At 38.0% G+C, this 144,179-nt stretch overlaps 2 protein-coding genes across 6 annotated transcripts in view; both read left to right on the top strand.

The window, feature by feature from the left end:
* The first annotated feature begins 1,305 nt into the window (after positions 1-1,305).
* Positions 1,306-62,903, top strand: Glrb (glycine receptor beta). Its single transcript, XM_057757000.1, has 10 exons — positions 1,306-1,470; positions 2,815-2,965; positions 34,501-34,607; positions 36,223-36,290; positions 46,054-46,283; positions 46,392-46,474; positions 48,260-48,400; positions 52,272-52,424; positions 55,602-55,894; positions 60,479-62,903. The coding sequence occupies exons 2-10, from the start codon at positions 2,844-2,846 to the stop codon at positions 60,773-60,775; spliced, it is 1,494 nt and encodes a 497-aa protein (XP_057612983.1). The 5' UTR covers positions 1,306-1,470; positions 2,815-2,843; the 3' UTR covers positions 60,776-62,903.
* Positions 62,904-86,939: 24,036 nt separating this feature from the next.
* The window catches only part of Gria2 (glutamate ionotropic receptor AMPA type subunit 2), a 110,259-nt gene continuing 53,019 nt past the window's right edge, over positions 86,940-144,179 (top strand). For 2 of the 5 annotated variants that reach the window (XR_009056292.1, XM_057757254.1), the window contains exons 1-3: positions 86,946-87,459; positions 87,976-88,116; positions 143,581-143,820. Coding sequence is in view for 4 of the 5 variants with exons in the window: in XM_057757254.1 (XP_057613237.1) it covers positions 87,372-87,459; positions 87,976-88,116; positions 143,581-143,820 (469 nt within the window). In the remaining variant the exon portion in view is untranslated. Of the gene's footprint in view, positions 87,460-87,975; positions 88,117-143,580; positions 143,821-144,179 lie in introns of all 5 variants that reach the window. The other 3 variants (XM_057757255.1, XM_057757253.1, XM_057757252.1) reach the window with 3 other exon arrangements.

A 144,179-nucleotide genomic window follows, 5' to 3' on the forward strand; every position in this document is an offset into this window, starting at 1 on the left:
TCCAAGCTAATTCCTCTGAATGTGGGTGACAGTTGTATGGCAACAAAAGAGGATTCTGGAGAACATAAGTGATAAAATGAATAATCAACATGAAAGAAATCACTAAGGAGAACTTCATTCAAGTGATTAAAACATTACCGTAATAGAATAGCTGTCCTTTTTGTAAGCCTGTAAAGAGAATGGCCGTATTTTAAGACAGTTTAAGGTGTTATTTCATTTAGTGCAGACTTTAAAGGGAGCAACCGTGACTGAGAAGTGGCAATAATGGCTTTGTGACGTGAAAATGGAGGGACCGTGCCTGTCTCATAATGTGTTGCAGGCCAGCACATGCAGCAGTGGGCACATCTGTACTTCCACACACACAGTGCTGGGCTATGCTCCCTTGGGTTCAAGTCAAGTTAGGCTTTCCGTGAATTACTAGCAGGTGGGCATGGTGGCATGGGTATAAACTGCCAGCAGCAGTCTGACAAACTCTGTACCATCAGGAGTTTGAAGCCAGCCCACATAGGGAGAGTCTGTTTCAACACACACACACACAGACACACACACACACACACACACACACACACACACACACACACACACCCCAAAACAAACATTATCATTCATCCAAGAGTCTACATCCCACACAAAGCTGCTTCCTAACTGTGGAAATGAAACCTAGTGAAGTTTAGTACCAAAAGACAGACACTAACTGGTGTAGTTCTGCAAAATCATTGTTGAGTTTCTGGTAAATCCTTTCTAAGATCTCTAACCCACAACCCCAAGTAAATCCCTTAGCGAACTGAACTTCGGGTTCGCCATCTATAAACCTGGGGAAGACATGCATAGTGTTCAGGCACACTAACGTGAGCTCAGAGAATGCAGGGACCTTGCTATGCACGCACAGTGTTAATTGAGCATCCCATGTTAAGAGCTGAGTTCCCTGGGCGCTACACTGCTGTCATGATTCTGTCTAGATGAAGCCTGCATAGAAAGGTCACACTTCCGAACTTGGAATTATCATTCTGACATGGAGCAGCCTGCAGAAGAGGCAGGCGATGAAACCACAGGAACCCGGTCCAGTTTGGTTCAGGAGGGTCAACTGCTGCCCCACCTTATGTAGATTTTATCACATGCTGACCCTTGAGTCCTGCCACCCGGCTTTGCCTCCTTTTCCCCCAAATGTCTCTCCCTGGGGCCCCTGCGGTTCCCTCTGACCCGCCCCGCGGTGCCTCGTCAAGGGCCTCGGTGTCTTCCCCGCCGCCCTCCCTTCGGTGCGGAGTCTGGTCCCTCCCGACCGCGACACTCTCCTCCGCCCGCGGTCCCCGCAGATGTCCGCGGCGCGCCACGGCGCACGCTCGGGGGCGGAGCAGGCGCGTCAGGCTCGGCGGCAGTGGCGCGGGCGGCGGGGACCGGCGGGACGCAGCTGCCTCTGCCCCCGCCACCGGCGCCGCCGTCACCTCGGTGGAGGTCTGCGGGGCGCCTACGGTAAGGCCTGGCGGCGAGGTCCCCGCGCTGCGGGCTCCGGGTCTGCGCACTGCGGCGGGACCGAGCAAGGATCCAGTGCGGGCTCGGAGGACGATGCAGAGTCCAGTGCCCGCGGGGCACGGGCCCGTGGCCCGGGATGGAGACACGCGGCGGCCAGGGCCCAGGGGTTCTTTGGGGAGGCATCCCCTGGCCCTGCATTGGCCGCTCTGGAAAGCCACCTCGAGTTGGGGACAGGGGCACGGGAGCCTGGCTGTGGTTGCCAGCACCGCTCACGGAGGGCAGGGGGCTCCAGCCGAGGGGGACAGCCCTACTGCGGTGCTGGGACTCTTCCCTGGGGGTGGTAGTGGATGCGGATGAAGAACCTAATAATATGCTCTTTGATCCTGCGGTACGGTATAGAGGATAAATATGGAATAAACCTGGGAGGGAGGGTTAAAAACAGGACATTGGCAATGCAGATAGAAAAGTGGGATGGGAATGAGGTGTTTAGGTCTCAGGTTTTATGGCCTGAAAATGAAGCCCGAGAAGTGGTTTTAACTATTTGGCTACCAGTAAATGCTTGGTGGTTTGCTTTTTATGTATTGGAGTCTGGCAGGAATAGTCTCTTCTGGGCATAGGCAGTGATATTAAAATGTATGTAGGAAGATTATCTGTAGAGTTTGAGCCTACTTCCAGTTTTGTTTCCTCGCTATTACCCAGAATAATATTTTTGTTAAGGAGTGTTATCCGCGTTCTCACATCAATGGGAAAACTAACAAGCCAACTTATAGTAGTGCATACGTTTTCAGAGTAAAAGAGCAGCATGTAGGTTTAATGATATAGTAAAAGAATGGATGTAGAGTGTGAAACTCTTTCATGCTAATCTTCCTTTATCTCCATCAGTTGCTCAATACATTGAATTAAATACTGTGGTTATTTTTTTTTAAAAAAATTCATTCAAATATTCACACAATGTAGATTTAAAAAAATTACATCAAATGTACTAGCCAGAGAGAATTATCCAAACAGTGTGTTAAACATCCTTACAGGTATCTGTCTGAACCTATTTTTGAATTTTCTCCAATTTAATATCAAACTTTAATTTCATACAACCCCAGAGTTTGAAAGTGTACAGTTGTATCCTCTTGGAATCTTGTTTTCTTCATATGTTTGTCTGAAGTGAGTTTTACTGTGATATTCAAAAGGGTTTATTGCTATGTAAAGGAAAATTACATGTTCCATGATGTAGGGTTTGAGATACAAATACATTTACTTGTTGGGTAGCCATGGGGATGCCCCTTAAAGAGAAGCCACAGGCGTGTCGAACGCTTCTTAGTGTGAACGTCTTCTTGTTTTCTCTTCTAGATTGAGCTGCCGACTCTTCCATTCTCAAGATGAGGCTTTCCTTGGCAATCTCCTTTTTAATTTTCCTGTCTTTGTGGGTTGAAGAAGCTTGTTCAAAAGAAAAATCGTCCAAGAAAGGGAAGGGGAAAAAGAAGCAGTATCTGTGCCCGTCGTACGTTCCTCAAGTCTTATATCCTTCTGCAGAGCAGTGTTGCTGCTGTTTGTAGAAAGTCAGACTGACTACTAAAATGCCCGACCATGACCCTTTTCAGATCCAGCCGTGACCCATTTTGTCCTGATAGCAAAACACCAGGGTAGACAAAGGTTTGGGGCGCGATGGTCCCTACCTAGTGGTGAAAGAGACTTTATTCATGCATCTTTACATATCATTCACAAAAGTGAAACAAGTTATTATATCTTTCATAGGCCAGATATGCAACTTTAATTGGATACTAAGAGTCCATGTTTTGAGAAAACACTAGTACAAGAAGTAGATTTAAAAATAACCTGACAGGAAGATTCATTAAGAAACAGATAAACTACGATCTTGAAATCTATTACATTTGTATTGGTATACCGCAATGGAAGCAAATTTATTTGCATGGTAGATGGCAGTTCTTTTACAATATTTGTAAGGAATTTAGTGTATCTCTCCAAAAGTGTGTTATAAAATATAGAATGACTTGTAAAAACAAAATCCAGCTACAATCTCTCCAAAGTCAAGGTTTATCAGCTAGGGATCTTTTCTGGGAAGGGTTAATGTTACTGGCCAATAAAAGCTGAAAATAACCATCAGATGAATACTCTATAATGTTTTCTACATTTTATAATGTGTTTTTAGGCAATAATACAGCATTTGTGATTACTTGGCTGCGATAGGACGTTTTTTAGTTAAGATGGTTGAGATGTCATATTGACGTTTTATTTCAGCATCATAACCTGATGAATCATGAACCATTGCAGTTTTATAGATGTCTGTAAGAAACAACAAATGTCTTAGGAAGAAAATTTTGTCAGTCAAGGACTTTAGACTTGATCTATTGCGGCTGATGTTTGTACAGACCTGAGAGACTGAAAGCCTGAAATCATGTCATGGAGAGTAATGTCTGTCATTAACTAAGTTTCATGTCATGTCAAGAGGCATCTCCTGATTTGACCATTGACATCCTACTTATTTAACAGTATTATGTCAGGGTCAAATTATGGGGTGATAGACATAAAGGATAGCCTTGAGTTATATGCATGCTTCTCCTTGGCTTCTATACCCTTGGGTATCTGCTGAGGGATGAAGGGCCAGGTTTAGGTTTACCCACCACTTGCTGACATCAGGATTCCTCAGTGATATGACTTTTGTATCCTAATCAGGAGATTAACCTTTGAGGGAGTAGATAATGTTGGGCCTTCTTCTCCTTATGTGAAAGATGCATTTTCATGTTCTAAATATTCCCTGTTAATACAAACTAGCAAAGATTAACTTTGCTAGTTTCTACCATAGCCTTAAATTTTTTATTTATTTTTATAATTTTGAGACTAACTTTTGCTGATGGTTGTAGTAATCCTGTTAAATGTCTAGCTCACCTATGTGCAAGTAGGTCAGGGATGATGACTCAGCAGGTGAAGGTGTGACCACAAGGACCCGAGTTTGCTCTCTGTAACCCTAGGGTGGAAGGAGAGGACCAATTTCCAAAGGTGTACCCCCACATCTACATGCATGCTGTGACAGGTGCACACACACATGATCATAACAATAAATAAATAGATAGATAAATAAATAAATAATTTATTTCAAGGAAATGTGCCCTAGGAAATTACAGTTCTATATTTTTGGGTTGAATGTTTTTCATATAAATAAGTATCTCTTGGCGTAGGAATACAATTCTATAATCCCAGCAGATGATAGGAGGATTGGGAGTTCAAAGCCATTCTGGTCTACATAGTGAGACCTCGTTTAAAAACAAACAAACAAAGCTGAAGTAAAATAAATAGAAAATATTGCTTTCAGGCTTGTATTAGTTATTTTTCTGTTGATGTAATAAAACACCCAAATTAGCTTTAAAAAAAAAATCTGAGTTAAGAAAAAGAGCTTAAGAAATTCAGGAGTCATTTCTCTGGCTGGAGTTTGGTCCATTATTTGAAATTTCTCTAAAAACTTAGGCTAGAATCCCAGTCATCGTCGTGTACTGTAAAAATAATCTTACTCAGTGATTTGTAGTTTAGAAATCTAAATAGTTTCTTTTCTATAAATTTGTTAGGTATTTTGCTCAGCAGAGTTAGGGTTAGGGATCTTAGAAGGTGAGGATAGAAAATAAATACGTCTTAATATTGTAAGTTTCTTTCTGGTGAAGTTTGGTTAGTTTAACTATTTGAAGAGTGGCATTGATAAGCAATGGGAGCATATATGCCTAGCAGCCTATTTGTCATGAGCGAGAACTAAGTATTCCTGTGTTTCCATTAGAGCAGTAGTTTGAGAATCCCATTGTGAGAGTATACATTTTAAAGTACAGGAGAGGCCCTGGGGAGGTATCTCAATGTGATTCTCTCTTATGCCTGTGAGATTTCCCCCAAACCCATGTGTACAACTAAGGTCACTCACGGTTACTTCCTAGGTCTTCATTTCTCGTTCAGAGCTATGTAGAGGGTCATACCCTCTGCACCACGTTACAAAGCTCAGCTCAATCTGCTAGGACTTGCACTCAGAACTCCTCCACACTTTTCCTAACACAGTTCCCCTTTGCTGGCAAATGGCCCCAACACCTCCTTTTCCATCCTGGGATTACTCTTGACCTACCCTTTCTTAGTTTCCCCCGTTCAACAGTCACCAAGACTCAGAAGCTCAGCAGCTCTTCTCTGCTGTGTCTGGAGAGTCTTCACTTTCACTCCCACAGATATTGAGTTATTTTCCCTAAAATCTGTCATCCAGCTTGTTCTAATCTTTCCACTTCTCGTTTTGTTTAGTTCTTGCTTTTATTTATTTTTTTTCTTGACCATTCCTTTGCCACTCTGACCCTATAGTTTTTCCAGGTCTCCAGTCTAATTAAGTCATTCCAATACTGAGACACCTTGTGGGAACCCCATGGCTTGCTACATGTGCCTGACATTTCATGGCTCTACATTAAGACTCTTGATTGCTAGAATTTGACATCTTCATCACTATCCTCTGCATCTCAGTCCTTGGACCACAGAGAGCGCTCATGGGTTATCACACTTGCTCTTTCCCATCGCTGCCTGTGTTCTTCTCAATAGGTAGAGCGCCCGGTGCACTCCCTGTGTTAGTGAACGTCTTCCTCTACCTGGTGCTATTGCTCCAAATTCATGGCAGTAACTATCGCTTATACACTATTGATCTTGGAGTCTGTCCACTAATCTTAAAACCACGACCTATTCTGAGAAGTGTGTGTGTGGGGGTGGTGGTGCTGCAAATCAAGTAGTTAAGGGCCTCGTGTATGCTAGATTGGCACCATGTTGTTGAGAAGCATCTCAATCTCTTCCCTCTCCATAGCTCTCTACTCTACTTGCCTTCTGTGGTGATCGTTCCCTGGAGATTATCAGTTAAACTGTGTGCTTGCCCAGCTCTTTGTAAATTCACAAAAGAACAATGCCTTCCTTGACTCATTAAAAGAGAACATTAGAATGCTTGGTACAAAATGAAAATTTCTTTAATGAGTGCAGGGACTGCAGAACGCCTTTGTCTGCTTCTCACTGGCTCTGTTATGTCTGAAGTTTACATCAGTTGATATGGTCTCAGCAGATAAACAACTGGATGAAGTCACAACTAGGTTGATGAGTGGAACATTTTTACCCTAGTTCATGTTTGAATGTGGTGGCATTTTGTCCTCATTATATTCAACATTTTATCAGTGACTGGAAAGAAACTTAAAGAAAAAAATTCATACAAACTCAAGTTTGTAACATTGGGAAATTCAGTGTGAGACAGAATTGGTATCAAGTATAAACCCTGAATTATGGGACCGAGACTCAGAAAGAAGAGATTTGCTTATTGATATTATTTGCAGAATCGTATATATTTGAATGGCAGGGCAGGTGAAGAGGGCCTATCTTGCAGGAAGCCGGGAAACAGTAAGAGTAGGGAGGGCTGAAAAGAACGTGTGTTGGGGTGAATGTGAATGAAGCACAATGATACACATGTAAGAAAATGTCATAATAAAACACATTTATTTATGTGATACCAACAACAAATTAAAAAACAAAGTGATGGGCAAAACCTAATGAGGTTGGGAAATGAGTTGCCATTTGGTTCACCCATCATTTGTGCGTGTATGGATTAAATAGACTATTGGGGAAATGTTCGATGGCATTATCATCATGATATAAATGTATATATATACTTACATATATATAGTTATACTTGACACTCTATTTAAAGCAAATTTTGAAGATGTTTAAAGCACAGTTTATGGGCATTTCTGCGTTGTTCTACTCAATATTTCCAGGACAGAGAAATGATAGAAGCAATTAAGATCTTTTTACACTAGGAAATGCTAAAGGAACTGAGATAATTGAAGGTTGCTTTCAAATGTTTGAAAATTTGTGAGGATAATAAGAAACTATACTTTATGACTTGGTATCAGCCAAAAGCCATGCTAATGATTCAATTGTAGGGAGTGAGATTTTGGCTCCCATGTAAAAACTCTGTATTAGAGATCAGATGAGATATAATTGATTTGAGAAGGGGTTGGGAAGTTGTTGTCATTAGAGCTATTCTGCATGGGAGACTTGTTTGGCAGGCTTCTGCTAAGGGATTTGAAATTGGGTATCCAGGTAGAACATATGTTGTTGTTTCAGGCCGTTTCAAATTGCGAGATTTTTAAAATTCTGTAACCCTAACATTATATCTGATTATCTAATAGCAATAAGAAATGGAGTCTTCATTCTACAGGTTTAAATTTTATCTTGGGCCAGTTAGATAAATCTGCCTTTACTCTTGGTGGGTTGACTTGGAAAGTTCGAGTATATGAAATGCATATGACGTTGCTTGAGCTGGTAATGAAAATCTGAAGACCTTAATTAACAAAATTTTCCTTTAAACCAGGTTAGGTGATGCACACCTTTAATCCCAGTACTTGGGAGGGAGAGCTTGGAGGACCTCTGTGAGTTCAAAGCCAGCCAGATCTACATAATGGATTCCAGTTCAGTCAGAAATACAGAGACCCTGTCTCAAAACCCCAAACCCAACAAGTCAAGCAAAACAAAAACAAAACCCTAATTTCCCTCTGAAATTTCATAATCAGGTTTTTTATTGTTGATGCTGTTTTAAAATGTCCTTTAAATCCAGACAAATCTCTTCTCTGACATAGTCCAGTAGGAAAGGATAAGTCAGTCTGACACCCTCTGAGGAAAGGCCTGCAGGATGACAAATGGAAATGATCAACACGTCCGTAGTCAGATGCCCATGTGTATTGTAGAAAGTGGATCAAGAAGAAAAATATACTTAATAATTCCAAGAACAACAAGAAAACAGTTTAAAAATACAGAAAGACATTGTTGTTCACCGCAGCTTTTGCTGGTAGGCTCCTTTGCCCTGAGCTTGCCCGGCCACTGTCCTGGTGTGCACCACTGATTTTGCCACAGCGACCGGTGCACATTCTTATGCTGAGGGCTCTGAATTTCAAACACGTGGCAGCTGCTCATAGTATGTGTAACTAATGTGTTTCTGAAGTGCATCAGAGAACCGTCTTGAACCTGATGTGTGTGTCACAGAGAGGCAGACAATCTGGTGTGCTTTTCAAATGCATTATTTATTATTCATACCTTTAAAATTGGGGACAATTCACAGCAAACAAATCTAACAATCAACCTAGCTCTAAGCGACATAACCAGTATCTGGAGGCAGAGTTCACTCACAGTCGGGAGAGGCAGCAAAATGAGCTAAAAGTCAGAATGCCTAGTGCACAGCAAGCCACCAGGTCCCTGTCCGCTTCTTGAGAACGATGCTCCTTGAGGGTGCTGGATGCTAATAGTCCTGGCTCCAGTTGTGCTTACCTAGGTCAGTCAGGGTGCTGTACACTTAGTGGTCACCAGGAGAGTCTGATGGGAGACATGATCACTGGAAGGGACCCTTTTTGCTAGAGTACATGTCTCATGTGTATTGTGGATTTTTTTTTTTTTTGAGTCCAACATCTACTAAGATGCTTGGAGCCTGGATTTTAGTGGAGCTTCTGAGCTTTGTCTTGTCTTTTCAAACCTCCTCATGATCGGTATAGGTTCCCCATGCCTAGGGCATTGCTGGGTACACTCAGGTGCTCATTTCTGCCATTATCTAGTTCTGCTATCAGGACACCGAACAGGACAGCCACCATCTTGTGGAACACTCCGTTTTGTTTTCAGATTTTTGATCAAAGTGTTCACTACAAAATCTTTCTTCTGTTTGTTTTTTTGGCTCACACTGTCTTCTCTCTGGGGAACTTCCCAAGGAGCCTTTAGTGATTTAGGCGGCTCTTGTGTGGGTGTGCAATCATGTCCACCTGCATTTACCCATCTCCTCAATACATGTTCCCAAGCCCTCAAAACTCTAGTGTTAAAATCACAACGTAAATAATTCAGGTTTATTTTGATTCTGTGCACACAGTGGAAAAGAATGAGTTATTTCTACAAACTTGTTCATAAGCTAAAAATATTATGTATAAATATAAATGCACTTGATATCTTTTGTGAGAACTTTTGTCTCTTTCAACTTGTAATGCTAGGATATATGCATTTCAGTTGTGTATACAGATGAGACGGGGAGATACATGGAAAATCAAATCCGTCATCTTTAGGCTAATTCGTATGGTCCTCATTAGTCTCCGTAGTTTCTTTTATCTAGATTTCATTAGCAGACTGGATGGATCTTTACTTAGTTCCAGTTCCTTGCTTCCTTGTAAAATGTTCAGGATGAAAATGTTGGCCCAAGATGAGAAGCTGATTGAAAAAGATAATTGCCTATGCTGTCATCACTCTATACCTGGACCAGGATATTTTTTTCCCTTATGTTTGGTTATGTATTTTCATACCACCTACTTTGCAATTTCTCTTTGATGGCCTACTGTTATTTTGCAATCACTTGAATTAATGATCTTGTCTTTCCAAGTAATTCTCCATCTTTCAAAATTGGCATCCCCATTATTTCGGCTAGTCAGGCATGAAACTGAAATGGAACCCACATCTTCCCTTGGAGTGATCCCCTCTATCATCGTGTTCAGCTTTCTTGTCTATGCAGCTGCTCTTTCCACTATTGTCAGAAGAGCTGTTGTGGGATTTTCTCCTTTAGTCGCCTTCTTGTTACACATCTACAAAGCATACTGTTTTCATTTTCCACTTTCTAGTCTTATATTCAGTAGCCCTCAAGTGTTCATGCCCAAATGTCTAGCATATTTCCTTTAGCCCTATATTGCAAGAAGCTCTTGAATTAATATACCTGACTTAGGTTGCAGGTACTATCTTGTTTTAGAATGCTTGGTCTACCCCCATTCCTGTCTTTTCCTTGCCTACTACTACTAATTACTACTACTACGTTCGGAAGCATAACATTCTGTTTAACCGGATTTTGCCAGTTCTTCAGGATTTAGCTGAGTAAATATTACCTTGTTCTAATAGGCAGAGTTTTTTTTTATTTTTATTCTTTTTTAGTTAAAATTTCCACTTGCTCCCCGTTTCCCATTTCCTTCCCCGTCCTCCCACAAATTGCCCCCTCCCCCCTCCCCCCACTCCCCTCCCCCTATCCCCACTCCTCTTCTCCTCCCCCCACTCCATTCCCCCTCCCTCTCAATACTGAAGAGCAGTCCAAATTCCCTGCCCTGCGGGAAGACCAAGGTCCTCCCACTTCTATCTAGGTCCAGGAAGGTGAGCGTCCAAACAGGCTAAGCTCCCACAAAGCCAGTTCATGTATTAGGATCGAAACCTAGTGCCATTGTCCTTGGCTTCTCATCAGCCTTCATTGTCCGCCATGTTCAGAGAGTCCAGTTTCAACCCATGCTTATCCAGTCCCAGTCCAGCTGGCCTTGGTGAGCTCCCAATAGATCAGTTCCACTGTCACAGTGGGTGGGTGCACCCCTCGTGGTCCTGACTTCCTTGCTCATGTTCTCCCTCCTTCTGCTCCTCATTTTGACCTTAAGAGCTCAGACCGTTGCTCCAAATTGAGTCTAGGCAGAGTTTTTATATAGTCAGAATTTTCATTTTTTGGTGGGGGGTGAGTTCTGTGAACTAACAGCATTCTGTAGAAGTGGGACTAGGTAACATCTGGGAAACCGGTTGAAATTCAACAGTTAGAAGGGGGAAACATGTTCCTCTTCTGATTTTAGCTCACCTGTAGTAATGTGCTCAGTGCCTGCTGCCGTCATTTTTATCTCTCCTGTAATATGGAAGCTAGTTCAGAGGGTCCCAACTGGCACTTCCGTGGTCCTAAATTGTTGTGTATTGTTGGGTGCGTTTTATTTTAGTTTGTTCTCTTTGGTGAATAGATGAATAAATAACTTCTAAGTAAGGTCCTGTCTTATAAATTAGATTAGCCTCTTTTGGATAAGCCAAATTACAAAGCCAAGACTGAGGAGAAAACTGCAGAAGAGATACACAGATTAAAGGATGCTGTAGATGGCTCCAAAGAGAAAATGGACTTATTTTAAGCAGGAATTTTTTGTGTTTGTTTTGTCACCACAGTGATTTTGAACCAGAAGAGGTACAACCAAAATTAAGTGTCACTTAGACACTAATAGTACTTCCAATTATTTTCATAAGACTGTGTAGAGCTGGTGTTGAACTCCGTCCTCTCCCAGACTCCTTTTTTCTTTCACATCATATATTTCGATAGTTGATGAAATTGAATCCTTCATATGATGATGTCTTTTACTTTTTAGTTAAACCATGTGTGTGTTAATGGTCTATGTTGCAAACAATTAAGAGGCCATATATGGTTTTAGAACATGGCTGTTTCAAAGCTTTGTGCCTAAGAGCTCTATTTATGCCTGAAAGTGCAGTAGAATCTAATGAATACATGGTTAATCTTTTTACACATCCATGGTTTAATGACTGTGCATTTAAAAGTGATGTGCACTTTGCACATCTCCTCACAAATGACGGGCAAGACATAGCAAGAAGAACATTATTGCACATGCTGAGGAAGACTAAATCCATAGAATTGGGTTTTAGTTTTCCCATGTGTACAGTGAAGAATTTTGTTTTAATTCAGTCATGGACACACACCTATTCACTTGAGGCAAGTTGATCTTTTATGATATTATGCTTTATAACTGGTTTGTAACCTTCTTTTCTGGGTTAATTTTTTTGTTTAAATTTTTTTGTTTATTAGCTTTGATATAATGAAGCCAAAAGAGAAAAAGAAAAAAAAAGCCTATACAAAATTCATTTTCTAAAGCAAGTTAGTACTAAATGGATCCAGTTTTAGATTTGTCTTATCATAATACAAGTATTTCGAAGGAGGGTAATGCATATAGGAACTGAATTATTCATGTTACCAGTTTCTCATGCTTTCACAAATTAAGGGAATCAACTTTCAGAAATGTGACCTCTTTTCTTTCTTTGAAGGTAAATAATTTCTTTAATGTGGCAAGGAATTGGATGTGTTTGTACAAGTGTCTTTTGTTGTTATGCTAGCTCCTGACAGAAACATTTGCTCCTTCTGCTATATTTCATGGAAATTTACACTCACAATTCAGAGGGTGAGTAATCTAAGTTTATGTACATATACATGGTCCCTCTGAGAAATAATGTACATATGAAATGAAAGTTCATAGAGCTCTCCTTTGAATAACAATGCGCTAAATAATAAATTTCCAATAGAACATGTTGAATAACGAATAACAAGTCATCAACTGTTTGTTGAAGCTTCTTTGATGGCTTGTTCTGCGCTGATGGCTTATCTCGTGGTGGGCTTTGCGATGCACTGTGTGGTCCTGAGGTCCTCCGCTTCTCTCCATCAGCCTTCTCAGTCTCTTTCTCGCCTTCTCCAGCACACAGCCTTTCCTCCCACCCAGATCAGTTCCAGCATGGCACTTTAATTTTTGATATAGAGGAAAGGAATCGAGCTCTTTGGTAGGCCCTCCCGATGTCTAGTTGTTCTCTACTCTGGAAACTACTCTCCGTTCATCTTATTTATCTCTTATTCTTTTATCCTTATGGATTTAAAAACATACAGATCTACTGTCTGAAAAAAAATATGGAGTGTATTTGTATTTTGTTAACATTTCCATCTATTAATTGCTGTATTTCCTGAACTAAAATGACCCGTTTTCTGAGCTTCACTTGGCTGGTTCTTCCTTGGTTGGGTTCCTTAGTTACCAAAGGCGTATAGTATCTTAAGAAGCAACCTCCTCCCCTGGTCATTTGTTTGTTAATGTGCAGTTGTAGCTCTACTCTGCTTTTTGACTCAGATATTACTTCCTTCCTCTTAAAGAAATATAGTCACTTCCTTGATACCATTATTACTTGGTAAGAACCATGTGCCATTCTCTACACCCCAGCACACACCTGTGTCCACTTATTTCATTGTTAGATTCTAGAATCTCCAACTTCTGAGTTTTTGTCCCCTACCCTTTTCCCCTACCCTTCTGACACTAGAACTCATAAGCTGCTTTCATCAAGTCCTTAACCATTGACTTTTTTTGATAGTCATCCTTGGTTCTTACAAGCTTTGTATTCACCATGGCAATTGCTGGTGCGTGTGTGTGTGTACCATCATGAATTGTTGTGTCTCCATCTTTATCTCTAGTTATATTTATTGTGTGATATCCAGACATTCATTTTCCCATTTTCTACTGTACCAGACTGTAAATGCATTGGACAAAGCTCAGTCACACAATATTTATATGAAGACCTGGTTTTAATCCCTAGTACAACTGACAAACAAAAAATTTGAATTAGGTTCACAATGGTATATTAATTTGGCTGAGGTATGTGAAAAAGGAATGACCACATGCAGACCTGATGCTGGGAAAGGGAAGAGTGCTTAAATTATGTTTTCCAATTGCGGATGTTCTTTAGTGTTGTGCCAAAATTAATGAATGATAGCTACTTAAGGGAGAGTTTTTATGTGAAACCTAGAATCAGATCAGTGAACATTTTGTTCTGTTTCATTACAATTCACTGGTCTGGCATGCTCGTTGAATGGACTCTTTTGTTCACAAACGATTTTATAACAACACACAGAACAGCTAGAAGATAGTCAGTTGCCTTCTTTGGAAACTTTCCAGAGGTTGATTATGTCATTGCACAGCATTCAAAAGTCTCTTCCCCTTAGAGTCACTCTCTTCATTACTGGATAAAACATATAAATACAGGGAAGCACTCATGGGAGCTAAGGGTTTTCTAAGATTGTGATTTATATTTATATTTTTTGTTCATTAGTGACAAATGCAGCCATTTTTGAACAAAGTTATATGATCTTTTTATTTACTTTTCCTTAAAAAAAAAGTCCCAAATATTCACATCTGGAATATAGCTTTTTTGGTGTGGTATTAATGAATGATCTTCCATGAAGAATAGGAATCTAATTTAGTTAGTAAGTCAAACTTAGGTTCTAGTAACAGCACTGAGGATGAGCCTGTATGGTCAGGTATGATGTTAGGTAATGCTGACTTAAGCTTTAAAATTCAGTGAAGTTACATTTCTCTTTGTGTATCTTTAGAGACGTTACATTGGAGCGCAAACCTTTAAAAACTGGATTCAGTTGCTGTTACGTTGCTGATGTTTGCTTTATTTCTAATGTTTGTCGTATAGTGTATAATTTGTGTAGGTTCATGTATTGGTGGTATGTGGTATTATGCTTTGGTGTGTGGTGTATATGTTGGTAGTGTGTGATCTGTTTGCATGGTGTATGGTATGTTGTGATGATATGCGGCATTATGTATTGGTTGTGGGGCTTTATGTGTTGGTGGTGTGTGGTGTTATGCATTGGTAGTGTGTGCCATGTTGTGGTGGTGTGTGGTGTTATATATTGGTGGTGTGCAGGGTTTTATGTTGGTGGCATCAGGGTTTATGTATTGATGTTTAGCACTATGATTTGGTGATGTGTATTGTTATGTTTTGGTAACAAAGCGATTATGTTATGGTGTGTGGGGGTCTTAGGTTTTGCTATTTTGTGGTGGTGAAGAATTCATTGGCATTACAATTAAATGTCTTCTTAATTTCTGCTAATGCACTAGCGGTTTTATCCACCATTGCTTTACCACTTCTAGCAGAGTTGTCAATATTTAGCAAAGTAAATGATGTGTTACTGGCTTTATGAAAACAGTTTTGACTGTGGTGTGGCCAATTTGCAGAGTCGAGCCAAGCTCTGGGAACTGTTATTGTAGTGTGCAGGCATCTGTGAGGTTTGGAATAGACACAGCTGTTCAGGTCTCTGCTCTGGCCAGCCTTTCCTTTTTCCAGTTTTACTCTCCATTGCCATCATTTTGGTTGGGATCTACTACTCAGTGTCCACTCTACTGTGGAGTATTCTATACCTTCTTCCTGAAATATGCCCTGCCTCTTTCCCTCAACTTGCCTCATCCCTTCTTATCTTACGACTTTCAATCAAAAGTCACATATTCTTCAGAGTCCCTAGCTTGTAACCTGACAAAATTCAGTACTGAAGATACAATGCTAATGATTACAAGTTCCAGGTAAAACTGGTTGAGTTAGTTCTGAGAGAACAGATTAACACTAAACTCAAGTGACACACAGTCCACTTCTGTATTAGCTTATGTGCTTCCACTGGCCAGATCTGTAAAATAGGGCTTAATGAATTTCTCAGGGTTATAGGAATAAAATATTTTCTGCAATTTTTAAATGAAATAAATGAGCATCTCTTATGGAGATGGGAACAGGATTCTTCATCATTGTTGTCTAGGCATTGTTTATTATAGTTACTGTGTTTCCTTTAAGTCATTAATGAACATTAACGTGCAGTGAACTGTTTAAGAAGAATAGCAGAATGTTACTTGCTGAGTATACAGTTTACAAGATTCCTTCTCCCAGACATATGATCTGATATGTGAGACCCAGTTACTGTAGGCTGGTGGAATGGCTCTGTGGTTAAGCTCACTTGCCACTCTTTCAAAAGATCCAGATTTGATTCTCAGCATCCACATTGGGCACCCATAACTTCCTCTTACTTTCATTCCAGGGAATCCAGTGCTCTCTTCTGGTCTCTGTAGGCATCTGGACTATGTGTTCCACACCGACCCACACAGACACACTCATATATGTATTTTTTAGTGGGCTTTGTATTGATGGGTACCCACATTGACTCCTTGTGGTGATGAACAGATTTGGATAGAGAAGGAGTTTTTCGAAATTCCTGTATGAATTACCAATTTGTGTTTAAAATATTGATCTGGATAAAACTTTAATTAACAAGTTATTAATTTTTAATATGTATTGCTTGTTTAAATGTTGGTTCATATGAACATTCTCAACTTCTTGCTGTAAAATGTCTGTCAACTTTGCTTATTTTTCTCTATCTTCATGTCCTCATGATATGTCCTGCCAAGATAGAGCATTCAAGAATGTTTGCTGGTTATTTGATATTATAGAACACTTTACTTGTGGCTGGTGCCTGGACACACCTTCCCAGAAGTTTAGGTTCTTGAGGCTTGGTCACCAGTGTGGTGATTTGAGGTGATGGTATTTTAAGAGATGTTGCTTGATAGAAAGTGATTGGGTCCTGGTGTTTTCTAGGAAGTAGGAAGACAAGTTTTGTCGAGAGAGTTAACTTTCAGGACAAGCAAGTTCCTAGAAGCAAGACTGCCTGTCTTCCCTTGGTGACTTCTCTCAGTTTCTTGATGTGTTTGGCATTCTGCTCTTGAACCACAAAACAGAAAAGATAAATGAGCTTCTTTTCTTTACAAAGTACTCAGATCAACTATGTTTATAATAAAAGAATATATTAGCACATTAATGCAATTAGTTATATTTAAATATTAGCCTTTATATTAACACAAGTTATTTAACATAAGGGAACATTTGTATTTTCTGTCCGAAATTCCATGAAGGGCACTTAAAAGTTATCAAATTAATGAAAAGTGTTTCAAAAAAAATAAATGTGGGAGTGTTAGTTATGCCTAAAGCCCTAACGACCAGGAGCAAACAACAGATCTCAGACCTTGAATAGCAATGGTAGGAATCGGATCTCTTCTGTGAGTACTGACAACAGGAAAGGAAGCCTGGCTTGGTGGCTTTCACTCAGAGTCTTCTCTTTGGGCTTTGTTAGGGCTGAGGAGACTAGGGGAGACATTGCTCATGGAAGCCCTGAGGTCATTGCATCAGTACCATGTGACCATGGAGCTGTCTTTTGACACTGTGAGAGGGACATGAAGGAAGAACTATGCCGCCCCCTGGTGCTTTGGAGGCTCATGGTAGACTGCTTTCAATTGTTGATGAGAGCTCAAGAAGCAGCCTGGGGACCATGGGATAGAGAAAAAGACTGTGTGGACTGAGGAGGATTTCTGATGTGAAGGGGAATACCGAATATTTACTCTTGCTCAGATGTGGTTCATAGGAAGGAGAAGAGAGCAGGGAGAGCTGGAGAGAACATAGAGGGTGGGTTTAGAGAAGAACCTAGAAGGGGGCTAGAGTCCCACAGCGCCCATGTGACTTGTGGGCAGGAGGCAAGCGGGAGCTGAAGCTGGAGAACAGTCAGACCCTTCCTTGGAAGCTGATGCAGAAGAATTGTTCTGAGCTTGAGGTTAGCCTGGGCTGCACAGTGGAATCTTGCCACAAGAAAACATCAAACAAACAAGCTGACAGTATCTTCAAAGAGAGGATCTGAGAAATCCACAAAGAAAGTGTACATTAGTAAGTCAGAGGCCAGCAAACCTGGCCACGGCAAGATCAATGTTCTTCCCTTCCTCTGGGGAAGCGGGAAGTTTGGGCTTTTCCACAAAGCATCTAGTTTTGCTACCAGTACTAGATGGGTCCCATACGCCGTGACAATTTTGAGTGGTAGGACAGTGGCTAAAGGCAGTTTTCATTCTCTGAAGATGACTGAAAATATTAGAAAAACTGCTGGAGATTCTGTCCTGGAGAGTACTACGACACAAAGCTATTTAGGATATGGTGTGGAGCGTAGAGTTTCTTTGTAAGGAGGCCTGTGGATTTTAGTTTATTCAATCTGAAGTGACTGGTTTCTAAGCAATAATTCATAGAGACAGAAAGGGCAATCTTTCTTCTTCTGTACTGAAGAGGGATAGGGGATCCAGTATTCAGGATAACATCTGTATTTGCTTCCCTGCCCCGTAATGGGGTTAGTACATCCTTGTTTCCATAAACCTGCAGGGGTATAATCAAGGCAGTAATAAAAACGAAATCCTTTTCTTGTCTCTGATAACAAATTATTTGCACGTAGGATCTTGCATAAGGGAAAGTGACAAAGCCATGGTAACAGAACCAGGTTAGGTGCTAGGGGTGGCCTTGAGCTTCTCTACTGGGTTCCAGACAAGGAACAAAAGCCCCTTCATCTAAATGATTTGTGGTGTCCCTGGAGTGACTTCCTCAAAGTGCTTTGAAGTTTAAATTATTTATTTCTCAATTTCCCTGCTTTGGTTCTTTTTAAAAATTGGCTTGTAGTGGCAAAGAAAATATTTCCTTTCAAAACTCAGTCCCATCAATTTTTAGAGAATAGGGGAATTAGAGTGGGGATTTGGGAGAAAGAAGATTTGTGCATATATATCATGCGTTTATATAAGAAGGGAAACACGCTGCATATTTCCTCAAGTAAATCACATGCCCAAGACTTTCTTGTAGTTGGGAGTAAATTGTGAATGTCTGTCGTTTTCCAAACAGTTGTTGCTCTCTTTTCCTTTCCCCACGACACAAAATAGGCTCCTGGGGGTTGTCCGTCGTACAGCACCGTGACTAATCTAGGCGCTTTATTTATGTGGCCACAGTTCTTTCCACAGACAGGTCTTTTGTGAACTGGTTTTCTGCAGTTATCTTCTCTGCCTACAGGGAGACTCTCAGAGGCAGATACCAAGTGTCTAGAGATGTGGGCCATATCCGCAGTAAGTCGGGCCCCCAGTCCACCCAGCCAGGCCTCCTTGACGAACTAGGGAGCACAGCTCTAGAGTGATTTTCTCTTTTGTTTTTCCTCCCAGTCCTCCCCTCTCCTCTCCATCCTTCCTTTCCTCCTGTCTTCTCCTCTTTCATCCTTCCTTCTCCTCTCTTACCCTCCCCTCCCCTGAACAGAGATGGGTAAGGTGCAGAATGAGAGCCTTTGGAGAACTCAGCCCTTTCTCTATCTCCTCGTGCTTGAGACAAGTTCAGCTAAAAGCCTAGGCTGGGCTGAGCTCACCATTATCTTACCTCTTACTCTCAAGTGCTGGGATTGCAAGCCTGTCACCATACTTGGCTTCTTTACTTTATTTTTCATCAGAATAGAGAGCATTCTTGCCTTTGAGGTACAATTAGGAAATCTCATGATGATATGCATACTATAAAGCACAATAGGTAACCACATACAATTTAAAAAGAAACAATAAATATGTATTACCTAGTAGGAGAATTGAACAGTGACATTCTTGTTATTTTTTTCTGTATAATACATATTGTATGTATATTACAAATATTAGCTTGCAAATTATATAATTAGTGACTCTACACTCAGAGATCAATTTACATGTGTTTTATGTGTATGCATCTTCTGTGTGTGTATGTATGTGCACAGTGTCAATGTAGGAGCCCCCAGAGGGCATCTGATGTCCTGGAACTGGAGGTACAAACGACTGTGCATCACAGGGTCAGTTTTGGGAACCGAACCTGAGTGATCTGGAAGAGCAGCCAGTGCCGTCTCTCCCGTTTCAAGTTTTGATGGACTGTGGAGTTTGGTGCCAAAATTTGTCTGATTAATCCTTTCAGTGTTTCAGAGCCTAGTTATGGTAATCATCAAAGCATGCAGAAAAATATGGTGCAGAAAATTGTGGTACATTTAGATACGTACACATCCCACTTCCTGGGGATTCTGATATTTCAATGCGTTTGCACCTGGCTTTATGTGGGTTCTGGTGATTTCAGGTCTTCACCTTCTGCTCTGAGCCTCCTGTCCAGGACAACCTTGTTACTTTCTGAACACTGTCATTTGAAGAGCAGAAGGACTCATTTAGATCAATTCTTCTTTGGGTCTATTCTTCTGAGATAGTATTTTGTAGCTTCATAAGGATCAGAGCAACATGATGAATGTGTGCAACGGATCACCAGCCATAACATGAGTCAGCCCTCCATCGTATTTCTGTCTTGGGAGCTTCTCTTCTGGTTATACAAAAACAGAGTGTAATCTAGTGTAAACAGTATGGGCAATGTTGCACTGTAGAGAGATAGAACTAAGTATCTCTAGCTGAGTTTTGATGGGTCTTGGCATGCTTTATTCCTTTGCCCTGCTCCATTAAGCCCCTCTTGGGTTTCAGGTCCCACTCCTCCACTGCTTACTTCTCTAGGAGCTGCTGTTCAGGTTTTGTGAAGGAGTGAGATAATGTGCTACTGGACTTTAAATACCTGGCGCATTTCATTTAACACAGTGACCTCTAGTTCAATCAGAATTGTTTGAGGGGATAGGTATTTATTCTTGCCTTTTAGGTGCATAATATCATATCACTTGTACATCTTATAGACATTATTTATATGTACATATGTGCACATTATATACACACTGCCTTCTTTATTCTTCTATTGAAAATTACCTAGATGGATCTTGGAACTTGACTACTGTATATAATATAGATGGGGCTGCCAGTATCTCTTTGATAAAGTGATTTTATTTCTCTTGGTTATATATGTTGGAACTGCTGTACCATATGATAAATATATTATTTTTAAAGGACTCTATAAAATCTTTTTCATGATGTCTATCCTAACATCTTTGTCAGCACTGTATGAGTTTCTCGCTAACCATGTTCTTGTAAGCATCTTAGTGCGTTATTTTTTGATACTATCCACTGAAGAACATTTTTTTTAAGAACGACTGATTTCTTTACTATTTCTTTCACTGTTGATGCCTCTGCATTCTGCACAATATTTTCCTCTAGTCTCAGACCAGGAGGATTGGTCTGCACACAGTTGCTCTGCGATCCTTCACTACCCAGATTTGACTCATGCAGCCTGCACTTGTGGTGTCTGTGAAATCATTGCCAAGAGCAATGTCATGAGGATGTTCTCCTGTGTTTTCTTTTGAAGTCTGAGATTGCATATTTAAGCCTTTAATGAATTTTTAGTTGATTTTTGTGTGAGCCAGAAGAAAAACATCCAGTTTCTTTCTCTTCCTTTCAGATGTCCGGCTTTCTTTACACCGTTTGTTAAATGCCATGTTTTCTGCCCATTGTGCATGCCTTCTGGCTGACTGACTGAAGATCACTTGGCCATTTGCACTGTATTTATTTCTGGTTCTCTTCACTTGCATTGGCCTATACTATTTTAACTACTGAAACTTCGGTATATGTTTTAGGAGAAACACATAGACACACATGGGATCACTCTCTAGATACAGTAATGAGAATATTAGATTGAGAAGGTTCAGGTTGGTATATATCAAATTATTGAAGAGTTTCAATAAGAGAAGCTTCTGGTAAAATGGATATGAAATATTCTTTGATGGGAACCAGACCTTAAAATTAAAAAAAGACATTAATTACTTTAAAAATTTTCATACTATAGCTAATGATAGTGAAATCGGCCAGCTTTTATAGGCTATCTCCATGCAGTTGTCCATGATCTATTTCTTTAATACACCTTTTGCTTTGCAAAGTATTTTTAAGTTAGGAAACATATACTTTCTTAAACATGACCTTTCTATCACATGTTTGATTGTTTTGTGTTTTGATGCTGTCTTAATTGCTGGATACCTTGGACTGCGCGTGTCTTAGAGCCATAAAGCACATCTGTGGGTATATTTTTGAGAATGTTTTCAGAACAGTCAATAAATGAGGATGTTGTTCTCTGTATGTGGGCAATTGAGTCCCATAGCCCAGGTGTCTTGAAAGAATAATTGGCAAGACAGAGGGAGGAAAGGGGTATTGCAAGATGTCCTCTCTTCCTTGGCTTTCTAGACAACGCTGCACACCCTACATATCATGGTCTTCTGAAACTAATGAACCTTTGAGTTTAGAGAAATCTTTCTTTTTAATCTGTGTCATTTAGGTGTTTGTCTTAGTGTCAGAGCTTTATTGATTCCTCGGGAATTGTGAACTGTTTGGGATTTAGTCCTATAATCATTTTCATCAGGTTTTTGGATACTTTCATTTTGTTTATTTTTGAGATAGGATCTATCTCATATATTCTTTGCTGTCCTCAAACTTGCTATGTAGTCCAAAATGAACAGGAATTTTAGATCCTTCTGTCTCCCCCTCCCAAATTTGAGGATTATGGGGATTATGCCACCGTGTCCTGTTTTTGCAGTGCTGAAAACTGAACCCAGAATGAGCCATCACCTAAACTCTGTTGTGAAGATTTTGATAGATGATTGCTTTTCACGTACATCTTTATGGGTAGGGTGGGTATTTTAACAGGATTGTTTTCTAACCCATAAACTTGGCTATCTTTCTATTTGTTGCTGTCTTTGATAATTTAATTTTTTAAATAGTTGTTAATGTAGAAATGCTTCATTCCCTTTGTCAGGGCTAAGGTTATTCATAAATATCTTGCTCTCTTTGATGCTGTTGCAAATATGGTAATTACCCAAATTTTTATTTTATAGTTGATTATCTACAGACATGCATATATGTAAGTGATTTCTTCAGTCAATGCTGTTTCCTGCAGTATTAGGCTGCCAGTTCTAATAGGTATGTCTGTGCAAGTATATGACAATGTACAAGGAATTCTATACACAGGGCCAAGTTGAGACATGCACTTCTGCAGTTGGGATCCATTTGACTGACTGTCTGGGAGTTCTGGTATATCCTGAGTCAATGTGGTAAGAGAGGATGCCTTTCTGGGTTCTTAATCTTCGTGTTGCGGCTTCCAGTTTTTCACCACAAACTGTGATGTTAGGTATGAACTGTTCCTCTACAGTCTCTGCTGTAGACAGATTGTTTCCTTTCTATTTTCTAGTTTCTTGTAATGTTAAATTATTTCAGATTACTTTTATGCACCCTTTTCTATGGTCCTATGGATTTTACCTATATTTCTGTTGAGGAAGAGTGATGTATAACCGTAATTTTCCAGTGCTGAGCTCTCCTCAAACCTGAGATGTATGCTCCACTGGGCTGTGGCGTGCAGCTGTTGAAGGTGCTAGTGAAGGTGTTTTCCTGTCTTTGGTAAGGATGCTTGCTTCCGAGAGACACTGGCCTGTAGTTTCTTATGTGTCTTGTCTGGCTTTAGTGTCAGGGTCACGCTGTCCTCACAAAGTCCTTGGAAGTGCTCCTCCTTTCATCTTTTGGGCAGATTTTGACAAGTACTGGCTTTGATTTGTTTTTTAGCAGTTCAGTAGAATTTGCCAGTGAAGTCATCTCTTCCTGGATTTTATTATTATTTGCTAAATAATCCCCTTTATGAGTTAAAGATCATTTCACGTTTTATATCTTTGTCAGAAAGTCTTAGAATGTCCTGAGTTAACCAATTCGTGGACATCTAGTGGATCAGCCTCCTCAGTTTTAATGTTTCTCCTTTCGTGTCTGATTTCATTTATCTATTTAATTTTGTTTTTATTTCTTTGTTATACTAAAGATATGTCAGTTTTGATTATGTTTTCAAATCATTGTTTTCATATTTTTCTATTCTTTATTTAGTTTTATATTCTTTATTTCATTTATTTCTGCTCACTCTTGGTTTCTTTTGTTCTTTTTATCTATCAGAAAATTGATATTTATGTATATTTTCATAACCCTTATTCAAGGAGTTTTATCCTATTCTTTTAAGTGGGTCACATGAATCTCTTTGGTATTTGTGTAGTAGAAAATTCCTCGACCCTTCCCTGCTTTGTTTGCTGTCCTCATGCAAGAAAGGACTTTGTACAGTCAACTTGTCTACTGTTCTGCAGGTATAAAAAAATTCATGGTAGTGCAAAACCATGGTATTTTCTCTCTCTGCTTGCCAAGTATATTATGCTCTCATTGCCTTCTGTGATAGGCAAGCCAGAAGCTTTTTCTTCTTAGAAGAGTTAGAAAGCTGAATCTGTGTCCTTCCTACCTCGGAAGAATTGAGCTCATGGTTTTTATTTGTTTGTGCTATGTTGAGTTAAGGGAGGTCTGGTGATTAGTCCTGTCTCTTGTTCAAATGACCACTGTGTCCTCCGCAACTTTCAGTGACTTAGGAATGCTGGACCTTGTCAGTGCTTGAGGCAGATGACTTAAATCTAGTCCTTCGGGAGCTCCAGAAATTATGTGGCTAGATGTGTGATTCAGATGTTCCCTGCTGAGATGAAGGCCAAGTGTGGGCTTTATTGCTTATGCTGTTCTGAGTTATGTAGAGTGTTTACATGAGAAGAAATTACCCTATGCAGGGACCCATATCTTTCCAAGAGAAAGCATCAGGATCTCGGGGTAGCACATGAACAAATCAGGGCACCAGCTACCCGGTCTAATTCCTTTGCTTCTCAGGGAGATGTTGACTTGGGAATTTCCTGCTGATTGTGTGCTAGGATGAAGACTATGGTCTGAAAGCATCTTTCTCACTTTCCTGCTAGATACATTGTGGATGATTTCTCAGTGACAGGAGATGCAGGAGAACCTCAGCTAGTTGCAGAGTTTTTCTAGTTGCATGAACCTTTATGTTCACAGGGGGAAGAAGAAGCCAGGCTTCTTCTTGTTAGGTGGGCACATGGTGTATGCCTATTATCCTAGTCTAAGGGTAGCTGGGTGAATGGGTAAGGTAGAGGAATTGTGAGTTCAAGGCCACAGCTCTGAGGCAACCGAGTGAAAGCCTCATCTCAAAAAACAATAGAATAAAATCAAAATTTTTCATGCTTTAAAACCAAACTCGCTTTATTGGAAAGATATAAACAACAGCTATAAATAAGAGAAATTAGTTTTTGCAGGACCATTTGTTATGAGAGTAGTTTCATACTTGATGTGAAAATATGCTGCCTGTAATCATTTTACTTATCTGAAAAAGTATACAGTGTATGTCTACGTTATTATCGCATGAAATGAAAAATGAATGAAATGTCTGCCCTGGCAATGCTCAAGCATGCATGGGCAGCCCGTAGATGGTGGTTCCGTTGAACTTGGACATATTAGGTTTCATGGGCTAAGCTGTTGAGGACGACTGACTAGGTCTCATCCTGAAGAGGGCACCAGATCTCAGTACAAATAGTTTGAGCCATCATGTGTTTTTGGGAATTGAACTCAGGACCTTTTGAAGAGCAGGCAGCGCTCTTAACCACTGAGCCATCTCTCCAGCATAGTAGTATTTAGGTATGGAGAGCTGAAGAAGCTGCTAATCTGATAACAGTGATAATGCTGTCACATTTTAGGACCCTTTCCTATGCATGATTGTTTATAGTGTAGAAATAGGCAAGAACCTGAGTTCAAATCTCTAAAACCAACATTAAAAATAAAATACATGTGGTAACATTAGCTTGTAACACCAAAGCTTGGAGACAAAGACAGGAGTATAGTGAGGCCTCACTGCCAGGCACCCTAATCCATTGCTTTTCTTTAGATTTACTGAGACTCTCTCTCTCCCTCTCTGTCTCTCTCTCCCCCTCCATCCCTCATGCCTCCTCTCTCTGTGTGTATAGTTGGAAAATGGTACCAAGAGATATCCAATGTCAACAGCTTATCTCCACATGTGTGCCTGCACACACCACACACATGCACACACACACCACACACATGCACACACATGCACACACCACACACATGCACACACCACACACACAAACACATGCACACACCACACACACACAAACACATGCACACACCACACACACACACACACACAAATTTAATCCAGTTCTTTTCATTAAACCAAAGGTTCTTTTAAGGTCTTTTCAAGTAGTTCATGAAGAAAAATAGACAGAAAAAATATTTTGTCATCATCAGGGTCCCTTCAACTTTTAGTTGATGATCAAATAGTATGAATAATCACTTTTGCTAGATGGATAACAAGAGCTACTGACATTTAAACCTGATGTTCTCAAGGAGACATGGAGGATAGCTGCCTGCCAGGGGCTGAATTATCTCCTTGATTTAAAAGGGCATCTTACATTTGTTCTGTAGCAAACCAGGTTAATGTCTGAGAGTTGCCATGTCAGCTCACATTTCTTGCCCTCGAAACAGTTCTTATATGCTTTTAGACCGTATTTTACCCTGAATATTTGTGGAAGCATTTCTTGGTGGTTCTCCTTAGACAATAGATGGTGTGGAGGATAACTTAGTATTCTTCGTTTTATAAAATGTGAAGTCCCCAGTGAAGACTCTCCAGTATTTTAATTTAAAAACTTATTTTTCATCATTGTGTGTTCTCATAATGTATGTGGGAAAGGCTTGCATTCCACAACACAAGTGTAAAGGGCAGGGGACAATTTTGTTGAATCAATTAATTCCTTCCACCTCTATGTGGATTCTAAGATTTGAACTCATGTCACCAGGCTTGAGAAGCAAGTACCTCTGTTCTCTGAACCCTTTCACTGTACCATTCCTTGTTAGTAAAATATCATCTGCTCAGTTGGACGCTTCACCTCAGTCTCCCCTCCACCCATTTCTCTCTCTCTCTCTCTCTCTCTCTCTCTCTCTCTCTCTCTGTCTGTCTGTCTCTGTCTGTCTCTCTCTCTGTCTCTCTCTCTCTGTCTCTCTGTCTCTCTCTCTCTGTCTCTCTCTCTCTGTCTCTCTGTCTCTCTGTCTCTCTCTGTCTCTCTCTCTCTCTCTCTCTTTCTCTGCAAACCCTGCCCTGTCTCCAAAAACCTCCAACCACAGAAATACCCAAGACCATGCCTACATGGTATTTAAACTGCCCTGTGGAGATTGGCTATGTGGTTATCTGATTCCTTCCCCCTTTCTCCTCTCTGGGAGCTGGAAGACCATCCAGGAGTATTTTACCAATAAACTTAGACTTTTAATTCTTAATTAGCTTGGCTAAGTTTGCTGTGTTGGTGGAGAGACTTAACCTTTAGCTATCTGCACTTGTTTCTTTTTCTTGGAGAAGTCTTCCATGTGGGTGTGTGTCATTTAGTAGCTTTGTTTTCCAGAGTGTGAAATTTATAAGGGTGTGTGGAATGATGGCCCATGGAGACTTCCTTGGTAGCTCTTAGTGCTTTCAAGTGGCAGAATCCTGCAGAAGAACCAGGTGCAATGGTACCTTCACACTCTTTGTCTTTTGAAGATCTTTATATGTGTGTTAACCATTGGGGGCAACACATCCTATCTCCCTATTCCTAATTTCTGAATAGGATACTGACAACTGAACAGTGACAGTTTGTTGTAGGAAGCTGCTTGTTTATTCCCAGCTGCTCAGCCCCGAAATAATCACACAGAAATCATATTATTTACAATACTGTTTGACCAATAGATTAAGTGCATTTCTGGATAACTCATATCCTAAATTAATCTGTGTATTACCACGAGGCTGTGGCTTACTGGGTAAAGTTCCAGCATTTGTTTCTGGTGGGGCTTCATGGCTTATCACTGACCCTGCCTTCTTTCTCCCAGCATTTAGTTTAGTTTTCGCCACCTACCTCTGTTCTGCCCTGCTCAGACCAATGCAGATTCTTTATTCATTAACCAATAAAAGCAACACATAGACAGAAGGACCTCCGTATCAACAGTTCTCCTGACATGAGCACTGATTGGTCACAGCCTTATCATGTGGGTCCCCTTCCATCTTGCCATACTGATCAATAGGCTACCAGATAGGTCTCTGTCCCTTCTTTTAAAATCTTTGACTTTTAACACATAGGTTTTTAATATTTTGAATTAGAACATTTGGAGATTGTGAACACCATTGGTCCCAGTACTTTGAGACATTTAGTGGTTTTAGAGACGATACCAGTTACTTTCTTTATGTTGCCCAGAGTGTCAGTGTGATGCTACAGATTATGATGTTGATTATTGACTCAGTCTAAAGATGCCAGAAATTAATTTTGCAGATAGTTTATCAAAAGTTGCTCCCCTGAAGTCAGCGAACCCAACTGATCACAGATGGCCCCTCCTTTCTCTGACTAAATTTGATGAACATAATGTCAAGAGATTATCAACTAATTTTTGTCCTAACCTGACACAGTTTCTGTAGGAAGGTCATTTCTCTGACGTTGCAGGACTTGGTTTAGGGGTACACAGACTTTTTTTTCCCCCAGTAAGTCTTTCAACAACTGGCTGAAAAATTTCCAGCCATTCTGTAACTGGATGAGGCATCTCTCTGAAAGGGTCAAGCGTCCTCCATTAACAAATACCAGCTGCTGGTGCTTTTCATTTGCATCTCAGGCACTTGTAAATTTCTTAACCCCTGAGTTTCCTGCTTCATTGTTCCCAGTAAACACTAAATACTCTCTCAAATACCTAAGCTTTGCTCTTTCATTCTGAGATTGATGTCATTTCTACAGTTTCTTAAACACAATGTCAGTGTGTTTAAGAAATGAGAAATGCGCCCATAGGCTCAGGCATTGGAACACTTGGTCCCCAGTTGGTACCACTGTCTGGAGAGGTTATGGGGAAAATTTGTCACTGGGGCTGTTAAAAGTGTACAGCCCCTTCCAGCACAGTCCCTTCTACCTGATGTACTTTCTTAGCCTCCTGTTCCTGCTACCAGGTCTACAACTAGGTGCTTTGCCTCCCTGCTGTCTCTCTGGAATCATAAAATAAACCCTTTCTTCTATAAGCTGCCTTGGTCATGGTGTTTTATCAGAGTAACAGAATAGATTTTTTTGTTGTTGTTTTTTGTTTTTCAAGACAGGGTTTCTCTGTGTTGCTTTGGAGCCAGTCCTGGAACTTGCTTTTGTAGACCAGGCTGGCCTCGAACTCACAGAGATCCACTTGCCTCTGCTTCCCAAGTGGTGGGTTTAAAGGCATGCACCGCCACCGCCCGGCAACAGAATAGAAATTAATACAAGATCCAAGTGTACAATGATGCTGGATGAAGAACTTTTTATTGACACCATAACATCATGTCTGTGTTGAGTCCATGTCTGTCTCAGCCTCTGCCAAGTGGGTAACTAGGTCATTGTTACCTGCAAACTTGAATTGCTATAGACTGCCTTTGGAAACCTTGTCCCATCTCACTTCTAGGGTCGCGAGGAGGAAGGTACAGGCACTCTGCTCACGTGCATCCCCATTTCTCTGGCTCCCCACCCTGATAGGGTGAAGCCATCTGTTCTCTGGGTATGCTATTGTATTGCGAAGATACAGGAGGCTTGCTAAGCTGGTCTGGGAGGATCAGTCTCCAGTGCCGTTCTCATCCCCATCCAAGGAGACTACCAGGATGCTCAGGCTCAGCCGCATCCTGTTAGAAGCACACCTGTGTCAGTCAATTCCACGGCTCCTAAGACCCACATCTTGAGTCCACTTCTGCCCTTAAGACCACACGACTCCTATTTGACCCTCCTGGTACCACTAAGATGTCCCAGTCGTTAGACGTCTTACTTCATTCCTTCTTCTCACCACATGCTTTTCTGTCTATGCTCATCTTGGCCCAGCCTCTTAGCTGAAACACAGGTCTCATTAAATCCTGTGTGAACCCTTCATTTCAGCAAACTCTGCTGCAAGATCTTGTTGTGTGAGTGCTGCTGAAGCCACGCCCTTCTGGACCAGATTATCCTTTGAGTTGTTGACTTTACCTTCTCTCACTGAGGCATCAGTGGTATGAGATGCTGTTTGGATTCAGGGTGTGGTTAATGCAGAATTACTACATAACGTTATCAGAAATTACAGTTTTGAATAGCATTTTCATGTCAGAATAAGGAACATGTATGTTCGGTTCTCAAAATGCAAAACCAGTATAGAGTAATGCACACAGCACATAGCAAATACTCAAAAATTATTAAATGAAATAAAGAATGATAAAACTAAAAGAAATTTATCATCTCGGTCACTGTATACTTAAGATTTATTTTGTTGTTTTTCTGTTAAGAATTGTAATGTATTAGTGCTTCTATTTTTCCTGCTGCTAGTACAACCTACGTGAGAATCCTTAATATCTTAGAAAAGAAGATTTTATTTAGTTCATAATTTCAAAGCTAAAAGATAAGGATTGGGCAATCTCTTTCATTCATCCTGCACTGATGGCCTATTTGCCATCAGTGAGACAAACTCCAGAAATTTTGGAGCAGGTGTGTGGTGGAGGTGGGGAGGGGGCTCACTTGGTGAAGCAGGAAGTAGGAGGCTGTCGTATTTTGGCAGCTCACCCCAGCCTGACCATTGGTAGCCCTGTGTGATGGCTCCGCAGAGGCATCCTTGAACAGGTTTTCATCAGTGTGAGTTTAGCGGTTGTTTGTATGTCCTTGTAAGTCCCTTTGAAGAAATCTCCTATCAGTCTATAGGAGAAAACAGCCGTAAAACCTGACCAACGTCACTGTTGTCACTGTTTGCGCTTGCATCATTGCCTTTGATATGATTTTTTATGATTTATTTTTATCTTTTTTTTCATTTTACATTCCAACCTCAGTTCTCCCTCTCACCCATGCTCCCTAAGAGGGACACAAGGATTGCCCTGGGAAGGGGAATTAGATGACTACTTCCCTGGAAAGACAGCAGTTGGTTGTCTGCTAGCTCCAGGTCCCTGTGCTTGAGAAGGAAAAATCTAAGCCCAGGAGGTGGAATTCCTTGCTGCAGGCAGCTCAATGATCTCATCAGATTCTGTAATAGAGGGTCTTTTAGCCTATGTTCCACAGGTTGGAGACTCCCAAATTTTGCTTTCAGAAGTATGTAGCTTCCTTTCATCAGATTTTCCTGAGCATCTTACACAACGAAGAATCACCATGGCCTGTGCCTTCCTGTGCTTTCTTCTCCCTTCATATGTGTGCTTTTGTGTAGGAGTTAGGTCATGTGCAGGTTCCTCCCTCTGACCATGCTTTCTGCCTGAGAAACCCCATACCTTTTTTTTTTATACTATGAAAAAGTTAGGCAACCCATTGGCTAGAGAGTTGCAATTTGAGGAAAACTGAGGCAGTCTGCTCTTGCATATCTGTTTTAGACTGACCATTTAGAGTGGCCATGTAATGAGAAGATTATTCTACATTAAGCGGTAAGTGGAGCCTCTCTTTAGAAAGAGACTTCTGTGTTTTTCTTTGTGTGCTGGAAAGCATTATATCATATAGTCATATAGACTGTCAGGACACATTCTTTGCATAACTTTCCCTCTTAGTCATGACTTTGGTTTAAGTTTAGGCTAGTGAACAATACAGTGATGGTTGTAAAAATTCTTGTTATATAAGAAAGCATTTTCCTACTTATTTGATCACTTTGCCTGAGTGAGTTATTTTCTTAATATCATATTTCTAAACAAATAAACACTGTTTTGTGATATACTACAATTTTTGATAGACTGAATAGGTAAAACATTCAAAACCTTAACATTCTGTTATGAAAACAGTTACTAATCGTGTTCCGTTTAAGATCACAAATAACACATTTTACAAATTGTATGTGTGTGTATGCATGTGTGTATTTCTATGTAAACAATCAAATATGCTGCGTATATATTTCATTTTGTCTTTTGGAGAAAGTTGCTGCAGTCATCCAATTCCCCCAAATTAATAGAGAGTATTTTTATGTGATTTTCATATTGGTAAGCTAAAACATATGATTACTATTTTATATGTGGGAGAAAATTCCCTGAATTTACACTTGCGAATATAAACTACTCATGATTCTTTTACATTTTAAAAAGTTTCTGAATTCCTAGCATAGGAAAGATGAACTCCTTATTAAATATTCAGGTCAAGTTGTATTGACACAAGTAACGAAAAAAACAGGGCTGAAAAAGTTTTGGTGTATTCTTACGTGTGTGTGTTTATACTTGATTTTTTCAACTGATATTGATGTCATTTGTTACAACAATTTATTTTAACTATAAGGAGAAATGCAAGTATTTGGGAATACAGTACGACACCCATAAAGTGCAAGAATAGGCTAACTTTTAGAGTCTTATTTTTAGTATCGGTTTGGAAAAATGAGTGTAATAAGAGCAATGGAACCCTGGTGGAGCATATGTACTCTACAGTGTGGATGGTGCTCGCAGAAATTAGAGCAAGGTGTTTCTTCGCACCAGTGAAAACATCAAAGTGATTCCGTGCAGACTAAACCCACACTACAAAGCCAAATCTCTGAGGCATGTTTCGCCTTTGACGGAATCAGGATTGCAGAAGTCACTGCCAGCTTCCTTCCATGACCAGTTTCAGTTGGCATGACTGTGGGATCCCTCCTGCCTTGTTACACAGCAGGGCTACCCAAAGTAACCCGATATTAAGGAGTTATTTTTCTTGATTCTGTTTCTGTGTTTCTTAACAAAGAAAGTAACCAACCACAGTCTGACCAGTTGGCATTGTATCTTTTTGTTTGTTTTCTCGGTTTCTCTGTCTCCCCGGAGCAGGAGCTATAGACAGCCCTGACCTGGGATTTTGTTGTTCAGTCTAGCTTCAAACTCAAGGTGATCCTTCTAACTCTGTTTCCCTTCTGTTGGGATTACAAGTGTGAGCCACTCTGCCTGGTTTGGACTATGTATTTGTCTATAAAACTAACTTCTTGTGCAGATTGGTTGGAAGTGTTGTGTTTCATGAAGAGAAGCTCCTGTTGATTCTGTACTTTAAAGTGTGAGCAATTACAATATTAAAGTTAAATGTAGTCACTTCACTTGGACAATGGTAATGAGAAGGTAGATAATATTCCACCTACACTCTGCCAGGCTTTATATGGAATGAAAATTCAGCTAAAAAACTTGACCAAGCTTTACATTTTCAGTATCTATTTATATATCATAATACTGTCTTCATTATTATCATTATTATTTTCTTGAGGTGTTGATAAACTATCATCAAACTTGCTTACCATGTCACATTGGCCCAACCAACACCAATCTTTTTTTTTTTCTCTCTCAACTGAAAAATAGCCTTCTGCTTAGTTAACGACCTATTTTGTTTAATCGAGCAATCCTATGTTTGTCAGTTTAGACTGAAATGGACACATGTGTCTGTTCTCCACTACCCATCCCATACTGGAACATGGATCTGAGCCAGTAAGGACTGGTGGGAAGTGTTCGGTCCTGTTTGTCTAATGGTAGAACAGGGAATAAGCTGTGAGTCCCTTAGTAATCATGGTTTCTGTGTTGAGTCTAGTTGGTACTCTATAAACAGGTATGGAAGGAAGTGACGGACTTGTCATCAAATGATGCCTTTACTCATTTGTATTACCTGGAATATGATTGGATGGATGAGGCAAATCTCTACAAAGGGGAATGACGGTTCAGGCACTTTTAAAGACGGTGTAGGTTTAGATTGGTGTAGTTAGAAGGAAGAGTTACAGTGCAGAGTGGCGGGACTGATTCCACAGGAGTGGATAGGAGAAAGGCACAGTTCGATAGTGGCAGAGCTGAAATTTGGATTTGATTGACCTAGTTTGTGAGGAAGGAAAAACAAGATGTCCTGAAAGTTCCAAACAATGCAATTAGAGTTAATTGTCTTTATGCCCTCTTTTCTTTGCTCTGAAGGAATGTAATTGTAAAGGATTTTATATCAAGAGACACAATAATAGCATCCCTTAATTGATTCAATAAAGGTATATTTCATAATTAATTCCATTTTCCCTCCTTGAATGAGAAAATCCATAGAAAGGATTGAACACTAATTTGCATCCTAATATCCAATTTCTCCTCCTAGCCTCATCCTCCTGAGAGCGCCGGATCTCTTGATAAGGGATGACAGTTGGCTCTAAGGCGGTTACAATTTTACTTGCAGTGAAATAGAAAATCTCATTACCTTACCAATGCTCAGATCCCTGGAGGTGTGATATTGGAGTTGATAAGACCATGGAAAAGCAATTTAAGAAATCTATGCAATCTCTTGCACTTTGGGAAATTTAACTAATTGGTTTTCATCTGTGGCTGAATATGTTGCGCTTGGAATGATTTCTATCTGAAAGCGTTGTTTCCAGCAATTCATAGTCATTTTAGCTCTCTCATAAACTGTGTTGCCTTGTGTCTCATCTCTAGTGGCCTCCTGTGTCAGAGCAGAAAGGGCTCACAGGTGTTGAAGTTGTGATAAAAAGTTAAACAAATTGCATCAAAGTTTGCTTCACATAAATGAATGTGATTCCTTACCATTTCAGAGCATATTTAGACAATTCCAGATGGTGGCTCCTTTTAATCTATTTTGTGGTCATGATGGAGTTTTGTTTTGTTTTTGTTATTGGGTTAAAAGATTTTTTTGATAAAATTTCATGGATGGTACAACAAAACAAACAGAAAAAAAAAAAAAAAAAAAACCCAGAAACATATTTCCCCTTGGATACCAAGGAAGTTCCTTTTATAAAATGTGGACTTGAACTATCAACTTAGTCACGACTCATTATTTAGAAGTAAAGGCAAAATGGATAATTAGTTAAGAGTAAAATAAAGACAAACATGGCAGCCTATGCTTTTCTGAATACTGCTTCATTCAGCTAGTAAATTAATGCTGGTTGTTTTTTTTTTCTTGTCTCTTTATACCAATGACTTGGGCTCCGACAGTGTTTGTAACTCTTTATTTACTTCCATTTGGGAAAGCCCTGGTGGAGTTGTGTCTTTGTCGAGAGAGCCAAGCCTCCTGAGGAAAATGGAGCTTTTGTGTGCTATTTAGTACTTACCAGCTTTTTCTCTGTGTCCTCTCATTAGTCAGCAGTCACCAGAGGACCTTGCGCGTGTGCCCCCCAACTCCACCAGCAACATCTTGAACAGGCTGCTGGTCAGTTATGATCCCAGGATAAGACCGAACTTCAAAGGTTTGTTATCTCTCTGCACTCCCAACCCCCTTCGATCTTCTGCTTTAAAACTTAGCTCCACCTATCTAACACCGTGTTGCTAATGCAAGAAGGAATAGGATTTCATGTTAGCTTTTAACTCTCTGGCAGGGTGCTTAGCATCAGAAAAATGTAATGCTAAAAATACACTTCGCTATTAAGAAAACCATACTTCTAATAATTTTATATAGTTAGCAGTTGAAAAAGTGAAAGGTATATCCTGTGAGTGAAAAGGCTGCTCTCTAAGATGGATTTCTTAAGTACTATGTGTCCTTAACCTCAGTGATTTAAAGATCAGTCTAATGTCTGTTAATAGATGTAACAATTAGTAATTAGTACAATAGGCATTTACTCAGGGAAAATGAACAGTTACGATTGTATGTAAATCCTTTTATTAGTATTTCATATTTATAAAAATATTTCTTTTGCTGAAAGAAAGATGGCCACCACGTTTTTAAAAGTACATTAAGTTTGTGAATGCAGATCTCTAGGGCAGAAGTTATTATTTCAGCCAGGCAGTCCACTTGTCACAGCTTTAAGGAAAAATAAAGCCACGCTTAAAATAAAAAGCTTTGTGACCTGGCTGCATTTTTGTTACAAAGCTTTCAAGAAATCTTCTTGATAAATTCCGAAACTCTGCGTGAAGCATGCCCTCTGGAAGACCATAATCCTTGCTGTTGGGAAAGGCCAGACATCAGATTAGCATTATAAGGCTTCATATTTTTCCCCTTTTGCAGAAAAAAAAAATGTCTGCAGCTGCTTCTAGTCAACTAGCGTTCTGCAGCTATGTTGTAAAAACAGGGATTTTGTTCATTACCGGAGCCTATTCAGTCACTCTCCCTAGCAGCCGCAGCCTGGGCTGTCACATGCCTACCGCGCATGGCTTCACACCTGTTTCTCATCAGCCGTACTTATGAGGCTACAGGCTAAATTCACGTGTTCCCTTTGATAGGCACAATGAGTTAGAAAAGAAAGAAAATTGCAACATTATACCTTGGTTCTCACTCCATGAACTTCCAAATTATTTTCCAACAGGTCAGACAGAAATCTTTATAATGGCTCCATTACAAGTCTGATTAGCTTTGTGCTTTGATGAAATAAAATGGAAATCTAGCAGTTATCAGTAAAATTCCTTGAATACTGTGATAGCAATTAATTTAAAGATTTGAAATGATTAGAAAATGCAAGAAAATCAAACCATCTTAAAAGTAAATTTTAGAGACTAATTTAGTAAGTATTTAATTTAGTATACTAATTTAGAAAGTAATTTACTAAGTATTAAGTTATGTAGGTCTCAATTAAAACATGTATGACAGAGTTTATGCAACTAAAAGAGAAATATTTATGCAAGTTAAAAAGAAATATTTCTGAATAATGCATGCCAATAAATATAACTGAAATTAAGTTTCATTTGTCTTAAAATTTATATTCAGAAAATGAAATCAATAGCAATTGTCAACATGTTATATTAAAAACAAAGTTTTTGCATGGAAATGTATGTTTTAAAATGCAAAAATTAAATAAGTATACCATATTATAACAATTATTACCAAAGGTTTTACAACTGCTAAATTTATTTTTAATTTTTTATTCATAGGTATTCCTGTTGATGTAGTAGTCAACATTTTTATTAATAGTTTCGGATCCATTCAAGAAACAACAATGGTAAGATGATAATTTCGTAGTTATAATCCTCAAGTCTTCGGTCAGACGACAATGGAAACCACTAAAACTAAAAATATGGAGTGACTGTGGAGAAAAATGCACGCAGCCTAGCATGGAAAATTACTAATTCCCAGCTTGTGTTAAACAAGACCTTTCAACACCTATGTAATTTTGCAATTCAAATTCAGCCTTGAAACTTTCAGACTTAAGAAATATGTATTCACTCTGAAAAACTGTATGCTGTCTGGGGAAAGGTTTTATGTACCTAAACACTCCCTCTCCCTTTTCTTCTCCCTTTTCTCCCTCTCCCCCTTCTCCCTCTCCTCGCCCTCTCCTTCTCCTCTCCCCACCTCCTCTTCTCCTTCTCTCTCTCCACTCCTTGCATATGCCCGTTGACTTCTTCAGTCATTGCCCCTTTCTCCTCCTTATTTTTTGAGACAGGCTTTCCACTGAACCTGAAGCTCGCTGATTCAGCTAGATTCAGCAAGCCCCAGGCATCCTTCCATGTCCACCTCCCTAGTACTGGGATTACAGATGTGGACTACTGTCTGCTGGCTTCTTATGTGGGTTGGTCATCCCAGTTCTCTCAAAATTAGCATAAAGGAAAACAAGACTCCTCCCAGAAACTTAAAACATTACCTACAAATTCACACATCTAAAAACTAAAAGAAAAGAGTGCTTCTTGGGAACTTTCATTACTTCATATAGACTAGAGAATGGTTCAACGGGCGTCTCTTTCGAATGGCTTCTTGGGTGGTGTGGTCTGTGTCAATGGCCCACTCTATAAAGTGTTCACAATGAATGCAATGTGAGAGAAATTATTTTCCTAAAACATGCCTGAAATTCCTGGCAGAGGAACAAGCACAGAGGATGAAGGGGAAGCACTGTCTGTGATCCTGAAGAAAACAGAAGTTGTAGATTCTCTCAAGTGTGAGTGTTACAACTGGCAACCGCTACACACATCTTAAAAAGCCCTTCAGCAAAATCTACACTATGTTCCTGCTCTCAGATGAGCAGGTGTTTGGGTGGTATCCTCTCCTTTTGGACAAGCAAAATACTGAAGTGATACTGATTAAGTTGGAGGGAAAAAACTTTTCTTTTTGTTTTATTTCTTGAGATACTTGTATTCTTAAGTGATGCTGGCAGGTTTGATTGTAATGGTGGTAGAGCTACTGCAATATTCTGTAATCTTCCAGAGTTTCTCAGGCTCAGACTGCAGAAAGAATGATCTAAATGTAGTCACTCCTTCATTTTTAGCTGCAGAGTCGTAGTATTTTGGTGTAATAGACCAACTCTGTGTTGTGTTTACTTTCTAAGAGGTTTAGTAGCAACTGTGATGGGTTTGTTCTTGTGGAAGTTCATATTTCAGCATATATAAGCAAGCTCCTGAGAAGTTGATAGTCATAGTTAGATATATGATATATATAGTGGATACACACACACGCACGCACACACATACACACTTGTATATATGTAAAGAGAGTGAGAGGGAGGGAGACAATTATTTAAAAGACTTGGGATTGAATCCAAGTCTCACTTAAACGGCATAGATGTAATTACAGGTCACTAAAACACAGTGTTTTCTACAACTCTGAAATATACTGTCATTTGTCACTTAGGAGAAAGGTGTAGTTCTTAATTCATTTCAAAGAAATGAATTCAACAGAATTCAACAGAAACTCTTTATTCCCCAAGAGAAAAAGATGGCTTTTGAAGGTGAAAGTTTGAGGGTTCTGTTTGGTGTCCTTGGTCTCTGCATTCCATCCCTGTACCTTAGAATTCTTCCTTGGCCCCTGAAACTAATTATAAAACACTGGTCTCAAGAGTTGGCCTTCTCTTGGAAATATTCTGACTCTCCTTCTTGCTCATCTCGCATCTGAAAACAGGTCTATAAACTCTGGGGGTGGGGGGGCAGATAATTAAATGGTCTGTTTTTGGTCTTGATTGTTTTTTTATGTACGTGATGTAACCCAAGTGTTTGACTCTGAGACACATTTATAAAGTAGATTTGTTCTACTCTCTCAACTTGCTCTTATCAGTGTTGGCTTCTTATGTATCTACAAAATTTTAGAGGTATGTCTTTTGAGGATACCATAATTTTTATACTTTCTCTGGACATTTGCTAAGTATCGTTGCTTATCAGGAAAAGATACACCTCTCTCTCTCTCTCTCTCTCTCTCACACACACACACACACACACACACATAAAAATGTTTTCTAAGATAAATTGGAGCTAGATCGACCAGCCTTCTGGTTTTGTTTTTTTTTTTTTTTTTTATCATAAACAGTAGTCATAAAAGATAGAGCTGACTCTGGAGTCATCCAGGGGAAATTCATACATGGGCAGCAGTGACAACATGTTAGGGGTGATAGTGATGGCTGCTTAGCGAAAGCAAGCTAATAAAAACACAATTCTCCTCCAAGCAAGAAGCTGGGGAAGCAGAAAGATTAGCTTCATCATCATGTTGCTTTCATCTTCATAACAGTGTGATGCTGAATATTTGAGTTGTCACCAAAAGACTTGAACTTGAGCCTCCCGTGTCCTTGTTGTGTGACACCTTGCAAACAGGAGAGACTAAAATACAGAGCGGCAGTGTTTTGGCAAGCCTCCTAAAGTTGCAGTGATGATCACTTGTTGCTTGTCTCACTCTTGCAAGTGGCTAGAGCAGGTGCTAAAGAGCACGTAATGCTTCGATGAGCACTTGCAGTTTGTCAATTAATGAACTAGACTCTTCCCTCTGAGAACAATAGAAACCTTAACATTTTGGAAGTCCAACATTTCACCCACTTTACGCTTTTTTAGCATAGACAGTTGTTTATTCAAATCTCAGTGCAACATACGGAGCTGGGGTCTGGATAGGACATTAATGGCCACTAGTCAAGTGGCAGACAGATGTGGGGGCAGCTTCTGAAAGGAGAGGGGCAGCTCTTCCCTCTAGTGCATGAAATTCGTGTAGCAACCTTTGTCAAATGCAGTCAGCACTATGGAGGTGAAGCAGGGGGTACTTCTCCCGGGTTATCCATTCGTTTGGTTTTATTTTGGATGTTGCTGTGTAAACTAAGTCATCTCAATATCTTTGCAAATCGAAGTTGTGTAGTGAAGGAAGCTCCACAACCATATCAATCTTCCCTGCCCTGTCCTTATCTCTGTGAAGCTGTACCTTTCTGGCCTGTTGTTTGGTCTCGCTCTGTGTCTCTTTATACCCACTTTCAGTGTCTGTGTGGTTTGCTTCCTTCTACCTTACATTGTCCTAAGCTGCCATTACCGATGCTGTAAGTGATAATTGCTAACATTAATAGCGACTTCACACAGAGCAACAAATAAACATTACCTCCCCAATGTGAGATTGCCAGAAGGAACGATTCTGCTTTCACCGCATTCTGTGGTACTGCTTGTGGCAAATGAAGTAAGAGCCCTCAAAGCCATGAGAAGATTGTCTAGGAAACATGTGCCCTGCAGTCACACCGTTGATACTTGTTGATTTCTCTATTTGTTCCCTGCTGTTTACTTAAGACAGTGGGTTTTCTTAAATAAAAAGCGAACCATTACCCACTGCGGAAAATTGGGTATCATAGCTGATTGCAATAGTCCATGCATGAGCACTGTATCTCATCAGAAACACACAAGAGCTCCTTCATGGAAATAAAAGCCTGTTTATACAATCCATTTTCTGTCTTTAGGCCTTCTTTGTAATTATGTTGAATTATTGCTATGCTACAATTCATGGTCCCGTCAGCTTTCCTATGCCATTCTGCTGCATGACTTTTTGTGATTTTAATAATAGACTTCAGATTATCCTGGGCAACACAGCTGTGCTGCTTGTCAAGAGAAGGAAAATCATGTTTGGGATCGACTTAAAGAGCTTATTTCTAATTCCTGCCAATTGCTCATCTTTGTTATTTGATTTTATCTTTTCTTGTATGTATAGATTGAAAATCTATTTTTAAATCCATTCTTCAAAATCCATCTCACTGTATTATTCTCTATATTCTGTTATTGGTTTTCCAACATAGTATTATTTTTTTTAAATAATACCATGTTTCAATTTTTCTTTTTTATCCTGATTAATTTTGTCTTCATGCTAAGTATAAAATCAGAAGTGATAAATAGTTTTCCTACAGATTTCTTTTTAAAACAAATTCCCCCCCCTCTGTGTTTGTATGTGTGTATGTATGTATGTATGTGTATGTGTGTGTGTGCATGCATGTGCTACAGTATGTCTTTGGAGACCAGAGGAAATTATGAGGGAGTTGGCTTTTTCCTTTGACTGTGTGGTTTCCAGCCATTGAACTTAAGGCAAGAGCCTCTGCCTGCTGAACCATATCCCCGCTCCCTTGTTTCATTTTAAATTCTGAATCTTCAAGGTTTCCCTGTGGTTTACCATTGCTGCCCCTGTCTTCATGGCAGGAAAGAGGCTCTGGTGGTGCCAATGGACAAGGAGTGTAGCAAATACTGTTAAATTCCTAATCTTAAGAAAGCGAGTGGCCGGTTCATTGTAGTGACCACTTGTACCCGCGAGAGATATGATAAAAGAGAGAGGAAGATCAGAGCATTGATCAGAACCATAGTGGAGGAAACATGGATTGGAATGCCATCTGGAAGGACCATGACCTAAAAATCTAGTATATATATAGTAAAGCTGAAAGAAGGAGAAAGGAATTATGTCCTCAACTTCTGAGACAAAACCAGCCTGGTGAACGGAAAGCTAGAGTTTCATGTGGTTATTTTGATATTTTGTCTAAGACATTGAGATTATGATATTTCCCTCCACCACAGTTTTGTTTATTTTGTTATGACTGTAAATAGGACATTAATACATATGTTTCTGAATGTTTGTAAATAATACTTTCATGGAAGTAAATCCTGCTGGAGGAATATGTGATCAAACAAAATGTATTCCTTGTCCTGCTAGAGGCTTATCCAATGATGTCTGACTCTATGTGTGCCAAGTATGTCCCCTGATTTATACTGAGTAATTTCTAAAATATATCCTTAAAGTAAATCATACTAAGAAGTGAAAGGGGATCTATTTAAACATAAATCTTTAAAATTACAGTATCTCTTTGGCAAAGTTACTGTTTTAGTGCAAGAAGGTTGAAGGAGTAAATTTGTTTTTAATGGTTTAAGTTTGGTTTTCTCTTTCTAGTTAGTCATCATTGTCAGTTCCTAGGAAGGAAGTTAAGTTTGACACTTGAAAACTGTTAAACTTTAGCACCTGTCAAACTACCACAGGCTTTGCTTCTTCTCTCCCGTATTTAATAGAAATATGCTGAGGGCTCTCTGAACACACAGTCCCAGCAGGTTTCTGCTTGTCATCTACCCGCTCTTCAGGTCCTTCCAAAACTCATGTATGTAAACTAAACACCAGTGCAATCGCATTAAGAGGTAGGGCCTTTGGGGATGGAAAGGGACTTAAGGTGGAGCCCTCAATAATGGCATTCGTACCCACTGAAGGGGACCAGAGGGAGCCTGTTTTCCCATCCCATTTGTCCATTTGTGAATTGGACAAAACAAGAAGTTGCTTTGAGGAACAGACCTTCATCTGATTTCCAATCTCAGAACGGTGTACAGTACATTTCTATTCCTTAGAAGTTGCATAAAGTCTCATGCTCTTACAATAGGAATGGATAAAGATGCTAATCTCAAGTGGTTTTTAGTCTGATGTTAGTAGTCTTAGTGAAGAATTGCAAATACAAACAGGGAATTGGTGCAGGTCTGGAAAAATGTACATACTAATAAAATGAAAATAAAAAGTTCAATAGAACTTACTAACAAACTTTAAAAAGTGGTATTTTTGAGAAAAATCAGTGAAATATGGATTAAGAGTATTTAATTAGTATTTTCATAACCCAACAACTCTCATGGGAAACTTCTAGTCGCACAAAAGCCTGTATTTGGTATCACTGTGGATTATGTTTTAAGCAATCATTGACAGAACCTTAATTATAAAGCCGCCAGATGCTGCAAGCATTGGTCTTTTTATTTCCTTGCATACTAATTTTAATTTTCATCACAATGTAAAGAAAGGAAATGAGTTAACGATTACTTATATGGGAACCAGGTAAAAGTGAATCACAAAAAAGAGTTTGCCTAATAAATTTTCTGAAATAAATAGTCCTACTACTAAAATATCATTAATGAAACAACTGGTTTAGTGTCTCATTGTGAAATGTTTTATTGCCTTAGAGAAACAGTTTGATTTGAGTGTTAATTGGTACTGAGAATTTGGAGAACATCCATTTTCCAAATAATGAATAATAGTGAGTTACTTAGAGCAAGCAATGGGTACTATTTGTCAACAAGCACTTTGAAAACAATCAAGTCATTCCTCACGGATAACATGCTCTCTTTCTGATGGAAATTGGTTTATCGCAAAATAAGCGATAGCGCTATAATTATTGTGATGGAGCAATTAAAAAGGAAAAATGATCAATTTCAAAGAAAGTTGGTAGAGAATTTGAAATGCCAATAGCTAGTTTTGCGTTAAGCATTAAACAAATGAGCCGTGTGGTATTGGCGCACGCCTTTAATCCCAGCACTCGGGAGGCAGAGGCAGGCAAATCTCTGTGAGTTCGAGACTCACAGAGCCTGGTCTACAAGAGCTAGTTCCAGGACAGGCGCTAAAGCAAGTGCAGACTCTTCTCTGTTTGCTCACCCTGAAGAAGTGCAGATCTTATTTCCATGCTGTCTTTGTTTTAGTTATGTGTGCCTTTGGGTTGGTGTCTTCCAATAAGAGCAGCAGCTTCTTAGTGTTGTTTCTTCTGGATTGGTCTTTGTGCTGTTGTGCGGCACCTAGAGAAATGCCATGGAATGGGCAGTGTGTGGTATCACTACCATCATCTTCCAATCTCCAGAGCCTAGCAGGGCCTATGCCAAGCTTTCCATTTGCACACCTTTGATGCATTTCCATTGAAGCACTTGTCATTGTTCTTTTTTTTTCTCATGGGAAGCTGATGAGTCTTCACACTCTGTTCTGTGGTTCAGATGAGATTCCCACTGTGGAATTCTGCACAGTTCTGACTCAGTTTCATTTTTATTTAAGATAAATACATTTTGTTGGTCACTCTCAATGTAGTCCTGGGGTCCTCAGAGTGGGCGAAGCAGGAAGGAGAGGGACCTTTTCTCCTACAGCCACCCAGCTGTGAACTCAACAAGGGTCTTTATAAACTTCCTTTTCTCTGATCAAATAGCGAGAAGAGAGATTTTCCTGCCACTTAGATGTTGTGTAGACCTCAAGATCCCTGTCTGTGCACAGGCCTGCTCAGTGATGGTGTTGACGATGTTTCTGTGTCTTTATTTCATTTTCTTTTGGTTTCTCCTCCCCCTCCCTGTTGCTTTGGCTGCCATGAGAATTTGCCTCTTGCACTAGCCTTCAACACTCTCCTCTAGGAATTGTCTGGTTCTGAGAGTCAGAATTGAATCTACTGAGGCTCTTCTCCATTTTAAGCTGTGTGCCCAACTGTCTCCATTTGAAGTCTGTCTGCCTACTCATTGCAGGTTTAGGTGCCATAGGGATCTTGCTCTCCTCGTGCTCAAAGCTTTCTGTCTTTCTTTAATACTGAAAGTGTTTATCTGCATCTTTCACCTCATATTCTAGCTGCTCTCCAACTGTCCTCAGTGTCTTCCACAGAGATTCTGTCAGTCAGTGTCTAGGTGTCACTTGCTACCTTCTGCTTCCAAATTAGTGTAATTTTTAAAAAGTTGTTTGTAGACAGCAGGCCTTGATTGATACCTGATTTTCCTAACAGGAGGGTTTTGTTTTTTCAAGATTCCTGATGCTGTGTGGGAATTTTCTCTGGACTCTACCAGTGTCTGCTGATAGAAATAACAAGGAGAAACACTTTTAAAACTGTTGTAGTTGCTCCTTCAAAGGTTAATTTTGCATGAATTAGCCCTACTGCTTTGGAAACGGGTAGGATATAAAACTGTGATTCCAGAAGTATCAGTTTGTATGTGGAAACTTCAATATAATGCATAATAAATTTTGAACTTTATCCCAAAATATTAGAGGGAGCTTATTCTGTAATTATGCAAAGTATGCTGAAGTTAATTAAAGGTTAGCATTGCCTTAATCCCTCCAAGATATTATATTGAATGTTACTATGAAATATTGATATAATATCCTAAAAATTAATTAGCAGCAAGCAAATTGGCAGACATATCCCAGAAGGGATATGTTTTAGTGTAAAGAATGCTAATGGGTTTTTAGAATTGCCTTCTCTTTATGTATATGTAGTAGTCTATTAAAACAGGAAAATCTAATATTAAAATAAAATAGAGCTTCCCTGCTCTGGAAACCTGCTAGGCAAGTTCCTGAAGCTGTACACAAAAGATGATGGGAGACTCTGTAAGTACATGCTACTCTAAATGTTAATTTGTCTATTTTCCTTTCATCCCACTTCTGGCAATGATTTGATGTGTAAAATAGTAATAAAAGTAGAGGACAACAATTGAAGCCAGACTGTAATTGTAGCCAGGTATGAGACAGGAGATGTGAGTGCAGGTGGCTATGAGGTGAGCTCTCAGTTCCCTGGCCTCCAGACAAAAGAGCAAAACAGAACGAGACTCTTAAACATTACTCTCCCGCAAAAGGAAGCCTTTAAAATCTCTAATGATTAGGTGTATATTTTTGTAGTGTGCTTCACTAAATTTGCTTTCTGCATAGGAAATAACTAGAAAAGGATGTGGTAGTGGTAAACCAATCAAAACATAAATCTCTAAGTAGTGAAGACTCCACCTGGGGTAGTTTCGTGGCTGTGTCATAGACTGAAGACTGCAGTGCTTCTTGTGTTGACCCTGCTTAAGAATGCATTATCTATAAGACAGGGAATATATATTTAAGTTTATGAGTTTAAATATATATTGATGTGATGGTGTCCCTTAGCAAGGCACAGCACTTGGAGAAGGTGATTAAAATCATCTTTGAATACAGAACTTTAGAACGTCAATGATCTGGGCAGATCATGTCAGGGATGGCCAACACATTGAGATGGAGTGTCTTTGCGTGCTTAGTATGACTTCGAGTTGAATTCCATCCTGTAATTCAGTAAAGTACAATAGCCAAAATTTTATGGGAAAATATCTTAGCATGAGGTGTCTTAGTCATGAAGAGGAAGTCATGAATGAGTGTGGGGAGTCGATATCTACAAAGGTTTGTTAGAAGCATTATGTGTCTCCTGGACATTTGGAGTTGTCCCAGCTGTTTTAGTAAGTAGTTACTTAATGTTCTTTTCACTATTCCATAAGCCATAATTTATAACAGCTCTTCAAGTGACATTTACGTAGTATTCACTGTTACAACTAATGGTTTAAATGTATATAGGATTGCATAAGCTCTATGCAAATTCTAAGCCATTTCATATAGAGACTCTGAAATCCACACGAAGTCTTGGAAATCATTACTACTAAGTATCAAGGCACAATGGAATATGTAGAGTTATTGTATATTTGTATGCACTTACATACATTTGCCATTTTATTACTTACTTTTCTACTTAACAAAAGACAAATAGAAATGTTTTTCCTCTGCTTCTTATCTTCTTAGTTTTCCCCTACTTTGAGAGCAGGGAAAGAATGACTGGAATTTTTAGAAGTTCTCGTGTTTAGATATTGCTATCATCTGGCCAAGTGGAATTGTTTGTTAGCTGGTAACAGTAAAAATGCTTTTGTTGTTGAGAAGAGCTATAAATATACACATACATGCATTTGTTTTAATTTTAAGCAGCTATTTATATAAGCATGCAACATGCTTTCTCCCCGCAGGACTATAGAGTGAACATTTTCCTGAGACAGAAATGGAACGACCCCAGGCTCAAGCTCCCTAGTGACTTCAGAGGTTCCGATGCGCTGACCGTAGATCCCACAATGTACAAGTGTCTGTGGAAGCCTGACTTATTCTTTGCGAATGAAAAAAGTGCCAATTTTCATGATGTAACCCAAGAAAACATCCTTCTGTTTATTTTTCGTGACGGAGACGTCCTTGTGAGCATGAGGTACCCTTTTATATTTAATTCCTGTGTGGCTTATATTTCCTTTTGTCAAATCAGTGTGCCACATAAACGCATTTTCAATGATTCCAATTTCTCTGCCTCTTCCCTCAGGTTGTCTATTACTCTGTCATGCCCTCTGGATTTAACTCTGTTTCCCATGGATACACAACGCTGCAAGATGCAACTTGAGAGCTGTATGTAAATAAGGCCATAAATCCTTATATCTAGACGATATATTCTATTAGTTGGTGCTATATAACCATGAAAACCATAATGTTTTTGGTCATGTTAATACCATACTAACTATAGTAATCATGGAGATGACAAATCTTTCTGTTGCTGGCTTTTTAGCGAGTTGACATTGGTCATTGTACTTCTTATTCTGAAGGCTAGACTTATTTAAATTAGTAATCCAGAGAATATTCACAAATTATGATCTTCTAACAACATAATTTCTCTGATGTTAATATTCTCGTCGTAAAAGAGACCATTGAAATACACTTAAACCTAACCAAGTGCCTTTCTTAGGGAAGTACAGAAAAATTATGTTCTATAAATTGCATGTCTTATGTTCCTATGATTGTATTTTACAGTGTATAAAAGACATACTAAATATTATTAACTGTAATTTTCTGTAAATTATTAATTAATTTTCTATGATAATTGTCTTTAAAAATAATAAATCATAAACCTTGAAAAATGAATACTGATATTATAAGGAATCTTTAGCATGGATGGTTAAAGATTAAGCTATTTCTATGAATAATAATAACTTTGTAAAATATACTTGTATGTTTGAGTATATGTTTAGTGATTTTTTTTAAAAATATTTATTTATTTATTATGTATACAATATTCTGTCTGTGTGTATGCCTGCAGGCCAGAAGAGGGCACCAGACCTCATTAGAGATGGTTGTGAGCCACCATGTGGTTGCTGGGAATTGAACTCAGGACCTTTGGAAGAGCAGGCAATGCTCTTAACCACTGAGCCATCTCTCCAGCCCCTGTTTAGTGATTTTTTAATAGACTAAAATAAATCCTTTTAATGATATTTCTTCCTTTCTAATAATCAGATTATGTTTTTTTAAGTCTATGCAAAGTTTCAGTACCATATATGCATACATTCCAGAGTATATTTAATACATATTTACTCAATATTCTCATTTGATACACTGTGTAGGATTTTAGAAACTGATGGGTTTTGAGATCCAGTGGTAGGTTAATCTAGGATGTAGTCCTGAGTTGTTGACACATGTCCTAGATCCAGGTCCTGGACTCCTGGTTACTTCAATGAAGCTATAATGATGTTCGCTTGGTTGCAGTCTTACTGCTTTTTTGTCATGGTACAGTTCTTTCAAGGAACATTGTAGTGATTTATTTAAAATCATACCTGTTTTAAAACTTTAGCTTTGTTTTGTTGTTTTTGGTTTTTCTTTTAAATTTTGTTTTGTTTTGGGCTGAGGTTACAAGGGCCAGAGGGTGGATGCTAGGGACAAGGTTACAAGAGCAGAGGGTGGATGCTAGGGGAATAGGAGAAAAGTGGGATTGGAATGCATGATGGGAAATCCACAAAAAACAAAAATCAGTAAAGTCAAAAACAAAGTTTAAAATAAAAATAACTTTAGGCACATAGTTAATGATTGAAAATGGACTTAGGCATAGATAGCAAATTATTTATCACCCATTGATAATGGTTGTGAATGCTGATCAGAGAGGAGATTTTCTGTACTTGGTGACCTTGGATTATATCTGATTTTAATGATTATTCAACCTTATTCTTTTTTTACAACGATGACATGTTATTGTTAAGCTGAGATTTTGTGCATGACCATAGAGTCAAGTGCTATGGACTTTACATTACAATTCCATAACAGCATGTCAGGCTTTCCCTCCTTTTCTATGTGTACTATGATTATTAAAATAACAAGAAAGCACTGATAAGTATATTTCAATCCGACATGTTCATGTATTTATTATAGTTGGTTACACAACCGATGATTTGAGATTCATCTGGCAGTCGGGAGATCCTGTGCAGTTGGAAAAAATTGCTCTACCTCAATTTGATATTAAAAAGGAAGATATCGAGTACGGCAACTGCACGAAATACTACAAAGGCACTGGTAAGTGATAGTTTAGGAAATAAAAGTAGCACAAGTTTCAATGTTTTGTTTTAGCTTTAATATAGACTAAGGAGCGATGATAAAAATAAGCTAATTGTAAGAAATGTATTCTCATAACCGCACGCTAAAACCTTTTCCACAACGACATTCACATAAGATGACTTATAATAATGGAATCGATCAGGTTTTCTCCATGTAATTGTGTTGGTGAGAAGTTGTTACTAGTTCATTATAGCAATGGAATATGGTAATGAATATAGTAATAAAACAGACTCATCCAGGAAATGGTTTTCTTAGAGGCTAACAAGTTTTGACAAGCTTGCCTTTGACACTAAACAGTTGCTATAGTACAGGATAATCTGTCTGTGTTCATCTGTTGTCTGGTGGTCAGTTTTATTTATGTGGCAGTTTTCCTGTCTTGTTAGTTCTAAAATCATTGAACTTGATGTACATGGGAAGCAGTAAGAGCGTGAGATACTTCAACAGCTGTGAATATTCCCTATGTAGTGTTATTTGTCCTGGCCATGCAATAACTAATTTTAAAAAGCAAAACAAACCAACCTCAGTCATTAAATTACAATGAACTTTTGAAGAAACTACAAAAGTCAATCCTCCACTCTCGTAATATATAGCGCTCAGCCTTGGCGGTGGCGTTATCAGCTCTAGGTCACTGAGCAGGTTCAGCAGTATTCGTATATTTCGCTTCACAATATAAAATTAAACAATACAGAAACTTAACTGTGGCATTATTGGCAATGATCATTTCAACTTGTACGCTGCCTGTAATTCTGTATTGGAAAGGAAGTCATAGCAAAAGTATTTGGAACTAGATGGGAGCTGAGTTTATGTTTTAGAAGCATTTATATTATGTAAAAGTCCACTATTTGATATCATCAAAAGGAAAAATAAAAATCAGAGTGAATTAACAATCTGCATATATACAGTCCTATAATAAATACATGCAAGACTAAGAAATTTGGTGTTAAATATAATTTAATTTCTGGTTGGTGTTGAATACAGCTGTTGTTCACTATCAAGTATATTGATAAGATTATATACCTTTATGGGTAGACTTAAAGTAAAATATAAGAACATCATAAATACAGTAGTAAATAGTTCCTGGATTTAAATATAAAACAATCAATTTTTTTATTTCTTAGAAGGAAATAAAAGCATATTCTGCAAAGAAACAATTTAGAGCAGTGGTTCTCAACCTTCCTATTGCTTCAAACTTTGAATACAGCTTCTCATGTGTTGGTGACCCTCTGCCATAAAATTATTTTGGTTGCTACTCCAAAACTGCAATGTTGCTATTGTTATGAATTATAATATAAACATATCTCTGTTTTCTGATGGTCTTAGGTGACCCGTGTGAAACGGTCATGAGACTCCCAAAGGGTTCACAACCCACAGGTTGAGAATGATTGATGTAGAGAATTGCTATAGAGGTCCTGTGAAGTTCTCTGAGAAGTTTTATTTCTTTTATTAATCATGAATACAAACTTACAATCCTATCATCTACAAAAGATAGCATAAGTTTATAGCTAACATACTTTGGGCATTGACCAAAGTATTTATCAGAGTTTGTATTGATATTTATATAAATCAGAAGAAAATATATTGTTTGGATAATATTTACGAAACTTTCTAAAATGAGATAGCTCAAAATATATGTGGCACTAAACATATATACTTGTATAAAACACACGCACACATGGTAGTGGCAGAACTTTAATGTGTAATGAAAGTTTGAACTGGCATTTGCTTTACTGAAATGATGTTGTTCCGTGATTAACAGACAGTGCAGGTGAAGACTATGGGGACACAAAATGAGATGAGTTAAATCGGGTGCCTAATGAAAGAAAATGACACAGGAAATAGAAAGTAAATTGGAATTTCCAAATGCACATTTATATCAATTAACTGCCCACCTGCCTCTCATAAATATAACAGACTAGAGAAAGATCAAACAGGATCAAGAAATGTTTCTCATAAAAGTTTACGAAGCAAATCACTGTAATACCCAACATGCCTTTTCCTGCTGGATACATCGGCAGCTCATGAGGTCCCCTAGTGAGTGCGTTTATGAAAGGACATGGTGAAACTTAAAACTCATGACATACGGCAACTAGTCAGGAAATCTTTAAACACCGTGAGGCAGAATGAAAACTTTCATTTCAAGTTATACTACTTTTCAGTGACTACACACTACTGTGTAGCATATATACTAATGTAGTGTGTAGACCATACATACAGTGACTGGAGAAGCTTTACACACACGTGCACAAAGGATACGTATAGAATTAGACACATGCTTTGCTCTTCATTTCATGTGCAGTCGGTAAATAAAAAAGTGCCCATCTTGTTGCTGATGTGTTGGTTACCATTTGCTCTTGTTCCTACCAGCTAATTGTTTTTGTTCCATATTGATGTTGCCACCTTCCTAATCTCCCTGAGACAGCATTGGGTTTAATTCATAATGTGAGCAGAGCAGCTTTCCCATGTAACTTATGTGAATATCCTTTTTAGTTAAGATTTATGATTCCATGTATGGAAATCCTGCCAAATATGTTATGTTAGCGTGTGAAACATGTTTGTGTTTTCCAGTTAGAGTGACTGGGTAGATATGAGATATGATTCTTTAAGTGTAAGGCAGTGGGACATGGCATTATCCTTCTAGCCCGTTTCATTTATGGATTGTTCATTTGTTTCCATGTTTTAAAATAAGTATGCACAGTGTCAACTAAATACAACTAGAGATCCTTTAACCTTTGTTGCTATACACAACCTTACTTTTGTTAAATGGTAGATGCCAGTTTTTATCTAAATAAAGTATTTTCATTGGGTGTGGAGGAGCATGCTTGTAATTCCAGAACACTCGGGCAGAAGGATCACAAGTTTGAGTTTAGCCTGGTCTATATAGAACTTCTTGCTCTAAACAATTAAGCCATTTAAAAAGTAAGAATTATATAAAACTGTTTACCAAAAGGACCAAAATATTTGAAAAACAATCCCTTACATGAAACTATGTTTTCTTTTGGAATATTGTAAGAATATTCCTGTAGCCTCTCTCTCTCCCTCTCCTTCTCCCTCTCCCTCTCTTCCTCTCCATCTCTCCCTCAAAACAACAAAAGCAGTCGCCAGGCCAGACTGCCAGGACTCATGAATAAATTTTGGAGCTCCTTGGTGTTTGGAAGCTCTAGAATGATATTCTATAGCAGTTTCTGCATTTTTCCTAGCATGAGGAAAACAAATGTCCTTTCCCAGGTAGAAATTTGTGAGCTTCGGGGTGCAGGAGGGAAAGGGGTGAAGAGGCATATCCTATGTGTCTTCCCTTTTCACAGCTTTAAGGGACATAACAGGAAGCTTTTGTCCTTGCTGTCCCTATGGCCTAAGTCAATGTTTACCTAAAGTTTTCAGGGTTAACCCTGCCTGTGAGCTCTTGAAGACAGGCATCCCTTCTCCAGAGGAAGGATTCACATGGCCAAACAAGACTCAGTCCAAGAGCGTTTCCTCTTAGAATTAGCCTGCTGCTTTGGTTCAGGGCTCACGTCTCACTGGTTACTCTTCCGTGCTAATGTCACTTCAGAGGGAAAGTTGGAGGGCTGCAGACTCTCACACAGAGTAGTGCTAGATCAGCCACAGAGCAGCATGTGAACTCTGCTCCTCGGCGTCACGGTGAGGCGGTGGAGGTCAGGGAAAACATACCCCACCACCCTCTTTATGAACTGTCACCAATGAAAGGAAAATGCTTTGCAGTGTTTACTTGGCCAAATTTCAAAGGTAGAAGTGTCCTGTGCCTTGCAGATCATTCTGACTTTTGATTCTGTGTAGCTGTGACCCTCCCACTTGCCACTTCTCTGATTGACAGGCTACTACACTTGCGTGGAGGTCATCTTCACCCTGCGAAGACAGGTTGGATTCTACATGATGGGTGTTTATGCACCAACCCTGCTGATTGTGGTCCTGTCCTGGCTCTCCTTCTGGATCAACCCTGATGCTAGTGCTGCCAGGGTACCCCTGGGTAAGCCTCCCTGATTCTCTGTCACCATGACTGGTTGAGGACCCTGTCCTGAAAATGTGAGGCTACAAATGTTCCAAATGCAACAAGTAGAAAATTACACACTTTCGCTTCCTGGGAGAGCACAATAAAAACACCATGTATTCAAAACGTATAAAACTAACCTCAGGTTTTGCATTTAAGGTGTGCATTTATATATGAAATATAAATGAATATTTTTTTGGACATGGGTCCTATCCTTAAGACATCTATAAAATATATACAAATATTTAAAAGTATGAAAACTCTGAAATTGGAGGCTCTTATGGTCAGAGCATTCCAAAAGAGGAATACTAAACTGTGCCCTTCTATGCTGAGTGCATTACCAGCTCCTGTTCAGTGATGATTGCCTGTTATTTGGAGGGAGGCATCCTTCAATACTGGATGTACACTGATCTATATTTTCTCAGTATTTATGCAGTTGGTAATTAAGTTTTTCTTTTCCTATTATGAGAATTTTGCAGGAGTTGATTTATTCTATTTTTTCCAGTCAGTACTTATTGACTGAATGTAATCATGCACCACTAAAATATAAAATTTTCAGTAATGCCAAAGTTAAAGACAAATAATCACTTTGTTGGAAATTATTGTAAATAATATGCACCTCAGACAGAGGCGATGAAATCATACTTACTTGATATTTCATCAGGAATGGCTGCGTACATGATGGTGCATACCACATAGCCTACATATAGAGCAAGCTTTCCCATATAAATTTTGCATAGGTACACTCTGATGTTCCCACAATGACAAGGTAACTTGAGGATACATTTCTCTGAACATATTTTCATCTTTAAATGGCATATGAGTGTCATAATATGATCTATTCCTAAAAATATCACTATGTAGTGCCGTTCTCTTTCCTCTTAATGCTCATATCCTACAATTTACTATTTCTAAGACTGTTGACAAAGAAAGACCGTTGTGCAGTCATTTGAAAGTTGTGTTTGTTTAATGATTCATAAGTATTTGCATCAGCCTGAGATAAGGCTCACTGGTAAAGAACGTGCCATGCATATGTGAAGTCTTGGGCTCCATCCACAGTAACTTCTGCCTCTCCTTCATGAAACAGTGATTCATGAGAAAATAAGCAAGAACTCTTTCTACAAAGAAAGTAGGTAAATGTCAGAAATTAAACAGAAGTGCCAACAGAGTTTGACTAACAATGTTTGGGAATTTCTCATTTTGTGTGTTTTCACAATCTCACCAAGACCTCACCATAAGAAAAACTCTGGTATACATGGCCTCCCAGCAAGTGATGGCCTGCTAATTTTAGTTTTGTTCTTTTTTTCAAAAAGCTTTTGAGTGTAACTCATTAAAAAATTATTGAAGGGAATGACTGAAGTACTGAGTTTTATACACACACATACACACACATACAGAGCTATATGTGCATGCCTGTGCATGTTCTCTTTCACATACATATGTAAATATATATATAACCTAACGGTTATGTTTATGTAATATTATAATATGTACAATATATGTACATTTAGTATATTAGTATTACATTTGCATATGTAATATTATTTATGTGCACTGCAGTTACTAACTATATATTGTTATACTGCTAACAGGATACTTTTGGATATTTAAATTTATACAACATATATTTGTTCTGTAGTGACTATTTGTTGGTATTAATCACGAAGGTGTCAATTTAGTCATAAATATAAATGATTGTTCATAAGACAGATTAAATCATGTTAGCTTTAATTCATTTATGTCTCCTTGCAAAGAAGCAAATACCAAATAAGTATGATATATAATACATAATATGAGGGAGAGCACATGCTTGTCAGGAAAGTCTTCAGAAGAATAATTCTGTCTAAAGAAAGGGAAGAAATGAAAGCAATTCATGTTGTTATCTAGGAGAGAGGAAAACGTGGACTTGTTCACTAGTAATAGTGCGGTCTAGACCCTTGGACATCTCTTATGCACTCTGTTGTTAAGGTTCTTCCCAAGTCAGACAAGAAGCTCTTATGATCAGACTCCAATTTTGATTATTTATAACTTTAATCACTGCCTAATTTATTGTCGACTGATGGATGAGGGAAAGGTAGAAACGGGGAGAGCAGTTAGGAGAGCTCGTGGGGACCACTGATAGTCACCTAGGGCAATATTTGACTTGCCTGCCAATATTCTACTTAGAGGTTAAAAACCTATGCTGATTACTAAAGGTACAACTCACAAATACTTTGCCTGAAATAGTAAATTGAATACCAGTAAAGTCATTATTCCAAAAGATGGTGATGATCTAAGAAAAAAAAAAAAAAAAAAAAAAAAAAAAAAAAAAAAAAACAACCAATAGAGGGACTCTATGTGCCCAGTGAAGATAGCATCTCTTTGTGGATATCACTGGAGGCTTCTTAGTCAAAGAAAATTATATTTCACTACATTCCTCCTGATGGTAGAGAGATGAAGAGGAGGGAGTCTGACAAAAGAGATGAGAAAGAGATGCAGTTGCAGCAATCCATATTTCTTATTCTATGCTTGCTTTCACTGTTGTATATTACATACTTAGTAATCTTATCTTGATTGCATGTGTGTTTCTATGAAATGTTGCTTTCTATCTAAAGTTAGCATTGCTAATTTCACCTGTAGCATGCCTTTAGTATTCCTTTTCTGAGATTTTCTTTCTGTCATAAACAGAAACACTCCGTACTTTATCTTTTAGACATTATAATGTTAACAAAACAACAAGGACAACCAAGAACCAAAAAACGTATCAAAATTTATGTGCTCTAGTCTTCTTCATGGGCACCAATTTCTCATACAAATAAAATCTCTCTTTAAAATAAAACTGAGAAATCAAACAAGAAGTTCAGTCAGAGAGCTCTGCCATTCCCCCAGAGACACTGTCGAATGGTTCCTGACATCATTGATCCTCAAATCATATCCACATTGTGCTTCCAAATCTTGACTTACATTTCCTTATTTCTAAAATGATGCTTGTTTACAAACATTTTCTGACCACAATGACTCCTTCACCTGGTACCGTCTATTTCTTCCAGGCTCTGTCTTTAAAGACACCTAAGGATTACTTGCTGGCTACTGATAGTCCTAAGAGAGTGATTTTAATGAATGGCCAGTGGTTGTAGAGCATTTCCCTCATATAAACATGTCTACTTCTGTTGCTAGGCATCTTCTCGGTGCTCAGCTTGGCCTCAGAGTGCACCACTCTTGCAGCCGAGCTTCCCAAAGTGTCTTATGTGAAGGCCTTGGATGTGTGGCTCATTGCGTGTCTGCTCTTCGGCTTTGCTTCCTTGGTGGAGTATGCTGTTGTCCAGGTGATGTTGAACAATCCCAAAAGGGTTGAAGCCGAAAAGGCCAGAATTGCCAAGGCTGAGCAGGCAGATGGAAAAGGTGGGAATGCAGCCAAGAAGAGTACCGTGAATGGCACGGGGACTCCTGTTCATATCAGCACTTTGCAGGTAAGGCGAGTAAACCATGAAAGTGAACCGCCCATCCTTTTCTGTCCCAGAAAAGAGACACGGTGAAGTAAATGGTGGAGCTGGTTCTTGCTCTCTATAAATGAGAAAGAACCGCCGGGCAGTGGTGGCGCACGCCTTTAATCCCAGCACTTGGAAGGCAGAGGCAGGTGAATCTCTGTGAGTTCGAGACCAGCCTGGTCTACAAGAGCTAGTTCCAGAACAGGCTCCAAAACCACAGAGAAACCCTGTCTCAAAAAAACAAAAAAAACAAAAAAAAAAAAAAGAAAAAAAAAAAAGAGAGAAAGAACCAAGTCCAACATTATCTTGAAATTATTTTCAGAACAATATAAAACATGTCAAAGGGCCGGGTGATGGTGGCGCACGCCTTTAATCCCAGCACTTGGGAGGCAGACGCAGGCGGATCTCTGTGAGTTCGAGACCAGCCTGGTCTACAGAACTAGTTCCAGGACAGGCTCCAAAGCCACAGAGAAACCCTGTCTCGAAAAACCAAAAAAAAAAAAAAAAAAAAAAAAAAATGTCAAAGACTACCTAGGATAATATAATATCTTAAAATTTTGAAAGCTTTCTCCTGACTTTAAAATCACAGTTTGACTGTGATGCTCATCACTGAATGGGGAGATGTTTCCGGAATGTATGCGTCCCTATTGATTCTCATTGGATCAGCTTTAGTGAGAAGCCAAGGGACTTACGGGGCTTGCGGGCCTTTATTTAGCTCTGAGACGTGAAGAGCCATGCTTTTGGTCAGTCACTCTCATCTTCCTACTGAGTGAGGCAGCTTCTGATAGCTGTCAGTAAGTCTCTTACAGGCTGGATGGCTGGCCCTGAGGGCATGTCTACACACTGCTAAGGGTCTGGCTAGCCTAGCCATCATGGTTGCTAAGGACTGGAGAGGCTTTCTCTTCTTAGCCCTACCTTGTCACACATCATGGGCTTAAGACCCAGTCCCAGAACAACTGGCGGCTTAACAAATTAGCTGTGCATTGATCCTTGATGCTTAACAAATTAGCTGTGCATTTACCCACGGACTCCTGCTTGATATTCAGAAGAAAAGTCAGCCAGAAGGCCCTTCGTGTGGAAGAAAAGGCTATAGCCTCGACAGGAGAGCGCTAGGTCTAGCCATCCCACAGCGGTGACATTATGCCTTCTCTGCACATGCTCTGGCCCCGTGATGCTCTATGTGTTGATCCCCACTGCCCGCCTACCTGGAATTCTAGAAAACATGCTACACATGGATTTTTGGACAGATGAGTAATTAATTCTTCCTATATTTCATATCCATTTTTTGTTTTTGTTTTTGTCTTTTTAAGTCATTGCACTGATTTTCAAAGCTTAAAGCTCCAGCCCTCTATCCATAGCTTCCACACTGAGAGGAGCTTCTTTATGCGCTGTGACCTTTTTATGCTGTATCACTGCTCCTGAAGGAGAAACTCTTCATCTATGCAGTGCAATGACTTAAGTCATTCTTTGCTGTAATGCCCTTGTCTCTGTCAAACATGTCTATAGCACACCTCAAGCAAGTTTCTTGTAGGTGGCAGAGTTGTCATCAAGATTTTACTCCATCAATCTCTTATATTTTAATTGACATGTTTTACTTTTCTTATATTTGTTGAGACTTTGAGACCTCAGCATTCATCTGTTTTTACTTCCTGTTACAGTGTTTTGTTCTGTTTTCTGCTTCCTACATTCACATAGGATCCTTGAAAAGTTACAGAATTCCATCTTGAGCTTTCTATATGTTATGTGAAACCATTTGTATTAGGTTTAGATATTGTATTATGGTTTTAATGATTTCTTTAGATATTATGTTATGAGGATACATCTTATTATGATCTAAAGGTGACATCATCTTGCTAGTTTGTGTGATATATGAAAGATTAGGTCCCTTTTCATTCCACTATCAGCTTGTACTCATAAGTCCACACTAAACATTTCTTTAACACTCACTTGGATTCATGTAGAGGAGAACTATGATTATTTGATTCCTTTTAAAATATAATTTATAAAAGCAAGTCGATAAAGAGTATATATGTATATATACACATGTGTGTGCAAAAATATGAAGGGCAGTAACACGGATGTGGGGCACAGTGGTAGAAGTCTGTGTACCTGGGGCTCTGCTAAGATTTCCAAGGTTTTCCTCGGTTCAGATTAGGTAATGTCTTCTTTAGACTTTACTGTTCTCCAGTCCTAGCCTGACTCTGCAATTCCCCATTGGTAGTGTGTGTGTGTGTGTGTGTGTGTGTGTGTGTTTATCTGTGTGCATGTTAGTTTTCTGTCCCTATTAAACCTCCTGTGATGGTCCTCCCTTTGTTAATGCTGAGCATCCCACCATTCCCTTGTCATCCCTTTGTCAATGTTGAGCATCCCGCCATTCCCTGTCCTCCCTCTGTTGATAACATGTAATCCAAAATAAGTTACTATTAATATTCCCACCAAGTTCACAGCAATGCATAGCTTGGTAAGGTCACAGATTTGGTACATATTAACACACGAAATAAAACAAAAATAGAAAAGTATTAGCTCTTACCTTTTGAACTCTATATTTCTGTGAAAAAATACATATGCAATTATGACTTTAGAGTCAGAATCTTCTTTTTTAACATATTTTGCTTTTCAAAACACAACAAATTTCCAAGTAATTTTAATCAGATAATTTGTCATTGATTTTTAGTCTAAATAACAATAGAAAGATAATAAAATTTGAATTATAGAATACCTAAAGGTTAATTTAAAAAAAAAGTGTTCTTCCTAAGTAAATGTGTGACTAATATCACAAAAACTAGAGTTCAGTTTTCAGCATGAGAGTTTTTAGGAAATATGATTTTGACCATTATGCAAAATTATGTTTTCATCTATATATTTGGCTTAAGGCTCCTCACCATAAAAAACAAAAAGATGGTGCTGTCTTAATCAGTTTTCAGTATTTTGGTAACTAATGTATATTTCAATGATGTTTTTCTTTTTACTCATAAAATAGCTACACAACCTCTCTTGTTACTACCATCATTTTCCTCACGCCCAGCACTTGTAATACGCAGAGATTTTATGAATGAAAAACAAAATAGGCCCAATGCTCACAGTTTCCCATAATTTAATACACAAAAGCTGATGCTTGATCATGGGAGCTGTTTCTTTATGGTAAAGCCATGTTTTCAAGATTAGAATTGATTGTGATTCAGTGGACTCTCTCCAAATTGTTTCCTCTGAGCATCGTTTTATCATCTGTAGAAGACATCTTTCATTCTAGAGGTTTATGCAAAATTGTTTGGCTTTATATGAAACACAAATAAAATCTGAGAGTTTAAATTTGAAAATATTAGAGTTTTATCTCAGTTTTTTGTTGTTATTCTTGGCAACTCATCTTTATGCTGCCCCATTTCTGTTGTCTGCACTTTGCAGGAGTGGCAGTGTCTGCAATGCGAGCAGATGACATTTGTGGACGGAAACAATGGGAGTGATGGATTTAGGGTTCGGACAGCCACATGGGGATGTGTCGAGTAGAATTGCTATCTTTCTTAGGTGGTTCATTTTCTTACTGGTGAATTTGTAACAGCTTCAGATGACATCTTATTATGAAATCTTTTCTCCTGTCCTATATGCATTTTATTTACGAATAAGCTCAAAACAATAAAGAAAGATTGTGTAGATCTCTAATTATTGGAACGAGAGGAGACCCTCCAACTAGTGGGTGACTCATGACTTGTCGAAGGAACTTGGGGGAGTCTTCCTTCACGGGAGGGAGCCTATTCGTACTCCTTCGGTTGTATCATCATGGATGCCTTTTCTGGTGCACATGTAGCTCACATGCACTAGTGTTGGACACAGAAGCCATGCAAAATGTCAGAGAGTTTTCAATGAATTAAAAAGAAAGCTTCATATTCATTCTGCACGATCTGTATATAGTACATCGACCTAGAGGTATGACCTTTAACTTTTTTAAAAACTGGGAGGTCAATAAAATTTAAGCTGTTTAGCAACCATGAAAAAAAAAGCAGCAACTTCTGCGAATCCTTTTCTGTGTGAATGTTGCGATATTGAAGTTATGCTTTTCTTACTGATGTGATCAGATATTTAAGTCATCTGGACATTTCGTGGCTATGATTTAGAGGCTGACAGTCTTAGTGCCCCACCACTTATTAACCAGCAGTTCTGTTCAGAAACAGGAAAGCAGAGATGAAGGTTCTGAATTAACATTTAGAGTTTATTGTCTGTGCACATAACCCATATTGGATCAAGGAAAGATTCTTATATTTTAGTATTTAAACTGAGAAAAGTCTTACAACCCCGATATTAACTTAAAATGACATTGATTCATGCTTTATTTATTTCTAAGTATAAAATAATAAACAAGTACATTTGATAGTATGATCCCTGTTATTTGGGCAAAATATCAGAGCCCTACAAAATGTTTAAAAATTTAAAATGTTTAATTAATCCAGTGGATTCATCAGTTGACTTTTGTTCCTGCTAATTTTTAAACTCAATTTAAAAATGTCTTTTTGAATAGATATGTATTTATAATTCTAAAAATTCTATTATACCATATTTCATTTTTATGCTTAGGTTGGTGAGACCCGATGCAAAAAAGTTTGTACTTCCAAGTCTGACCTGAGATCCAATGACTTCAGCATTGTTGGAAGCTTGCCAAGAGATTTTGAATTATCCAATTATGACTGCTATGGAAAGCCCATTGAAGTCAACAATGGACTTGGGAAATCCCAGGCTAAGAACAACAAGAAGCCTCCTCCTGCCAAGCCTGTGATTCCAACAGCAGCCAAACGCATTGACCTTTATGCAAGAGCATTATTTCCTTTCTGTTTCTTGTTCTTCAATGTTATATATTGGTCTATATATTTATGATAAACCATTCCATTTGTATGAGATACAATACCATTTCATTGTGACCAATGCAATTCATAATTGCTGATCTGTGAAAACTTGGCATTGTCATAGCAATATATTGCACTTTGGATGCCACTTAATTGTCATAAAATACAGCACCTTACTTTTGAATGGCAGCATGATCCTGTAACGTCTCTGCTCCAATCATGAGCTAGATAGATAAATGTATGTATATTCAGCATAGTATTTTAGGAATCGATGAAGAGCAGGCATACTACATAATCTCTATAATGTGCTCTTCAGCTACAGTAACTGTGTACCTGCACATACTCCGATAGCACTGATGAGAACACGGTGTGCACGCTGACTCCCGTTACGGTGACCCTTCTCATGTATGTCGTGTCTTATATTCCCCTCCTCGTAACTGTCCAAGAAAGCCATCTTCCCCTTTCAAAATTATCAATAGTATTATCGCAGATTAAGCAAGATTGTATGACATATTGTTTAAAGATTTTAAAAGAGGTAGAGTAGCAATAGTTATGCAGGCTCATTGAGAAATACAACCAAAATTATACATTTATAAAATCAGCTTATTTTTAAGTGTGCGTGTGTTGTCAAAATGCCAGATAATAGAACAGTAAGCATTTTTGAAGAAAAGAGAAATCTTGGCTAAATATATATTGCATTCTGGCATATGACAAAGTACAAACAAATAAATGATAGATGTATTAATTAAATATTTTGGATAAAGTAAATGATTTAATCCACCTTAAAATCTAAATCTATTTTCATGCCTTTCATTATCTGATATGGAGAGCATTAAGCGTAAGCCTTAAGAAGAGTTGCACACGTTTCCAGTCTGAAGGGAGTGGTGACATCTGGTTCCACATCACTGTCAGGCTCCAAGAGGAACTGCTAACATGAACTTGAACTGGAAAAGTCGTACTAATTGAAGAACATTGAAGAATTTGGTTTGTTTGTTTTATTAAGATGCTTCTATATTTCAAGTAATAGTCAACTCTTTGGGGAATTTTTTTTTTAATTAATCTGAATGTATGTTACAAAATATACATCTGAATATGTTACAAAACAACGATTTAGTAAATAGAAATTTTTATTTAAATTCTACACTTAACTTTTTCTTCTTACTGAAAGTCTAGACATTGGGGGCTGACTAACTTTATCTTGTTCTTACCTGAAAACAACTCCTAAGTCTAATCTTTCAAGACCCGATTGTCTGACAGTGTCTCAGTGTAATTGTTTATTTATGTCTCAGCTAAAACTGCAGCTACTGGTAACTAATATTGTAAAGATAAGGCCAGAAAAGTATTTTACATTATTTGGAGTCCTTTTGTTATTGCTGGTGATTTGTGTGGCCAATTCATGATGTAATGCATTAAAATTATTACTTGTGCAATTACCATTTGCATTTCACTGCCAATTGATTTATTGAAGATTGTTTTTACTTAAAATATCCTCAATAGTTACAAAATTCTTTTCAGTGGTGTATATACGCTGTTGTCTTTCAGGACAATCCAGTTATGACCATATGAATAATCTAGCCTGGCCATCTGAATAATTTTAATATGTCACAAATAAAATGCTAATGAATTTCAGAATTCTACCAAGACCAAAAGACGTATTAGTTTAATAGGATGGCAATGGAGAAAATACTACCTTCAATGTGTACCATTTTTAAAAATCTGTTTGTAATGATACTTTCTTACATTTGCTTTTATAACTTGGTTTCATATTAGGGACTGTGATCTAGGATTTTAAAAGATGTCTTATAGTGAAGGCAGTATCATTATATAGAAATATATTGGTGAAAGTAGTGTGAAATGATTTTTTCATGCAATACAATATGATAGTGTCCTAATACCAGGTCCTATCTTCAATCTATAGTCTCTCTCCACTATTTATTTTTGACCTAAATGTGTTGATGTCTTACAAATCACACACATCTGCTTAGGACAGGTACATAGGATTGCTCTACTTGCCTCTTTCTCTTTTTGCTGTCCCCTGGGGTACAATGTGGTAGGATCCCAACCCAGATCTGATTTCAATTATTTCCAACCTCTGTCTGACTTGAATATAAAAATTAATTTAGCATAATAGTATACAAAATAAATGGTATTTAACCTTCCATTATTTGGATTTATCATATTATATGTCTAGGATTCTTTCCAGGTGAAGACACACAGTCACATGTCTGGCATGACTTCTGCAGGTGGAGACACACTTACAGTTACATGTCTAACATGACTCCTTTTCTATTACAAAACAGTATCCCTACAGTTATTTGTGTATGGATGTGCCTAGATAAGAGGTGGAAGCCCAAAGTGAAGTTGCTGACTTAGAAAACAGATGTGTAAAAATTGCTGTTGTTTCCACACATGTTTCTATAAAAGATACTAATATGTATTTACACCATAACAGGCTCAATACTCTCACAGAGCCAGTTCCTACCAAATTTCATGTCGTTGATCTAGTTCTTTTAATTTTTTTTTCCATTTGACATGGTTCCAGAATGTTCTCGGAGACGGCACTTTTGTTTTCCAGCCGCCCAGACCCTTATGATCACACGAAACTATATTAATTACAACACTGTTTGACCAAGGGCTTAAGCATATTCCTAGCCTGCTCTTACATCTTAAATTAATCCATTTCTATTCATCTGCTTATCAACATGAAGCTGTGGCTTACCAGAAAGGTTCTGGCATCTTTCTCCTTCGGCACCTATATGGAATCTCTTTGACTCTGCCTTTCTTTCTCTATATATCTTTATTCAAATTTCCCACCTGACTTTACTCTACTAAGCCATTGCCCGAAACAGCTTTATTCATCAACCAATCAAAGCAACACATATACAGAAGGGCCTCCCACATCAAGAATGTTTCAAAGAACTTGAAGAATTACAAAGAATTTCTGTATACCCCTGATCTAAAGTCTGCAAAATCCTCTATTCTCAAATATGCTTTGTTTCTCTCTTTTCACTGTGTGTGCAAAAGAGGCTGCTTTTTAAGGCTGTAAAGGGCAGATAGGGTGTCCTTTTGCCTGCACAGCTTGTGTATTCCGAATTGCAGTGAGCTTTCCTTTCCTGACCGCCGTGACAGAATGAGTCTGCCCCAGGAAATGAGCACTGATAAACTCAGTCTTAAAGCTGCCTCTCATTTCTTGTTCGTCTCCTTCACGAGCCAATCCATACCATGTGTTTCATTTAATTGCCATGGCATCAATTTCTTTAACATTACTGAGGGCTGGAAAGACAGTTAGAGTGTACGAATGTTTTCCAGGTTTGCGAGAGGACCCTAGTTCAGTTTTTAGCATTCGTGTGCCATAGCTCATGACCATTGTAGCCCCCACTTCAGAGAATCTGACACCCTCTTTTGACCTCTGCAAGCCACCCATTGTGGAATTCACATTCACATACACATAAATAAAAATATTTTTAAAATTTATTATGCCACTCTCCATTCAGATATAATTAATGCCTTATTTTGGGCCTCCGTGAACTAAACAAAACATTCTCGTATAAAATTATCATAAAATTATTTATACCCTAATAGATTTTGACCATTTTCCCTCATATTTAGATTTAATTAAAGTGCAAAACTCAGGCATCCAATTTTAGGTAAATGTTTAATTTAATGTTTTATTGTTTCTCTTAAGTAGACTGGCCCTGGATGTCATGGCTGCAAACACTCTTTTAAGTCATATGTATTTCATTCAGATGTAAGTGTTTTTCATTCATACAATTTCCTCTCTGGTGATTAATGAAGCTAAAATATTTTCCTCTGGAGGAGCAGTGCTCAAATTAAGTGGCTTTAAAGCCCACTCAATTTATCATTATTTATAATACTGAGGATTTCTGTCCACATGCACAGTGGAAGCGAAATTTAAGCAACTAGGCCTAAAATGTCAAAGAGTTTACCGTCTTTGCTATAACCTTTACTAACTACATTCATGCAGAGTATTACCCTGTTTAGGAAGTAAGGGTTATTCAAATCACTTTATCAAATTGATTGCATATTTATGCAGTATAACAATGATTTAACATTCACAAGCTTGCTTTGTTTTACAATAAAGCTAGTCTTAACCTTCTGTGGGATAAAAATCAAGCTTTTGGAAAATGTCAGCTACACCACCAAAGGAATAAGGATATTTTAAAAACATTTATGTGATTAGCATTAATGGAAACTCTATGCAAGTCACATTTAAGGTTAGTTATACGCCTTGTGTTCCTGCATGCATAAACTAGACCCTTATAATTTGATAAATTTAACATTTTCTCTGTAGATACTTGGCATGTATATCACATACACATCTATCATTTTATTGTCTCTTTCACCAATAAAAATATTGACTACGTTCATAAGTTCTGTTCAATTTTATTTTTTCTCGACTCCTTTTTAGGAATTCAAAGTAAAGATTTTGCACTCTTAGATATTTTTAAGTTTCATAGATATTACGTGCTTTTCCCCAGTATGTTTTAAAATAATAAATGTGTAGCAACTTTACTTTGCTAAGGGATTGTGTGAGTTCAAAACTGTTGGATTGAATAAAGCAGAGCTCCCTTTAAATAAATAAATGCCATACAGCAATCAACAGTGTGTGAATTTTATATATCTCAATCACTGTAACACATTTAAAAAACACAGCATATTATCAAGCATAAGAAATATCTAAGTCATTTGCATTATGGAAAGGGAGCTCTCAGGGATAAAGAAGATAGTAAGGAAGTGCCATATCTGATAGGATGTTTGCAGCCAAGACAAGAGCTCTAAGTAGGATCTCTGAGACCCACACATTAGGAGAAAGCATACTTCCACAGGCTGTCCTCTGATCTCCACACACATGTCATGGCACACACATCTGTTGACAAAGATTCCTGTCCCGCCTGGTCCTGCAGCCATTCAGTTCCAAAGAAACACACAGAGGTCTACATTGATCATAAAGTGGTTGGCCTATTAGCTCAGGCTTCTTATTAAGTAACTCTTACATCTTATATTAGCCCATAATTCTTGTCTATGTCAGCCACATGGCTTGGTACCTTTATCAGCGAAGCAGTCACATCTGTCATCTTCTGCATCTGGGTGGTGACTGCAGACTGACTCTTTTCTCTTCCCAGAATTCTCCTGTTCTCATCGCCCTGCCTCTACTTCCTGCCTGGTTGCTCCACCTATACGTCGTGCCTGGCTACTGACCAATCAACATTTTATTAAAATAATACAAGTGACAGGATAAAAGACCATTGTCCCACAGCGCGCGCACACACACACACACACACACACACCAATAAATATAATTAAAAAAAAGAATGTGGCTCACTCAAGATAGTTTAATGATGTATTACAAAATTTTTAAACTAGATGCTAACCCAAAGAATAATTGCAAATCACAATATGCAACAACAATTCAGTCAAAAACAAAAACAAAAACAAAAAAAAAAAAAAAAACAAGAATGTTTGGGAGAGCAGCAGGCAAGTTTTCTTTCCTGATGGTGTGTCTCTACCTAATGTGTATTTCTTAACAAAAACCAGCATATACTCTCAATCCTATAACTTGAAACGAATTTCAGTAATTCTCAATTTCCACTGGGAGGCAGTTGCAGTTCTATCAATCAGTCCTCCTTGGTGAGGGAAGAGCAGGATAGTAGAACATGTCCCAGCCCAATGGCTTACTAAGCCTCTAGGTGTATTTGCAGGTCCTCTGCCAAATACCTCCAAATGTAAATGTTATTGATCAGTTACTATTGCCTCACCCAAGTCACCGTGGAAACACCTTGTGTGAAAGTGTTGGCAAGATGAAGAGGCCAAGCCCCTTCACTTTGACATCTCCATCCTAATTTAGGATTGTAAATGTTGCCTTGCAGGAGAAAACATGCATCCCGAGACCACAATTATGCTTACTCGTTGAAGGGTACAACCGTGTGCCACACAATGTATGGAAATTTCCTCCTAAATCATGGGTCATATCTGCGAGCTTGACTCAGGTTGCCCAGTGCTAGTGTCAGTCAGAGTCAGAGCTGGCCAGCTTGACAGCTGAGAAGATACCTTTAGTTTATTAACTGGGAGCATATTATATGGGACTCATTAAGAGGGAATAACCTAATAAATTCTGCTTTGGACTAATATAAAGCCTCTTTCTAAACACAGCTGCATGTTTCCTGTTCATTCATTCCTAGGCTCAAAAGCTCTTTCTTTCGAAAAGCACGGGTTTCCACTCAGTGTGCTGCCGTCTTGGAAGTTTTGAAATTTTTAGGTGAATTAATTTCAATGTCCACTATCACGTACCAGGGTAGAGGAGAAAGTGATTGAACAAGGTTTTGACCTGAAAGGCTGGCAGCTCAGTGCACTGTCAATCTCGAGATTTTGTCAAAGAACCTCTCCTTCAGTTACCCTATTTTTAAAAAGGGATAAATAATTATCTACGAATCTCTAATAATAAGTACATTTGTAATTTTATGGTGGCTTTTAGCTTTTTTAAAGCAAATATTTGGAAATAGCTGAGTCTATAACATTTTTTTAAATAAAAAAAATCCTTATAAAATTTATTGTTTGGCTAAGTAAAAACATTGGTGTGGCAGAAGGAACTACAAGTTACAAAATTAGATCTTTCTGGATGTTGGAATTTTAATCTGGAGATCACATTAATGAGACAAGCTGTGTGTATGCAAGAACAATATCCTAATACCAGGACTTCAAGTACACACACTTTCTACCCCATTAAACGGAGGATATGAGGAAATGAGAGGGATTCTGAACATTACAAAGAGGGCACATTTCCCGAATCTATTAGAGAAGCTGTACAAATTGAGCTCAATTTCTTATATGTAATTATATAATACAAAGATGATAATTGATTCTCATAATGATTATCCTGGAAAACTATGATCTGAATTAATTTCTGAAACATAAAAAGAATTTAAATTATGTGCCATAGATGGCAATATTCATGTATTTTATTATATTTCTGTGCTTTGAACTTAGGTAATCCCATTACTAAATAGAACAGTAATTCTCAACCAATCAATATGTGAAATTAATATGATTCTGAACAAATGATAATGTTTTATGTTCTGAATTCATCTTTAAGTGTATGAGGCAAAATTCCAACTTATGAAATCACATTGAACTCCCCTTAACACAATATGCCATACCTATCCATTCACTGAAGAACTTCTTAAACTCCTGACAGATGGAAGTGTATGACTGGGTACAAGCTGAAGTCAGTTAGCGTGCCAGCCAGGTGTTAGCTCTGGATACACTTGCAAGGAGCAGTAGAAGAGGGTGCCATCGCTCCACGGAAAGGACCTGCGTGGTCGAAAACTCAGCCAATCATTATATACTGGTTCTTAAAAAAATCTTTTAAAGATTTTAATATTTTTAACAAAGAAACTTAGATGAAAATTATCTGAGATTAAATGTCTAAAACACTTAAGAAAATTAGGAAGGAGATTTAAATATGAAAGAATTATTAATCAAAGTGGTATGAAGCATGGACTGCCTGGCCGAAGTTAGCCACTTCAAATGAGAAATTTCAAAAACAGCAAAGATAAATCATTTTTCTTCAGCATAGAGAATACCCTTGAGTATTGCGTTTTTAGCTCTTAAGGACTTTTAAGCATAAATTACGGTGTATGCTTTTGAGAGATGATAGACCACTTGTTCCCCTGACTTATCCATGACACCATTTAGAATATTGTCAGTCAGCACACAGATACACACATATTTTTTATAAATGTATATGTTTGTATATAATATATTCCAGATACTTACAGATGTATTCGCTACACTGCATATCCTCATACAGGTATGTATATACACACACAAATGATTGAACTAATTAGTCCTATATTCACAAGCCTCTGCTGTAATTTTTCCCCTTTTAAGTTCTGCAGGGTATACATTTTTATGTATGTTCCAAAACAGTTTCACATTATAGTTGCATTAGGAGCCTTTTGCCAGCTTGCCTACTAAAAGATCAAATAAAATAAGTGTGTGCTAATTGATATGAACCAGATGGCCCACAAAGAAAGCTTAGTCTCAACAGATTGTTCCATTTACTTATTTGTATGTTTATTCATTTTAAAAAGCTGCCATTCTTGAATGTACCCCAGGCTCATTCTTCTGCACCTCATAAAATGAAGTGTACCTTCACCCCCTCCTATACACCAAAACAACTCCCATTTCCTATATGCCACGTGGTTCTGGTAGGAATCCAACTTGTTTTCCTCTCCAGACTCCTAGACTAGTTCCTTTAGACTTGCACAGAATTCCAGTAAATTTAACTCCTTTCACGTAGTCCATGTCACCCCTAAAGTCCAGGGTCTTTGGGACCTGGTGGAGTTTTCTAGGTTGCCCTTATTACAATGCATGTTCCCAACTCTTTTCCACTTTCTGGAACCAAATCTTTTAGTTCCCTCTTTTGGCTTTGGGGTGTATTTTTTTGTACTCAAATACAGTGTCTGGAGAGGGTTCTGTACTCCCAAATGCTGATGTATTCCGCTGCTCCTTCTGCTTCATTTGTGTGTAGCCATAGCTTTCCACAATTGTTCAAATTACACTTTAAACTATGGGATAGACATCCCATGTGTTGAATGCCAACTGGCTCTGCCTTTTTCTCTCACTGTGGACTCACAAGTGCATCTTGGAGTTTTTGCCGTGCTTCCTATTAATGTCCCTGGATTCTTGCTCAACCTATGCAAACCCTTTGTCTGTTGAAGATGGCGCCATGCTATGCCTCCAGACATCGAGTGTGAGTATGAGAGAAAAGGGGAAGCAATGGAGAAGTGGCAAGAAGGGAGCTAGTGGAGAGAGCTGTGTTTCAAAGTTGTACTTTAGCATAATCCTTTTATATTTAGTACAACCACACTAGAGAGAAACTTACTGTATTTCTCAGAAATGTGATTGGCCAGCCATATTTTTATGCCACCTAAATTCTAAACGTGCATTGTAATCCCATGACACTCATGGCTTGTGTAACTTCCTGTGTCTTAGTCACTTGTGGAAGAAATTAGAGAAGCCTGGGATTAAAATTTCTCTGAATTTTTTTAAGAGTTTTTATGAAATGAAACTGTCTTTGTGTCACTGAAGGTAGACTGGAGGACATTTATGATTTTGAGCTCGTTTTGAAATTCTTGGTGTCCATTGGTGTTTGCTTAATGGCTGAAGATGTTTAGTAACCTTTGTACAAGCCTCTTAGTCATTCATTCATCTTCCTTTGAGAAATATCTAATCAGGCTGTTTGTAAGTTTTAAAGCTAGGGTATTTTTTTCCGTTCTATTGATTTTTGTGTGTGTGTTTTGAATGGTAATTCCTTATATGCACTGACTGTAAACAGACTCTTCTGTATGCTTTCTTTTCCTGTATGCCTGCTTTTCTTGCTATCAGGAAACTTTGGTTTGAGTTAACTCTACTTTTGCATTTTCCTTTTTCTTTCCTGTACTTTGGGGATCAAATATAAAAACTCATTGCCCCCCCCCAAAAAAAAGTGTCATAAAGAATTTTCTTTATGTTTGCTTCAAGAACGTCACAGTTTCCATTCTTATCTTAAAGCATTAATCTATTTGGAGCCAATTTTTATATATGCAATAAAATAAGGATCTAATTTTATTCTTTTTCAAGCACATATTTGATTTTTATAATATTCTTTTTTTTTCTTCTTGGTAACATTTTCCAGAAGATACACTCAAGGGTTTAGTTTTGGGCTCCCTCTTCTGTCCCTTGGCCTAGGGGTCTGTATTCATTTCAGTAGATGCTGTTTTGATTATTGGATCTTTTCAGTGTGTTTTGAAAATAAAGAAGTATGGCTCTTGCAACCTTTTTCCTTATTCTTAAGATTACATTTGCTCCTCAGAGGATTTTATGGCTTGGTCAGAATTTTTTTCATAAAAAAAAATCATTGGTGCTATGACAGGTATGTGACTAAATGCTGAAAATAGGGTAATATGAATATTTAATGATATAAATTATTTGAACCTATGCATACAGAATATAGTTCCATTTGTGTTTCCTTTAATTTGTGTTTCCATTAATAAAGGATATTAAAGTTTCCTTTATTAATGCCTCATAAATTTTAGTGTACAGGTCTTTTGTCTGTTTTTTTCATCCCTTAAGATTTTGATTAATTTATTTATTAGTTAATTAATTTTTAAGATTGATTTTGTCTTTCATTAAATATGTGTGTGTGTGTCTGTGTGTGAGTTTGTGCACCTGCTTGCAAGTGCCCACAGAAGCCAGACGGGGAAGTCAGATCACCGGGAGCTTGACTTACATACTGTTGTAAACTACTCAATGTAGATTGTGAGAATCAAACTCCAGTCCTCTGCAAGAGCATCAAATGTTATTAACAACTGAACCATTTTTAAAACTGCATAAGGTTTGATTTTTTTTTTAATTGGATTGTAGTTGGAGTATGGAAGGGAAATGTATAGGAGGAAATACAGGGAAAGAGAACTAACATCAAAAACACTTTAAAAATGTCCTACATACTACTATAGAAGCTCCATAAAATATATGCATACATACCAAACATACCTGTGTATGCATTTATACACCACAGGATAATCAACAGAAAGCTCAGTGCCAGGCTTTTCTGGTTACCTCTTTGGAGTTGTTTGACAAGGAATTTCCACTAAGCCTCCAAACATTACAAGCTATTGCTTGCGATCCTGGTTATTCTCCAGAACATGACAGTGAGATGCTATTACTGAAGAACCACATTTTTGAGTCAAAGGAACAGAGAGAAATGGATTCCTGGAAGCTTCATTCATAATGGCAAGTTAGAATGCTGGAAGTGCTTTCCCTGCTTCAGGAGGAGATAAGGAAATCATCAATCAGTCTTAACCAGCTGTGTACCTTGAGGGCAACAATAGCAACTGAACTGGCAAGGTATGCCCACAGGTGCAAAGATGACACAAATGGAGTGGGAAAAGACAACTATTTTCTGATGGGGATTGAAACCAGCTCCACAAGTGGAAACTTGTATTTGGAACTAATACTAGGTGCTTGAGTCTATGAATAGACAAGTCATAGCACTTAGGGAAGAACCTACTACATTTTTGTTGTTGTTGGTTTTGTGAAATGGACATAATACTAAGCCAACTCCTAATGAGTTATTGTCATGCCCATAGAGTAATAATCCATCAACCTTCATAAGAGAAGCTTCTTTCTGTATTATGAGGGACTATTAATCCCAAGGAGGGGAGGAAAAAGACCACTGACTCAAATCACCATGGTCAAATGAATTAAAGTAAGCTTCTAATTAAAATAAGCTTTTTAATTTGAGTACACAGTCTGACTCTCCCTAAGGTGTGATTTGAAATGTCAGCATTGGATATGAGGAAGACAATGGTTTTATGAATCAGGGAAAGGGTTTTTCCAAATGGGAGATTTGAAAGGCAGAATAGATGGGATTACAGGCGAAAAACATAAACATAACAAGATTAATCATAACAACCCTCTGAAACAAAGGCATGATAGCAAGGTGGTTGTATCTACAGGGTCAGAATAATGCAGCCATGACAATCCTTTTGAAGCAAAGGTAGGATTGCAAAATGGTTAATACTATTTTTAAACAAAGACATGATTGCCATTCTGTTCACAGAGGTTTCTGTTCCACTCAGTCCTACAGTAATTCTATCCCAAAGAAACACACAGAGGTCTATATTAATCGCAAACTGGTTTGCCTATTAGCTCAGGCTTCTTATTAACTCTTATATCCCACATTAACTGAACATTTCCTCTTCCCAGAATTCTTCTATTCTGGTTGGCTCAGCTATACTTCCTGCCTGGCTATTGGCCAATCATTTTATTAAACAATACAAGCGACAGAGTACAAGAAAATTGTCCCATAGCACTCCCGCTCCTTTTTTTTTTTTTTTTCAAAACAGGAACTCTGAATCAAATAGCCTTTGTTAGCTTTTTCCCTAAGCATTATCCATAACAACTTGAAACCAACATTCTAAACAAAGGCAAACATCTATAATTCATTTTTGGGGAAATGTGGGCATAGTTTTCTAGGGTACTTCCTGCTGATTGGGGGCACTGATAATCTTGTGGGAACCTAAAGAAAATTTAGGATTATGGTCAAGGCCTGACTGGAATATTCTGTGAAGCTTGATTATCTCAGCCAGCAGTCTTGAGGCTGTTCTTGATGTAGAACTCAGAGGAAACTCCAATAGAGTTCCTCTGAAATGTTGGATCATCTGGGCCATCCACTCCTATTAGAGATTTTTCAGGGGGTCGTCCTTGATCAAACGTGATTCTTCTTAACCCAGAATGAATCTACAGCTTCTCATTTCTTGTGGAAACAAAAGTAAAACCACTTCTTCAAAGTAACATATCTTTTGATTTAAATTTTGAAGTTAAAGCATTTTCAATATATATATGTTGTTTTAATCTGGCAGCATTTGTCATCAAATGTCTTTTAGCAGCTGTTGTTCCTTTCTCAGCTGTCAAACCATTCAAAGACAACACAATCGCATACAGTATAGAGATTCTCTGTATTTTCCATCTTTTCATGGTTTTATTTTAAACTCTATTTCTTTTATTTTTTTTTCTAATGTTTGGTTTCTTGAGACAGGGTTTAACTGTGTACCTTTGGCTGTCCTGGAACTCACTCTGTAGACCATGCTATCCTTGAACTCACAGAGATCCATCTGTTTCTAACTCCCAAGTGCTGGGATTAAAGATGTGTGCCAGCACACCCAACTTCTCTCTCTCTCTCTCTCTCTCTCTCTCTCTCTCTCTCTCTCTCTCTCTCTCTTCTTAAAGAGTTTATCCATTTTTTCTCTCCAAAGCCTACATATATTTTTAGACACACAAAACTGTTTAGAGGTTTTCTTCATTTGAATCTATCTTTACTGTATTTCTCTTTTTCTGATCGCATGAGTCTTTAATTTGCTAAGTGATGTGGCTCGTATTAAAGCCATAGCTTTGCTGGCTGGATCCACCCCATTCCTTAGCTTTCTGAGAGTCTAGCTTCATGGCAGAGTTACTGGCAGGATCTATGTTTATTGACACAACTCTATGGAGTTTCAAGGTCTCTGACACCACCAAGAAGCTGATAGGTCTTTATAAACACCATTTAAGTGTTTTGTGACAGGGCCTCTTAAAACAGCTACAAGGTTTTTGCAGCTAAATCTGAGTCAGGAAGCCTCTCTTAAATGAGATGTACTTGCCTCTAGCAAACAGAGTCCACCTGAGAAAATGCTGCTACCAAGAAGCCATGCTTAACTCTGTTTTGTTGTGCCTATACTTACTTCCCAAACTCTCTCAGGTTTTAAGTTGATGTATTTTTCCACATGCATCGTTTGTTGACAAAGGTTTCTGTCCCATCCAGTCTGGCAGTCATTCTGTCCCAAAGAAATACACAGAGGTCTACATTAAATCATAGTCAAGCAGCTTCAGAGATAATGGGGAAAATACATTGAGGGCATCTCAGGAATTTTCCAGAGTCCACACAACACAAGCCCAGGGCAGCCAAAGAGTAAACCATATAGAAGGTTGTCCCTTAAATTGAGAGCACCTCCAAGGTGTGCTGCTCACACAGTGCTAGCTGGGAAGCTGTTTCTTGATTTGTTTCACTGTGCTCAACCACCCAGACACTCAAAAGTCCAATGTGGTCATAGTAGAAGAGGACCCTGCTACCCCTTGAACTCTTATTTATATCTTCTTTGGTTTTGCTTTAACCCCAACCCCAGAAACTTTTTAAATTTTTCTTTTCCTGAGATGGGGTCTACCTGGGTTGCTAAGGACTTCAGGCTGATATCAACTCCTGGCCTCAAGTGTTTTTCTTCAGTCACTTATATTTGGAGGACAAAGGAATCCCTCTGCCTTCAGAACACAAAGGACAGCCAAATATTTCAAAAAGGGCTCATACTAGAAAGAAAACAGTTCTGGTACCCTCTGTAGTAGAGGAAAATCACAGCATAAATTGCATCTATAAATTATGTTGCTGCTAATGGGACCAGGACGTTCCCCTCCTGAACTGTGCATTGAAATGCATTCCAGCATACCAGAACGTTAACAGCATTTCCAAATTAGGCTTCTCTGTGTTGTCCGACAGGAGTATTTTTTTTTTTCTAAAATTAAGGACGAGTTGTAGGATTGTGTGCATTTACAATTAACTTTTCAGAACACTGGATTTGGGGTGAGATTTATTTGTGTTTTTGTTTTGTTCTTTCTTCCTTATTTAAATAAGCCAATCTGAAGCAACACAATGTGCTTAAAGTAGGATTTTGACCCTGATGCCACCACTTAGAATATTGGGTTATCTGTAATTTTAAAGTTTTTCTCACACATAATGTAAGTTAGCAAAAGTCTCTCAGTAGTATACCAGTCATGGCATTTTAATACCAAGAAACCAACAGAATATGTGAACAAGGATAAACAATGAAACAAAGAAAGACAATAGAACAAAGAAAATAAAAAACAAAACCCCGTGTTTTTGTTGTGATAGGGTAAAATGCTGTCTGTGGTTTTAAAAGTCCTCCAAACATGGCGTACTTTAATTTTTTATTATTTATTTATTTTTATTCTTTTTTCATTAAAATTTCCACCTGCTCCCCGTTTCCCATTTCCCTCCCCCTCCTCCAACATATTGCCCCTTCCCCCACTCCCCTCCCCCTCTCCCCACTCCTCTTCTCCTCCCCCCACTCCATTCCCCCTCCCTCTCGATACTGAAGAGCAGTCCAAATTCCCTGCCCTGCGGGAAGACCAAGGTCCTCCCACTTCTATCTAGGTCCAGGAAGGTGAGCATCCAAACAGGCTAAGCTCCCACAAAGCCAGGCGTACTTTAAAAATTGTGTCCAGCCATTATGTGTATTATCACACAAAAGTCTCCCTGGTTGAGGGTATTGTTGGACAAGGATGGCAGCAGGTTAAATTGTTTTATGGACTCATTAACATTACAGATCCACAGATATTTATAACTTATGAAACTCCTAGAGTGAAGTGGGGTTTATTTGCACCTCAAGATGCTATATGGTTTGAGAGTCTCTCAGGCTATGTACACAGTAGCGGACAATGCTGTTCCTAGTGACTCCCTGTGTTCAGACTGTTGAGGGCACAGCCTGGAAACAATAGAACATCACATTTAGAGCAGATTTAAACTCTTCTAAGTTCTGAGAAGGCTTTCCTGTATAAGGCTATGTTATTTCCCCTTTATTACTCTTAGAACATGGATCTACCTGCCTGAGTGTAAGTACTATCATTTTGTTCTGAGCATGCCTTCCTCCATCTTTTAAGAAACTCAACAGTTTCTCAACGTTTTAACAATACCTGAGTTCCATTGTTTCCTAGATACCATGATGATTTCCAAATAAAAACAATGAATTGCTTTCTCCATGCATATAGGTACTTAGTTAAAGTGGGTCATGTGACGTAAATAGGAAAGTTAGGATAAACACTGGGACATCTGAACACTGCAGAGGATATTTTTCTCATGCAGAAGAGAATAAACCAGCATCTACAAACACATGAGGAATCAATCACAGGCTTAGATTAATCCCAAGTCTAGGAAAACAAGAGTGGTCAGTGAGCTCAAACAAATCCTTCTCCAGCAGTGACAAGGAGTTCTGTCAATGAGTTTTTGTAGCATAAGACAGGAGGCAGTTTTCCATGTTGTCAAGTTCAAATAAACTGACGTTTTTAGTTGATAGTTCATAGTGATTTTTTTAGTTTTCATAATTTATATACTTATATGACATCCCCTCCTAGAAAATGAGTTTATTAAAATATGTGTGGGCCTGTGGAATTATGTGATATTATCTTAATATTTCAATTCCTTGCAGCAAGTAGCTTCTTTTTGTTGATGCTGAAGTAGAAAAAACAACCTTTGTGACTGATGAAGTTATCCTGAAGTTTTTGGCAAAAAGCAGAGAAATCCTGTGCCTCAGCTTCGGGTGTTAGACCTCCTCTTTTCCGGTAAGTTGCCTATGGCTTGCCCGAGTTGTTAACCACCTTTTCTGTGGAAGCCAGACTTCCTGCTAGTTCATGTTGTCTGTGCCACTCATCCTCTGCAAACCTCTCAAACTTCAAGGTTCCTTCTTGTTTTGTTTTCCTTCCCCCTCTCCCTGCCCCTTTCTAGAGATTAGGCTCATTATGTTACTATTTGCTCTGGCTTCCAGGCCCGTGTGTGAGACTCCCGAACTCAAATGTTTTCCTACTTAAGTCTGCTAAGTATGTGGATACCTGAGATGTTCTCTGCAGTGTATCCTAGCTCTATTGTTTTCTTATATCTATAGATGCATCTTGTAGCTTCTAAGAACTCCTTGGTGAGTTTTATTAAGTATGTTATAGGCCAAGCTGAATGTCATTCTTTGGTATAGTCTAAACTGACAAAGACCTTAACATCAAATTCTTCTTTATTTTGTTCTTCTGAAATGTTGTGGAAAAGTGGAGATGATTTTTCTCTGCTGTTTAAATCAAGCTACTTCTTTATGGAGTAGAAGTAATTTTGTAAAAGATGTTATTCCTTTTTAGAAACTTTATCTTACTAGAATGTGAGCTCTGTAAGAAAAAACTTTTCTCCACTACTTTGTATGCAACTATTCAATAAATATTGGTTGAATTGATAAAGCTAATATAAAAATTAAAATTTAAATTGATTATATAAGGAACATAATTTGACTTAAAGTCATAGGCAGTAGCATGGTTTTATCCAAGAAGTATGTTAACTTTGTAAACTTATTCTTTTGTGTGTTTGTTTGCTTGTTTTGTTTTTCAAGACAGGGTTTCTCTGTGTATCTCTGGCTGTCCTGGAACTCACTTTGTAGACCAGGATGACCTCAAACTCATAAACATCTGTCTGCCTCCCTGAGTGCTGGGATTAAATGAGTATACCGCCATCACTAGCATGTTAACTTATTCTTTTCTTACTATATTAGAGATTATTGCTTGAGGGGATGTATTGGACCAGAATTATCTCAGGGCCTGTATATTAAGGCCTGTAGGACAGAGAAAAGTTTGCCTCAAGTTTGAGGGAACCAAGTGAGGATGAGACATCAAAAACTAGGTAGATGCTTCTCCAGCCAAAGGGAGGGCTTGGCTGTCTCCTTTTGGCTGGAGGTACCCCCCACATCACATCATGTCACTTAACCTATATAAGTTGATGCTCACAGTAATAAACTGAGTTCCTGCTTTGACTAGACTCCCTATCGCATCTGATTGTCTTGCATTGTGAGGCTGCAGAACTGGCGGATAGCGCACTCACCTTTCCCTGGGTAATTAGGAGGCTAAGGAAGCCTAGCGGGATGGAGGAGTGGTAAGTCAGTTAAGGGCTCGCTAGAAAAGTAAGGACCTGAGATCAGGTCCCCAGCACTCTCATCAAAAGCAGTGCATGGTAGCCTGACCATGTAAAATCTGGAGGCTTCCTGGACCCTGTCTCAGAAAATAAGATAGGAAAGAGTAAAGAAGGACAGGAGACTTTGATTTCTAGTTTCTACACACAAACACACACCTGCACACATACACAAATATATGGATATGCAAATACCCCACATAAACAACCAAGATTCCTATTAGAAATAGAACATTTCTGTCTAAATTTGTGAATATTCTGTCTTTACTTTTACTGTATTTGACTTGACTCTTTTATAAACCCTTAAGAAACACTTCCATTAGAAATTTATTTCTAGCAAGGCATGATGGTGAACACCTCAAATCCCAGCCTTCAGGAGGCAGAGGCAGGTGGCGATCTCTGAGTTCCAGGCCCCCCTGGTCTATAAAGTGAGTTTCAGGAAAGCCAGGGTTACATAGAAAAGCATTGTCTCAAAAAACTCAACAACAACAAAAGTTTCTGTGCAAATTATCCATTATATATTCCAGCAGAAAATTCAATATACAGATTTTTTTATACATACTCTTTGCCTGAACCAAAAACAATGGGAATTCCTAGTAAATAGACATTGGCCTTATTTTTCTACATCACCAATCATGGGTGATTTCTAATTAATATGCTAAGACTGCTTGGCGATGAACAAAGCAACATAGAAAACATTCCAAATGTCAGAAAGACTTGTACTTTAGGTCATGGATAAAGGGTAACTAACTGACCCCATAAAACTCTCTCCAAGCAACAGTCTAAGTCTAACATTGCTCAGGCCTTCCCAATCTCTGGAGCCAAAATGAGAAATTTTATTTTCCTTTGTTATATGTTTATTGGAGTGGGGGCTGAATCCAAGACCCCATGCTTATGAGGCAAGTTGCTTTACTAGGAAACAAACTGTTCAACCCCCAGTGAGCAATTTTAATAATAACCTTAAATGTTCACTAAGCTTTTATGCCCTCCAAATACACAGCACACTTTCTCTTTGCAGTCCCTCTGCTATGCGTCTGGAGAGTTGCATCTATGGCTTCTCCAAGATTTTATAATCTTGATCCCTTCCAAACTAGCCAATGGTTGCAAAGCCTTCCCTGGCCACACCATATCTGCTTCCTGCCTCTGATAAATGTGAGAACATTTTGGGGGTTTATAAGTCCTTCTCTCCCCACCCCCTGACCATGTAAAGTCAAATTCCTTGCCTTGCCACTCTGACATTGTCTCATCATAGTATCAGCATATCTGTGAGGACAAACATCCATACTGTCTTGTACAGATTCTTGCAATGTATGGGCCATATCTCCCTTGCTCTGTAAAGGTTTGATGGGTAGATCCAGGGAAGGTAGGTTCCACACCCTCCTTTCTTTCTTTGCCATTCCTTCAGCTGTGCTTACAAAGACAAACAACCAAGCAATTTACACAGGAACCACTGATAATGAGTAAACCCTCGCATACCAGACTTGTTACGCATCCTGATTCCTGATGGTTACCCAGAAGTTTATCTCTTCTCTCAACATTTATCTGAACTTTGATTAGTGTTTTAAAAGGGAAGGCCAATATGACCTGGATGAGTTTCCATTTCATCCTCATGTTCATATCTCTTCTCCACAAAGCGATCTAAGCTCTCAGCTATACAAGCAACCGTCAGTTGTTGACGCCCTCAGTTGCTTTAACCAGCAGCCTGTATATTTGGGCAAGAAGAAAGACAGGGGACAGAATTTCTTCCTAAGAAGGCCCTCAAACAACTCTAGCCATGTAGCCGAGGAGCATTGCATTTTTCCAGGTGATATCTTTTGCATGACTCTTCCTGTATTCAGCAGCTTGACTTCTTTTCTTGGCCTAAGAATAACATCAGTTCTGATGCATGATAAAACTCACTCTAAGGACTTCATCAATCGAAGAGCTTTGTAAACAAAGCATGCCCACATCATCCTGTTGGAATGTGCTGCCTATGTCTCCACTAATCCAGACACAGGACAGTTGGTACCGTGGTGGCTCTGAGATATGAAGCAGCATGGCAAGTTTCAGGATGGAATTGCTCTTGTAGTTAAACATTACTAAATGAGCTTTTGCAGAAAGAAGTGGTGCAAACAAGATAATTATTAATGTCAGATGCTGGCATTACGATTGCTACAAAACATTTTTATTTCATTTCATTATGGAGAGAAACTAGAGAGATATCACACTACTTGTAATCGTTAAAAAATACTAATGGATTCAAACATTAGTGGTGTTAAACTTATTTTCTGGTTTGAGGACCTGGTTTCAGAAATGGGAAGTTAAATCTTATGAACACATCATTAGGAAGTGGTTCTTCATTACCTGTTGCGGCAAGGAATTTGTGACATGTGGACTTTAGGTAACCAAATTTTGCAGTACCAATAGCATGTTCTGCTATGTATTTCTAGTTTAGCTGCAACAGTGTTAAGGAGTGGAACTGTAATAAATATAATAAAGGTATTAGAAAGACCTACATGAGTCTGAGCACTCTGGAACACTAAATTCCCTCAAAGTGCTGCTCAAGCAGAAGTTAATTCTTCAACTTTTTGAGAAAACCACCTCTTACTCAAATAAATAAATAAACAAAAGCAACACATGAGACAATTGATTTCTTTTTTTTTTTTTTTTTTTGGTTTTTCGAGACAGGGTTTCTCTGTGGTTTTGGAGCCTGTCCTGGAACTAGTTCTTGTAGACCAGGCTGGTCTCGAACTCGCAGAGATCCGCCTGCCTCTGCCTCCCAAGTGCTGGGATTAAAGGCGTGCGCCACCACCGCCCGGCTGAGACAATTGATTTCTAAAAGTCAGCCAGTTCTTCCCCTCTCCAACATCCCTCCCTTGTAACAATTGTATTCATGCACAAACAGAGGACTGAAGACTGACCTGGTACAAGGTTAAGTCAGTGCATTGTTTTGATGACACCATGCCAATTTGGATAGATATACAAGAAGTTGCAATCCCCTTAGAATCCTTTGTAAAAATATATGTGACTGAGCATAGTAGATAAACCGCTTGGAAGTAAGGGACAGCTGAATCTAGCTGTACTTAACCCAACAGGGGAAGAAGCAACTCTTGGTAAGCCTTTTATATATATATAAGAATTGGTCTTATTTTTCTATATCCTCGATCGTGGGTGAAAAAAAAAATGAATGAAATTTATGCCACCCTGGCAATGCTGAAGCATTCATGGGCAACCTGAAGAGCAGTTCTGTTGAATTTGCCCACAAGAGCGGTATGTACTCTGATCTGCTGAGCTCTCTTTCCAGCCCTCACAAACATCATTAGCATCCTACTTGAAAAAAACAAAAACAAGAAACTGCTCGATGGGCCAATGTTCAGGTTCAGCCTTAGATATTTAAGATGAGAGGAGGAAATGACTGCAGGTCTATCAATGAAAAGCAGGATTTGAAAGCTTCCGACATCTCATTTTTATTTTCATAATATGATTGTTGCTCATTTATGTTGCTTTATTAGACATTGAAACTATCAGATACAACACTATAAAGGAATGACTCTCCAAGTTAGCTTCCACGTGATGCCTCTTTTTCCAAGAGTAAAATGAGCATCAGGAGCCATCGCTGCTGCTGTTGTGTTAGCTCCAATAACTCTTTCTGACCCATGAAAAGCACCACTTTTCTGTGTATACTTCTGATTTCCCGACTTTTTCTCAGTCACTGGTAGCATCATGCTCAGTTTGGCCCTGTCTCCTTCTATGGAATTCATTTTATCTCTCCATCTCCTTTACATCCATCACACACAAGTCTACTGGCAGAACCTAATAAGGGTCTACCTAAGTTTGTTGTTGTTGGTGGTGGTGGTAGTGTTTTGGTTTTTAGGGACAGGGTTTCTCTATGTATCCCTGTCTGTCCTGGAACTTGCTCTGTATACCAGACTAGCCTCGAACTCACAGAGATCCACCTGCCTCTGCCTCCCAAGTGTTGGGATTAAAGGTGTGTGCCAACACTGCCCAGCTACATAAATATTTTTCAATCCAACCTTTTCTTCCTATCTCTACTGTGACTCTATTAGTTCAGTGCCTTGTAATCTCTTCTGAAAAACAGATTCATGCCATATTTTCCTATGTTTAATAGGCTTCTACTTAAACAATGCTTCCAAAATAGTCGAAAAAGCAAGTCTTAAGACCTTATATCTCCCTGTGATCTACAGAATGTCTCTTTCCCCCTGTAATATAAATATAAATATATATATTGTGTATGCATATAAAATATTCACATACATTTATAAAATATGCATGTGTGTTATATGCATCTTTATATACTATATATAATTTAAGCCATGGTCTTGCTTGTTTCTGGAATTTATCCTCACATTCCTTATCCTAGAAACACTGAAGCACTTGTAATTCTCAGCACGTGCCCATGCTTATGCTGATGTCATTGGCTCTCTATGAATTGCCTTCCTCGACAAAGTGCTACCCTTTCCTTAGCTAAGCTCTGCTTGGTTCAGTCCAGGTGTGAGCCCTTGATGACATGTTTCTTCCCTTGAAATCCAAGATAGAGTTGGCATTATGGGTATTTGGCTAGTGTTAGTTTTCCTTTTTTTTCTGTGATAGACAAAAGAAGTTCAAGAGGAAAGGATTTACTTCAGCTTACAGTTTACTGTCCATCCATCACTGAAGAAAGCCAAGGGAGGAAGACAAACAAAGTGCTTGAAATAGGAAACACCAGAGGAAGGCTTTTTACTGAGTTTACTCCCTGACTTGCTCAGCGATCTTTCTTAAACAAGTCAGGTCCACCTGCCCAGGTATCGCACTGCTCACAGTGAACTTGGCCTTTCTACATTAATTAGCAATTAAGGTAATGCAACACAGCTATGCCCAGAGATCTGTCTAATGGTGGTAATTGTTCAACTGAAGTTCCGTCTTCTGTGTCCGTTAAGTTCAAAACCAAGATTATCCATCAGTACTGCCATGCTCACATTTCACGGACAACTTGTTTAACTTTCGGGTTCATCAATCCCTCATCACATGACTTAATCCTCTGATTTACAGCATCATTTAGGATAGGTATTATATATAATTTAAACCATGGGCTTGCTTGTTTCTGGAACTTATCCTCACATTTCTTATCCTAGAAACACTGAAGCACTTGTTTCTTTAGTTTCTTGCTTTCTATAGATGCCAAAGTAAAATTCATGTCATCCAAACCTTTAAACCTAAAATGAACAGTATGTTTTCCTATTTTAGGACACTATCCTTTAAATAAATTCACATGAACATACACAAACATACATGTATATTTATAATGCTTATTAAGACCATTTTAGATATGTATTCTTGAGCTTTGAATTTGAATGCTGGGTCAATAATTTAAATATTTGACAAAATAACAGTATGATTAATATTGCCTCAATCTGACTGTTTATGCTATTTTTTTTTCTTGATTGAGAAAGAACTTCAGAATGTGTTTCTCTTTATATGTAGAACCTCATGACTCTTTTTTACTTATTTCTGGTGTCTTAGGATGTGGGGTCTTGTGATCAGACTTCTGTAACTCTGTTCTGTCTACAGTGACTGATCTTTCGGACACTTCCTGTGTACAGAATGCAATCCGATTCTTTTCTGTTGCTGACTTGTAGCCAAGCCTTTCAGGGTTGTGATGAGTTCCACTTGGTCAGACTTTACCAGTATAAACTACATCACCTGTTCTTTTCTTTTTCTTTTTTTTTTCACCTGTTCTTGTAATACAATTTTTGACTAGGAATACAGTCAGCAGTTTGATTCCAGTCTATTCAAAATTACCACCAGCCCTCTCACCACACATGAAAAATTTCTCTATGAAAATTATTTGCATTGCATAATATGACTATAAAAATGTGAAGACTTGACAAACATTCAAATTCTTTAAATAGTTTATGAAAATTTACTTTAAAAATTAAAAGAAAATTGTAATTTAAATAAAGGTGAACTAAGGTATAGATTACCAAATTTATATCTAACTCTTATTTGCAGCTTTCATACTAAGAAATTATATTTAAATATTATTACATGCTAAAGCAACAGCACCAACCTATCACTGAAACCATTAATGAGGAAGATAATATTTTATGATTTCTTTTCTTTTTGTATGGTTTTTTGCAGCTAAAAAAATGTTTAAGGTCTACATAGTTTCCAGAAATGAACAGCAGAGGGCAGAAAATAGCAACTTGGTCCTTGGAGCTTACTGTTCTATTTAACTTTCTTGTAATATTTAAAATTGATTTTAATATTAATAAGTTTAAGATAAGTAATCAAAACCACGAAGCTTTGTGACTTTAAAGGGGGATCTTAGAATATGAAAATGAAACATCAGTATTTTTCCACTTATTTATATAACTGTTTATTCCATACAGTTTAAGTTCGTTGTACTATTAGCATTCTGTGGTGAAAAGCAATATTTACTACCTAATGTGCTGTAGAAAAAGCTTCATAGAAGATCATTTAAATGTAATTATGCTCTATTTTAGTAGGAAATGTTTGTAGGCATGTGAAGGTCAGCTGTTTACCTAAATTATGAACACAGAGTACTAGACTATATATTGAATTACAAAACATACCTGATAAAATTTAATAGATCTTCTTAACAATTGCAACTTATTACCAGAAGGTAATATTTGCTACAGTTGTGCATATTCCCTGGGGAGGATGTACTATGATTCAGCAAATTCGTGATATGCGATATAATCCAGTCAATTTTGAGTTCCTGCTTGCCCTTGCGTTTCAAAGAGGTTAAGATAAAAGCAGTTTTTGAAAAGCCTTTTCTTTTTAATTTTAATTTGCTTCAGAGACACGTTACATATCACAATTTCCCCCCACACTTCAGCTGTGTTCCCGTTATTTCCAACTCCCATTCCAAAGCACTTTGGAGAAGACTCAAGATGCTTTGGTGGAAAATATTGAACGGTAAGAAAAAGAAGAATGTGACTGAAGAGATACTTTATTTGCTCTATCTCTTGACCTGTTCTTCTAGTTCATAAACTTCAAACTACTCCTGTGTTTGTAATTGGAAGTAGAAATGAAAGTGTGTGTGAAATTTTATTTTTCTTTATGTAACAAGTGGGGATATTTATAATTCTTGTTCTGCCTACAATTTTATTCTCATTGACTTTTATGCTTCATCTCTTTTTATTCAGAGGACTGACTTAATATTTTTATGGAGTTTTTTATTCACATGTGAAATAAATTATGGTTACAAAAAGAAGGTATTTTCACCTATGATATGTAAGCTCAGTAAATTATATATACGTTCCGCACTTTTGTCTTAGGAACACACACACACAGAGGGAGAGAGAGAGATAGACAGAGACGAAGACACAGAGAGACAGAGCAACAGAGACAGAGCGAGAGCAAGAGAGAGAGAGAGAGAGAGAGAGAGAGAGAGAGAGAGAGATCATAATGAAATCACAAGCTTACAGGGTTTAAAGGCCACAGGGATTGCTGTGCTTCTTGCTTTCATTAATCCCTTCTCATTTTCATGTTGGAGATGTGTTTTTTATTAAAAATATATTTTAATAAATGGAGAATTTGAGGTCCAGTGTGATTAAGGGAAAAGTATGCATTAATGTGGTTAAAAGGGATGCCACCATGTGTGATATTAAAGTCACGTTTTGTCTACAAGATCTAACCGTGAAGCACCTCATGCACTTTGCACCAACAGTGGACTCTTCCTCTGATGTTGTCGCCTACAGTCTCCTGGCTCCTGGCAACAGTATTTTTGAACTGAGTCTTTACTTTTCTATGTAAAACAGAGCACATACAATTTGTTGAATTCCCGAGGCAGCAGGTACATGGAGATGGCTTGGCACGCAGTAGGATGTTGAACATGAATTTCACAGGCATATACAATCTCCAGTACTCTCTACCAATCTCCTTCCCACAAACCTTAATTTCTAGCCTGTTCTTTGTTTCCCAGAGGCTCAAGCGGGCTTGCTGTAGTGAAGTAACCTCTTTTCATGATGCAATGCTTATCTTTTTAACTTAAACCCAAAACGTGATGAGGTATCCTCTGTGGAACTAAGTGTCTGGAAAGGTTTTGCAGCCTTGCAGTCTTTCTAGACTAGCTTGGTCTATTTTTTCCCCTCCCAGGAAACTACAATTCCTTTCAATCCATATAAAGAAAGGACAGCTAAGAGCCAAGTCTACATGACCCTACAGTAGGAGGGAGTCGGCACTGAAGTACAAGAGCAATCCACAGGCAGTGTGGCTTAAACAAATCATACCACAATCCAAAAGGATATACTCCAAAGATATGTTTCCACACATAGTCCTTTAAAGATTCAATCCAGATACATTTTATTTTCATCTTTTTCAGTTAAGGATAGAAATTGGGGTTTCCCCAGGATTATGTCTACATCATATAAAACTAAAGTTCACAATTTTGGCAATCTTCTCTTAGGGGAGTATTTCCTTTGCCTCTTAGCTGGATCAGGTAACACAGAAGACAGCGTGTCGATATCGCTAAGTGGATTTTCAGGCGATCAAATCATAATCGTTTTGTTTAATGTAAAACAACAGGGCCCGACGGAAGAAAGCGCCACCGCCAACAGCAATTAGCAGTTCGGTTTCCTAGGCATAGCAACCGGAAATCAGTTTTGCAGCCTTTGGATCTGGCTGGAGCATCTCTGCAGCTACAGAAAGCCCTGCAACCTCAGCCCAGGGCGCAGACAGAAGCGCTGTCCTCGGTGCTAAAATTCAGATGTGCAAGACTGGAGGTCTCTAAGAGGCACCAGGCTACCCGGTTTTGAGTCGCGCTTTCTCAGCACCTCGCAGGAGCTGCCAGGGCTGTCGGGGTGCGGGGCATTGTGCGGGGGAGGGGTGGGTGCGCGATCCCGCCGCCTGCCACGAGTCGCGCACGCGCGCCAGGACTGCCTGTTCCTCTCTGTGACTTTCCTGTGTGTGTGTGTGTGCGCGCGTGTGTATGTGTGTGTATGTGTGCGCGCGCGCGTGTGAGAGAGGAGAGAAGGAGAAGAGAGCTCGAAAGAGGGTGATTGTGTGAGCGCATGGGAGGGTGCTGAATATTCCCAGACACCGGGACCACAGCGGCAGCTGAAAACTGCATTCAGCCAGTCCTCGGGACTTCAGGAGAGGGGACAGGACGCCAGGCACCAACAGCCACCAGCAAGACCCAGGAAATAGGATTCTTCTGCCTCCACTTCGTGTTTTTAGCAGCTCGTTGCTAAATTTCGATCTCAAAATGCAGAGGATCTAATTTGTTGAGGAAAACGGCAAAAGAAGGAAAAGGAGGAAAAGGGAAAAGAGGGGGTATTTTGTGGATGCTCTACTTTTCTTGGAAATGCAAAAGATTATGCATATTTCTGTCCTCCTTTCTCCTGTTTTATGGGGACTGATTTTTGGTGTCTCTTCTAACAGCATACAGATAGGTAGGTACCTTTTGCCTTTGAATTGTGCATAATGTGTTGGTAATCTTTGTTCACAGTGGGCAAATTAATTCATGTCATGTAGACTTATGTCATACCTTGACTGCATTCCAGATTTAAACTACCTAGAATATACATGATTTTCTTAGGCTGAGGCAAAAAGAAATGATTATGCCTTTGGACACAATAGAGGGAAAGATCTGCTCATTTCTGACCCCCGGTCTGCGTTACTTCTGCCTTGAAGGCATCTTGTAGTGTGCTCAGATTTTGTGGGGAATACAAACGCAAAGCTTGCAATTAAGAAGAAGGAGAATTTTTCTGGCCCTCAGACTCTCCTCCGTGCCTAGGCGCGTTGCACACCTTTTGGATGTCCAACCTTTGTTGCCCAACTCAGTGATTGTGTTGATCGCAGCGGGTAGCGTGAATAAAAGGCTCTAGGGTTGCTGGGTGCTAGCAGCTCCACTCTTATCTCTCCAGGGCTCTGACATGGTTCTCTCGCTTGCTGTTTATTCTTTGCAGGGGGGCTATTTCCAAGGGGCGCTGATCAAGAATACAGTGCATTTCGGGTAGGGATGGTTCAGTTTTCCACTTCGGAGTTCAGACTGACACCCCATATCGACAATTTGGAGGTAGCCAACAGTTTCGCAGTCACCAATGCTTGTAAGTAATGAATATTCATATATTTCCAGTGCTGCACAGGGAAAGCAAGCTACTGAATGCGAGTGTGGGATGGTGTGTGAGTGAGTGTGTGTGTGTGTGTGTATTGCTGGCATGTCATGTGTGGGTGGGAGTGACTGCACACGCGCGTGCGTGTGAGGGTGCAGAAAAAAGGTGGCTGTAATCTTGGGGACCCCCACTGGCCGGCAGGCAGTGCAGAGGGGGAAAAGGCAGTGAACAGTGTACCAGTGTGCGCACTAAGAAGTTGGGTGGGGGTTGAACTCCGACCGGTCTTTCTCGGGGTGGGGGGGTGTTCTTGCTTGATTCCGGAGCCTCCAAAAAGACTCTCCCACCCCTTCCCTGTTGTGCGCCTATTGGCATCCTACCAACAGAGAACACGTTGTTCCCCAGGGCGCGCTGTGGGACTGTTGGACAGATCCCATGGGGGGACTGCCTTAGTCCTGTAGCCTGGCAGGACAGCTCCGACCTGCAGTCTCCGTGAGCCCCACGTCCTTCTATTGCACGGGACAAGTTGTTACAATGGTTGTGGAGTTGGGACTGGGGCTGTTACATAATGCCCACCCGAGGGGCGCAGGCACGAGGCTGACGCAGGCCCTGACTGGTTGGTGTGAGCAGGAGGTGAAGGGATGCTAAGCGGATAGGGACCCAGAAGGGATGAGGATGCAGGCAGTGGGGGTTGAGGGTGGTGATGGATGTCTGCCTGCTTCAGGGATACAAACCACAGCCAGGTCGCCAGCAGAATGGGGATGAGGAAGGTGAGAACCAGAAGCTAGGTCCCTTCTCAGCTCACTTAAGCTCTTGATTAAATGGAGCCCAGGGTGGCCAGATCACTTGCTGGCCGCGCGTGCTTTGTTCCAGGTTTTCGGGCTCGGGCAAAGGCGACTGGAGAATGAGGATGACTCGGAAGCGATTGCATCCGGCTGAGTTTTAAAATCTGAAGAAGTCGCAGATCAGCCATTTTAGCCTTTGCAGTTCTCAGTATCAGCCGCTGTCCTCTGCGCAGGGCTCGGGAACTCGCGGAGATGCTCTGGCAAGGCTTCCGGGCAGAATGATCCGAGCCCAGTCGCCCTGCAAGAGCGAGGTCGCCCGAGGCCGGCGGCCGGGTCCCTGCGCTGAGGCAGCATCCTGCATGCTCCCAGCCGCCACCATTTCCGGCCTCCAGGCTGGCAGATGTTTCCTGCCTTGATGTTCTCAGCTTCCATTCCATAGATATCAATTTGGGGAAGATTTGCAGGTGGCCTACCTCCCACTTTAACTCCCATGTAACAGACAGAGCGGAAAATCACCAGAGGAAATGTCCAAGTCCCACAGCGGGTTACCATCCCACCCACCTCCCCCTGGGAAACCTGTCATGTATTCTGAGCTTTAGTTTTGTAACACCGGGGACATGAGCAGGCCAGGTCGCAACTCCCGTTCCTGGATAAGTGGAAATAAATAAATTAAATAAATCAATCAATCAATCAATAAATAAATAGTAGCTTAGGGTAATATGATTGTAGTCATTCACATGGCCAGAATCCTAGCTTTTTTGAAGGATCAACTTATAAAGATCTCCTAAAATGTTAATATTCAAGAAGGGCACATAGCAATAGAGACAGAAACTACTGAGAAATAGAGCTTGAGATAGAAATGATAGAAGAAGGATTTGAATAATTAAAATGTAATAGAATGTCACAAAATGGTATCGCAATGCAATACGTCTTATTACATAGCAATTACAAAGAAACTGTTTAAATAAATGTCAAAAGCGTCCATGTTTGACCTATAGATCTACTGAATCAAGTGGTTTGTGTTTCTTGTGAGTTGCAGTTTGACATGCCCCCGTGTTGAGCATTTTACCTAACTGAAATGGTATGTACATATACAGAGTCACGACGCGTTCTATTGCAAAGTAGGTGTGTACATAGATTCTAAGATACTGACAAGACATTGTGAAAATAGTTAATAATCAGGAAGCTGAATATTGGTAAAATAATGAGGCAAACTTACTGGGAAAATAACAGATACATCCACAAACTAAATTAGTGTTTCTCAATTCCAACAGGTGTTAAGCCACTCTACTGGGGTTCTTTAAGGGTCAGAGATTATATATAGTTATGTGGTGTGTATCCTCAAGTCTAATGTTGTTAAGTGGGTTTATTTCTAGAATGAATTGAACTGAAATAAGATGTGTGATGAGAATACATACACACACATGGAACAAATGCACGATTCTCATTTAACTACTGAATTTCATATATCTGACCGTATAGTTCTGAGAATCCAGTATACTTGTCGTCACTGTTTTTGTAGATTTCTTCTTTTTCTTAAAAAAAAAATGAAGCAAAAAATTTAAAATGTCATTTCCCAGATCATAAGACTTCCCTACCGACAGATCGTTATACCAGGCACCAAAACAACATGGACGAACCAAGCAAAAAGACGGCACTGGGAGAATCTAGCACCCTGACTTCTGTGACCCCCGTGCTGTGAGGTTCCTGACTGCTACACACAACTCATATGGCACAATTACAGAAACCAAGCTTTGTAGACAGAATTTTCTAGAGTCCTCATTGACAAGTGGAGCAAGCAAAGTCAATTTACATGTTTTAAAATTCATTTTATCTTTTTAAAAATTTCAAAACCCACGAAGGGAAATATTTTCACCATTTTTCTTTTTCTTCCTTTAATTCCTTGCTTTTTTTTTCTTTTGCTAAAGACAACAGAAATTGTGAAATTAACCCTTTAAAGGGAAAGAAGGAGATAGGAGGAATATGTATGAAGCACAACCACACAACCATGACTTCCATGGTTAAATAAATAGGAATCTCTGTTGTCAGATGTATGAAGCTAAACATGGTCATATAAATTCTGCTCTGGATTTTACTTGTGTGCTGTATTTAGTCAGCTTCTTTCATAGGAAGGATACAACAGCATTAAAAACATTGACAAATAAGACCAAAATGTCTTGTCCCCATTTTCTTCAGAACCCTAAGGAGTTCTCAAATGCCAGTGTGTTACAGGAATCATGCATCGTTGCTTCTGCACTCCCTTATTCTTTATCTTAGTTAATGCAAAGAGAATAATCAACATCATCGAATGCATTTGTCAAGAAAGCAAAATGTTAGCATTTAATGGTGTCGTTTTGATGGAGGAAAGGTTTGCTTAGCAACTGAACTGTGTTTGTGAGGTGGGTGGACGTAGGAACGGTGAGGCTGACGTGGTGTTAAAGATCTAAGTAAGACTTCAAGATGGTTTGAGTTAAACGAAAGGAAGTCATCTTATTCTGATCAGGAATAGCTCTACTGCACTCAGCTCCCACACCTTTCAGTCACAGAGGGATAGTGGAAGTACCTGTTTGTTCCTATTGGTTTCCATGGATACCAGAGGAGATCAAGAAAGATTTCCAGTAGCTGCCTGTGTTATTTTCTTTTTCTTTCCTTCCTTCCTTCTCCTCCCTCTCCTTCCTTCCATTCTTTCCTCCCCTCCCTCCCTCCCACCTCCCTTGCTCTTCTTCTCTGTCTCTTTCTTTCTTTTTCACACCCTTCCTTTCTTTTCCCCATGTCTTTTCTTTCCTTTTGTCTACAAGTGGTACTAAGACACTTTTTAAAATGAATGTTAAAACCGGCCTTCGCTATAAGAAAATGCAAAGATGAAAAGAAGGGAGAAAATTGAGATTATCATCTGAGCAGAGGTTGGAAGGAGTGAGGCCCCTCCAAATTCATTCTTCATTCATTCATTCATTCATTCATTCATCCAGGGCCATGTCCCCAATGCCTTCCAATGGTCAGAAGACGTGATCTAAATTGCAATTGTTCTCTGATCATTGACATCGATGGTCTTGGAAACTCCAGGCTCTTTTTAGGGAGCAGCCTTTGAGGTCTTGTCAGAGTGGATCAGTGTGTGCGCGGAAAGGGACTTCAGCAATTCTCCACAAACAATTCATCTGGATAACAGAAAATCTCAATGTAGAGGAAATAATAAGTTGACATTGTTGTTTCTATAGCTAACAAAGCCAACAAGGATTTTTAGGAAAGAATTGAACGTTATAAGTTCAGCACAATTTAGCCAAATTTAATGTGGCAATAATTAGAAAAACATTAAAAGAGAAACTTTCTAAATAGGTTATACACATGAGTATCCTATCTCCCAGGGTTTGGGGATTAAAGAGTAAATATTAAATTAGCACATAATAATCTGTTTCTGTTTATCTTAATTAACAATTATGGTAAATAAGCATTTGTATAGCTAGCAATAATTTAAGAATTTTATATTTAATTCTATAAATCAGCATACATTTTTTTAAAAAATTAAAAAGCAACTTCAAAGAAATAGCAAGTGAAATTTTACTTTTTCTCTAAGCCAGCAGATGGAGATGTTGGAAAAAAGATTGTTCTCTACAGACCTGCTGCACACATTGAATACCTTCCAAGACCCCAGAGATGAATCTATTTAGAGAAACAGAAAAAGATGTAAACAAAATAGAATTGGGAATAATTAACTAAAATACTGTGTTCAGAAACAACATTCACTGCCTGTTTTAAGAAATAGACTGCTTTGGAGTTTATTTTTAAAAAGAAAATTCTGTATATTTTTGTAAAGTTGATTCACAAAGACACTTAGAAATTGCTTAAATTAGAAAATCTCCTCAAAGAAAGAACTCTAAAATCATTTTACATGTACCTACACACATGTGTGCATGCATGCACGTACATGCATAGGTGTGTGTGTGTGTGTGTGTGTGTGTCAAATTTTAAGCCTTAACTTTACAAGATATTGGTTCTGAGGTGTCTTTTCTATCACCGGATTTTAATCCTGCATTATTGAGATTGCGTATCTGTGTTTATTAAATTGTTTAATGTTTGCTAGCCTTTAATACACTATACCTAGAAGGAATCCTGTGTGTTTGGGGCATTGTGTGTATATATAATTTCAATTGTAGGATGTACATAGTAATTATCTACTCAGACATCACATATATCTATTTTCCTTGAGAAATATACTAAACACAGCAATATTAAATTTAATATAAAACATTTTAAAGAAACCAGAACTAACTTGGATGCTGTTATGGTAAGAAATTGCACAGCTCCCTAGGCCTGGATGTAGAGGGGAGGGCCTTGGACTTCCCACAGGGCAGGGCTCCCTTCCCTCTAGCAAGCAGGGTGGGAGAGGGAGGAGGGGGGTGGGGGAGCAGGAGAGGATTGGGAGGAGGAAAGGAAATGTAAATAATTGAATGGAAAAATAAAAATTAAAAAAGGAAATAAAATTGAATGAATAAAAGAAAAAAGAAATTATGGTATGAATAAAATGAACAGAAACTAGGAAGAACACATTATTGATCTTTTAAATACTATTTTATCCAACTAAAACATTAGATGAAAGAAGTAGCCTATTTATATCAGAATAATTAATTTATTCTTGAATTGCTGGTATTTAAACTTTTGTACTTTACTTATCAAAGCAATTTCCAGAAATAAGATTGTAATTGATCAAAATAGATGTATTTTGGGCTGATAGAAAACAAATATGTAAAAAAAAAATCATGGCATGAAATTGTTCATGCATCTGTGTCGGTTCCCATTTGATACCCAGCTGCTTCAGTCTGCTGACTCAAGACTCAGAGAGCTTTTCTGTTTCCCAGCTAACTTGTAACGGAAACAGTAAGGGCCAGGTCACTGCGCTGGGACATTGTGACGACTGGATGCTGATACATTCAACTCTCTGGTCCTCTTGGCTTCTAGGGAATAAGAAGCCCTTCCAGCTTCCTAACTACCTGTAGTCTTGACAACTGCAAGGGCAAGAGCAGCTCTCGGCCAATTAGTTCAGAGTTTCAGACACTATAAGAAAGCTCGGCAGACACAGCTAATCGAACGGTACTTTCTATAAAGGGCATTGACTCTAAATTAAGATGAGGAACTATTCTTGTTTTCTCTCTCTCTTCTTTTAATCTTGTATTAGAGTTGAACGTTGACTGGGGTTCACAGGTCTTTCAATAAATGTTTTTCTGTTTCTTATACTGGCTCTACTGAAGATTCTATGAATTCAGTTGAAAAATTAAAGATCTTTTACTAGCAATTTTTAGGTAAAATTTCTGAAATTATCTCCAGGGAGTTTAATAATTATTAAACCTCTTATAATGTTGTGTCCCTTTCATGAAATGAGAAAATGAGAATTTGGGGCTCAAAGTTAATATTTCAAAAGTCATCATAATTTAAGTTTCATGTAAATGGAAAGTTTTTTGAAGCAGGGTTTACCAATTTCCAAGAAAATGGATGCTATTCTTACATTATTTCAGTAACTCTTTCTCCAATAATATCTATGATATTACACAGAATAATTTTTGTGTTCTTTCTTCCTTGAAATCTAAAAATATGTCATCTCTGTGTCAAAACAATGCAATTTTTATTATTTTTACTATTTGGAGTCTTCTTCAGAAACTTACTTTTTTGTCTTGTGCAATCTATTTAGCGCCACACATCATTAAATTCTTTGTTCTTTGTAGTTATTTCAATATTCAAAATATGAGCACAAATTATGAAGGACTGAGACATATTCTAAATTTTTGTCTGCCTAATGTAATGTGAATAGGGCACCTTCGTGTTATGGTGCTTCCCCCTCTTTGTTAAGATTGCTTTCAAATGTGTGGCACTTCTTTTGTGGGTCTCTGACACTGTTACTCTTATTAAAATCTCAGCACGCCTAAGAAAATATCCCTGTACTATAAATATTTAGTCTAACCTTTCTAAATACCCAGATTTTACTGACTGATATGAGACAAGTACCTTTAAACAACTCAAAAGCTACCTATAGGTATAAATAATATATATATATATATATATATTTCTTACGTAATTCTTCACTTACATAAACAAATGAAGAATAAATCATTCATTTTCATGTGCAGCATGGAAGTTTGGGTAATATAATTTGTTATCAGAAAAGATATTTTTAGCCAAATTATTTTTTATGACTGAATTAACCCTTTGCCAGAGTTCTCTTTCTCACTTAGTATGCATTCAGGTTCCTCTAGTGTTACTTCCATTGTGTCAGGGACTACATCAACCGTGTGATTATATAGATTTCATTTATTATAGGTGACTAGTATAGTCAGGATGAAACAATATTTCTTCTGACGTATATTACAAATACCAGATTTAAAGTGCAAGAATGTAGATCACGAAGAGAAAAGAGACAAACCTCAGTGCACCAGAACTTGGTTCCCAGGCAGGGCTGAAGGAATGAACTCTCTGCATCTCTTTTTTCCCTCATGCCTTTGTTACTTTAATCCTACTTTGATTTAATGTGTGCTTCACTTGGGACTTTTCCATGATGAATCATCTGTACTGGCCTTGAACTTCTCCAAAAGCGTGAATTATGATTGCAATACTAATTTTGATATGATACAGTAATGACCTACTATGTCCAGAGGGAAAATAAGGCAAGGGAGGGAGGGAGTGGTTATACCTCTTCAGAAAAACACAGCATGAGGTGTTTTATTATCCTTGGATGGGAAAAAAAATGTCCTTGAAAATTGGAGATACCATATAAACAGGGAAGTTTTTTTGTTGTTGTTGTTGTTTTTTTTTTTTTTATCATATCTTAGGCAATGTGGCATCAAGTGCTTGTCAGATGCAGCCATTCCACAGCTGGTTGATAAATGACAGTGGGGTTTTTCCCAAAAGAACCAGAAACAGTTTAAATTTCAGTTTATGTTGACACTAATGAGTTCTGTTTATTAACATTCACACACTCACTGAAAAACAATCTAACTAGTAAACAAAGGTTTTTTTAAATTTTAAATAATTACAAAATTTAACATTGAAAATGTTTAAATGGAAACTTATTTTAAATAATTTTCCTAAAACTTAGAATCCTAACGTCATAAGAATGTTTTTAAAAATTGCTGATATAATTCTCCAAGATTTTGAGTCATTAAAAATTATTATTTTATTGGAGTCACTGTCTTGATAATAAGGCCAGGTTGGCCTCAAATTTGACATCCCCCTGCCTCAGCCTCCGAAGTAGTAGGATTAAGATGATGTTCTACTGCTCTACAAAGCCAACTTTGAGAAAACTTTTTGAAGGAGAGTTTTTAGGGGAATAGAATGAATAATTTCATTACGAAAAATAAGATTGCATTATAGGGAGGATTTGGTCACTCTGGAGACATTGTTAAATAGAATTTCTCAGGGGTAATTTGAAACAATGTAGACATAATTATCAAGAGTTTTATGTCTGTTATTTTCTGGGAATTACATATATTTAATGGAGCTATTTGTTTGCAGTAATCCAATTATCACAGAAATAGTTTCTATAATAGTACTTCCTTTGTATGTAAGACTGGCAAAGAAAAGTGGTGTGTTTAGAGATATATTCATGTGTGCGTGTGTGTGTGAGAGTGTGTGTCAGAGAGACAGATTCATTAGCTGTTCTTGATAAATACATTTTTGTTATATCCCAATTTTTCTTCACTAACATTATCTTCTTTCTGTGGAATGTATTTGACATTTTGTGAAATGATAAATTCCAGTTTTCTAATTTATGTGAACAATGATGACTGCTTTATAGCCTCTTAGTTATTTCAAAATACATAATTTAACTCATTCTTTTTTAGAGTTTTATTATTTAGTTTATATGTCATTATAGATATTTTACATGGAGAATATTTTAGGATTATAAACTACAATTCAAGAGTTATCAAGAAAGCATATTATTTTAATTATTTGCAAGAAAAGTTCATAAAACCTTGAGCTTTCTATCTGAGAAGTAAGTCAAGGGTAACATCTTAAAGAAAAATGTGGAAGATAATTAAGGAATAAACACTAGTTTGTTTACCTTACAACCTAAGACACAGGTACGCTTGGAACTGCATTCTTGTTCTGTGCCTGGGGACGGCCACTGACAAGTTGCTTGATGGTGTCTCAGTTTCCATTCCTGTACAAGGAGAGCATTCATTACAGGACTGCTTTGAAGATTCATTCAAAAACCTCAAGGGCTGAATTTGGTCTAAAATATACACAAATAGTAAACTTTTATTACTTCCTGTAGTGCATATCTTTGATGCTCACTTGCTAAGTAGAAACACAAAACATATTGATATCTTTTCATACAGCTTGGATAACAAGCAGAACAAATGCTACTTGGTGGCAATGAGAAAAAGAAAATTAACCCCAGGAACCACTTCAGATAAAGGGCAGATTACTATCAGATGAGAGAGAGCACAAATTAGAGTTGTTGACGTTGAGTAGGACTGTACCCATTCCTATATTATATATTACACATCAGAAATTTAAAAGCCCATATTCTTAGTATATATCATAAAATTAAGATGTCTCAACCCTTTGCAAAAACAGGAATATTATAGATTCCTCATCTTTCTCTTACTAAATTAATTACACTAAAATTGTAAAATTGTAAAATGAAATGCAGTTTGAAGAGTCAAAGGCTTTGAATTCAGGCAAAAACAGACGAGTGCAATTATCAGTTTCATGGTGTAATACATGACATTTATTCTGTGTAAGATAGCGTTCAATTCCATTGTCATAACTGATAATACCATTAGGGATATTCAGGGATAAAATAAATATCTAGATGAATTTGTTACAAATATGAGTTCATTTTATCAGAAGCAAACATTATTTATTTTTTTAACATTTTAAGAAAACTGGTGACTATGTACATTCTGGAAAGTTTTGGCATGTCCCTCACCCACGTCTCTCTTTATGGTTCAAAAGATATGTAAAAAGAGCTAAAAACTGTATAATTTAAAATATAAGTTGGCACCACTCACTTACCCTTCCTTCCATCATTAATGCATTTAAGGACCAAAGATGAGAGAACTTTGCAGTAGACGCAAGCCAGGTTCATTTTGAGCTCTCCTAGGGATCCACAATCTGTAGGTTGCTGATGGCTAGTGAGGTGAGTCCTTTGTCATTGTTTTCTTGTTTTATTTTGTTTTTCTTTCCTTTTTTTTTTGCCTCAGAGATTAGTGAATTCTATCTGGATAGATATGTGGAATGCTTAAAAATAATCCAGATAACTACTGGAGTTGAAATTACTTGCTTCTGGAAACACAGAGATGAGATTAGAAGCTCAGTCACAGCAATTGGTGAAAATGGCAGTGTCCTATTTAAGCTTTGTCAAGTTTCTAGACTAGACACTACCTCTTCCATTGTGATGTTTCTTTATGTTACAGAAAGCAATTATATCACTATAATGTAGCATAGCCAGAATTTGGGGCACATTTACTCCATTAAGACAAATTCCATATATTTAAAAAAAAAGTTATAATTCATGAGTCTGGAATCAAGACTGGGGCAGAATGCAGGGCATAGAGGAGGGGGCCAGTCTACAGAGTGCAGAGCCAATCTTGTTTATGCGCACAGAATGCTATTACAGAACTTGTCTGTTTTTCTTCGTTAAATGTTTTGTGGAAATCTGTTCTACACTGCTTATTTCACTTACATCAAAAGTTACAAAAAACAAGATAAGGCTCATATATTGGGAGTTATTGATGGTTCAAGGTCTTTATGGCAACAGAAGATAATAATTAGTCTAGTCAACCAGACAATCTTATTACATTAGAAGGTACAGTTATTTTTCTAAATCATTTAGAATTTTTTGTTGTACCTTGGATCTAGATTTGAATCAAAGTATTTTAAAAGTAGAAGTGATAACTGCCAAATATCTGAATAAAACAAACATGATTTTGAAGGCAAAAAGTCATTGTTTTAAGTACTGACAGCATATATCATTGAAGGATGTCAAGATGGAAATACCACTGTTGATAATTACAATGTTAATTGCAGATCTATAAAAATCATTTGAAACAATTTTTATTTAATTTTGTATTTTTCTTTTCCTTTGATTGTCACAATCACTTCAGTACATTTTGAACCGATATAAACTTGTTTTCTAGTCTTTAGATAAATGAGTGTAAATAAATGAATTTTGTTCTTTATAACCCACTAGTTTATCTTGGTGCTGAAAAAGAACTGTAAGTTTTACAATGATGAGATTTGTAGAATGTTTTCAAAGGCGCTGATGTGGGTTGCTACTCTGAATAAACTAAGAATCACAAGCACCTTACCACCATATCTTTAGATTAAAGCAAATCATGCCATCTAAACATGACTAGGCAACAGTTTGAAAACGTCTGGTGTACAAACCATGATCATCTAAAAAATTAATGCAGTCTTTATATATAAAAACCATAACATGAAACAAAGGCATTAGTTAAAATGAAATGCTGGTGTTTTGGCAAGATAAATTTAAGCTATACAGTAATTTTGAATTTTGACATTATAGGCATTTACAGCAAGGCTTGTAGAATATGGAAGACATGAGAAGAACCGAAGATACATTGTGTATTCTTGCCCTTACAGGATGGCCGAACTCATAAATTCCCAGCTGTGGTTGTCTTCTAGGGGAAGGATGATCAAATTCTTTAAAGTTATGGCCCCTGGTCTGCCAAACACACTGCAGTGCTTGTACTCATACCCATGAGGGTAACGGTAATACAGACTTGACTCTGTGAGGGAAAGAAGGAGAGAATTTAAATGAAGGTGAGCGGAAGTGGCCCTGAAAAGCAATGCAACCTGAAATGTCTAGCCCCGATGGGAAAAGAAGACAGGTGGAGTTTGTGAGGAATTGAGGGAGGAGGGGGAGAATATGATCAAAGCATATTGTTTGTATATATGAAATGACCAAAGAATTATTACAAATATGCTGAAAATTATGTTCAAAGTTACTCATGCATAATTTTAGAGTATTGCAAAAGGGACGTAGTCATATTGATTCTTCCATCTGTCCCACCCACTTGTCCGAGGTAATCACTATCAGAAGCTTCTAGACATAGGAAGATATTGTACAGGGTTCTTAATTTGATCACCTTTTGCTTGACATACGTCAGAGCTCTTCTTTAGTAGCGCAGCTTGTTACCCTTGTACTTACTGCTCAGAGTGATGCGATTCATCCTGTGTGTTGTTGATGAATCTTCTTTTCCTGTCGAGTTTGAAAGACATCGTTTATGTGTGCTGAGAGGAGAACTCAGCATCTTGCATATGGTGAGCCCATGCCAATCACCAACCTATGTTCTCTTATGCCCCTGTCTATTTTAATTATCTGCAGAGAATTGCAAGCAGTTATGAGCACAAAAAAATTGTAGGCAAATAGGATTAGCATTAGTATTTTGCTAGTTTTTAAAATAAGACATCAATGTATAGCCCTACTTACAATGTATAGAGGTTTCTGCCTCTTTGTATTTTAGATAAACCTCTTAAAATGCTGCCTTTGCTGTTTCTTTACATAATTTTTATTGATTTTATTGAGCTATACATTTTTCTCTGCTCCTCTTCCTTCCTCTCCCCTCCCCTTCAACTCTCTCCCATGGTCCCCAAGCTCCCAATTTACTCAGGAGATCTTGTCTTTACATAATTTTAAGAAAGGAAGGTTCCATTTGCACTTCTCCGTGTGTGTGTATGTGTGTTTGTCTATAAAGTATGCACATCTCTTAACACAACGTTGTTTAGTGTATGCTTGAATGTGGTGTCCATTTATTATATTGGATACATTAAAGTAAAATACACTTCCACCTCTGAAGTCCTTTTATTTAGTTTTCTGTCTTTTAAATCCTCTCATGAATCATTATTTTAGTTTCTATTTTATGAGTATATTCATTTTAAATTGTACATATTAGAATTTAGAAATTGTTATATTGTATATGGACTTTCTGCTTTGCTTAGAAAGAGTTTTTCCATTTGTAGCTGTGTAAAGAGATAAAGCTTCCTTTACTTTTATTTCATATCTACCACATTTGGATATTTTTATTGAAAACAAATCATTTTAATTTATTTGTTTTGCACAGAGAACAAAAGAGCCCAGCTTCATTGTTCCTCAAAAGGTTAGACAATTGTCATGTATATAAAAATTCCATTTTAATGTTTTGACTTGAAATCTGTCAGATTTTCTTCTTAATTAAGTTAAAAGCAAAGAAAATTTGAATTGAGAGATAAACAAGATCAGAGCTCTATTACAGTCAAAGGAATGTAAAGTTATGCAAGATATTTGTTTCCCAAGGAGTGCAGCTATCATAAATTGGGCTTTTATGTTGCAAGGTCTCAGATCAATAAAAGAATGTGTCACACTCTGAACATTAGTTGAGCCCAGAGGGATAAACAGAAGACTTTATTATGTTTTTTGGCTCATGTCACAGAGCCATTACCACTTAAATGGGCTCCTGGTTTTGCATATTCCCTAACCCATATCAAGTTTAAGTAATGGGTTGTGATTATGACTTGGTTTCTGAGCATCACTTTGAAGTTAATTCAGTGTAGCAATCTGCATGTGCTCACAATATGATATTTAAAGAGCACAGTCCATATGTAACAAATGATTGGAAATGATCTCGGAAACTCATGGCTTCATCCGCTAATATGAAGTTTACTGTCTCTTGTCTTGAAACCACTGCTCTCTAAAATATCCCAATAATAAACTATAGATTGGAGAAATGGAATTTCAACCAAAACACTAAAGAAATTCTAATCTGCTACGTGTAGCAGTAAAAGTCTTCAGCCTATATTATGGTGCCTGGCAAGAATAGTGTAGTTTGGGCACAGTATCAGGAAAACCTGTAAATCTTTAACTGCTTTGTTTTATGTAACTAAGTTTTAAAAAGTTTAGTCAGCTGACTTTTCTATCTCCTTTGTATTCATTATTGACTATCTATCCACAGCTTGCATGTATCTTTGCAGTAGGGTAGTTTCTTTATTAGGGTTATTGAGGTGGAAGATATTGCAAGGGGCTAACATTTCCCAGGACAACCTCAATCTCTTTTATTTTGAGTTAGTATTTCTGTCCAGTACTGTAATAGCTGTATGTATTGCAGCTGAATTATGTTGGGCTGCCTAACCTGCTGCCACCCTTCTGATCAGCACGTGTGGATGCTGAGGGTGGGACTGAATAATGCTGCTGCTATTTTACCTTATTATTTCTGCTTTGATGAATGCCCACTTCCAAGTTATGACTCCTGGCGCAACAAACTCTCCTCCCTTTCTAGCCCACCAATGATCCAGAAGGGGGAGTCCTGCTGCCTTTTAAATATAATGTGTGATTTCTTTTAAGAATAAAAAAGAATTTTTAATTGTTTTTGTGGAACAGTATTTATGGATGAAGTGTTTCTCATAATTAGTATATAAATAAAACCATCTTAAAGTATAAAAACCTGGAGAAACTGGAAGAAGAAAGCTTCATTTTATTGCTATTTTCCTATCTGTTTTTAGAGACAGGGTCTTATTACATAGCTCAGACTGGCCTGGAACTTGCTGTGAATCTCTGGCTTGCCTAGAGCTCCCAATGCTCTGTTCTTATCCTCTGAAGACCTGGTATTTATTATACATGTGTAATTGCATGCAACGGGTTAATGGCTTTGTAAGTGGTGTATTCCTGTGTTCACCATTCCTGTTGTAGCTGGGAAAATGCTGTTGCCGTAAAACTGTGCACCACCTCTGGCTTGTATTTTTTTTTTTTCTATTCCCTTCCCCACATAGATCCTGAGGCTTAAGGGAAGGAGTTTGACATTGACATCTTTTTCAGGGTGTGCAGTCCAAATTCTCTCCTCCTCTGTATATTGTGCATTTGTGGGTCTCTGTGTTCATTACAATCTATTACAAAGGCTTCTCTGATGAGGGGTGATCAATGTAATGATCTATGGGTTGAGCAAGATGCCATTGTAAGTAGTAATGCAAATAATACAGAAAGCAATAACGGAACCTTAAAACAGGGAAACAGATAGTCAAGAAAAATCTGAAAAATAACACAGGATGTTTTGGGCATCGCTCATTGTCATTCTCATTTCGTTCTTTTGGTATCATTACTTTGGTAGGTTATTTTTCTTACTATTTTTTTGCAATAGTTCTATAAAACCATGTGTTCACTACTTTTGATCTTTGCTACCTCGTTGTGTTGGGAGACTACATATGCCGGCAGCATTTTCTCATCATGTGTGTGTTTGTATATGATATATGTGGGTATGATATTTTTTATTTGGGATATGACTTTTGAATTTCCCATGTAAAGATACCTATGAGTTTTATTTCTAGCATTTCGGTTCTAAAATTAAGACAGATTAAATTGTCGTGGGTTATTTCACAGGTACTGGAGCAATGAGCAAATAAAATACTCAATAGCAAATACGAACAATTGTTGAAGAAAACAAAGTCTAGATTTACACCAATAAATTATTTATCTTCTTATTATCTTAATTGTCTTATTCTTGGCCTTGGTAGTGAGGCAGGGTATCTTTCAGTTCAGACATTCTAAGTGCAAAAAGGTAATAGTCACATAAATGATACTTCATTATCTAAGAGAAAGTGCAGTTTATCAAATAATTATTTTTCTGATGGCATTCAGAGGGGTTGATTGGTATGTATTGAATGATAGAGCTATGGGTGAGATCAGGGCTTTTGTGTAACTGTCGAGAGAAGTCTAACGCTTGTCCTCCAGCAGCTTCCTGTAGTTGAGTCTCATTTAAAATCACAGCCATAGGTAACAATGAATAACCCTTAGGGGAAACAGCTTCCCGCGAGTTTCTGGATGTGTGTTCATTCACAGTCAGTAGAGAGAACTGTTTTTGGTTTTGACAGCAAACACCTAATTAGATATACATAGTTTGTTCTTATCCTGGTGGTAGCACATGCCTTTAATCCCAGCACTCACGAAGCAGGGGCAGATGGATCCCTGAATTTCAGGACAGTCAGGACACCCGGGATACATATAGAAGACATGTCTCAAACTGCTCCATGGCAAAAGCAGACACAGTTGATTCTTGAAGGTATGTTCAGCTTCCAAATTCCCTATAACAAAGGGCTGAAGATAAGCGACCTCAGTCGTGTATAACTTGTTTTATGCACAGGTCTTCTTGTGCTCAGCAGAACTTCAGAGAGCTTGAGAACTATGTTTGAGCATCACAGCAAAGAGCAAACTCTCTACACAAGAGTATCAGCTATCAAGAAGCATGGTATCCAATAGGGTTCCAAAGGGGCGCTTGTTTGGATGGGAGAGTTTGAGACAAAGGTAGAGTGTTCCTTGTTCAGCGGGTAACGTCTGGGTGGCAACTCACCACCCTCTGATTCTATCTGCTAACAGCCATAGGTGTGCTTATAAGCACTGACTTGCTGGCTACAGGTAAATTTCATGTGCAGAGATTCACAAGTACAGGATCCGTAATAAGAAAGATAGAGTGCATTTGATTTGAGCCACATTTGTCCGTGCCGATATTGTTATTTTAGTAATCTGATGGTGCTTGAATTCTTTTATCCCTCTTTGAACGGTTTACAGTTTCCAAGGCTGGAAAAGCACCTAAATTGGAAAGGATTTGGGTATGAATCTGACCTTAAGATCCGATGAAATTGAAGGGAAATGAAAATGCGTGTTCTTGCAAATTCAAATTTAACACAGACAACTGAAGGACTGCGCATTTTATTAAATTCTAAATTTCTTTAATGAATGTCCTGCGTGTGAGAAAGGTCTATATCACAAACATTAAGGTCCTCTGAGAAAATAAGCAATATGACTTGAGTTTTTTTTTCTGTCTTTTCCACTTTTCCTGTGCATCTCCTTTCTAGAAAAGTCAGATGGCACTCTAACTAACACGATAAGCATTGGAGGCAAAACAAATTTAGTTGTTTCTCTGCTTAGTGGAAATGGCAGGTGGCAATCAATGGCTTGTGATCCTGCAATAGTTCATACTATAGTATCAATAGTTCATACTATAGTATGAATAATTCATACTGACTCACAGCAATTACTCTATTGGGAAGGATTATGAGAGAGACTGGAAGGATATTTCCCCCTATGAATCTTCCATCAATAAAGAGTCAGCAATCAGCAAACATATCAAAGAAGGAACAGAATCATCCATTTGACTGTTAGCTCTGACTCCTAGGGGGCTCTGACAGAGCAATGAGGAATGGGTGCCATAATAGGTAGACTGAGAAAGGCAGTAACCTAGGTTAAGGTGAGCTATAATCAGCAAAAAGCAATAAGATGGTTGAAGAAGTAGGGACAGGTCACCTCTGATATTTTGTAATACCAAGAAATACAAAGGTTCCAGGGGAGGAAAATCTTGATGTGTTTACTCTGCTGGTAACTTACAGTGAGAGGAAGAGATGATAGCTGAAGATGGTCAGGGAAAATGAGCACAGTTCTTTGCCAGCCATGGAAGCAGCTTTTATTTTGATAATGTTAATTCATAATGCAACTGCAATATAAGCAATAGAGGAAAAAAAGTTGGGAATATGAATTGACTGGTTTAGCGGCATAAATATCAGCCAAAATGTCTAATGGGAGGAAGCATGATCGCTATCCATAGTCAGAAAAAAATTATTTCATAATGGTAACTTACATTTCTTTCCTTGAATTTGGAATTTCCCTTTATGTGGCATGAGTGTAGGAAATATGGCCATTATGAACTTCTTTGTAAAACAGGGTTGGATGCAAACATCTTATGCTTGCTTAGGCAGATGAGGGCTGTGTGCTCAGGTTCCTATTGCTGTGATGAAAGGCCATGACCAAAAGCAACATTATAAGTTGGATAGGATTCATTTTTTTCTTGAGAAAATATTAAATCCTTATAACAGCCATTTAAGTATTTTTAAGAAGAAAGTGTTGTTAGAAACACAAGGGAAACAAAATGGAACCACAAAATGTTTGGGCAGAGCTCCAGAATATTACACTAAGAAGCAAAGGCAAATTTTTCCAGTCTTCAGGAAAGAAAAAAACAAGAAAGACTTCACATGACTATTATGTGACAATTGTGTCACCATGAACGGCTCCTCTCCTTGAGAGATTATCTTATGTCTGACTGACTTTGTTTCTGCCTTTATTTAAACTTCATGTCCTTCAGTTCACCCCCTGGGAAAGGACACTGGCTCTTTGCTCTTCCAAAATGGTACAATTCCACATACATGAAGAGAAGTAAAGGGCCATTCATCCTCTTGTGCCCTCTGGCATGCATTATATTGAAATGAAGAGGATGCTATCTGTTGGTTACATCTAAACTTAAAGGAATGATATTTTTTCGTGCAACTTTGAGTAGTTATTATTTTTGTCTCAACAGTTTCAAGTGCCATAGAAAACATAACATTTACAATATTTAGAATTTTAACATTATCTCCATTTTCATTTTGTATTTCTATATTTATTATTTAATAAAATTTTGGAAAAATTGGAAGTTGCCCCTTTTCAAAAATGACTTGTGAGGTTGAATTCATTTACTTTCCGTAGTAGATAGAAACATTTTTCTTGACTATTTCTTTTCTTTTCTTTCATCTAAATGAAGAAGAAAGTCTCTAGCTAGCACTAGAGACTTGTCACTGATAATTCTGTCATATCTTCTTAACACAGTGTGGTTTTCTATAATCAGCACATTCCTTTCTGGGCAGATTTCCTTGGCCTACCCTTGTGCCAACCTGTCTCTGGAAAGGAAACCTAAAGTTACCTTCTCCCAGAATATTATAAATGTATTATGAAAGAAAATCAGACACATACAAGACCTGAAGACACAATTCAGTATATCTCTAAATATACATAGTATGTGGGCTTAGAATTGCAGAGATCATCATGATTAAGGGAGCTGGCAAATGCCCTCTGATTCTAGGAAGATTTAAGAGCCAAGAAAAGAGATTTAGTTTTAACTTGACACTCCTAAGTTAGGTAAAGAATTTTACCTGATATATGGACTTATTTATGGAAGAGTGTATCACAAAGTCCCAAGATTGGGGAGTGTTAAATGGCAGCCTTAACCCTGTTCTAAAACATGATTGCCACTGCAGTCCCTGATGACAACTTCAGCAAACCACGAGACAAGATCATTTGCTCCAGGGTGAGAATGGCTCCTAACTGAAGTCTAACAGTACTGGACCTTACAGGGAATGCTGGTATAGGATCCGACTAACAAGTAGGGACGAAGTGCACTGCTAGTTTAAAAGGAGTTATAGTTTTCCTTAGTTATGATAAAAATAAATGAAATAGGAATATTGCAATTGTAATTCTTGCTTGATATCTGTTTTGCTATAAGTAATTTTACTATGTTAAAGTTAAAACCTTCTTTTTTAATTTAAACAGAAAAGAGGAGGTGATGTGGGAGTCCCCTCTGTGTGCTGTGATTAACATTAATGAATAAAGAAACTGCCTTGGCCTGTTGATTGATAAGACAGAATTTAGGTAGGCGGGGAGGACTGGATTGAATGATGGGAGAAATAAGGGAGGAGTCAGGGAATGCCATGGAACCACCACTGGAGATAGACGTGCTGAAACTGCTGGTAGGCCATGACCTTGTGGTGATGCACAGATTAATGGGGATGTGTTAAACTAAGATGTAAGAGTTAGCCAATTAGAAGCTAGAACTAATGGCTAAGCAGTGATTTAATGAATAGAGTTTCTGTGTGATTATTTTGGTTCTGGTCAGCCTGGATTAACAAGCAGCCTCCTCCTATGAGTGGATGTATACATGTGGGTATATGCAGAATGTAGAATTTAGACAACAGAGTCAACAAAACACATACGAGGGGGAAAGTGAAGTCATTGTATTGCTATCTAATCCTCACTGTCTCAGAGATTTCAGAACTTTCACGGTTCATGTCTGTGTGAAACTGCACATTTACCCAAGCTGTAAGAAATTTGGGCAGAGTTTATTAATGAACTCAACACATTGAGACATCAATCTCAAAAGATGATGTGATTTAGTTAAAGGTAGCAATTCTTTTTGCAAAGAAAATGGATTTTTGTACATAGAATGCCTGGCTTAAAACAGTCGTGAGTCTGGCAAAGTGCCTGGTTCAAGAAAATGTAGCAAATGATATTCATCTCACTCTTTGATGCTGTATAGTTTTCTAAGTTATAGCCATGTGCTTAGTAGTTGTATTATGTATCCCAGAGAACCAAACAGAGTTGATCTCATTATAGGTGCAGAGAATACATTTAATTATTAATTCCTAATATAAATCATTGTCTATTGGTCTGCTTATTGGGATACTAGAATTCTTAACAGAGAACCACTGTGTAAATGTTGAGTTCTATTGCCTACATGTGTTTACTATAAATAATATTTATGATTCCTGTGTCTCATAAACAAAAGGCTTGTGCTGGGACCATTACTTTAGTGAAAGTAATTACTGATTGCTTATATTTCAAAAAAACTGACTTCCATGATCTATGAATATTTTTTAAACTACCATTATGCAGCCACTCCTTCCCTCAGAATTGGTGATCATACACTAATGGGCCTGCCAAGAAATGTTACATTTCATAAATCAAGAAAAAGGTTCCTCCTTCTGTTTATAGATATTTAAAGTCCAAAAGTTTTAAGTTCAATGAACAGGAGGAAGAATGTTTAGCATAATGTAAAAATTGAAACATGGTACTCATTTTCAAGATTCTGAAGCATTTTCCTGAGTGACACATATCTAAACTTAAACCAAGTTATCTACCTCTTTAATCTTAGGTTCGTAGTACAGAGCATGGCTTGAGGTACAAGGATGATTGCTGCAACCTAGTGTGCTACATGGAGCAGGGCCAAAACTCATCCTGGAAGAAATAAAGCTACCCCAGGGCTGGGTTGTCCTCCCTCCCCTGTTCCATGAGCACATTAACTAAATATACAGCCTCTTCTTTCTTGTCTTTGTAAAGTGATGCCAAGATCCACAGTGATTCTGACCCTGCTACTGCTCACCACACACAAATCTATCTAGAAGGCAAAGTTAAGATGTCCATGAAAACAGAACAGCTCTATTCTCATATTGAAAGCCATGGTTAAACCAAGACAATCTGTAGTTGGGAGGAGCGGGACGCGTCCCACCGCCCGGATAGCTTAATCCCCAAAATAACCACACAGAAATTGTATTAATTAAATTACTGCCTGGCCCATTATTTCTAGCCTCTTATTTGTTAACTCTCAGATATTAGTTTAACCCATCTCTATTAATGTGTATTGTCACTTGACTGTGGCTTAAGGGCATAAGTCTAACCAGTGTCCATCTTGGACAGGAGAACCATGACATCTGCCACTCTGCTCTTCTTCCCAGAATTCGGTTCTGTCTTTCCCACCTACCTGAGTTCCGCCCTATCAACTAGGCCAAGGCAGTTTCTTTAATAACCAATGAAAGCAACACAAATGCAGAAGGACCTCCCACACCAGACAGTCTTCTAGTTCTTCAGCAAAAATAAGAATATGATATGATAAACTTGATATTCAGGAAAAATCTTACCATGCCCCTTATGTAGATTATCTCTTAATCTGATCACAAATTAAACATCCTCCTCAGGGTACTTGATTCATGGTCCTTGAGATATATGGAATAATGCAGGGAAAGAAGGATTGCAGAGATGAAGAGTGAAGTGGAAGTGGGAGAGGAGGAGAGATAGGTAGAGAGAGAGAGAGAGAGAAAGTGAGACAGAGACAGAGAGAAAGAGAGAGAAGGAGTACAATATTTCAAAAACCATTTAAAGGCTATTATGACATGGTACTTTAACACGAAAGAAATACTATGGTGTAGGCCTCTCGGTGGGGGAGACAAAATTATATGGACACTGAGTAATGTTTATTTTTAAAATTTAGGAAATTTATTTATATTCTTTGCTTAAATGTGTATGATGAGATATACCAGCTTTTACATGGACCATATAATCAGGGAATTGATATTTTCCACATGACAATACACCATACAACAGATGTGCAAATTAATGAACCACTTGTCTATAGGTCAGTGGACTCTATCAGAGCAGATTTCAAAAAGTTATTTATATGGTATTGGATCTTGTGGTTTGTATTGTTATGATTATATTTCTGTGAAATAATAAGTACATTTAAAATCTACTGATCTTAAATTAAACTGTAATAAATGAGTATAAATTATATACTTTATTACTCTTTGGGGTGTTGATAATTTTACTGTTATAAAAGTGTATTGATCACCAAATATTTGAAAACTACTGTCCCAATTGATGAATATTTTCCGCTAATGAGACTTCAAAAACTGGTCAAGTTTATCTTACGTGAATCCATACGAAAGGCAGATCTTCAGAGAAAAATAGATTTCGTAAGTATTCTTAGCTGAAAAAAACATAATTTTGCCAGATATCTTCCAAAGAAGATCTGTTCAGCAGAACAGTATCCCTATGAGAATAGCTTTGGTTTTTTCCTTCTTCACAGTGACAGCCATGGAGTTACAATGCGTGAAGATAGGAGGAACAGTGCTTCTGGTCTGACTAGGTTGACTGCTTGGAAGACAGACAAAACATTTCTTATACAATACACACACACACACACACACACACACATGATTTAAGAATGAAGGAAGTTATAATAATGGATGAGGCTACAGTGCCTTATTAATGATTTAGGGACAACTAGATAATTATTTAGGAATTAATGCATAAACTTTTTTTTTTGTTTTTGGTTTTTTTTTGTTTGTTTTTTTGTTTTTTTTGTTGTTGTTGTTTTTTCGAGTCAGGGTTTCTCTGTGGTTTTGGAGCCTGTCCTGGAACTAGCTCTTGCAGACCAGGCTGGTCTCGAACTCACAGAGATCCGCCTGCCTCTGCCTCCCAAGTGCTGGGATTAAAGGAATGCATAAACTTTTAAGTTTCCAATATTCCTAACATTTAAAAACATGTTGATGAATATTTAAAGTCCAGGGATGGAGATGTTCTTTATACATACATACATACATCACACAGCAAAGAGAACCACAAAGGGAAACATGAATAGATTTAATAACATAGAATTCAATGCCCATGTAATATAAATGATTCTCATGAATGTAAGTGGCAAAGCATTTATGGTTATAGTCTGTAGTATATATGAGGAGCTTTCATAGGTAAACAACCCAATATACAATGTTTAAAACTTCAAAATACATTAACTAATGAAAAACATGTGTAGCAAACTTTTTGGGAACACGCTAAGTCACCAGTTCTCAAGGTATGGGTTTCAACCCTTTCACAGGGTCGCACATCAGATGTCCTGCGTATCAGATATTTACATTAAGGTTCATAAGAGTAGAAAAATAACAGTTATGAAGTAGCAATGGAATAATATTATGGTTGGGGATCACCACAACATGAGGAACTGTATTAAATGGTCACAGCATGGGGAAGGTTGGGAACCACCGCTCTAAGTGGCAGTATTGTGACAGTATTGTGAACAGCCCAGTGTGGAGGAAGTAAGTAGTTTCCTCTCATGTCCAGTTGGGTGAAACTTTCAGTTGTTCAGATGTGCATTTATGTCACCAGCAGAGATGCTCCACTCGTAGTGATTTATCCTCAGGAAAATCACACACACAACTGTTGTAGTAAGTGAAGGATGCCCATTTATTTCAGCAGTGAAATTTGGAAACTATTTAACTACTTACCAATCATGAGTCAGTTAAATAAATGACAAATAAATTCAGTGTATTTCAGTATAATCATGAAAGTTCTTTCCATCTTTTTTTATAATTAAATATTTTTGTCATGTGTTGTACATGAAATTTTATGAATTTTAAAATTAAACTATTTGTATGTATATGAATACACACGAGTAAGATCAAATCCAATTTGAAGGGAAATAGCAATGTCATAAAATATATGTCTAGATGTTAAGCCTGTGGAGCTTATGGTAGAACACAACTATTCACTTCAGAACTAGGAAGAGAGGCAGGTGGGGTGCTAGCAGCAGAAACGTCCAGCTTTTCTCCTCGTGAACACCACCCCAACTACTATTTAGCACAACCTGGCAACTGGACTCACCGTTCTGCCCCGACTGGTCTCCAACTCAACAATCCTCCTGCTTTGCCTTTGTGAGAGCCAAGGTTACAGTTTGTACCTTAGAAAATATATGTCTATTCTCCAGCTGTTTAATAACTGCTGTGAGCTGCTATGTCCTTTCTTCCTCAAGCAAGCCAAAAAAGCCGATTTATTTATCCACAGCGGGATCCCGACAGCGAGAATGCTTTTCCTCGTGTTACTTGTTCTAGGTTCATGAGTTTGACTCCATCTGCCTCTGTTTCCGAGCCCTGTAGTTTTTCCTGTGCCGTGATGCATTTTCCTACCTTCTTTTCAATGTTTCATTGTTCTCTGAGGCTGTTACATCTCATGAAATTTATTTTGTTTTGTCTTGTTTCCCCACAACCACAGAAAGATTTTATCTTTATTGCTTCAAAGCCTGAAAAATGGATTGTGTCTTAAAGATATGGTTCTGACTGCTTACAACAATCAACAAGCTGTGCTTGATTTTGATAAACATTATTCATAGCAGATGCTTGCATTGTTTTCTGGGCTAAAGGGAAATATAGCAGTATATAAAAAAAGATTTTTGAAATCTACAGGGTTAATTTAAAATGGTTATTGACCACAGTATTTCGGGTTTGCTTATGAAACTAGAACGCTATTTAATTTGAGCCTTCTAAACTAAAGTCTGTGAAGGGAATTTATTTTATTACTAGAATTATTATGAGAATAAGCTAGATTTTCTTCTCCAGCTAATTGTATTTGATAGCTGAAGAATGTGAACTGTCTCATGCTGCGGATTCCTGTAAGCTCAGCTTCAGTATTACTCGTGATTGGAGAAAATGGCAGAGATCCAATTGTTAGGAAGCCAAAAGAAACCAATTTGAGTCGAAAAGGAAGGTAGAAAGGGCAAATAAGGAAGCATCTAAATGAGATCCAGCATTCTGAGGCAGGAGGACGTCTATGTCTGAAGAGGTTCCCTTGCACAGGCAGCTCCATGTTAATATAAGGTGAACAGTTTAGCTTCCCAAATACTTCAGATTTATCTTGAAAACCCCAGCTATTTTATGGCTCTGTCATGCCGTGGGCAGATGATTTCGTGAGTCATTTGATAGCCTCTGGTGACAAAGACCAAGGTATATTCACTGTGAAGAATCAAAGACCTCAAAGTAATCGGAAGAAGAACACTTACTACTTTTCTTTACACAGAATTTGTGTTCTGTTTATTTCCTCTAGAGAAAGTGGCAGATCTAGGTGCCTGTCACATGTGATTTCTAACCAGGGACCGGTTTTATCAGAACAGGACATATTTAAAAGGACAAGCCACTGCCAGGAAATGCCACAGCAGCTGTACTTTCCCCAAGTTATTTAACCAGATTAAGCTCACATTCAATTATGCACATATTTTACACACTCTTCTTGCTTTCTAAGTCTGTGGTATACCTTATTTGTTGACAGTGCATCCAATGTTTTTCTTTATAATTAAGGTCATATATTCTGTTTTCATAGTGTATACAACTGCCATGTCCTGATCCTTTGAATGTAACCAGGGGTTTGTTTTCATGATAACTTCAGGACTTCCACTCCTTGGCCGCATCTCTCATCCTAGCTACCTCTTGCTGACACTTTACACTCCCATCTGCCAGGATGAGTTTCCTGGCTCAGAGTTGATAGTTATCATACAGATTTGACTATGTTCAAGAGACTCTGCATGATTGTAGATACTCTGTCACCACAACAGAGACATAAGAAGCAGTGTTGCTAAGGTAGATCTCCTCCGCACGGCCACTGGATATCCCAGACTCACTCAGCAGGACGCTTTTCATTTTACAGAATAATCAACTGTCATTCATCATAGGCGCCCAGTCCTCGATCCTGGAAGAGAAAATGAGGAAGGCCAACATTCTGGCCTACATTTGAAAAATGTCCTGAAATCCTGTGTGTCACTTACCTTTGCATGCCATTGGACAGAACGTAGAAACCTAACCATAGCCATAGGCACAAAAATAAAAAAAAAAAAAATCTCTCTTGGTGACACCCAGATATATGCCCAGTTAACCCACTTTTACAACAGGAGGAGGAGATACAAATGAAGACAAAGGGTCTTGTATCATTCACTAAGCTTTGAATGGTTGTGGTGAGCTTTTCCTTCCCTATTCCTTTTGCTCAAACTTACCTCCTTTCTCCCCGGTTTCTTCTCCTCCTCTACCTTGCCCCCACTCTGTTCTTCCATTTGTCTTCTTAGTGCCATGGTTATTTTCTACGTCGAGAGCCAGTTCCATCTCCGTTGCTAAAATTCCTGTTTATTTCCAAAGGTAAAATAGATATTCTTTATATTTTGCACTAGTAGTTTCAAGTGCTTTTATTTTAAATCGTTTCTTGATTGATTTTTAATATAATGTTATTCTCCAATATCTGATATGTTAATATTATATGTATTTATGTTCAGAATGTGAATATACTAAACTGATTTCATATTTAGATCTCTAGTTTTGTCTATATTGTCTTCCATATGTTAAAATTTGAAAATTAAATATGTAAGTATCTACTATGTTCTGAGTGCTATTTAATTTATTTCTTTTAAATCTAATATATACATCAAATAAACAAAGAAAATGTAGTAATCTTGAAAAGTTAAGAGAAAAAAGGCCCAGAAGTTAATTAAATTTAGTAAAATTATTCAGGTAATAAATCACAGAGAATTTCATCAATTGGAAAACTTATCATGTAGGCTATTGTGCTAAAAGTGTATTTGTGGAGTTTCTATTATATGAAATATTTACTTTTATGAAATTTATATGCTACTACAATGTTTCTTCTGATTTTAAGATTTTAATATATTTGTTCAAACATTACCTGTCTACTTTGTTCTAGTGTTTAATTATTTTATAAAATGTAATTTTTCTTTTTTTTATTCTTTTTTTTATTAATTAATTTATTTAATTATTAAAGATTTCTGCCTCTTCCCCGCCACCACCTCCCATTCCCTCCCCCTCCCCCAATCATAGTAATGTATACTGTGTTTTGGTCTCCTCATGTCTTTTATTTTATTTTTTATTTATTTATTTTGGTTTTTCAAGACAGGGTTTCTCTGTGGCTTTGGAGCCTGTCCTGGAACTAGCTCTTGTAGACCAGGCTGGTCTTGAACTCACAGAGATCTGCCTGCCTTTGCCTCCCGAGTGCTGGGATTAAAGGCATGCGCCACCATCGCCCAGCTATGCGCCACCATCGCCCGGCTATGCGCCACCATCGCCTGGCTGCATGTCTTTTATTTTACCCATAATGCGTATCTCACTAGTCTTTGAAAGACATAGGGTTTTAGAGGACTTCAAACATAGTTTGTATGCTGCCTTGTTGACCTTATGCTTCAATGTCTCAGTGAGGGCTGGAATTTAATTCCGTGGAAGACCAGCTGCCTGGTGCATGTGTGAACTGGGATTTCATCCATAGCACTGGAGGAAAGATGTTTAAATGTATCAATTTTAAATCTTTAGGTTTTTTTGTTGGTTTTGTTTTGGCCATGAACTATAACATCTTTTATCTGTATCATATGATTATCTTTTAACATTTCATTCATTTTATTTTGGAACACATTAATTTTATGAGCAAAATTAATGTTAAAATTTTGGTCCTGCTCGATGAACAAAGTATCAAAACCACATGATTCTGAAGTTTTCACGGAGTCATTGTTTGCGATCATATGACTTATATCTACATTGTCTATATTTCCGTGTGGATGCTTGGAAGTGGCAGCAAGTATGTAATTTATACCCACAGTCAATATACGGTTTATCATCACTTGGCCTTCTTCTGCATTTTCTAGCCTCAAATAATGGTTACTGGTGGCTGAACAGGGCTTTAACCTTAACTAAAGATCCACAGAAGTTTCTGAATCCACAGAATTTCCCTTCACAAGAGAGACTTGGTTGAAGACCACTCCTTTCAGCCCAATAAATTGGTGGCTTCTAGCCTGTGGTTTTAGTGGGTATCTCTGGCATTTGGAAGTTGTCAAAATGGGGGCTGGGTGCCCATGTGGCTTCTATACTACAACCTATCTTTCTATAAACCTTGCTCCAATTTGACCTAATTTATTGGAGTCTGTTCTATTCTGATTAGTATTTAATTTACTCTCTTTAGAGGTGTCTCCACGTAGCTCTTAGATGCTAGTCTTCTTTTGCTAACATAGACATAGTGTGTTCTTGTCTGAGTCGGTCTCCCTCTTTACTCCTTTATCATCCATGCCTCAATAGTGATTTTGAAAAGGAATAAATAAACAGAAATTATCAAAACTTCCAGTGAAAATGTTTAATTTCTGTTTTTATTTTTAAATGATTTATTGCTAATCAAAGTTATCTAAATAGCATTAAAAAATACAAAGAAACAAAAACTCAATTGAAACCAAGCAGTTTGTACCATAGCAATTAACACATGCTTACAAAGAATGTGACTATTTCTAGTTGGCATCTAAATACAGCAAAATAAAGGAAGAATAGTAGGGTTTCTGAAAAGCAGAATGCAATGTCAATTAGTTTCTTTGAAAGGAGAAAAAGAAAATACATGATATTAAGCATTTTAATTCAACCTAAAAGTATCATATGCTTGTTCCTTCAAAGGCCTTATTTTCCTCTTCATTCTGGTATTAATATTTTAATGTAAGTAGGGACTTTTCAGATTTACTATACATAAAGTATAAATACTTAGATGATTTCACATAAGAGTTGCTCTGAATGTCTCTATTTGTCAATTATGTAAGTATTCAAGAATTTTATAGGAGGTCTAAGAATTTAATATGCCAGAAATCTATTTGCTGTCTTGTTGCCATTTGAAGAATGCAGACCTCACAAAAAGGATCCCTTTTAGTTCAGAAAATGCAGCTAGCCAGGTGGGATTAAAGGGTTTTTAGTATAAAGTGGCACATAAACCCATCACAGCATATGGTTAAGAGTTCCTTTGTAGGTGTGACAGCTTCCACATTCTGTTCCCCTACATCAATTTAGCGGTTACACTCCTTTGACAGGGATATGCAGCTGTTTTAAACAAATAGTCTAGCACAGCACAGAGATAATAAGCATCCATTTTAATTGGAGTAATTCACTACTTCCGTTATCCATAGGGCAGTTGAAATGGTGGTGTTCTTTTTCCCCGGGTAGAACTAAAATCATAGGTAGTGATATTTTCATTAAAAATGTATGAATTCTTAACATTAACTTAATTTTTACTCTATGTATTCTATTACATCGAAACAATCTTTTCTCCTTATTTTTTAAAATTTCCTACATGTATCAATGGGGCATGATTACATCGACCTTCTGTCTGCCCTCACACACATCTCATGTTCTCTCCAACATACCCCTCGCAGTTTCCTACCATTTTTACAGCCTGCTAAGTCTAGAGTCGCTCATATGTAGATGAACATAGGGATATTCACAGAGAAACCTGGCAGTGAGCGCATCCTTGAAGTAGCAACTACCCATTTCCATGTTCTCATTAGTAAGAGGTAGGACCTGGAGATAGTCTATCTCATGCACACTGGAATTTTGGTTGCTTGGTCCTGTATAGGTGTTATGGAGGTAACCAAAGCTGTTGTGGGCTATGTTTGTAATAGTACGTCATATCCACAGGGCAACAATTTACAGCACTCCTCTGCATCCTTCCGCTCGCTATCACCACCTCTTCTCCTGCAGTGTTCCCTGAGCCTTGGTGGTGGTCCGTTTATAGAGATGTTGCATCAGTGGCTGAGCATCTGGTTTCTTAACCTCAGGGCTTTGACGAGTACTGAGCTCAATTCATAGTTGAGTGAATGTAAAATAGTGTCATTTATTTTAATAGTGGAATGTATTTATAACAGAAGTGATAAGAATCTAAAATGTCTTAAATGGATAGATCTTGATGAAATACTATAAATATAAAGACTATTAAGAAATATAGCCTTGCATTGATTTTTAAAGTTATACATAGGTTTACAAATTTCAATTGATGGGCAATACACTGAGTAAATAAGAGGCTAACATAGCACTAAAACATTTGTAAATTATTTGGATCTTTAATACAGATAACTGTGAACAGTGACAATACTGCATTTATAAATTAATGACTTCTCATATACTCCTAGCATGCACACCATTCCCTAGGCTGCTAGCATGCATACCATTCTCATAGGCCACTAGCATGCACACCCTTCTCATATACTGCTAGCATGCACACCATTCCCTAGGCTGCTAGCATGCATACCATTCTCATAGGCCGCTAGCATGCACACCATTCTAATTAACATTAATGATGGTTTCCCAAATGCTGAAATATGAACATGCCTATAGATTGAAAACTTTAAACTGTTTACCTGGTTTTTTTTCTTTAGAATTTTTGAATCAAAAACTAGGCAGAGCATTGTTTTTCCTTGGAACATTTTCTAATGTACTTATAAGAGCAAGAACTGTTTTGGAATTGGACTCTTTAATTTAAAAATGCTTTGAATTCTTAATCACAGAGCTGAATCATAAGGTTCTTGTTTCCTTTGAAATCTTCAGGCTTTGAAATCAAATTGATCTCAACTCTTCAATTCTTTATTTAATTAATTTGAAAGAATTCTCTGTGTGAAAATTCAAAGGGTTGAAAGCAATGGTGATCAAAGTTTATAAAATTTAGAAAAGCCTATGTGAGAATTTTTCCACCATGTTTTACAAAGCTGCAATGAGAGCTGTATGTAATGCCTTAAAAGGAAGCTGGTGCAGTGCAAACCAAGACACAGTTGAATCAAATAATCTGTTTTGATTTAATAAGATACCAACCAAGGAGGCGAGGCACATGAAAATGCAAACCCTCGGGGATTTGTGAATCAAATTATAGTGCTCACAGTCCAGGTCATATTAAATGATGGTTATGTAACTGCAAATGATCAAAGAAGTCTCTCCTCTCACTCATTCACTTATTTTGTGCATAGACAGTTTGCTAATCACAATGCTAAATTGTGTGTCTAGGCAACTAAAGTCAGGGTTATTAGACCTGCATGAGTGTTTATCTTTAAATCCAGAACATAAATTTGACATTTAGGATATGTGAAAAGATTAGAAAGAAAGAAACTAAATTTAAAAGCACGTGAGGAAAGAAGCTGTATAAACTCAATTTAGTAGATTTTTTTTCTCCTTTTGAATCTGGAAAATGTAGGTGTACATGGGTTGCTGAGCATTAGAGACACTCCCTTCAAACACCACTCATGTGTACACAGACATGCATATACTTACAAAAGTGCACATAGACCATGCAGGCTTCTGTACACAGACATGCATATACTTACAAAAGTGCACATAGACCACGCAGGTTTCTGTGTGTTGTTTCTGTTCATGTACAAACAGACTTTTATAGTTTGGCCATCTTTTAGTGATGATAGGGGAGGTTTGAGAGGTACAGTCGCTACGGAAGGGATAGGAGCACAGCTCCATACTGTCACCCCAGAAATCTGAAGAGTCCCTTAAAGCTTTTAAGGCTATTGATTCAGACTGGACAGGAATTTGTGACTTTTAAATAGAACAAAAGCTTAAAACTAGCCAGTGTGAAGTGGAGCTGTAGATTTTATTAAAGATATTTTAATAAAGACTTATGTGCAAAGGTTATAAGAAAGATGGGGAGTTAGGAAAATAAAGTGAAACATTCCCAGGTTGGGTATTGCGTCTCTGAGCTTTAGACAGTAAAAATGCAAGGACGGAATAGAAAACACACAATACACATGAATATGGATATTGAATCACCAAAGAAATGTCTCAGTTAAGACTCTTCAGCATTAGCGTATACATCATTTTGATGCCTCAAATTACTGCTTAAAAACCTGCTGGGAAACATTTATTTCCCCCTTTGTCTCTCATTTTGTTAAGGGTTTTGTTAAGGGTTTGTTTGGAACTACAAGTGGTTCCCATGCTTACCTAGGGGTTTAGTACAGGAACTTCCTATAAATGAAGCTTCTGGTCAGATTCCTAGAAAATCAAAGGTTTGCAGCTGGTCAGAGAACAAGACGTTGAGCACTCTTTAGTTCTGCTGGAATTCCTATCTCTTTCCTGGCAAGATGCTTCAGCCAGACTGCAGGGCAAAGGAGTTCTTTCCCTTATCACAGTCTCGGAACTCTCTTTATTTGATCTCCTTCACTGCAGTTACGTTTGCTTGCTTCCCTATATATTGAGTTGATAATCATATTTCATCTGACGCCATTTTGTAAAGGATATGAGAGAAAAGTATTGAAGATTAAAACAAATACTGATCACACTAAAGAAGTGAGTTTGACGTTACAGGCCTTCACTTGGAACATGAAGCCCAAGACCACTGACTGACCTATCCTAACTGGGTTTCTAGAATCATCCTTATTTCAGACACCTTTCGGAGAAATAGTAATTTAATTTCACTGCTTGAATTTGAAAAAAAAATCTTAAGTTATGTCATAAAACACTAAACTTAATGTTTTGAACGTTTAAATTACTTGGCCGAGATATCAAAGCCAATGAAAACTGCTATGGCATTCATGTCCTGAAGGCCACGAGAGCCTGCAATGCTCCTCATTATTGAAATTCCCCAGCTTATGATGAGTTCAATTTGCTTTCACTCTTCTTAGCAGCTGACTATACAAGCTCAAGTATTTCAACATGTAACAAGCCTATTTTATCTTATATATCAAGTCAAGCATTACTAGAAATTTTATTTTTTTACAGTTATTGATATCTTTATTATTCTGAAATATAAATTTAAACACATCTATCGAAACTCCTTTCTTTAAAAATAATTTATCATTGGTGTCTATGAGATTTCTACTCTTCTCCTTAAATTGTAGACTGAGGGATATGCGCTTGGACTTACTTATGAACATATGTAAAAGGTTAAAGAAATGAAAACCCCTCAATGTCTTGTGAATTAATTCTCTCTTTTAAATTTCTTAATATATTTTTTCTCTTTGTTATCATCGACAGTGGCTCCCCAATAAAGTATACAGTGAATTTGATAGAATTCAGTTTGTAAGTGTAAGCTTTTTTTTTTCATAAAGGATGCTCTTACATCCTTTCCTGTTCCTGTGTAAGCCAGTCAGAGCTATACCAGTCAGAGACTTCTTCAATTAACTATGTTAGAGTTAAATTTCACTTGTTAACTCTAACATTGACTACGGTCCTGAAAGCACTTGGTGCGTTTATTTTCCTCATGGAGAAATGGCCATGCAGATTAGGAAGCACAGGGCTGTTATCCTCTCTGCTCTGCCTTCTGCCGTTTGTAAACTTTGGCAAGGGTTCCTCGTGATGAGTCTCTCAGTGACACCTGGAGACTCTGAAGTTCCAACAGGCAGGAGGCCATTAGCTCGAGGTGTTAGCTCGTGCTGAGAGCACAGCACCCAGCAGCCTCCACAGCCTGTGCTTTCAGGCTTCCTTCTGCTGTGAAAGGCAAGGTGTTCAGTTTGTGCTACAAATGTTTAATATCTGAAGTGCGTTAGAGTTAAATCATATTTTTTGATTCTTCAAATAATGGAAACAGGATTTGTCATTTTTTCGTTCACTTACTAAGTGGTTTTGAATGCTTTCTAGAGGCATAATCTAGACTATTTTCTGTGCTGGCAATTAAGAGTGGAAAAGAGAAATACAGAGCCCTGAACATCATCACACAATCTGGCTGGGAAGGCTCACAGACGAATTGACACACACCATCACAATAAAAGGTTTCCTATGGTGCCATGGAGTGGACAGTGGAATAAGATCAGAGGCGAGCAAAGATTTCAGAGGGGGAGTGGTCTTGAAGGTAATCTTGCCTGTGAGAAAGATGACTCTGCAGTTCAGCAGGGAGGTAAATGTGTGGAAAACAGGAAAAGGCTGAGAAATCAGTTGATAGATTGAACAAACAATTACTGGACCTGAAATGGCTTTCATGGTGTTTGCATATTTTTTAAATGAGCTATTTAAAAAAAAAACACACATTTTTGCTTCTGCACACAAAAGAATAAAAATCAATAAAAAATAATTCTCTGAATGTCTGGAAAAGGAATACTTGAGTAATTTTAATAGGAACTAACTTTTACTACTGTCTAAGAATAGTTGCCAATTATATTTTGTTCTTATTATGAATACCCTTTGATACTGAAAATAATTCTTCTTGGGGTTATGATTTTTGTTTTTTCCAAAATTAGTACCTAGAGATCATGGAGCATTAAAAAAACATAACATCATAGAACCAATCATCTTTGGTACCTTTAGACTTCTATATTTCACTGTATTTGTCTTTTCCAATAAACATGTGAACTTGATGCTACGTTGTGAAGAATGATTTCAGTAAAAGACTGACCCATAACATACTGCAAATCTTCCAGGCTCCAGTTTGACATCTATGGAGCTTCGCATCTATAGCTCCGTCAAAACAGTAAAGACGAGACTGAACAGACTGTGAAAACAAAACCTCTCTTTATAAGTCAAATAACAGAGGAGGCAGGTAAATAGTTATCTCACAGATGGAAAGAGACACAGGCAAATACTTATAACCTTCTAAAGTAGAAATCTATAAGCAGAAGACTCCAGATGAGAAGGGAATTGTAATTACATGATTGCTGGAGACTCAGAGAAGAAAACACTTTTGTTAAAAAAAAAAAAATTGAGTAAGACAGTTATCACCTTCCCTTCTTAGTTATTTTGTTTACTTCTCCTTCTGAGTTCTACCAAGGACTCAGTAGATACTACACACACACACACATACACACAAATCAGCTTTGTTCTAGCAATGGGAGGGGAAGAGTCACCATTCTTTTTCCTTATTTAAAGAGCGTCTTCAAGAGGAAATATCATATCAGAACAGAGCTTAATCTTGATATTTTCTCAGAGTCCAACTGTCCTGGGGAAAAAGAAACAACCATCATCAACAACCTCTGGCTCCCTTCTTTCCTAAGACTAAGAAAGCAAACCTGGAAGACATTTATGAAGTTCAGACCTGAAAGGTCTCGGAAACATTGTAAATTTTGCAAACATTAGGACAACCACCAAATAGGCAAAGATGTAAATAAAGTGGTGTACCACCCTCTAAACAGGAGGGAGAATGTCGTCATACAATGTGGTTAATGGAACCATATGTGGCAAGGCCACACATGTTAGGGAGGAGACAGAAAACCAGAACACTGAGCAAACAAAACCAGTAACAAATATGCTATTTTAACTGGGTCCGTAATCAGCTTCAATGTCAGTGCTCTTAATGAGAATTTGAAAACATATTGTCAAAGCAGATAATAAAACAGGAAGCAAACTCTGTACCGTTTGAAAGAGAACCACATTAAATATAAATGCACCCACAGAAATCTGACTAGTAAAAGATATTAGTATACTCCGGAAAGCAAAGGAAAAAGCCATATTAATGTCAGTTAGAGACAAGTGTAGAAGAAGTGTTCTCAGTAATTCATGCATGCATTACATAATGTAGTAGACATCAATTCTTTAAAAAAACAATGTTTCAATGCTGGTTAGATTTTTATTAACTTGACATAAGCTAGGGTCATCTGGAAGAGTGAACCTCTGCTGAGAAAATTTCTTGAGAAGATTGGCTTGCATTGCGGACAAGCCTGTGGTGCCTTTTCTTGATTGATGGTTTTTGGAAGGCCCATCCCACTGTGGGGAGTCCCATCCTTTGGCAGGTGGTCCTAGGAGGTATCAGAAAGCAGACTGGGCAAGCATGAGGAGCAAGCCAGTGGGCAGCAGTTCTCCAAGGTCTCTGCGTTGGAAATTGATGATGAATTGTAAGCTTAAATAAGTCCTTTCCTTCCCATGTTGCTTTTGGCAATGTTTTTATCACTGCAATAGAAAGCAAACCAGAACAAGGAAAGTTCATCAATCTAATACTTACTGCAAAAGAAGGAAGCTGTTGGAATATTTAATGCATTATTCGAGGTCAGCATTTCCTAATTCAAATACAGTCAAATAAAAGGCAAGGAAAGACCAAGTCTCATTAATACAGCTGCAATGATGTTGAAAAACACTTGCATAAATTTTACAAATAACTGCAATAATTTACAAACATTTAGACAATAGCAGAGTGTTAGAGAGATCCAGTTCATCATAAGACAATAAATTGACACAATTCATCATATCACTAAGCTACAGAAGAATTACATAGGCATATAAATAAAGAAAAAGGGGCTAGACAAAGTTCAACACTCATTCATCATAAGACTTCAAGTAAGTTCAGGTGAGAGAAAAACCTCTTCAACTGGATTGAAGTGTGTACAGAGAGCACAGCAGCAAAGATCACAGCAGAATTAGACACTTTCTCACTAACAACAGGTCCCAGCAATGACGTCTTCACTAAATACTGTTCAACGTCTTATTTGAAGTTCTGCTTAATAAAGTCAGTCAATAAAAGGTCTACAAATGGGGAAGCATTAAATTAAAATGTATTTATTTGCATATGACATGATTACCTGAGTATAGAACCTGAAGAAATAGCATGATAGTCTTAGAACAGATATATGATGACGAAATGCTTCAGCATGACAACTGCAATTGTTTGATGCTGAGGAGAATCAAGTAGGAGTGCTCAAGGGGATTTGTAGTTAAAACTAAAGCACCTCTCAAGATTAACTCTATGCACAAATCTAAGACAATTTTGTGATATGTGTTTCGAAATTACTAAAGTTTTGGTAATATAAATAATAGAACGACCAAGTACTTGGGGGAAAGAGTCATGTTTGTTGATAGTAAGATGTGATATGTGATTCTGGGTCCTCTACCTCAAAACCGTTTCCTCCATAGCTAGGTGTCTGAACTGGGTATGTGAAACAGTTTGCGTTACACAAAATCTTGCCATTCTGCTGTTTTCTCTAACTCCTATTTGAGAACTGCATAGCTTATCTTCTGTATCATCTTTTTGTGTCTTCTCTTAACTATTGGAAAGATACAAGCTGATACTTTTTGAATGTCCTTAGCTAGAGTCACAGGTTTCCTGTGTACATTTTCAATCTTCTAATTTACAGCACATAGCTTTGCCTCTCTCTGGTGGCCAGTAGCAGTTTTTTAGTGTCTTCCTGGTCTTTGTGAACTATTTATCACTCTCCAGATCTTCTTGGCAGCTGCCATGATGGTTTCTCATCTCTCTTTGTTGTTTGGTGGGTGGTAGAGGACAATACCCAATAATTAGGATCTTTAACCACATGGTGAAGTCTACTGCCCATATGGAAAGAAATTGGGCAGCAGGCGGAACCTGAAAGTGTAAACCCTACCCAGACACCAAAGTCAATCAGTACTTACCTTCATCTTCAGTTGTTAAACGTAGAAACCTCAAATTAAACTGGTACATAGAAATATACGTAAGTCAGACAGTGATGAGGAGTAAGAAGGGTTGGGAAACAAGAGTCAAAGAACAGTATGAGAGAATGATAGGGGAGTTCACAAGGGCCTAGTAGACGTTGGGAGAAGCTTGATAAAGAAGTGCTACATGCAGGAAGGAAGCAGTGGGAGACAACATGGCATCTTTATCTGAGAAGGTGACAAGACATGGCTTCATTCGGTGGAGAAATTTTGGTTTGGTCGGCTCTAATTCAATAGGAAATTACATTGCTGAATATTTACAAGAATCCAAAAATAGCCATTAGCCTTCCCCATATGCCTGTGTAAGAATACATTTTAGGCTATTTTTGGCAGAGCTTACCAACCACTATCAGTGTCCTGGGCCCAGAAAATACATCTGAGCTGGCACTCTAATGAAATGGAACTCATTTCACAAAACAGATAACAAGGCAAAGTAGGTCACCAGTGCCGTTTATTTGCATGGGTGTTTGCTTAAATGCATTTAAATGCCCTCTATTACAACCTTAACATATAGAAATTTACTGCTGAAAATATTTTGTATTAAGTGTTAGAAAATGAAGATTGGCTTCATCTGACTTTGCCAACCAATTTGTAAACTTGGCTGTGAGAAGAGACAGAGTCCTCATTCTTCAAAAGAGTCAGATCTACTCACTGAGTGATCTAGACACCAGAATTGAAAATATTAAGTTTTCAATGAATATTGGGAATACCTAAGAAATGACTTTGACAGGGTATTTTGGAATATTATTCATAACATTGATATTTGAAATATACCAATACTTGCTCAAGTTAATTAAAATAAACTCATATGATCTGTAACAATTTATTTGGTGCAAAACCCTATCTGGATCATGAAAATTATATATTTAAAAGTGCCTATTATTCTTTGCCAGTTTGATTGAATGTAGAAATGAAATTTCAGATGTTTTTACTTCAGTGTATTTGAGTATTCGCTATGCTCTGACTTTTTATATCATATGTATAAGCAATGTCCCTTTTTAGTTTTCACTTTTAGCCTTTGATTTTGTAACTTTCAAAATCAATTTTTTTTAGCAGAGAGAAGGGGTCTCAATTTGTAGCTCAGGCTGGCCTGAAACTCATTATATAATATAGGATAGTCACAGACCCACTCAACCATTTTGCTTGCTGTAGCCTCTTTAAGTGATGACCTCCAGGTAAAAGCCACCATATTTAACTAAAAGTAATAATATTTTTTGAATCAAGTTAGCTAAAGTCTATCATCTTCACCTGTAAAATATAAATAAGGTGTACTTATTTCCTTAAAATTTTATTTCAAAATAGAAATACCACATACTTTTTTTTTCAAAATATAAAGGTTTGGATTTGCCAGATCATCTTTTAAAATATTTTGTAATCTTAGCCAGTTTTAGACATTCATTTGTTTCTTTATTTTTTATCATGCATTTCTGAGGATTTAACTTAGGGTCTCAGGTACGATAGGCAAATGTTCTTCCTCTGGACTATCTGCCCAGTTATGGAGAGGATTTTAAACAGTAACATGAGCACAGTACATTTCTATCTAGACTCATTATATTTATATAGTAGAAACCAAAACATTCAGGAGTAAATACATCTCAACTCCCTGCAATTAAAAAGGATGTGTGGACGAGCATTGTTTTCGACATCAGCGTGTGGCATGACCCAGGTGAAACTTGGAAAAAGTAATTCTGCTGCGGCACAAGTTTGAGGTCAGCTGAGACTGCATGAGAAGCAAGGCTGGGCTAGCCCCTGGACTTGCAGACATGAGAAGCAAGGCTGGGCTAGCCCCTGGACTTGCAGACATGAGAAGCAAGGCTGGGCTAGCCCCTGGACCTGCAGACACGAGGAAGAAGGCTGGGTTAGCCCTGAACTTGCAGACATGAGAAGGAAGGCTGGACTAGCCCCTGGACTTGGAAATTAAGTCAACATTTGTTTCCCTACATAGCAAAGCTGTCAGTTTACTGAGAACTCCTTGGGGTTTTAAAGCAAGTCACATTAAATTTTTTCTTCCTAGACTTATTTTGAGTTATATTTTATGCGATGGGCTTTCAGGTCTCTATCAGCTCCTCAATGACATGCTTCAAGCTGTCATGTGTTTTGAGTTCTTAAAACATTTCTTATTTATGCAGCAAACCTGTTTTGTACGCCCGTTTCTCATTTGGAGAACAAGAACAGTTCCCTGGGCTCTGGGATTCATTACCAGGAACAATACTAGAAAAGAAATAGCAAGCGGGAAATACTAATAAGCTTGGGATGCCTTCTGGTTCTGTGTATACCCTCCATACATCTAGGAGCTCAAATATCCTGTTTGTACCTCAACTTTCATTATGTTTAACTAATCCCCATCTGTGTGGTTTATAAAGAGTGCCCAGGTTTTTAAATTTTATATAAATAAACTATCCATTCACTTGAATACCTCTGTTTCTTCCTACTGATAGATGCACTATTGAAATCTTTCAGGGCTGTTCGTGATTTCAGCTACTTACTTCATGGAGCACTTCTGTGCGCTATCACTTTTGAGCTTTTTGTCTGAATTCGTCCCTGGATATGTAAGAGAACTTTAGTGGAAATAAATTGGGAGAAAGTGAGTGATGGGTTTCTGCCAATAAAGCCCATTTCAGTATGCTCTAAGAATCCCAAAAGGGTCTAATAAAATAGTAATTATTCTTAGAATAGCATCCAAATTATTTTTAGAAAATTTTAGGTATCACACTATCTCACCACATAGTGATATTTTGCTTGTGATCTAGCAAATAAAGCTTGCCTGAAGGTCAGAGTACCTTTCATAACAGCACTTAGGAATCACAAGCCTTTAATACATCACTAATGAGGTGGAGACAGGAAGGGATACGGTTGTGGGGAAGAGGAATATAAGGAGGAAGAGGAGACATGAGCTGAGTGTCAGTCTGAGATTTGGTGGAGGCAGATTCACTCTGAGGATGTAGTCAGTAGATGCAGTCTGGAGATGCAGTCTGGGGATGCAGTCTAGGGATGCAGTCTTGGGATGCAGTCTGAGGATGCAGTCTGGAGATACAGTCTGGAGATTCATAGAGTCAGGCCTGCCCCTCCAGTCTAAGGACTCAGGAGAGGTAAAAGGTCTCTCTAGTGGTCAGCTGCTCTGATTCTCTGATCCCTCAGCTTTCACTCCCTAACATCTGACTCCAGGTTTTTATTTTTAAAACCAATTATAATTTATACTACATAAATACAAATGTCCAATTATCAATTATCTTCTATTCCAGTATAATTAGACTCTTAACTGTGCTCTATTGGGATGAATGGTGAACAGTGTTCAATAATTGAGTCTCTGAATTGATAGAAATCTTTAATCATCTGATTGTAGTTGCAGATACCCATAAGAACTAAACAAATGCTCAAGCCACATCCAATTCATAATTTGGGACAGCTAGTTTTGAAACACTGTGCTTATCATTTTAGTCTTATCTTTTAACTTGCTTTTCCTATAACAGTTATTTTTTTTAAGAGAACTCAAGTGAGCAGTGAAGCATGTCTGTGGCAGTGTGTCCTCCTTGTCCTAAATATACTAATATGTAGGTAATTGAATTGTGGAGGATTTTGTATGGCAGCCTGTGGTCCCCCACTCAGATACAATAATCTCTTCACCACATGGCATATTTTCTTCATGAGATTTGAAATGATGAAGCATGTTCCTTGTATTTCACTGTTTTGGTGCCCAGAGTTGATCTCAGGCCCTTGTGGATATTGACCTCACAACCTGCCTCAGAGCTATATCCTAGCCGTTACCTCTTACTTTTTCTGTGAGTTTTAAAATTCCTGAATATTTGGATGATGCTTTTTGTTTAATAACACATCCCTATCAGAAGCAAGAGAGATTCTGAATTCAAACACTAGGTTGCTTCTACTAGTGGTAATAGGGAAATAGGTCATTTGGCATAATTCAATAGTTTGTATTTGCTCAAGCAGTTTCATTTATTTTAACTATGTAACCTTTGGGGTATCTTGTGGGGAAAACAAATGCCTTTTAATGTTGATTAAACTTGAGGTCAAAGTATAATTACCGGAATTTCGAGAAACACCTGAAGTAAAATTGAGCCTTACAAATTTACGAGTAGAACATTAAAAGTCCATTTGAAGCCTTTAAAAAAAAAACTCATTTGTTTTGACATTTCCCATTTTCTACAACTTCATTGTAGACCCAGGTGTGAAATAATAATAATAAAAGTATAACTTTGTTGTGACCTCTTAGCCGAAGGCAGGTATATGATTTATCTGGAATTGCTCTCATTATAAACATTCAGAAAACTAAAACAACGAAAAACGGTGATGTTGAACAAGGGCTCTTAACAAAGTAATCTATGTCCACTAATATTTTCCAGAATAACTCCGACATCCACAAATCAGAACTTACAATTAAGATAATACAGGCTATGGATCTGATTTTGCTGAAAGCGAAAGCTTTTGTTCTGAGCGTCTTCGTGCCTTCAAGTGATGTGCTCATGGAAATCAAATCATGTGGCAATATGGTAAAGAACGTGCAAAATTCATAAGATTCTTCTTGAGTATTTGATGTGACTTTTGGATTCAACTATGCAGATTCTTGCTGTGAGTCAACTAATTTATACTGGGTGTAGACATAGAGACAAGAAAACACGTCAGTGAAATTCAAGCTATTTTTTTTCTTTGCAAGGTGTGTTTTATTTGAAAACAAGAAGGTTTGTTTTATTTTCATGAATCATATGTGTAATTTCTATAATATCTTAGGACAAACTGCTGACCATCTGGATAGCAGGGAATACCCTGCTAATGTGTGACAATCAGCGATGTGGGGTATATTGGAGTCTTTGTGAAGCGCCTGGGTCACAGCTCAGTTTGTGACTAGAGATTGTCTGGTACATTGCTCCTCTCCTTCAGGAGAGGGCCTCTGAGATGACAGGATGAGCAAGAAAATCCTCCAGTCCAGGCTTATAGGAAATCTCACTTCACTTTCGTTGCTCAGTCTCCCCGGTCTACACAGTGCCCTGCCCTTGTCTTTCTGTCTGGTGTCCGTCAGCTGGTGATTCCCCACAATGCTCAGCTTGTCTTTTTCTTGCTATCTGTGGAGTCTCAACCAGAGCTGGTGGTTCTGCTCCCATTCACTTTGCTGCAGCAAGAGACCAAAATTCAAGGTTCTTGAAATGTCCTGGATATATAATTAATCTCATATGCAACAAATAATAATCTAACTTTTTCTAGAATTAAATTTTTGTGACTTGTTAGTGGAAGATCACCTCAAAGGTGGAATCTACAAATTGGGAAAAATCTGCTAGTAAAATTTCTAGCTATATTACTTAGTGTCTCTATGAGCACAGTGCAAGGTTTTGCACTTGTGTTTGTGTGTTTACATGTGCGTGTGTGTGTATACGTATAAACACAAACAATTGGTCCACATATTAAAAATATAGTTTTGTAAGCTTATGATCTCATAATGTCTCTTTGATTTAGGATATCTATTACTAATCCAGAATTCATTTTATCTACTGGGATGCTTTCCAGATGTTCTTAAGTGACATTTTTTTAGCTGCTTCCAGAATGCCTGGGTTTAAATCCTACCATCATTATCATTTGTTGTGTTAGCGTGGAAAGTTTACTTAACCTCTTTCAGTGTTGATTGTTGGAACTATTAAATTACTATCCACAAGCCAATCAACAGTTCCTGGAACAGAGCTTAAATGCTGTTATTACTTTACAGAATAATGGTTATGTAGACATTAGATTCAATATGTCAGTTTCCAAAACATCTTTATTTCATGAAGTTAAAGAATATATATATATATATATATACACCATTTCACCCAATTCATATTATAAGAGTTAATTTTATGAAAATACCATATAAAAGGATCTTAAATAACTTGAAAAATTCTCAAGAAACTGATATATATTTTCTGTTTAATAATTTCTAATATATAAGATGTATTTGCTTAAATATATTAATAGTTTACAAATTAGCAATACTCTGTACTCATTAACATCACTCTTCTGTTTGACCTTTTACATGATCAGCTCAATAGGACTGAATTTTTGCTGGTTCCTTCTTGATTTATAAAATATTTCCAGAAGGAATTATTTTCTGAGATTAAACTAGCATTTAATCCATACATTGTTCCAGAGGGTACAGCTTATCATCTCTGGCTTCACCATTAGGACTTACTTTATCTAGTTCCTTTTGATTGAAGATCTGTTGTCCTTCCTACTGAAATATGGCATGCACCATAATTTTACTCTTAAAAAAATTGAAACCAGACACATTTTCAATTCTTTGATAATTTATTTTAGAAGCCATAGCTATATCAGAGAGCTGCTTATTTTTACATTTTCTTTGTGGTCTTGGCTGTTATTGCACAACTTGAAGGAGGCAGGGAGGCAAAAAGAAGAGTTCAGATTTCAGTATGGACTTTTGTTCTGCATCAGACTCCCCAGCTGCACTCAATTTAGACACTCTCAAATCGCCAACTTCACAGCTTACACTGTGACTCATATACATAGCTATACTGGCTCTCTAGAACCCTGCAGACATTCATTCCGATATCTGAAATAATAACTTTAATTGCTTTCACATGTGCCTTTGTCCAAGATCACATGATGCTAACATAACTTGGGATACAGAAGTCATGATATATTATTTGTATTTTCCCTTGCAATTAGTTTGCCTCTGCTCACTCTTAGTTCCTCTTTCATAGAATTAGTTATTGCCCTACTAAATGAGACATTTGTTTCTGTTTCTTATTCACTGACTGTTCTTTTCATTTCATTCCTCTTAATAGCTTTGGTCCATTTTAATAATGGTGAAATGCTGACTGTATCATTATTTTTTTCTTTTATTAAATTACCTATGATAGTATTCTAAAACAAGGATGTGAATAATTATGGAATCATATGATAATGACTAAATATTGGTATTTTGTGACCTACATTATATCGTCTCCCATATTCCCAAACTCTGAACCACATGGTGGTGAACGGAACAAAATGATTAATAATATATGGGCTTTTAAAAACCAATCTACTGTGGGAAAGGAAGAATTATGGGCTGTGAAAATGGATTTAATTTCATACATTGATCAAGTGTGTCAGATAGTTATTCAAATTCTCACTCAATTTTTATTGCTTCAATAACACATCGATGGCATGCCTTTTAAAATGTTTATCTTTGGAAGTGAAGCACACATACAAATATAGAAACATATTTCTCAAAAGCCAATGGTCCTTTACCCTTGCATGCAGGCAGTACTAAATGGAGTCACCACGTTTAGTAAAAGAAAAAGTATATGTTAAGTTGGGAAGAGAGAGGGTTGATGGTGACAGGGAATAAACAAAGAACTGAAGGGGAGAGGATGAGAGGTGGATTTGTTCAACACACATTACTTATATTGAAAAAATATATAAGCAAATCAGCCAAATACTTGTTCTAGATGATGAGTCGACAGGATCTTCAGGCTTAGCCTTATGTTTGGACAGCCCACAGCTTTTTTTTTTTTTTTTTTTTTGGTTTTTTCGAGACAGGGTTTCTCTGTGGTTTTGGAGCCTGTCCTGGAACTAGCTCTTGTAGACCAGGCTGGTCTCGAACTCACAGAGATCCGCCTGCCTCTGCCTCCCAAGTGCTGGGATTAAAGGCGTGCGCCACCACCGCCCGGCATGCCCACAGCTTTCTTAAGCAGCATGCTTAAAGTATCTGAAAAGAACATTAGGGCAATGAAAAGTGTGGAAGGAATAACAGAATAAGTGTGTAGTTTCCAGACCAAAAGGGGATATGAAGAATAAAATGATTTAGAAGAAAGTGGAAGAGGACAGAGAAGAAATGTAAAAAGAACAACAAATGTAAGTCTAATAAAATATACAGATAATGGTGACTAAGGCCCTTGAATTTGATTATATCTCACATTAAACTTATATGAAAAATAGGTGATAAAGTAATATACATAAGTGACTTGGCATTTTCTAGAATTTATTTCTTGAATGTTCAGTCATTTAGAGTCATATATAAGCTAGATGTTACCTTTGAGGACATTGAGACCTTTAAAGTCTGTCATTTTAAGGAAACACCCAGTTGGCTGTAGGCATGGTTGTATGAACTCATACCACACCAGAGCATAGAAATGTGGAACTCACCTAGAGCCTGAGGTCAACAAGACTTTTTAGAGGTCGAAACTGTGTGTGTGTGTGTGTGTGTGTGTGTGTGTGTGTGTGTGTGTGTGTGTGTGAAGGAAATATATGGCCAAGATGGAAATGGAACCATCTCTTGTGAAATTGCATTTTATATAAACGGAGGTGATGCTCCTTCTCTTCCATGTGCAGGTCCCATCATTAAAATTTACATCAGAGTTATTACCTGTTACTGTCGATCCCATTATAGCTTGCCACCTTAGATGAAGAATGAAGCAAAGATAAATATTATGGATTTCTAAAGCTGCATATATTAAAGGCCACAACAATAAACTTAGGACATTTAACCTCACTCAGACTACTTAGCGTGAAAGTCGGGAAGGACAGATATTTGCTGGGGAGAATGAAAAATGCATTCTTACAACTTTACAGTCTTCTATGACTGAGAGATGATATTGCATCACATTAACTATTTCTATGAAAAATGGGCTCAAGATGTATGCAAAGGAGAAGCAATTTATCACTGTGTAGATGGGCGCCACGACTGTAGGTTAAACATTAGCGAGGCAATTTATAGAGACTGTCACTTGGGTGTATGCTTATTATTCCACACATTGTCTCGGGGCCATTTATTCTCTGGTTCACTAGCTATGCAGTGATTGCTGGAAATATAGAGTTTCGTGTAGATGCTAAGCTGCCGTCTCCATCTCCTTAGTGGAAGCGGTTCAAATCCACAGATGAGGAAATGAAGTTCTCCAGTAGATATTTAAGCTTTAAAACATCCATATTTGTGGAAAGGGGGTATTTCACTCCATTTCACCAATAGCGTAGAAAATTGTGCTGACCTAAAATTTCCACAAATAATGGAATCATGGTTCAGTTTCTATCATTCTCCCAAAAACTTTACATAAAATTCTAATGATGTGTGTACCACATAATGTTACAACAATTATATGTTGAAGGCTTAAATGTCACAGTAAGCTTTGAGGCTTAATGCACACACAACAAGGGGAGCACTGTGCTTCGCTGACGTATGTCTCTTTCGTCATGTATTTTGCTGCATTATTAACTTCTTCACTCGGCATGTAAAATTCTCTCCACACAAAATAAATTTTGAAATAGTAGCACAATTGAATGTCCCAGGTGTTCCAAAGAGTGTCAACCTTTGCTTGACTAAAGATTGACCCAGTTTTATATGGATTTTAAAACAAAGCCAGTGAAAATGAGAGATGGTAAATTAGGAGGAAAGCATTAATTTCTGAGAATTTTGAGTACCAACTGAAATGAAGTAGTGCAAGAACCTGTATCTTACGTCTATTAGCCATTTGAGTCTAATGTATCGTCATCAAATAATAAATATTGTAACGATTTATTTATGAAATTCCTGATTTGCGTATTGCAGACACAAAAATCCTTAGGATTGTTTTTACTGTTAAAAGCACACTTATCTAAGAATTAATATTTTCTTGAGTATTATCTATAGTTTTAACAACACAATCCTTAAAGCATTCTTGTGAATTAGGTAGACAAGAAAACCCCCCAGGATTGGGAAGCGAGGTTCAAAACAAACAGTTTTCATCCCAGGTGTCCAGAGAATGGTAGAGCTGGCTTCTAATTCTCAGCTTTGTTCTGTTCCTATACTGACCCTTTGTTTAAGAAAGTCATAAATCAGCAAGACACCCTAACTCTGTCACTCACTTTTCAGGTGGGTTGAAGACAGAGTAACAGTAGGTGTATACAAATAAAATAAGGGAAGGCGACATTTGTTTGCTCATAGGCAGGACACGCTTCAAAGAACTGTTACTTCATTAAGGTGCCGTTTATTATATGGCTGCTCTGTGTCACGAACTTGTTGGGCTTGCACAGGTGATTGGATCTTTATTCTTTCCTCAGTTGAGCCAGTATTTAAAGAGAAAGCTAAGAAGCGATAATACTGGCTGATCACACACGGTAAACACAGGAGACTCAGACCTCACAAAACCGACAGAACTTGAGTGATGCTGTCTGCTATTTACTCAGCCATTGGAGCACATAAGTGGCTTCTAAGTAAGGGTGACTTGTGCGGTGATAGGAAAGAGATGATTACAGGGGGTGTGGTTTGCGACGTTATTGCGGGAATTTAGTGGTTAAGTGCTTACAAGACTCTGTTAAGCACTGTCCGCAAAATTGAGGAACACAGATTAGAGGGGGCAAATGGACAGGACTTGCCGAACACTTGTATCCAGGTGATCAAAGGGGAAAGAGCCTTATATCTTTTGGCCTTAGAAGATGGGTTTAGTTTTCAATATATGAACACTGTTTTGTGGAAGTGATTTTTTGGGGCATAATAGATAGATGGCTGGCGTTACCATTAATTAGAATATGGAAAGTAAGGTGGAAAGGCAGAGAGGATTCTGTGTGGCTGATTAGCAGCCCACACTGCTGAGAGAGTTGCTCTTTGTGTCTGTTAATGCCTTCCTATCTTCTGTTGATGTAGGTAATATTGTTATCCTCAGGTTGAAGCAGAGAAAGGCAACCCGACTCACCAAGCCAAACTCCGGATCCAGATTCAAATTGCAGCCATTATTAGACTTTTCAGCTTCTGGTCCCACAATTATTGCCAGCACATCCTTGGCTATTGAATACTGTCTCTATGTCTCTATCAAGGGTAATTATGTGTTTTTAGACACTGTAAAACAGCTGGTTAATATATTTTTCTTTTTCATTCTAGGAAGCGTACTCTTGACATTTTGTTGCAATAGTTTTAAGTATAAATTATTTGAACAAAAATAACTATAATATAAGCATGTATATATATATTAACATCAATAGTGTGTGTGATAGTTATCTTGCATATTTTCTGGTTTCCTAAAGAGGTGTATACAAATAAACAACTGGGGTGTTGGACTTCTAGAAAACATTTACATGAAAAGATGGGTGGGTCCTTGGTAATAAGGATGAGATTCCTAAGAAATAGGATGTGAAAAGGACAAAAAGAATTGGGAGACAAATCAGCAGAGACTGCCTTTTAATAGTGTGTTTTAGGCAGATCTGTAGGGAAAAAGTGTAGACACTGAGAGAGGAGAGAGACAAACATCATAATCAAAGAGAAAGAAAAGGAAGGAAGAGATGTGAGAAATGTCTAGAAAACCCTGCTCAGCAAACCTCAGCTAAATACTTACTTGTCAAGTTCATGCTTGTTTAACATTAGAATGCAGCCTAACAGGTCCTAAACAATGTGTGCTCACTGTGGAGTGGACGGAGTAGAATAAAATAGGTGGAGAGGGGTGTTGTGAACAGAACAACGAAGGACAGTAAGGAAAATTTCTGGAATTCTAAATCTAAGTAACGCCATTAATTCCGATGCTGTCACAGAAGAGCAACCTATAGGAAGATGGAGTTTCCCGGGTTAAACTTCTGCAAATTTTCTTTCCTTACTTTTCTCTTCTCTTTTCCTCATTCCTCTTTTTATTTTCATTTTCTCCAAGAAATTGGAATTTTTAATTTTCCACGTCAGTCAAATAGTTGTGGGGACAAGAGTGATGATGGTAAAGGTCTAAGAAACAAGTGTGTCATCCTGGAGTGATTAGGCACGTACCGAATCTAGTTCATGGAAGGTTAAGATCACCACAGGTTCACAATCATTTACACAATTAGATCCCAGACCGCCTTAACTACAGGGTGAGATCCTATTATAAAATAACAGAAAATAAAACAACAAAATCCCAGGAGCATGTGCCTAAAAGTTGAAATTGCAATGAGAAGGAGGAAACCTGTAAGACACAGAGTCAAACTGAAGAGAACAAGTGTTAGTCAAGTCTGTGGTGCATTATTTTTAGCTTGAGTGGTAGAAGAACAAGTCGGCAGAGGTAATTAAAGGCAGAAACAAAATACTAAGGTGGTATGGTTTGCAGGCAGTAGTGTAGAGAAGGAATTAGCACAGAAAACTATAAGTTGTAATGGAAAGAATACCAAATCACACATTTAGACAAGGTCAGAGATACCCAGTAGACATGAGCAAGATATGATTGGACTCTTGAGTAGAATATCATTGTAACCAATGATAGGAAAACTTCAATGGTAAAATCTGTTCAAGCACTACACTATGAGAGGTGAAGGTCTCTTGTGCTGTCTGGAATATAAGGGCAGGGGTCCTTCTTGATGGAGCCATCACCAGATACAAGTTGAGCTGCAAAGGGGCTGTTGCCTCCCTGCTTATGAAGAAGTTCACACCTTTTCGTAAAGGTGCACATCAATCTATAAATGTAAAAAAAAGCAAGTCTCAATCATATACAGCTCTTTATTCTTCTCCTAAACAGTGGTGTGAAGTCTTCCAGACTGTGTCGTGAATGCCACATTAGCAGCACCAGCGAGCAGAATGGCCCAAGAGGACAGAAGTGTTGCATGCAGCATCAGCATTGTTGCTGGCTCATATCATCTGTTCTTGTGACAAAAAGTGAAGCAATCAGCAAGTTCCTTACGCTCGGGAGATTAGGACTTCTGTGGTTTGACCTAAAATGTCTTAAGGAAGGATTTTACTTTGCTGAGTTTTTCAATGTTGTTATTAAATATTTAACTCAAGTAGAACTCAACAAGAGAGTGTCTTCACTGACATTTTTGCAATCATTTTTAAAGCCTTACTCATATGTGACCTTCTTACAGTAATCAGCCTAATCATTCGGAAACTTACAATAATGTGGAAAATTGTCATTGTACAAACCATGAAGCTAGAGCTGAAACTCTGTGTTTCTTTTCTCTGTCTTCCATTTCTATGATGACTGTTTGGAAATTCTAATATTGTCTACATCATTTTAGAAAGCTTGTTATTTTTTCACATTTTCCCCAAGAGTTAATAGCACACTATTCTGGATAATCTAGGTATTTCTAAACTTTCTTACATTAGAAGATGTAGGGCAGAGTGGGAACTTTACCCTTTGGAAGCATCATGGGGGAATAAAGTGGAGATGAAAATGAAACAACTAAGCACATTTCTAATTAATCCAGAATACCTCTCTCAGTTTTAGTGTTTAATGCGTCAATATGTTTCTGTACCCACCCATAATGGTTATAATTCCAATAGGAAGTGTTCTTGCAAGTTCATAAGTTGAATGTTCCCTTCCCATACTGGTAGAATTATTTGGAGAAATAGTAGGAATTTATATGGTGTGATGTTCAAGTTGGTAATTATGGGTATGCCAATGGAGGTTGGCAGCCAACTTCTGTTTCTGGCTTTTTGCTTCCTGTCTGCTACAAGACTCCTCTGCCATATGTTTCTATGCATGACTGGTGGGGGCTGTGGGCCCCGAGACCCTGAATTTTCTGTAAACAACTTGCTTGCAGCTTCTCTGAGCAAAACAACTTGTTTTCCTGAGTTAGCAGCTGCTCTGAGCACGAGACAAGAGAGTGATTTCTAGTGGCTGCAGCTGAAAGATCTCAAGAGCTGGGGCGTGGCCAGAGCACTATATAACCTTCCCCTGAACACAATAAAGGGGGCATTCTTGGGGCATTCTTGTTTCAAGGATGGCCCATGTCTTTGTCTCTGTGTGTGTGTGTGTTTCAATCTCCAGAGCCCTTACTCGTAGGGCAGAAGCTACAGGTAACATCATATCACACGTAGTTCAGGTGCTACAGAACCGTAGTACACGTAGCAGCAGTGCGGCACACATGAGCAAGGACCCAGAATGACAAGAGCAGAGGATTGTAGGTGATGAAAGCACTGAAACCAAAAATGAAAAGAAGTCCTTATTTTATTAAATTTATTATGTCGTACAGTGGCACAAGGATGAAAACTTTATCACTAATTATCACTAATACAGAAAGTCAGTCCTAAGAATGCATTCACTGCTATTAGTAAGCCTTATCTTTACCATGCAATTGTTAAATTTTGGGAATGAGAATATAGGAAGGATTTAGAAAAGTGTAGATATCTCTGCTATTAAAAGCCTATAGTCCTATAGGTAAAGCTGACTGAGTTATTCCAATATGAACTTAGAAGTCAAGAATGCAGGTCATGAAGAATTAACTCATGAAGATGCAGATAGAAATAAAGACCTTACTGATGGTAGTAATCAAAGATATTTATGTTTTGTTATTGCAATAAATTTCTCTACCTATTGTCCATTTTATGAGACCCCATGGGTAGCTGTGTTTAGCTGGTGAAAGAATGCTTAAGATAGTCAACATCTTGGCTGTGGTATTGTCAGAAAATCTTTTATCCAGGTTTATAGTGATAATTGTGAACAAAGAGTATGGCAGAAAGTCTTGTGAAGGCTAGGAAAGGAGAAAATTTGAGGCCAAATAAGATGTACTTGTTAGCAAGAATAGCACAATTCAAATAAGGTAATTACTTTCAACTGGGAAAAAGAAAGGATGCCAGGAAGATGACTAAAAATAAATAAGACCACATCAAACCCAGAGTTGACAAGTTCATAAAAGGGAAACTTGCTTAGCATGCTCTGTCATCCTCCAGTTAGACACAGGTTTGCTGGGGGAAGTATTTCTTTACATTCAGAAACCTAAGCAGTCACAGGCTCTTATGTACACTGTCCAAAGAAAGGTGACCAGTGCTTAAGAGGGCAGCAGTCCTTGATGTTATCCACATGATGCTAGTTTTGGGAAACTAGCACGAAGCAGGAATCCTATGAAGGCTTCAGTGTGAAAGGCAAGTTGGCAAAGCCATAGCGATGGAGCAACTCAAGCCTGTTGACCTTCTCATTATGATACCATGCATCTTGGATGTCTTAAGTTTTGCACAGTGCCGAAAATCTTAGTGTTTTCCCTGATATATTTTTTTATCTTCTTCTTTCTTCCCCCATCTCTGCCTTCCTTGTTACTCCTTTTTACTTTATTTTAGAAATGGGATTTTTATTTTGATATTTTTTTTTATCTTGGAAGTACACACCCTTATGTATGGTATGCTTTAGAGGTCATGAGTAAGAATTTGGCTTGTATCTCAGAAAAGACTTTAAATCAGTTCATTAATGGCTAAGATGCTGACTCTCAGAGACAGACAATTCATTCTGCATTATGAGGTAGGTAGAAGCCTTAGGAAGCCAGAGCAAAATAATAGAATGTGACTAAGCAATTACCCCTACCTACACCTCTTGCTAATGTTAAAATCTTACACCCCAGTTTGTGAGGATTTTTTAGGAAAGTAGGAGACTGTAAGCTAGTGCCTAAATGGAAGCAGTAGGTCCCTTGGGCATGTTCTTGGGAGTGACAGCTTGTACCAGTTCCTTCTTCATCTCCCTCTGCTGCTTGACATCTATGTAAAAAAAAATGAAAGCAGAACTTTCTTATCAAAGACCTATAAGGCACTTGGTGACAATCATACAAAGTCAAATACAAGCCTGTACTGGGGAACAACAGTAGAAGATTGCAGAAGGTCTTGGATGTGTGCACATGAGGCACTCATGTAGCATAAGATTCAGCTCCCATTCTCAGATTGTTATTGTGAACTTGGAAATAGTACCTCACTTAAAGTGCTTGCTCAGAGATCTCAATGCCACTCATACCACATCTGCAAATAATGAACATGACTGAGAAATATTGATCAAATGGCATCTGTAGAAATAGATAATAATTAATAATAATAATTAATTAACAAAAATACCCCCCAAAATAGAGTGAAGTAGGAAAAAAGAAAGTCATTATAATTTGTGAACCATAAGGTGATACGGTTGAGTGGGACCAAGGTCATGTTGTAAAGCAGTATTCACTGAAGAACCGGCAGAAGGTACTAGAGAATGTATGGTTTCTGACTTAAAAGAGATAAAATTTCTTATAAAGTTTTGTACAGTTTGCTTTTCTTATTGAGACAAAGAAAGTGCTTCCAGCTGCTTACGTAACAAAGAAGTCTCTCGCCGGGCGGTGGTGGCGCACGCCTTTAATCCCAGCACTCGGGAGGCAGAGGCAGGCGGATCTCTGTGAGTTCGAGACCAGCCTGGTCTACAAGAGCTAGTTCCAGGACAGGCTCCAAAACCACAGAGAAACCCTGTCTCGAAAAACCAAAAAAAAAAAAAAAAAAAAAAACAAAGAAGTCTCTCGACTGCACAGTTCAGATCTGTGAAAAATGAAATGCGTGGTTTTTTACTGAGATTCTGTATTCAAACAGCGGCTTTCTTTTTGAGCATTCCGGTGATGCTGCTCTCTCCATCATGAAAAGTATTGTGCTCAAGAGAGGAAGTCCCATCAATAAATCATATTGCATGAAAACCCCAGTGTCTGGACGCCATGCCAACCTTTCCGTGGAAATCAAATAAAGTAGATCCAGGGAGAATTTTAAAGCAACCCTCCCTTTTCAGATGTCATACTTCATCAACCTAAGATTTAACAAGGATTATAACCAATTTAAATGTAAAATACCCATGTCAGTACGCATTTATCCATGTACAAATTAAGAGATCATTGCCGAGTTTGCCTGGAAGACTTAACAGCCAAAGGTCTTTTTCATCTATATGATGAACAGATTCAGCCATCAAATATATTAAAGGCTACTTTCCTTACCTAGAGGAGGACAAATAATATACCACAATTTCATCTTGTAGTTAAATGAAGTATATGAAAAACCATTGTTGTTTATTTTCTGATGTATTAACATCTCTTAATAATTGAAAAGTTGGCTATTAGTTACAGATCATCTAGATTTGCTTATTAGAATCTACATCTACTTTAACAAGGCTCTTGTTTGTGAAACAAATCTATTTCCACTCATCTTTGTGAAAGAGATTCAGTAAAGTTAGATAGTATTGGAAGTAATTCATGTGGAAGATGCTGATAGGTTTAGGGTCATTCAGCAAATACCAGCTATACATCCATCAAAAGCACCTGATCCCGTGGGCTGGTGACTGAGGGCTGCTACAGTTGGTTTCTATAGAGCACTGAAATCCTAAGCCAAGTTGCTTTTACTTATCAGAAAGAGACAGTCATATTGGTGTTTCAAAAGACCATTCCAATTATAGTGACGAAATATCAATGGAAGGGACCAGAAGTACAAGAGCAATAACATTTGTGTAGATAGTCCATTAATTGTGCTTTTAAAAAGTATTGTATAATAGATATGAATGCAGATTGTGAATGCAGACTGCTTAGGTTTGAACACTGGCTACAAGCTATTTACTCAAAGTGATAATTTTCCTGTCATTATTTTGGGGATAATAAAAGATCCTATCTCAAGAGTTATCATGAGAAAGAAATGAGTTAATATAAAACATAACAGACACATGATATGCATAATGCAAGAATTTCCTATTAATGAAGTAGGGTGGATGGAGTGGAGAGCACATTTGAGTATATTGATTTCACCAAAGAACTGCCAGACAGAAGAACAAGTAAGTAGGTTAAGCCAACTGTTAAAGTAAAATTAGGAAATTTATTTTCTTTTATTAGCTGTATTTAATTGCTAATTGATGGAGTGACAGAGATGAGCATATGCCTCTCTGGTGACAGACCTCTGTATATCTGAGACAAACGTGGTATTTTCTTCTTCTCACAGAGATTTCTTAACATTGGCACTATGGAAACACTAGCCTTGTGATATAAAGCACTATCAGCTTAAATTTCTTTGTATGTGTGTGTGTTGGCACATCTGTGTGAGCCAGTGAGTGTGCTCATGTGTGCATGTGCATGAAGAGGGCAGATGTCGTATTTGGAGGGGGGGGGGTTCCTTGTGGTAGCAGTCTACTTTATTATTGCACAGGGTCTCTCATTGAATCTGGGGCTTACTGGTTAGATTAGGCCATTTGATAAGTGAATCCCAGGATTGTTCCTGTCTCCACCTCCCCAGTGATGGTGTCTCTCATGCATGGCACTATGGCTGGTTTTTAATGGGGTTTCCATGGCTCACACTGTTAGCTGCTTGTGTGGCATGCATTTTACCAACTGTGCTCAGAAATTTGAAAAGGAGTGGGAAAGGGGACATAGGAGGGGTTGAAAGGAGAAACGGGAGGGGAAAGGGAATTCAATTACATTTTAATTAAAATAATACTTTAAAACTCAATGAATTATACATTTAAAAAAATTGTCCTAAGATACGTTTACCCACGTGAAGCTTGTTAAATAATCTATGCATTTTCATGTAGCCTCATTTCCTGCTTTTTATCCCTTATAGTTTTTTTTAAAATTTATCTAATTGAATGTTAAACAAATGTTTCTATAAATTTTGATGAATCATAAGTATTAACTTACTATTTCTTTTGATCTGGTAACGATCTTGTACTTTACATGAATACCGCATTTCAAGACTATCCATATGATTACATGACAGTAAATAACTCACCTTTTCTGTGCTCCTGATTTCCAGTCTGCTCCCAGTTCTCAAGAGGCGTCTATGCCATCTTCGGATTTTACGACAAGAAGTCCGTAAACACCATAACGTCCTTCTGTGGGACGCTCCACGTGTCCTTCATCACTCCGAGCTTCCCGACAGATGGCACACATCCGTTTGTCATCCAGATGCGACCTGACCTCAAAGGAGCCCTTCTTAGCTTGATCGAGTACTACCAGTGGGACAAGTTTGCGTACCTCTACGACAGCGACAGGGGTAGGTAACAGGTGTCCCTTCCTAATGGGTCCAGCACAGCGTTTGCCTTGGTATGGCTATGGGGTACTCTAAAAGTAAATAAACGCCTAAAAATTTCTTGGTTTCATTTTGCTGTAAATAAACCATACAATTTTAAGTATTTACATGATTAAAGTTAAACAAACAAACAAAAAACAAAATAAGCAAACAGAAATTCCGAAGGAAAAACAGAACAAGACAACAGCAACAACAAACACAGGCACATAATCAAGTGGAGGAGATTGCCCAACTCAATATCTCAGAGCACAGTTGAAAGGGGTAGCCTGCGACAATCTAATGACTTAGAATTTACTCCTAGAATAAAACAGTGTTCCGTGTGA

This window comes from Chionomys nivalis, chromosome 24 (genome assembly GCF_950005125.1).
Source record: "Chionomys nivalis chromosome 24, mChiNiv1.1, whole genome shotgun sequence".
NCBI classification, from domain to species: Eukaryota; Metazoa; Chordata; class Mammalia; order Rodentia; family Cricetidae; genus Chionomys; species Chionomys nivalis.

Excerpts from the sequence above, each read along its gene's own strand:
- Glrb (XM_057757000.1), top strand. The coding sequence starts at position 2,844 with ATGAGGCTTTCCTTGGCAATCTCCTTTTTAATTTTCCTGTCTTTGTGG. Across the intron at positions 48,401-52,271 it reads GAAATACTACAAAGGCACTG|GCTACTACACTTGCGTGGAG; the intron begins GTAAGTGATAGT and ends TCTGATTGACAG. Across the intron at positions 55,895-60,478 it reads TTCATATCAGCACTTTGCAG|GTTGGTGAGACCCGATGCAA; the intron begins GTAAGGCGAGTA and ends TTTTATGCTTAG.